This window comes from Gossypium hirsutum, chromosome D06, assembly GCF_007990345.1.
Source record: "Gossypium hirsutum isolate 1008001.06 chromosome D06, Gossypium_hirsutum_v2.1, whole genome shotgun sequence".
Taxonomy (NCBI): domain Eukaryota; kingdom Viridiplantae; phylum Streptophyta; class Magnoliopsida; order Malvales; family Malvaceae; genus Gossypium; species Gossypium hirsutum.
The window spans coordinates 65,861,640-65,993,701 of record NC_053442.1 but is presented as its reverse complement, the minus strand read 5'-3'; the positions used below and the strand labels follow the sequence as shown (position 1 = coordinate 65,993,701).

Genomic DNA, 132,062 nt, shown 5'->3' with positions numbered 1-132,062 from the left:
AAAGATTAGGAAGACAATAATAATTTCAAATATAAATTATATAAATAAAAAATTATTTATATATTACAGTTTTTTTTTCCTATATATGTAGAGGACAATGAAAATGGTCCAAGTCTTGTCCATCAATTCCTTTTACCATGAAAAATGGGAATCTTTGTTTTCACGTGAAACACGTAAAAGTTTGTGTTTGTTTTTTTCTAATAATGGAATTAATCTCTTCCTATCCACATTATAGCTCCTCATGGTACAGAAAACGAAGACATTGGGTAATATATGAACCGCGTTTTTTATTCAGCAATATTTTTTTGATTCGAATATATCTAGTTATAAAAAATATTTTATTAATTATACATGTTAAATAAAATTTATATATATTAATATTAATATTTATATTTATATTTATATTAAATTATTAGTGTAATAACAATTAAATGTATTATTCAAAACTTAAAAATATTACTCAACTTAAAATATAAAATTATAAAAATTATATTTAATACAACAAAATATTTATTATATTTATAGTAATATTTTTTATATAAATACTTTTTTAATGTATTAGAAAACTTAATAATTTTTAGTGCATTTAGTGTATTATATTTTTTAAAAATTTACTTTTAAATAAAAATTAATCTAAAAAAACTCAAATATGGGATGGGCTGGGCTGAGTCTAGTGGGGCTTGGGTTTACCTTTTTTAAATTGGGTTGGGCTTAGGCAACAAAATAAGCTCATTTTTAAGTCGGGCTCGGTTTTGAAAAATTGATCTAGATACCTTGCATGAGCTCGGCTCAAGCCCAACTCAACCCATGAGCACCTTACATGCAACGTGTAAACGTGAATGGTTTTTTTAATAATGCAATCAAGTTTTTCGAGATTCATATTTGACATTACCAACAACGTCATATTTAGATAGTGTTCTAATTGATTTTTATCAGTTGGGTTGAAAATCGATTCGCATATTGTTTCGGACACAGGGTTGAACTTGAACCAAAATTGAGCAAATTGTTCGAGTCGATAAAAAGCAGGAAAAAAATTGAAGATTGAACTAGTTTTATAATTTAAATATTTTTTTTATTATTTTTATGAAAATTTTAATTATTTAATTATTTTTATGGGCGGTCAAATTGGGAACTGATGGTTTGGCTAATTCAACCATTGGTCCAGTTATTAAAACATTGCCTCTAAAGTTTGAATTTGAATTTCAGTTTGTTTTTTTTCTTGAAAATGCAATTTATAATGATAAAAAAAGGGTTTCTTGCGAAAAGTGTTTGAAAAAGTGTTTTTAAAATTTTAATTGTTTAATATTGTTGTGAAAACAAAGTATGAGAAGATAAAATGTTCAATAAGAACATCGTCTTGGAAAGAATATAGGCATAATGACTTCTAATTTTATAAAAATATCATTTTAGTCTTCCATTTAATTTTTCGCTTCTTTAAACTCTTGAATTTATATTGTTTGTCAAATTAAATAGTTGAATGACCATTTTGTAACTTTTCATAGTTGGGTGACTAGGGGTGAAGCAGGAACAAACTTTTAGGGGGGTCGAATGAAATTTTAATTTTTTATAGTCTATATCTTTATAATTTTTAAAGGATTAAATCAAAATTTTATAATTTTAGGGGGGCCAAAGTGTAATTCTACCATTACTAATTTAACATTTTAAAATATTTTAAAATGCCTAAATAAAAATTTTCCATTTTAGGGGGGTTGGGGCCCCTGCCAGCCCCCCTAGATTCGCCTCTGTGGGTGACAAAAAAAACTCATAGTTAGGTTACCTCTACTAGAGTTTACACTAATAATTAAGTCTAGGATCATCTAGAAGCAATTAATCATTGTTATCCAAGGCCGTACACTAATAATTAAGTCTAGGATCATATGGAAACAATCAATCATTGTTATGCAAGGGCATAGTTAGAGTGCGCGAGCAATGACCTTAGCTCCCCTAAGTTAAGAGGTATAATATTCATTTTAGTCCCTTTTACTTATGAGATATTTAATTTAAACTTTTTTAAATAATTTTTTAACTTTATCCTCCAAATTTTTTTCAAAACATTTTGACCCCTAATGATAAATTTCTGGCTTTGCCACTGTTGTTATGATTATATATATAGATATATATGAGAAAAAAAAAGAGTAAAAGAGAGAGAGAAAACATGTGCTAGACAATACAAGTGATCTTTTGTTTGATTCGAGGGGCATTTCCAGTAATATTTTTTTATGGATAAAATTTATTTATTCAAAAAAAAGTATGAAAAATAATTTTAAAAATTATATATTTCTAATAATTTTTGAATTGATAGATATGTCTTAAGTAAATATCTTATATTTAAAATAAAATATAATATTTTAGAAGTAAAAACGAGTGTATCTTTTGAATCCTGACTTGTTTTCAAGATATATAATCCATCAATTTGAGAAAAAAACTTACCGTCGATCAAATTGATAAGCAAAAACGAGTGTATCTTTTAATTCACGTATAAGATATGCTATCAAGATATAATCCATTTATTTGAGGGGGAAAAACTTATCGTCAATTGATTTCAGAAGCAAAAACGAGTATTTTTTTTCCAAAACACGTAAAACTATGTGTTGTCGAAATATAATTCATCAATTTGAGAAGTAAAATGAGTGCATCATCATCTTAAAGATATGTTGTTAAGATATAATAGATCGATTTGAGAAAAAGAAATTTATAGTTGTTCAGTTTGAGAGGCAAAAACTAGTGTACTTTGGGTCCAACTATTTGGGAAGCAAAAAGTCAACATATCTAGATACCTTGCATGAGCTCGGCTCAGGCCCAAACTCAACCAATGAGCACCTTACATGCAACGTGTAAACGTGAATGTTTTTTTAATAATGCAATCAAGTTTTTCGAGATTCATATTTGACATTACCAACAATGTCATATTTAGATAGTGTTCTAATTTATTTTTATCAGTTGGGTTGAAAATTGATTCGAATATTGTTTCGAACACAGGGTTGAACTTGAACCAAAATTGAGCAAATTGTTCGAGTCGATAAAAAGCAGGAAAAAAAATTGAAGATTGAACTAGTTTTATAATTTAAATACTTTTTATTATTTTTATGAAAATTTTAATTATTTGATTATTTTTATGGGCGGTCAAATTGGGAACTGATGGTTTGGCTAATTCAACCATTGGTCCAGTTATTAAAACATTGCCTCTAGGGTTTGAACTTTGAATTTGAGTTTTTTTTTTCCTGAAATTGCAATTTATAATGATAAAAAAAGGGTAAGTATGAGAAGATAAAATGTTCAATAAGAACATCGTCTTGGAAAGAATATAGGCATAATTACTTCTAATTGTATAAAAATATCATTTTAGTCTTCCATTTAATTTTTTGTCTCTTTGAACTCTTGAATTTACATTGTTGATCAAATTATCCCAAAATGGATAGAAAAGTTAATGTTTGTTCACTTAACTAATGTAACATTCACGTAGCAGTCCACGTGTATGCCATGTTAGTAAATAATTAATTTTTAAAATTTAAAAAAATATAAAAATTATTTTTAAAAAATAAAACTTATTAAAATTATAAAAATATTTTTTTAATTTTTTAAAAAATAATTAATGACTAATGTGGCATACACATGGACTGCCATGTGGAAGCCATGTCAACAAAGTGAACAAGCATTGATTTTTCCATCTATTTTGAGGTGATTTGACAAACAATACAAGTTCAATGGTTCAAAGAGGCGAAAAATTAAATGGAGGGTTAGCTTCTTTTTTTTTTTATAAAGTTAGATGGCCAAATAAGTCATTATGCCAAATATATATTATTAGATTATAAGTTAATTGCAACAAGCATCCCAAATTATGACTTTCATTTTAAATTGGCCCCCAAACTTCAAAATGTTTCTAATTACATCTCCAAACTATCAATGTTATATCAATCAGGTCCTTCCATTATTGAAACATTAATTTAACCATTAAATGACACTAAAATCTTATATGACACAATTTAAAATGAAAATTTTAAAGAAAAGTAAAATGTTGCCCCGTAACTTTTAAAATAAAAACTAAAAACAAAGTAAATTAAAATAAAAAAAAAGAGGGAGAAAGAGTGAAAGATTATTTATGTAAAAGCTTCGATAACCTCAAAATCAAGATTTTTACATCCATTTTTACAATATTTATTTTTCTTTAAATTTTTCATTTTAAATTATGTCACATAGATCTGACGTCTCATTTAATGGTTAAATTAATGATTTTAGCAACAAAAATGACCTTATTAATATAACACCAATAGTTTGAAGATGTAATTAGAATATGTTTTAAAGTTTATGAACCAATTTAGAATGAGATTTATAGTTTAAGGATGTTTGGTGCAATTAACTCTTAGTTATTTGTAAAGACAATTAAATGAATGGCATAATGACAAAATAAAAGCTTTTAACATTTACACCTTTAAACATTTCAATCCTTATTCTATTTTTCAAGGGCATTTTTGGCCTTTTAACAAGTTTAATTTCGAGCCAAATTTCTTGTTTTTTAATAGAAAAGATAACGATGCTAATGTAGTATGACGGTGTAGAAATTTTGAATTGAAGTATATAGAACGAGGCTGTGTTGGAGATACAAAATTTTAAAGAATAATATTTGACATGAAATTAAAAAAAAGAGTCATAAAACCTTAAGCTCTGATAACAATTTCTCTCCACAAATATCATAACCTCATTGAATTAAGGAATTAGAAAGGGAAAATATAAGACTTTGAGAAGTAAAAAAGATATAATCAATCGATTTGAGAAAAAAAAACTTATTATCGATCAATTTTAGATGTAAAAATGAGTATATCTTTCAATTTCTGTTAAAGTTGTGCTGCAAAGATATAATCCAACAAATTGAGAAAAAAAAGTTATCACCGGTCAATTTGATAAACAAAAATGAGTGTATCTTTCAAAACATGTAAAAAAACGTGGCGTCGATATATAATCTATTGATTTGATAAGAAACAAATATTTCTCTCAAAACACGTAAAAAAAACATGTTGTCATATCCATTGATTTGTGAAGTAAAGACAAGTGTATCTTGAACCCCGTGTGTTGGCCTAATGACCAAGGTGTTCACTATCTGAGGTGTGACTTGAGTTCGAATCATGCTAGTGGCTTTGCTGTTAGGACTTTGCCCCCTTATTGTAATTCACCAAAAAAACAAAAAGAAAAAGAAAGAAATGTATCTTTGAAATCATGTTAAAGATATGTTGGCAACATATAATTGATGGATTTAATAAAAAAGGATAAACTATACTAATAATCACTCAATTATAGTTTTTTTCTTTTCTTTTTTGTCACCTAATTATGAAAAATTACAAAATGATCACTTAGCTATTCAATTGTCTTTTGGATCTCTGGATGTTTCCATTTTCCATGTTGGCTAACTGATAACCAAAGAAAGATAAAATTAAACAGTTGAATGACCATTTTGTAACTTTTCATAGTTGGGTGACTAGGGGTGAAGCAAGAACAAACTTTTAGGGAGGTCGAATGAAATTTTAATTTTTTATAGTCTATATCTTTATAATTTTTAAAAGATTAAATCAAAATTTTATAATTTTAGGGGGGCCAAAGTGTAATTTTACCTTTACTAATTTAAAATTTTAAAATAATTTAAAAGGCCTAAATAACAATTTTCTATTTTAGGGAGGGGTCAGGGCCCCCGCTAGCCCCCCCTAGATTCGCCTCTGTGGGTGACAAAAAAAACTCATAGCCGCTGTGGGTGACAAAAAAAACTCATAGTTAGGTTACCTCTATTAGAGTTTACACTAATAATTAAGTCTAGAATCATCTAGAAGCAATTAATCATTGTTATCCAAGGTCGTACGCTAATAATTAAGTCTAGGATCATATGGAAACAATCAATCATTGTTATGCAAGGGCATAGTTAGAGTGCGTGAGCAATGACCTTAGCTCCCTTTAGTTAAGAGGTATAATATTCATTTTAGTCCCTTTTACTTATGAGATATTTAATTTAAACTTTTTTAAATAATTTTTTAACTTTATCCTCCAAATTTTTTCAAAAATTTTTGACCCCTAATAATAAATTTCTGGCTTTGCCATTGTTGTTATGATTATATATATAGATATATATGAGAAAAAAAGAGTAAAAAAGAGAGAGAACATGTGCTAGACAATACAAGTGATCTTTTGTTTGATTCGAGGGGCATTTTCAGTAATATTTTTTTATGGATAAAATTTATTTATTCAAAAAAATAGTATGAAAAATAATTTTAAAAATTATATATTTCTAATAATTTTTGAATTGATAGATATGTCTTAAGTAAATATCTTATATTTAAAATAAAATAAAATAAAATATTTTAGAAGTAAAAACGAGTGTATCTTTTGAATCCTGATGTGTTGTCAAGATATATAATCCATCAATTTGAGAAAAAAACTTACCGTCGAACAAATTGATAAGCAAAAACGAGTGTATCTTTTAATTCACGTAGAAGATATGCTATCAAGATATAATCCATTTATTTGAGGGGGAAAAAACTTATCGTCAATTGATTTGAGAAGCAAAAACGAGTATTTTCTTTTCCAAAACACGTAAAACTATGTGTTGTCGAAATATAATTCATCAATTTGAGAAGTAAAAATGAGTGTATGATCATCTTAAAGATATGTTGTTAAGATATAATAGATGGATTTGAGAAAAAGAAATTTATAGTTGTTCAATTTGAGAGGTAAAAACTGGTGTACTTTGGGGGCTATTTGGGAAGCAAAAAAGTCAACACTGAGACAAAGAAGAGAAATTATTTTTAAATTTCCTGTTCACTTCAATAATTGAAACAATAATTACATACTTCAATTATTGAAATATTGCTGATAATGTCAAAAATATTTGCATAATGATAAATTTAACCATCAAAGTTTATATTTTTGTCCATTTGGCCCTTCAAGAAAAAAGTCAAATTTTACCGTTAATAGAAATGCTAACCGAAACATTAAATTTTTAGTGATGTTGGCGTGGTAACTTGTGTAATAGTCCACGTGCACTTCATACTAACATCAAGAGCGTAGCTAGGGGGCTGTCAGGACCTTAGCCTACTCAAAAATAGAAAATTTTCCATTTAGGTCCTTTAAAATTTTTAAAATTTTAAATTAGTAAAGATAAAATTATAATTTGACCCCCTAAAATGATAAAACTTTGATTTAATCCTTTAAAAATTATAAAGATATAGGCTATTCAAATGATAAAATTACATTTTTACTATCGTAAAAATTACAATTTAATTCCTGGCTTCGCTCCTGGCTAACATAGCACTATTTATCTTATATGTCACATCAATAAATAATTTGAAATTTATAAAAATAAAAATAAAAATAAAAATAAAATGTTTATAATTTTTTTAAAAAAAATTGCATGAAATGCATGAAATACTGAATTCTCTCGGAGGTCGTCTTTATGACCTCTACAGAAACATGACTACACCAAAGGAAATATGGATTGCACTTAAGCACTCTTACAAAAAATAAGAAGAAAGGCACATAAAAGTTCTTAGCATTAAAATATTTTGAATTTACCATCACTGGCGCTAAATCTATTGTGGATCGAGTGCATGAGTTACAAATTCTAGTTTCAATATGTGCAATTTTATCCACATTGACACACTCTCGATAATGGATATAAGAAGAAGATATTGCATTCTTCGATATCATATACTATACAAAATTTCCTGACTCATTTATAAATTGCTCGTGATGCTTTTATTCTTAGTTTAAATTTTTTTTTTGAGAAAAATCAATTTATTCAATTTTAAAATTACGAGAAACCGGAAAATCTTTTTCCCGTTATTTTTCACTGAACACAATCTCACCGGTTATCCAATATTTATAAAATATTTTTCTTTAAAAGGATATTTCTAAAAGCTTTGGCAGGGGTGGGAGGAAGAAGCCAGGCAGTCCATGTTCCATGTCTGTTTGTAAAAAAACGTTTTATTTGTGGTTTTTCTGACGTGGATAATTTAATGTCCCAAATGTGTCACTCAGATTTGATTGGTATGGTTGCTAGTTGGTAAGACAAAAAATTAATTCAATTGGACCGCGTCGGCTATGGCAATTATTTTAAGTTTTTTTTTTATAATTTATAAATTTTAAATTAGTAATGGTAAAATTGTACTTTTGTCTTTACTAAAAATATAAAAATTTGATTTAATCTTTTAAAAATTATAAAGATATAGGCTATTAAAATGATGAAATTACATTTTTACTAATTTCGTCCCCCAAAAAAGAATTTTATGGCTTCGTTACTGTGCGTGAGCCTATAAAACGTATGTTCTTTCTACTAAAAAATTGGATAAGTTAGTCTTTGTATATTAAATTAAAGAGTAAAATGATTCATTCTGTTAAAAATTTCATATATTTTTATTGTTAAAAACATGCGTGGCTGATAGAAAAATCAGATTGTGATGAACGGTGAGCCATGTATACCTTATTTTGATATGCAAGAAACAGTTTTTAATAGTAGAAATGGATTGAATTTTTTTTAAATGACTAATTTGTTCTTTAATCTAACGTACAAGGATTAATTTATCTATTTTTCAATAGAATGAACAAAATGCAATACAACCCCTAAAAAAAAAGGTAAACTACGAAAATAGTCATGTTTATTTGCTTCAGGTTACATATTTTAAACACTTATGTTTGAAATGTTACGTTTTAGTTACTTAAGCTGATGTGACATGTTAAATCATCATTTTAAACGAAAATTTTAGGTTAAATTATACAATTGGTCCCTATATTTTTTTTTCGTTTTGAGCAATTTAATTATTTTATTTATGTTTTTTAACTTCTTTTGTTTTTCTTTATTTTTCATTCTCTTTTGCTTCTCCCCCTATTTTCCTCCACTCTCCATTTCTTTTAACATAATTTTTCTATTTTTTCCTTTTCTTAAAACTAGTCCTTATACTTTTATTTTTTTGAATAATTTATTTTTTCCTTTTTATTTCTTTATTTGTTAAAGCCAAATATAAACTATTTTTAATAAATGGAAAACATAGAAAAACTACGTTAAAAGAAATGGAGAAGGGAGGAAAATAGAGAGAGAAGCATATGAGAATGGAAAAAAAAGAGTTAAAAGAACATAAAAGAAAAGAATTAAATTGCTCAAAACAAAAAAATATAGGGGCAATTGTATAATTTAACCTTAAATTTTAGTTTGAAATAATGATTTAACGTATCACATCATCTTAGCGTTACACTGTTAATGGCAACAACTTAGTGACTAAAATCTTACAACACGATAACGTAAGTGACTAAAACGTAACGTTTCAAACATAAGTAACTAAAATGTAACTCGAGGCAAATAAAAATGACTATTTTCGTAATTTACCAAAAAAAATTGTTCACATATACAAAAAAAAAAATAGTAAACCATAAATATCATTTCATCACATGGTTTAAAAAAATATATTACATCAATTTTTTTTAGAAAAATCAACGAAAAATTGGCCTTACACATGAAAATACACTAATTGCAAAAAATATTAAATTATAATAGAGGGACTAAACCCACAAAAAATGCATAGCCTGAGGACTTCATATAGAATTTTACCTTCAAAATTTCAGTTCCCTTCGACTATAAATAGGATTGAACATTTTAAGTTCCGTTCGAAGTCGCAGACAACGAGAAACCATTTCTTCTTAAACTGAAAATATTCTTTAGCTTTTGAACTTGAATTGCTTTATCATCAATGGCGGGAACTAAGATTGAAATTTCGGGTCCGAAATCTTTGTTTTCTAATGAATTTCTTTGCAATTCAACCTCGTTGTTGAATTCAAGGAAGACAAGAACAGTGGAAGTGAGGAAGCCGGTGGCCGCGACAGCGGCTTTAACGGCGGTTCAAATTGTGGCGAAGCTCATTGAGCTTGATTCCGTCAAGGTTATCCCCGAAACTCCGGTGCAATTCACTGTCTCCGGTCAGGTAACGGTGGAATACGATGCGATGGAACAAATGAAGGAGTTGATGTTTAATTGGTGGGATTCTTCTAAAACCACCATTGATGCTCAGAGAGGAGTGTTTCTACAGCTTGTTAGCTCTGATATTGACCCAAGTAAGCATTCTATTCATGAAATGCCATTGGTCATGGCGATTAATGATTGTGACTTTTTTGGTTACAACCTAAGTCCCAGTACGTTTCTAAAATTTAGAATTTAGTCCCTAAATTTTTATTTTTAAGAATTTAGTCCCTCTACCTATAGAATTGAATTTAACAAAAACAAATATAGGGACTAAATTACAAGTTTTTGAATATTACAATTTAACTTTTTCCATAATTTATAATATTTTGTACGTTAAAAGCAAAATTGCTAATATGTCTTGAAATAAATGAAGGGACGGGGAAGGCGAAGGTCAGCAAAGAAGCCATATTAGATTGGTCCAGAGATCTGCCCATAAACGCCGATAAATTCGTCACTCACGAGGTTCAGTTCCTCGTCGACGGGAGCTTTGGGGTCCCCGGAGCTATCCTCGTCACCAACAAGAACTCAAAGGAGTTGTATTTGAAAAGCATCACCCTCGAAGGCTTCCTTCATTTCGACTGCCAATCTTGGGTTCAACCGGAGAAGCTTCACCCGGAGAAAAGAATCTTCTTCACCAATAAAGCATATTTGCCAAATGAAACGCCAATGGGACTGAGAGAGTTGAGAGAGAAAGAACTAAGGGAATTGAGAGGGAATGGAGAGGGTGTTAGGGTTTTATCTGATAGAATCTATGATTATGATGTTTATAATGATTTGGGAAATCCAGATAAAGGACCTGAATTTGCAAGGCCGGTTTTGGGTGGTCAACGTCGACCTTATCCAAGACGATGCCGTACTGGTCGTCCTTCCACAAAATCAGGTAAAGCTATATTTAAAGATGCTCTTCATTATTGTACGAACGTTGGACGCTAATTAACTTTGATGGAAACGACGCAGATCCCAAGTCTGAGTCTCCGGTAAACGAAACGACACCGATGTACGTACCGAGAGACGAAGCATTCGGTGGAGAGAAAAAACGATCAGTGGATGCCGGAAGCTGGAAAGGGATGATGAATAATCTTTTCCCTTTCTTTAAACATTCAACTGATAGTGACTCAGTCAATTCCTTTGCCGATATCAATAATCTCTACAAAGAATCTCGAAACCATTCGAATTTCCCAGTTGAATCCACGGCCGATGCTTTCAAATTCGACCCTCCAAATATCGTCTCCAGTAAGTTCTTTTCCTTTAAATTCAGAAATATATAAATATATATTGAAATTAAAATTAATGTAATTTACGAGAAAAAACATTGCAGGGGATGCTTCGTGTTGTTTACGAGACGATGAATTTGGTCGATTCACACTCGCCGGCATGAATCCCATAAGCATTGAAAGGCTCAAGGTATTTACATATACATATATATATACACTGAAAACTTTGGGAAATTCAACTCAGTGAGTTAATTTGGGGTTGTTTTGGTGCATGTATATGATCAGGTATTTCCACCTGTAAGCAAATTGGATCCCTCCATTTATGGTCCAACTCAGTCAGCTTTGAGAGAAGAACATCTTATCTCTCATCTTGATGGCATGTCCGTACAAAAGGTAAGAGAAAAAGCAACGACATTGACAGTCTTGTTTGATTTTGCGAGTTGGCCTACGTTGATAGCAACTTTACTATCACTACGTACGAAATATCATATAGGTCATTGTAATAGTAGTTAATTTACATTTTATTTTTTTTCTCAAAAAACTAATAAATTAGTTTCTAGGCATTATATTAAAAGAGTAAATTTATATTTTCTATTAAAATTTTCATTTATTTCTATGATTAAAAATTAAACGTGACTGAAGAAAAACCAAATAAATACATTTGTTCTTTCATGTACATGAATCAATTTTTAACATGTATTTGTGACGAAACCAACATCACAACATTAACAGGTCCCTATCAATTCAACATCGTTGTACCTTGCTTGTTACGGCACTTGGATTTCAAATTTAAAAATAATTATAGCAGTTCCATATATAAAAATATGCTCTTACATTTTATTAATTGATGAGTATGTTTTTTTTTTCTTTTTTCAGGCAATTGAAAGGAAAAAGCTGTTTACATTGGATTATCATGATGCTTTCCTTCCATTTCTCAACAGTATAAATGCTCACCCCGATCGAAAAGCTTATGCAACTCGAACGATTTTCTTGTTGACTCAAATGGGAACTTTGAAGCCAATAGCGATTGAACTTAGCCTACCGTCTACCAACCCTTTTAAGCCTTCGAAACAAGTGATTACGCCTCCCGTTGATGCCACTACGTGCTGGCAATGGCAATTAGCTAAGGCCCATGTTTGCTCCAATGATTCTGGAGCTCATGAATTGATTCAACACTGGTTGCGAACTCATGCATGCATGGAACCATTTATCATAGCTGCACGCCGACATTTAAGTGCAATGCATCCGATTCTCAAGCTTCTTCATCCTCACATGCGATATACAATGGACATAAATGCTAGGGCTCGTGAGCTCCTCGTTAGCGCCGGTGGAATAATTGAGTCCCTCTTTTCAACTAAAGAGTGTTCCATGGAGATTACTTCTTTTGCTTACAAAAACTGGCGCTTCGACATGGAATCCCTTCCTGCAGATCTTATTCGAAGGTGCATACATATAGGGATTACTTTGCTATTATTATATATAAGATAAATATGAACGAGAGCTGAATTTTGCTTTTGTAATACAGAGGGGTTGCAGAACTGGACCCAACTGAGCCGCATGGCATAAAATTGCTTATAGAAGACTACCCATATGCCAACGATGGGTTACTTATATGGTCAGCCATTGAGAGACTGGTTAAGGACTACGTCAACTATTACTATCCTGATTCAAATAGTATCCAATCTGACCCGGAACTCAACACTTGGTATTATGAGTCCATTAACGTAGGCCACGCCGATCTCCGCCATGAAAGCTGGTGGCCCAACCTCTCAACACCGAAGGATCTCGTCTCGATTCTAACAACTCTCATCTGGATTTCATCGGCAAAACATGCCGCTCTAAACTTCGGACAGTACCATTATGGCGGATATGTCCCCGTACGCCCCTCATACATGCGGCGGCTGATCCCGAACGAGGATGACCCAGAGTACCAAAGTTTCATTTCTGATCCCGAAGGGTATTTCTTGTCATCGTTGCCGAGTTTACGAGAGATGGCATTCTTGATGTCAATACTCGAAATTTTATCCACACATTCAGAAGATGAAGAGTATTTAGGGGATCGGAAGGAGCTTTCAACGTGGAGAGGGTCCCCAGAGATCATTGAAGCATTTTACAGGTTTTCGATGGAGATGAAGGCTATTGAGAAGGAGATTGAGAAGAGAAATAGCGATACAAAGCTTAGAAATCGATGTGGGGCTGGGGTTTCACCTTATCAACTACTGGTGCCAGCTTCGGAACCTGGAGTTTCTTGCAGGGGAGTGCCTAACAGCATTTCCATTTGAAAATTGTGAAATTCTAAACCTTCAATTTTTTTTTGGAGCCAACCAATACAACAGCTAAGGTTGAAATATAGCTTAGTATTCCAGTTTTGTGCTTATCTATAAATGTAAAAAATGAAACTGTATATCATATAATTATTTAATAATGGTTTTTAAAAATTTATGCTAAGTGGGAATCCAATAAAATATATTCTACTAAAAAATAAATTTATACTTAGGGTGAGTTTGAATGGGCGGTGCGTTTACTTACGGTTAGTGTAAAAACAACGATGACAGTGAGATTAGATACTGTAGCGATACTGTAACGTGAGACAAAAAGTAAGCTAAACGCACCGCACCCAGTCGCCCATCCAAACCCACCATTAATTGCAAGTTGAGAGATTATTAGCCCCGTTGAGAAACACCGATGACCATTGTCAACCTGTGACACGCTGTTGATGAATACAAGAGAAACAAAGTAGAAGAGCAAATGTGACAGCTAGAGCATGAAAAAGAGAAAAGAATAATAACTTCCATTAAATGAAAAACAAGTATATTTTAAATTACATTCACGGTTTGACTAACCAATTAACAATTTTTAGTTAGATTACAAGCTAAATCACTAATTAACCAGTAATTATCAGCTAATCTTTTAACACTCCCTCTCAAGTTGGAGGGTGATAAAAATCCTTAACCCCCAACTTGGATATCAAATGCCCATGTTGTTGGACTCCAAGCGCTTTTGTCATCACATCTGCAAGTTACTCATTAGTACGCACATGTTGCATCTGAATCAATCTATCTCGTATTTTTTCTCTTACAAAATGGCAATCGATTTCAACATGTGTTTAGTCCGTTGATGGAACACAAGATTTGCTACAATCTAAAGTGCTTCTTGGCTGTCAAAAAATAACAAGGCTAAATCGAACTTAACAAAACATTTTTCTTTTAACAGGCCATTCAACCATACTATTTCAGCAACTGTCGACGCCATACTCCTATACTTAGCTTCAACTAACGAATGTGAGATTGTACTCTACTTTTTCTACTTCCAAGAAACAAGCAAATCCTCAAGTTTAACACAAAACCCAACGATTGTTCTTCTAGACATAGGACATGCAGCCCAATTAGAATCACAATAGGCAACAAGCCGCGTTTTATTTATCGCAGCCAACAAAATCCATTGCCTCGGATTCTTCTTTATGCACCGAACAACCCGAAGTGCTGCTTCAAAGTGGGATTTCTTGAGCTTTTGCATAAATTGACTCAAGTGTTGAACCGCATATGATAGATTTGACCGTGTATTTGTTAAGTTCAGCAATTGTTTACGCCATATGCCATACTCCTATACACCTAAAGATTTATATCTCTCTTCTCTAAGTTTTCTCCCTGAACACTTAGGTTATAAACTAAGCAATACACTTGTTTACAAGCTCAATGCACTCACAGTTACAAACTCTCAATACATAATGCCCTATAAAGCCCATGATAATATGAAGATATTAGAGATCAGTATTCTACTTAGTCTCAATTTAATTTTCAAGATATATTGTTTCAAATGGATTAATGTTGAAGATTAACTATCACACATCTAATATATCAACAAGAATTACAGTCCAATAATTGTGCTAAAATAGATTATATTATGTGGCATTGTGTAGTGCCAAGAATAGTGGGCACTGCTTAACTACAACAACAAAAACAAAACCCGAGGGATGAGAATAAAAATGAAGAAAAAGAAAAAGAAATTAAATTAAAATTTATTCTATGCACTACAAAATGTATGATTAAAGAATTTTTTTAAGGAGCAAATAGTTGAATAAAAACAGTAACAAAACCATAGTTTAAAAATCATTTTTGACCCTAAAATTATGTATAGGTACATAAGTGGGAAATACGATATAATTTTGAGACAGCTTTTTTCATTTAAGCCTTAAATATGATACAATTATAGTAAAGAAAATACTTTACGTTACATGTATTAACTCTTGTAAAATGGAATCATAAAAAATTCGATATCTTTTAAGTAAAGTCTCGAATTTGAATATCATAAATAAAGAAAATAACTCTAAAAAACTTTGCACCAACCCGACTTAACTCCAAATTTAATCAGAGTTATATTAAAGCTTCAGGCTTTGCTTTCGTATTGGTTGGCCCCTAGAAATTGCTAATTTGTATTTCTCTACAAAGAAGTCCCAAGATCCAGATCATATCGAAATGCTGTTAGGCACTCCTCTACAAGAAACTCCAGGTCCCGAAAATGGCACCAGTAGTTGATAAGGCGAAACCCCAGCCCCACATCTATTTCTAAGCTTTGGATCACTATTTCGCCTATCAATCTCCTTCTCAATAGCCTTCATCTCCATTGAGAACCTGTAAAAAGCTTCAATAATCTCTGGGTTCCCTCTCCATGTTGAAAGCTCTTTTCGATCACCTAAATACTCTTCGTCATCTGAATGTGTGGATAACATATCGAGCACTGACAATAAAGACGTCATCTCTTTTAAGCTCGGCAACGATGACAAGAAATACCCTTCTGGATCCGAAACAAAATTTGAATAATCCGGGTCGTCCTCGTTTGGGATCAGACGCCGCATGTAGGGTGGGCGTACGGGGACGTAGCCGCCGTAATGGTACTGTCCGAAGTTGAGAGCTGCGTGTTTTGCTGAAGAAATCCAAATGAGGGTGGCTAAGATCGAGACGAGATCGTCCGGTGTTGAGAGCTTTGGCCACCAGGTCTCATGGCGGAGATCAGCGTGGCCTACGTTGATGGACTCATAATACCAAGTGTTGAGTTCCGAGTCAGATCGGATACCATTCGAATCCGGGTAATAATGGTTCACGTAATCCTTAACCAGTCTCTCAATGGCTGACCATATAAGTAACCCATCGTTAGCATATGGGTAGTCTTCTATAAGTAATTTTATGCCATGCGGCTCAGTTGGGTCCTGTTCTGGAATCCCTCTGCATTACAAAAGTAAAATTCAGCTCTCATTCATATTTATCTTATATATAATAATTGCAAATTAATCCCTATATGTATATACCTTCGAATAAGATCTGCAGGAAGGGATTCCATATCGAAACGCCAGTTTTTATAAGCAAGAGAAGTAATCTCCATGGAACATTCTTTAGTGGAAAAGAAGGACTCGATTATTCCATCAGCATTAATGAGAAGTTCACGAGCTCTGGCATTTATGTCCATTGTGTATCGCATGTGAGGATGAAGAAGCTTGTGGATCGGATGCATTACACTTAAATGTCGTCGTGCTGCTATGATAAATGGTTCCATGCATGCATGAGTTCGCAACCAATGTTGAATCAATTCATGAGCTCCGGAATCATTGGAGCAAACATGGGCTTTAGCTAATTGCCATTGCCAGTTAGAAGTGGCATCCACCGGAGGTGTAATCACTTGTTTTGAAGGCTTAAAAGGGTTCATCGATGGTAAGCTGAGTTCAATAGCTATTGGCTTTAAAGTACCAAACTGAGTCAACAAGAAAATAGTCCGAGTTGCATAAGCTTTTCGATTGGGATGAGCATTTATACTGCTGAGAAACGGAAGGAACACATCGTGGTAATCCAATGTAAACAATTTTTTCTTTTCAATTGCCTGCAAAAAAACAAAAACAAAAAAACAAAAATCAAAACAAAATAAACATATAAAATCCATAATAATAGAATGTAAAATTGAAGTGTCTTCACAAACAAGGTAGAATAACGTTCGAATTGATAGGAATGTGAGAAGTGATTGTATGAAATTGTGATTCCAGGTCATTATTATCCATTTTCAATAGGAGAATGACAAATCAGATTTTTCTTTCTGATTTTTAGCATTGTTAGGAGGAAAAATCTGATTTGTCATTCTCTTATTAGAAAGAGATAAACATGATGTGGAATCACAGTTTCATACAATCCTTTCTCTGGTTCCATGAAAAATACACGAGAAAGCTAAATAAAAATATACATTAAGTCACTTCAATATATATATATACATTAAGTGGTTAAATATTGATAATTTAATTATAAAATCATTTAAATATTAATATATATTTTCAAATATGAATATAATAAATTGAAAATAAAAATAAATACATTTTTATTGTTTTAATTAACCAAAATTCATTTTAAGATAAATGATAAAATGTCAGGGAAAAGTATTATGGAGACTTTGTATTAAGAGTTAAATTGTATTTTGTCCTCTCTATTCAAAAAATAGCAAATTAGTCCTTGTAAGTTAGATTAAAGAATAAATTAATCCCTCTGTTATAAATTCTATCCATTTCTATTGTTAAAAGTCGGTTTATATGCGTCAGCATGAAATACACATGACACATCAAATGTAATGGACTGATTTTTCTGTCAACCACATTAATTTTTAAGTATAGAAATAAATAGAAAAGACTATTTATTTTTTTAATATATTGTATAGGGATTAATTTATTTTTTTTATAGGAAAAAAAAGTAAAATGCAATTTAACCAAACGTTACGTACGTAGTGATAGTAAAGTTGCTATCAACGTAGGCCAACTCGCAAAATCAAACAAGACAGTCAATGCCGTAGCTTTTTTTCTTACCTGTTGCACGGACATGCCATCAAGATGAGAGATAAGATGTTCTTCTCTCAAAGCTGACTGAGTTGGACCATAAATGGAGGGATCCAATTTGCTTACAGGTGGAAATACCTGATTATATATATATACACCAAAACAACCCCAAATTAACTCACTGAGTTGAATTTCCGAAAGTTTCCAGTGTATATATATCTATGTATGTATATGTAAGTGTCACGGGCCGCAGTTCAAAGCCCGTGACCATCGCACCAAATACATCCAATGGAGGTCTATTGCTCAGATGGGGATCATTTGGCCCATAAGAACTGGCCCGATTCAATGAGATATTGGAGAAGCCTGTCAGATTGAAGCCTGGTTGGCCCGATAGCGAAGAGATGGCAACTTAGGCCAATATGGTAACTAATCTTAGAAGATAGAAAGAATCATATCTTGTAAAGATTAGATTAGATTTGATATGGCATATCTTGTAAATCCCTAAAATAAAGGGATATGGTTAATCTCGTCCGTCGATGTATTTGTATCTTAACCGTCGGTTTTGGGGGAGCTCAACTATAAATAGAAAGCCTCCCCCTCATTTGTACTCACTCCTGAATTGTTTCAGCATCCATTGTAACTTGAATTCTTAAGAGTAATAGAATTCTTGAGCATTTACTCAAACACTTTGTGTGCTTTCTTTCTTTAGCTTTCTGTTGTTCTCTTGTGGCTTCTTTTGGCACAAACGCTTCCGCTATACAAATTGGTGCCTTGGAGGAGTTCTAAAAGAATCCTCTATTTTGGGAGTTAAGGCTGACTTGGGCGAGTTTGGACGAACGGATCACCTAAGGCCGCACGGATTGCGAGACGAAAGGTCTAGCCCCGTGACAAGTGGTATCCGAGCCAAGTTTTGAACCAAGTTATTCGAGTGGTTCGAAGGCACTGTTGGGATGTCAAGAGAAGAGTTTGAACAAAGATGGGCGAGGAAGTCTTTAAGGGAAATGTTGTCAGCTGTTGAAGAACGCATGGGTAAACTTGAGAAGTCCATGGAGGACGCCAAAGAGTCAGACAATGCGCTTGGGGAAAGCATTGATGACTTGAGGGAGCAGTCCAGGGACTGTTTGATCATGGGTCTTACTTCCCAAAGGGATAGCGTGCAAGAGTTGCTAGATTCCCAAAGGAAGAAGCTGACAGAGAGGAATGATGCTCTCGAGGCCATGATGATGGCTTTGAAGGAGGAAACAATTGCCACGACGAGGGCTTTGAGCACAAGAATAGAGGAGCTCGAGGGAGAGCTGGCCTTGTGTCAAGTAGCCGTGGGGAAAGGAGGGTCAAGTGCAGCACTCAGTAATGAGGATGTCCCAAAGCCGAAAGAGTTTGCGGGGACAAGGTCTGCATGCGATGTGGACAATTTCTTGTGGAGGATGGAGCACTACTTCCGTGCCAAAGGCATCATGGATGATGCGGTTAAGGTAAATACTGCTTCAATGTTTCTTACTAACATTGCGCTTTTATGGTGGCGACGTAGGACCACAGATAAAAGGCAAGGAGAGATTGGGACGTGGCAGGAGTTCCAATGCGAATTGAAGGGACAATTTTACCCAGAGTTTGCCGAGGAATAAGCTTCGGCAAAGTTGCAAGGGATAACGCAACAAGGCACAGTGGGGGAGTATGTTCGAGAGTTTAGGGAACTCATGCTCCAAGTTGCAAATATGACCGATAAAGAAGCATTGCTTGCTTTTCAAAAGGGATTGAAGCCGTGGGTCAGACAGGAGGTGGAACAAAGAGGTGTCCAAAAGCTGTCGGAAGCCATGATGGTAGTTGAATCCATGGTGAAGCTTGGTCGAGGGAAAGACAAGCTTGGGTCTTCCAAGTCCGAAGGAAAGGGCGTATGTGAAATGGATCACAAGGAAGATAGTATGGATGGCAATGGCAACGGCGACAATGGTGGTAATAGGAAACCACGAGTTGGGAAGAAGAAACCCAAGAGGAAAAGGGACAAGCTGAAATGCTTTCTTTGCTACGGTCCACATATGTTGAAGAAGTGTCCAAAGAAATTCGCGCTTAAAGAGAAGCCGGTAGGTAAGGCCTTGGTACTTGGTTCGAGTGCAAGGGGTGTCGAAGCCAAGGAGGCCAAAAGTGAGAAGAAGCCAGTTGAGTGCTTCTTGTGTCATGGTCCGCATAGGTTGCGGAAGTGTCCGAAGAAGTCTGTCACCGAGGAGAACGAGGGAGCAGACAAGGAGCCCAAGAAGCTTGGTTCGAGCAAGGGAAAAGCCGAAGCCAAGAAGGCAAAGAGGAGTAAAAAGAAGCGAGTGAAGTGCTTCTTGTGCCGTGGTCCGCATGAGTTGCGAAACTGTCCAAAACAAGCCGGAGTCAAAGGAAAGGCAACGTCTGAGCTTGGTGAGTCGTCGGAGGGGCTTCCACTCAAGGAAGATGTGAGTTTGTCATCGAAATTAGTAGAGAAAGTTGCGATAAAAATAGGGAAGCTGGGACCAATGAGGCTCAAGTTGAGTGAAGCGTCAGAGTTGGCCGAGTCATCGACAAGGCTTCCACCTATGGGAAAGGTGGGTGGTGCATCAGACTTCAATGAAAAGGAAGCGATGCATGTGGGACAGTTGACCAGAGTAAATGCAACAAGTAGGGCAGCTCGAGTTAAGAAGCGACGAAAGCCGAGGCAAAAGTCCCAAATAAAGGGAAAGGCTAAGGCGTCGAGACGAGATCGAGACGAATCAAGTTAGTGCCATTCAGAAGTCGCAACGAGGGCGTTGCGAGAATGGGTGGGGGAGAATGTCACGGGCCGCAGTTCAAAGCCCGTGACCATCGTACCAAATACATCCAATGGAGGTCTATTGCTCAGATGAGGATCATTTGGCCCACGAGAACTGGCCTGATTCAATGAGATATTGGAGAAGCCTGTCAGATTGAAGCCTGGTTGGCCCGATAGCGAAGAGATGACAACTTAGGCTAATATGGTAACTAATCTTAGAAGATAGAAAGAATCATATCTTGTAAAGATTAGATTAGATTTGATATGGCATATCTTGTAAATCCCTAAAATAAAGGGATATGGTTAATCTCGTCCGTCGATGTATTTGTATATTAACCGTCGGTTTTGGGGGAGCTCAACTATAAATAGAGAGCCTCCCCCTCATTTGTACTCACTCCTGAATTGTTTCAGCATCCATTGTAACTTGAATTCTTAAGAGTAATAGAATTCTTGAGCATTTACTTAAACACTTTGTGTGCTTTCTTTCTTTAGATTTCTGTTGTTCTCTTGTGGCTTCTTTTGGCACAAACGCTTCCGCTATACAAATTGGTGCCTTGGAGGAGTTCTACAAGAATCCTCTATTTTGGGAGTTAAGGCTGACTTGGGCGAGTTTGGACGAACGGATCGCCTAAGGCCGCACGGATTGCGAGACGAAAGGTCTAGCCCCGTGACATAAGTACCTTGAGCCTTTCAATGCTTATCGGATTCATGTCGGCGAGTGTGAATCGACCAAATTCATCGTCTCGTAAACAACATGAAGCCTCCCCTGCAATTTTTTTTCTCATAAATTACATTATTTTTCATTTCAATATATTTTTCTGAATTTAAAGGACAAGGAACTTACTGGAGACGATATTAGGAGGGTCGAATTTGAAAGCGTCGGCCGTGGATTCAACTGGAAATTTTGAACGGTTTCGAGATTCTTTGTAGAGATTATTGATATCGGCAAAGGAATTGATTGGGTCACCCTCAATTGAATGTTTAAAGAAAGGAAGAAGATTTTTCATCATCCCTTTCCGACTTTCGGCATCCACTGTTCGTCTTTTCCCGTCGCTGAATGCTTCGTCTCTCGGTACGTACATCGGCATCATTTCGTTCTCCGGAGACTCAGACTTGGGATCTGTGCCGTTTCCATCGATATATTAATTGCCTACGTTCACATAATATTCGTACATACAGTAATAACTAAACAAATTGAAGCTCACCTAAGTTAGTGGAAAAACGGCCAGTACGGCATCGTCTTGGATAAGGTCGACGTTGACCACCCAAATCCGGCCTTGCAAATTCAAGGCCTTTATCAGGGTTACCCAAATCATTATAAACATCGTAATCATAAATTCTATCAGATAAAACCCTAACACCCTCTCCATTCCCTCTCATTTCCCTTAATTCTTTCTCTCTCAACTCTCTCAGTCCCATTGGCGTTTCATTTGGCAAATATGCTTTATTGGTGAAGAAGATTCTTTTCTCTGGGTGAAGCTTCTCCGGTTGAACCCAAGATTGGCAGTCCAAAATGAAGGAAGCCTTCGAGGGTGATGCTTTTCAAATACAACTCCTTTGAGTTCTTGTTGGTGACGAGGATAGCTCCGGGGACCCCAAAGTTCCCGTCGACGAGGAACTGAACCTCGTGAGTGACGAATTTATCGACGTTTATGGGTAGATCTCTGGACCAATCTAATATGGCTTCTTTGCTTACCTTCGCCTTCCCCGTCCCTTCATTTATTTCAAAACATATTAGCAATTTTGCTTTCAACGTACAAAATATTATAAATTACGCAAAAAGTCCCTATTCTTTGATTTTCAGGCATTTAGTCCCTCTACTTGTGTTTGTTAAATTCAATTCCATAGGTAGAGGGACTAAATTCTTAAAAATAAAAATTTAAGGACTAAATTCTAAATTTTAAAAACGTACAGGGTCTTATGATAGGTTTTAACCAAAAAAGTCACAATCATTCATCGCCACGACCAATGGCATTCATGAATAGAATGCTTACTTGGGTCAATATCAGAGCTAACAAGCTGTAAAAACACTCCTCTCTGAGCATCGACGGCGGTTTTAGAAGAATCCCACCAATTAAACATCAACTCCTTCATTTGTTCCATCGCATCGTATTCCACCTTTACCTGACCCGACACCGCGAATTGCACTGGAGTTTCGGGGATAACCTTGATGGAATCAAGCTCGATGAGCTTCGCCTCCATTTGAATCGCCGTAAAAGCCGCTGTCGCTGCCACCGGCATCCTCACTTTCACTGTTCTTCTCTTCCTTGAAATCAACGAGGTTGAATTGCAAAGAAATTCATTAGAAAACAATGATTTGGGACCCGAAGTTTCGATCTTAGTTGCCGCCATTGATGATAAAAGCAAATCAAATTCAAAGCTTAAAAATGATAATTAATAGTTGCTTTGTGACTATGAATTGGAACTTCAAAAAAAATTATCCAATTTATAAGCAAACAGGAAACTGAAATACTTGAATGTGAATCACATGTTTTTGTTTAGGCGGTATTTATTATAGGGTAAATTACATTAGTAGTCATCCAACTATTAATAAATTATTTTTTAGTCATTTAATTATTTAACTTTGTCTTTTTTGTCATCAGTAGGCTAAGGAGCTTTTAAAATTGATATAATAGCAACTTTAACCCTCAATATTTATTCATTGTGTCAATTTAATATTGATTCTAAAAAAAATCTAACTTTCAACATTTACATTTTATGCAATTTGGTCTCTTTTTTTTTTTTGCAGGTTTGCTTCTTCTTTTTTTCACATAAAAAGCTGAAAAAATAAATTTGATTGAAAATATACAAAAAATGAAAACATCAAAAATTCAATATAATATTTTTTTATCTTTTTTCATTCTTTAAAAATTAATCCTTGATGTCACAATAAAATTGAATAATTAGGTGATCATTTTGTAACTTTTCATAGTTGAATGACAAAAAAATATTAATAATTAGATAACTACTAGTGTAATTTACCCTTTATTTTATATTAATATTTATATGTTTTTATGAATAATAAAGTTACAAAGAGATATGTTTTACCGTATAAAAAATATGTGTGAAATAGGTTATGTTTTTAGTTTGATACTTATGATGTAATAATTCTAGATTTAGTCTTTTAACGTTTATATTTTTATCAAATTAGTCCTTATTCCTTTTTAGCTAAATTTGACTATTAACCTTTTAAAAAAAATCAATCAAATCACTTTTATTTAACAAAATGCTGACTAAAAATATTAATTTTTTAACGATGTAAGTGTAGCAACCCGTATGATAGTCCACGTGTATTTTCATGTTGACATGACTCTATTTGTCTTATACGCCATGTCAATAAATAATTTAAAAAATTATAAAAAATTTAAAAATATAAAAAAGTTCATCAAAATTCAAAAAAAAAGAGTATGAAGCACATGTAGATTGACATACGAGCTACCATGTTTAAAAATTTAATATTTTAGTCGGTATTTTCATTCAAAAAACAATAATTCAACTCTTTTCAAAAGATTGAAAGTTCAATTCGTTCTTTATTTTAAAAGGTTGAGGGCAGAGGCGAATTCAGGGAGGCTGGCAGGGGCCCCGACCCCCCTAAAATGGAAATTTGTTGTTTTGGCCCTTTAGAAAATTTTAAAATTTTAAATTAGTAAAGGTAAAATTACACTTTGCCCCCCTAAAATTATGAAAATTTAATTTAATCCTTTAAAAATTATAAAGATATAGACTATTAGAAATTAAAATTTCATTTTGGCCCCTCCTAAAAAAATTTTCTGGCTTCACCCTTAATTGAGGGCCAAATTCAACTAAAAGAAACCAAATTGATAAAAAAATATAAACATTAGGGGTTGAATATGATATTATATCATTTATACATGTTATATTTGTTTAAATTCGATAAATAATTTTCAACCAATAAATCTATCGCCATAATTAACCATAATTAAAACGTTTTAAAGATGGAAAGGGAACCACATAACTTTTGAAGCAAAAAACTAGGAAATACTAGGAGTATAGATGCCTTGCCGTACAGCTAAGGTTGGGTGAATGTCCAGTAGTAGTTGCAAGGTATTTAAATTTGATTCAATAATTATCGAGATAAAATTCAAGTTATTGATGGAGTCGAATTCATGCATCGTAAGACTTAATTTCAACAGTTCATAAATCTAATCGAGCTTTTTTTGTTTTAATATATTTTATATTATGAAATTATTTTTTTACCCTTATTATATAGAAAGAACTTAAGTATGAACTGTTAAAACCATAAAAACTCTGATCTAATACTTAGAATATTAGCTTAGGATTTGTCATTTCAGATCATCAAGAACAAAAATTAGATGAGGAAGCATACCTGGATCCATCGGTATCTTGAGAACTTCAAGTTTTGTAATTTTGATCTTTCAAATTAACACACAAGCATTTTAGAGAATATAACTCTCTTTTTTAAAGATGAGATCATGTAGAAAAGTTATCTATGTGTAATTTGAGCATAACCTGCATTTCTAATCAATCCATCATTAATTACAAATTAAGTATCAGAGTACTTACACATATTTAACTCATATTTTATTTAATAATTGAAGCCCGGGCTAACATTTTATAATAGTAAATAATAGCATATAATTATTCTTATTATATGTATGACGTGTGTGTATGACATCCATATTATCCCACACAAATGAGCTTAATTGTGCTCGAGTTTGAGTTTGAAAATGGTTAAACGAGCTTAATTGAGCAAAAAAGATTAAATTACACAATGTGTAAATGCTGAGGATTAAATTTTTTTAGAATCAAGACTAAAGTGGCATAATGTATAAATATTTAGGGTTAAAGTTACTATTATGCCAATTTTAAAAGTTGCCACCGTTAGTCAGGCGATAATAAAAAAAAGAAGACAAAATTTACTAATAGTAAAATAACTATTTTGTAACTTTTCATAGTTCGGTGACAAAAAAAATTTACTAATAGTTGGGCGATCGTTTTGTGAATTTTCATAGTTAAATAAAAAATACTAATATTTGAATGACCACGAATATAAATTACCGAGTTCGATACTTATGATGTATTAATTTTATATGTTATATTTATTTAAATTCGATGAATAAATTTCAACCATTAGATATATGGTATAATTAACCATAATTAAATGGTTTTAAAAATGGAATGAAAACGACGCAACCTTAGAAACAAACTACTAGGAAGCACTAGGAGTATAGATGCCTCGCCCCACATCTAAGGTTAAGTGAATGCCCTAGTATTATAGCTATCCTTTTTTTTAGGTACCTTTTAACTACGTTTTACGGTTTATATTTGAAGTTCATGATTATCTGTTTTAATAATGTTATATTCAAAGTTATAGCTCTAGTATTATAGTAAGCTTGCAAGTTATTTGAGTTCTACTTGAAAAAAAAATTAAATTGTTTTAGTAGTTATCGAGTCAAGCTCGAGTTATTGGTCGAGCCGAATTTGAGCACTGTAATTAATGAGAGCATTCACTTTTTTATGTCAATTTGGTTGGTTAATTGACTTAGCTCAAGAACCTATAGAGTTGAACCGACTTTAGGTCGGTTGGTTAATTGACTTTATCAACTATAGTTATTGAGCTTGAATAATATATATTATAAAAATAATAAATAATAAATATATTTTAAATAATTAAACAATATTAAATTAAGTCGATTTTTCAGTCGGGTCGGTTTGAGAATTCAGAAATCAATAACTGACCGAAATAACCAACAAAACCGAACCCATAATTGAGAAAACTACTTAACTCGCCCAAACCGATATACCGATTGGGTTGGCTTTCTCGATTTTAACTGAAAATTGCTCTCCCCTAACCATAATATCTGATTCGGATGGCTCGCAAGTGTAATTGAGCTTTTCATTAGAATATATTTTTATATTATGAAATTACATTTTTACCTTTATTATATAGAAAGACTTTAATTAGTACAAAAAAGGTCAAACTTGAATATGAACTAGCTTAATCGAGCTTGAGTATGAATAATTGAGCTTGAGTTCAAGTAGCTCAACTATGTCTCATGTAACGACCAGATAGTCATAGGTGTCGGAAAATATATTTCTGAGACTCCGTTCCCGTAAATTGAATTTGTAAATATTTATTAAAAATATTTACAAAGCTAGTTGTGTGGGTAATTAGGTTTTGGATAGGTGAATTTGCATGAATTAAGAATAAATAGATATAATGACTAAATTGCATATAAGGTGAAAGTTGAATTATAGATTAAAGAAAAATTAAAGGGGTTAAATAAAAAATTATGCCAATGGCATTGAATAAGGTTGCATAAGATAAGATAGATATTTATAAGTTTATTATATATATTATAATATAAAAACCTTAATATTTAAGTATATATATTATATTATAATAATAATAATAAAAGAAAAAAAAAGAACAAACGAAACAGAAGGGAAAAAGAAAGAAAAGGAGAAAGACCAAGTATAGGGGTTTCAAAGTTTCAAGCTCAATTGGTTAGTTAATTTAGTCCATTTTTCTTATAATTTTTATGTTTTTAGAATTCCGGTGTTAAATACTACCCGACCCATGCCGAAATTTTAGAAATTATTGAGTTTTTAAGTGTTGTCTATGTTGAATAATTTTAGTATTAGGGACTAAATTGATAGATTTTTAAGTTAGAAATGAAAAAGGGTTAAATTGTAGAACAAATAGTAAATTTTGTGTAATAGGGACTAAATTGTGAAAAATTAAAAATTTAAGAATTTATGAGAAAATAGGGAGTTGAATTTAGTCTAAAGTGGAATTTGCATGAAAACAAAGAATTAAATGTGAAGAATAAAAGTTAGTCTCGGTTTAGGGACTAAATGGGAAACTAGGCAATATTTGAGTAAAAATTGAAATATTCAATATGAAATTGAATTGTGTTGTATTGATGATTTTTAATTGTTTTAATTCATTAGCTAATGTCGTACCATAGTACTCGACTAAAAAGGGAAAAGATAAAGTCGACGAGGAATAGCTCGGAATTTCTAGTTTGTATTTCTATAATCCGAAGTTAGTTATTAATTGTTGTAATTTTTATTTAATGTATATGGTAAGTGTTGAGGTAAGTAATTGATATTTTGATAATTGATTGAATGAATTGAATTAGTGGATATATATATTGAATAGATTGATTTTTTAATTGAAATGAATATATGTGTAATTATGTGATTATATGAAAAATCAGTATTGGATATTGATTATACCTGAAATGTGAAATTAAACCCTATTAATTGTATCGGGCTGAGTCGGCTATAGATGGCATGCCATAGGATTGGAAGAATTCAGGGATTTCTTCGACTTCGAGTCGATGAGACACTGGGTGTCAATCTATTACTTCAGATTAATTCAATGAGGCATTGTGTGTCAATTTACTTCAGTTTAGCCGATGAGATATTGGGTGTCAAATTATTACTTCGAATTATCCGATGAGGCACTGGGTGCCAAACTGGTGTGTTTGGTTGGATCCGTCCGAGATCGAGTAGTGTTAATAGGGTAAATGAATAGTAAAGTTTTATGATTGATATTGAAATGGCATGGTATGAGAAATGAAATGTGAAAAGCTATGTAAATAGCAAGTATGCGAATGAGATATATTTGTGAAACAAATAAAATATGATATGATTGTTGTAATAATTAAATATTATTATGAGTTTATATTTCAATTGTATATTTGTAATTTCTTATCTTTAAATATTCGGATTATAGAAATACGACTGAGTTTATACTCAGCGTACGGTTTTGTTTTCGGTGCGCAGGTTAGGTACTTAAGTTTGGTCGCTGATTCAACATCTAACAACGATCCCGATCTCAAACGTGGTGATGTTTATCCTTTTGTGTCGGCATGTACCTAGGGTGTCTAAATAAATCATTTTGTGGATTGATTGTAAATAAGATTATAAGTTAATATTGGTTGCTTATATACATATAAAATGTGTTTATGTTTGAGGTCATATTATGACATGTTTAAGTTAATGTTTAAATGAACATGAAATAGGCAAAATAGATTGAATTTGGCATGTTCATAAATTGGATTTGAATAATGTTTTATTGATATGTTTTGATGATATAATTGTGGTACCTATGAGGGTACATTGGTTAGACACCTAGGATAATTGTTTTGACATGTTTTGGATGTGATCGATTGTGTTTTAACTGGTTAAACGATTGGTTTTTGAGTTGCTTATTGTCCAAGCTTGCAGGGAATGGTAAACTTGTTGTTTAAGGTACATTTTGAGTCCACACGGCTAGACGCACAGACGTGTGATTGGACCGTATGAGGCACACGGCTAGCACACGGGCGTGCAAGACCATTTCAAAAGGGTACACGGTCTGGCACACGGGAGTGTGGCTCGGCCGTGTGACCAAGTCAGAGAATTACACGGGTATAGACACAGGTTGGGACACAACCGTGTGTCCCTATTTCAAATGCTCACACGACCGTGTGAACCTTGCAGCTTTAAAAATTTTAATATTTTTCGAAAAAAATTTAGAGTTTCTGAATTAGTCTCGAATTATTTCTAACACGTATTTTGGGCCTCGAGGGCTCGAATAAGGGACAATGTGTATGAGTTTAATTGGTTTTGACTTGAATATTATATAATATGAAATGTTTTGAAATTATTCTGTTTGATCGGTAATGCTTCGAAACCCTATTTCGACGACGGATGTGGGTTAGGGGTGTTACATCCTTAGCCTAACTCGAGCTTAAAAATTAATGTTCGATTGAGCTCGAATTTACTACTATTCAACTCAACTCTATTACACCCTACATTTAATTATTTTTATGTGATATTTAATACATATAAAACTTATATTAATGCCATAATTACATCTTCTATATACTAGTATTATATTCACATATTTTATTATTTAATTTTGAATCTCATTCTTCTACTTTATAAAAATTGACAACTTAATTGGAATTGGATTTTTACACTTTATGAAAATAGAGAAATTAGTTATACTTTTGTAAACATATGAACTTGAATTGCTGATTTTTGTTAATTTATTGCATTTAAATTATTGAACTACTTATTTTTGCAAATTTTTTATATACAAATTGTTGAATTGTTGATTTTCAAAAAAAAAATCAAATTCCAAAAAAAAAATAAAAAAATAAATAGAGGTGTTGATATATGGTATCAATGGAAGTGGAGAAAGAGGGGGAGGATGTTCTGGTGAAAAAGCAGATCAAATGTACTACCTAGGCAGTCGTCCCCCTCTAAAGAGGGTCTTTAGAAATTTATATAAGGAAGGGTTTTTCGAATCGAATTTCGGGTCACCGGAGCATATCAGACTTCAATTCAGATTATAATATATTTTATTATAATTCTATATCAAGAGGAGTAACTTTGTATAGCCTTTGAAAAAATAGAATGACCAAATTTAGATTTAGGTTGTTTTGGTTAATTAATAAAATTGAACACATTTTGTTTGAATTATTTTATAAGAGATAGAAGCTAGAAGTATGTTGTTAGCATATCAAACCTACCTTTGAACATGGATCTTTTACCAATTTACTTAGTTGGGTCTAGAGATGTTTATGAGTCGGGTCGGGCCTAAGTACGATATTAACATATTTTATGCTTGTCTAAATCTGACCCGGCCTAAAATATGGGCTTAAAATTTTGTCCAAATCTACCCATATTAGACTCGCCCATATTATTTTAATTATTTTTTTTAAAAATATTTATATTATATTATTTTGATATTTAATAATTTTATACATTTTTTATTTATTGAATTTTTTTATATAGTCATCTTAACATTATTTTAATGTTTATATTACAGTAATATTATATATTTAGTATAGATTTGTTTTTTTAATGTGTTCTAAATTACATAATATATAAAAATAACATAATATAAAATATTATAAACTTAAAAATGGGTCAGGCCGAGCTCAAGCCTTGAATGTTCAAGCTTGAGCCCAACCCATATTTTAAACGAGCCTAATTTTTTTGCCCAAACCCATTTTTCGGGCCTAATATTTTTACCCAAACTCTCCTAAATTTTGGGCAGGACTTCAGGCATGGGCGAGTAGCCCGACCTATGAGCAAGTCTAGTTGAGTCTAATTAATTTGTGTGAAAATCTAATAATTTATCATAATAGAATTTATTTTTAGGAATTTAGTCCTTTGTTTTTTAATTTTTAAAATTTAAGCTTAATTGTTAACATCGTTAGAATTTTTCTATTAAGATTAGGTTCATAACAATATCTTTTTATATGGCTACCAAGTGAGTACTTTGTTATTTCAAAATGTCACAACAGCGAATTTAACCGTAAAATTTTAATGGTGTTAGAAATTAGACATGAATTTTAAAATCTAAAAAGTAGAGAGATTAAATTTCTAAAAATAAAAGCATACAGACTAAATCATTTTTCTTTAACAGAAATGCTAACTAAAACATTAATTTTTTTAATGTTGTTAGCGTGGCAACCTGAATGGTAGTTTACATGCACTTTATGCTGACATGACACTATTTATTTTATATAACACGTCAATAAATAATTAAAATTTTAAAAAAATTAGAATGAAGTACACTGAATTGTCATGCAGGCCGCCACATTTAAAAATTGGGCTTATTACTAAAAAAAGCTCTCTTTTTTTTTAAATTTACCGAAATAGGCCACTTTTCTAATTATTTATCGGAATGGGCCATTTTTCGCGAAATCGCGTCCACGTCAGCCGATGTCAGGGTACGCGCAGGAAATCGTGTCCACGTCAGCGCGATTTGTTGACGTGGAAGGAAATCGCTCCCTCTAGGGAGCGATTTGCTGACGTGGCATGAACAGTGTGTTTTTAGCTTGGAAAACTTTGAAAGGCCATAACTTTTGGCTCGGTTGTCCGATTGGGACAAATTTTTTTTTATTTCGAATAAATTTTCGAGATATACGCTCTGGAAACCGAATTTTTCATCGAAAAAGATCCTTTTTTGCCCCTAAATTTTGATTTTTTCGGTTTAAAATTGAATTTTGAAACATTCAAATCGTTATTTTCCTCATTTATTTGAAGTAAACACCGGATATTTTTTTACAGAATTGTCTTATATCATCCTGTTATAGGTATAAGTCAGCTCATTCCACTTTTGAGAAGTTCCCTAAAATTTTCCATTTTATTCAATTTAGTCCCTAAAACCTAAATAGTCATATTTTCAAATCTAAGCTTCGTTTTTCAATTCAAATTCAAATTCATCCTTCCATAACATTCAAATATTCTTAAATAAAAAAATTTCGTGCTAATTTTGAAATAATTACACTTTAGTCCCTATACTCGTAACTAACAAATTATACTTTACAAATTAGTCCCTATTCATCTCTAAGAAGTTTTCCATCGCGTAGATCTCGAAAAGTTATTTTAAATAAAAAAAAATTTGTCTCAATCGGACAACCGAGCCAAAAGTTATGACCTTTCAAAGTTTTCCAAGCTAAAAACACACTGTTCATGCCACGTCAGCAAATCGCATCCTAGAGGGCGCGATTTCCTTCCACGTCAGCAAATCGCGCTGACGTGGACGCGATTTCCTGTGCGTACCCTGACATCGTGCTGACGTGGACACGATTTCGCGGAAAATGGCCCATTCCGGTAAATAATTAAAAAAGTGGCCTATTTCGGTAAATTTAAAAAAAAGGGCTTTTTTTAGTAATAAGCCCTTAAAATTTAGCATTTTAGTCAGTATTTTCATTAAAAACAAATCATTTCAACTCTTTTCAAAAGGTTAATGGTCAAATTTGACTTTATTTTTTTAAAAGATCAATGACCAAATTTAGCTAAAAATTTAAGGACTAAATTGTTAAAAGGTGAAATATTAAAGACTAAATTTAACATTATACCATTTATATATATGTATGTTGTATTTGTTTAAATTCGATGAATAATTTTCAACCACGAAGTACATCATGACTAAAACGTTCTAAAAAAGGGATGAAAACGACACAACTTTAGAGAAAAATAGAAGGTACTAGGAATACAGGTGGCTCGCCCCACAGCTAAGGTTAAGTGAATGCACTAGAATTATTAAAAAAAACTCGAATTTGATTGAATAATTATTGAGATAAAGCTCGAGTTATTGATTGAGTTAAATTCAAGCACCTTAATATTTGATTCAAATGGTTTATGAATTTAATAGAGCCTTTTATTTTAATATATTTTATATTATGAAATTATATTTTTATTCTTATTATATCAAAAGAACTTAAGTACAAGCTGCAGGCTTGATCGAGCTCGAGTATGAGTTTAAGTATGAAAAATGATAATTCAGATTAATTAAGCTCGAACTTGAGTTCGAGTAGTTCAATTATGCGTTGAACTGAGCTTGAGCTTAAAAATTTATATTCGATCAAGCTTGAGCAGAGTACCCTGAATTTCAAGTCGAGCTCAAGCCTACTACTATTTAACCTCGGCTCAGCTCAATTATGATCATTTTATGTGATGTTTAATACATATAAAACTTGAATTGATGTCATAGTTACATATTTTATATATCCGTATATTTTTAATTTAATTGTGAATTTCATCCTCCGCTTTAAAAAATTGACAACTTAATCAGAATTGGATTTTTACACTCTACGAAAACCGAAAAATTAATCAAATTGTTGATTAACACATGAACTTGAACTATGAATATATATATTTTAATTTGTTACATATAAATCGTTGAACTACTGATTTTTGCAACTTCTTTGTATATAAATTGCTCAATTATTGATTTTCAAGGTAGTGATTTAACAACAAGGTTTAATATTGTGCTCCAATTGTCTTCTTCTTCTTTTTTCAAAAAAGGACCAAATTTTGACAAAATAAAGTAGAAGGGGTTAATTTTTTAGTTTTTTGTAAAGAAATTGAAGGATAAAATTCAAAATTAAACTTTTTTGCTACATGTCAGAAAATAATTGACCAATGAAATTTTGTTTAACGAAGCAAACGGTTGAACCAAAAAGTGTAACGGAATCATAGTTTAGGTATTACTTTTAACAAAAAAAGTTTAGGTACCTAAGTGGGAAAAGTGTTATAGTTTAAGGACCAACTTTTCATTTAATCCTATTCTTAAATTGCAAGTGACTTACAATATTGGTTAAACTACGGACTAGAGGTGTCCATGGGCCAGGCGGCCCGGCCTGCCCAAAATATGGGAGGGTTCGGGTAAAAATATAGGCCCGAAATATGTGTTTGGGCAAAAAAACGAAGCCCGTTTAGAAAATGAGTCGGGCCTCGGGCACCACTTTTTTGGCCCGGGTCCGGCCCAGCCCCGCCCGAATATATAATAAATATATATTTTTTATTTTTTTATTTTAAAATATTTTTAAAATACTTTTTTAAATTTTTTTAAAATAATTTTTTGGTGTTTATTAAAAAATGGGTCGGGCCGGGCTTGGCTCGGGCTTAGAAATTTTTTCTCGGGCCAGGCCTGGACAAAATTTTAGTCCCATATTTTAGGCCGGGCCGGGCCCGGGCTGAAATTTTTTCTGGGCCCGGCCCGCCCATGGACACCTCTACTACGGACCCATAAGGGTAAATTAGTCCAAATTTAGTTCTCGTACATTTAATGGTTAAATATTAGTTTTGGTCCTTTTGCTATGTTCAAATTTGAGATTTAATCTTTATACTTTAATCTCATATAATTTGGTCCATTTTTTATAACTTAATTAATTAGTCCAAATAGCTAATCTCGTCTATTTCAGTTAAAATACTGATATAGTATAGAACTTTCTTTAAAAAATACACATTCTAACTTATCAAGCTTACGTTAATTGTTTTGTTTTAGAAATGGTGTCCGTAAGAAAAATCCACATTAGTATTTTTAACCGAAATAATTAATAGGGTTAACTGTCTCGATTAAGTAATGACATTATAAAAATATAGAAGTCAAAATATAGCAATTTAAAGTATAGAGACTAAATCCGAAATTTGAATGGGGAGCAAAATCATAAAATTTGACAAAAACAAGCAAATTAATCCTTGCAATATTTTAAAATTTGCTAATTTTTTTCACATGTTACTTTTTTTTTGTTTTAGGTCTACTAAAATTTTTAAAAAAATTTACAGTATTTACAAAAGAATTTAGAGGAGTCTAAATGAAATTTTCAAAAATTATGGAAAGGTCCATTAAAAATTCCAAAAATTTTAGAGAGAGCTAATTAAAATTTTCCAAAGGTTCTTAAAAGTATAATGAAAATTTTCAAAAAATTTAGGAGTCCCATACTTTATAGTAGTGACTAATTTACTTTTCAACCTATAATACAGGGACTTGACAGGGAATTTAACCGATTACATTTATAAGACAAAATGCAGCAAACTAGAAAATAATTAAAAAAAGATTAATGTAAAATTCATTGATTTTTATTATTATCTTCCAAAGAGGAGACATAAATATGGCTATTAAATTACAATAATTTTGGTGGTAATCATATATATATATAATATCATAATTATAATTATTCGGGGACTATATTTTACATTCAACAAAAAGAAGAATGGAAAATTGGGTGAAAAAAAATGGAAATTTGCCTGGAAAAGGACACTCTTTTTTATTTCTTTTAATTTAAACCCATATTCTTGCCAACTTTGCCATTTCTTGGTAAGAATTTCCTTTCATCCGAAGTTTTGAGTGCGAAAATCCTTGGTGGATCATCGGACGACAGATCATGACGATGTCGGCGGTGGCGGCGGATTAATAACCGGAGGAGCCATTTGAGCCAAAAGCGCTAAAACTTCCTTATGATATTGCTACAAGTAAAAGGAAAAAGAATCGGGTCACCGATACACATTAGTTGCATTGTTAAAACGAAAGCCGGAAAATAAATACCTGAACAACAAAGTTACGACGTTCACAATCCAAGAGCATGTTAACCATCCAACCTGTCTTCGCCGCGATCTTGTCTCTAACCGTTGAGAAACTAATTTGGTCTCGGGAAGTAAAACGATCGACTTCGTTGAACCAAAGACAAGAAAAGAGGTTGCTAATCGGAATATGTTCTCGTATTATCACACATCCTTCGGGAACATCTGCAAAACAGGTCAAGTTCATTAGTTGAAGCTGAAAGAGATACGGGTCGAAACGAAATAATCCGAGCAAAATGTCGTGTACTTTACCACTCGTGATGGGAAGTTTAGCCTCGGAATATGGGGTTAGACCCTCCTTTTTATAGAAATCGACTTGAAAGTCGATGGAGGCGTTATCGTATTTGCCAGCAGCTTTATTTGCCTCGGCTTCATCGAATACATCAAAGCGTTTATAATGCCTAGAAATTGCGAAAGTGGCATTCGTTCTCCATAGAAACCTGAAAAAGAAGACTCGGAGTAAACGAATGTTCGCCCAGAAATCAGGCTAACATACAGAAACTGGACGAAAATTCCGAGTACCTCTCAAGAATTTGATATGGATCAATAACAAGCTCAAGTTTCCCATCAATCCATAAAGAAAAACGAGCATTCGGAAATAGCCTATGCGTTAGAAGCTTCGGAATCTATGATAGCAAGACAGACCATATTCATCATCATCATATACTAAAATTCTATTAACTCCGATTTAAACTCGAAGCCATACCATATATGTTTTAAATGCTTACCTTTCCGTTGCGTCTTCCATCGGTGTAAGGAAGATTACGGACAACAACGATCCTCCACACTCCGATCTTCCTAGTCTCCTCTAGACCATCATTAGCTTTCAAATCGGCTTCGGTTTCTTCATCCACAAACATATAGAAGCATATGGTTCGTTTGGAATATTCGCTAATGTTCTTCGGCTGTTGTATGTCATCGAAAGCTCCTGAAAAGAAAAATCGGATTATTCGATAAAAAATCATCGGTTCCAACATAGTAATACGGTTTTGGTACCGAATATTGCCGATGCAACAACCACTCCACGACATTGTTCCATATCGACAAGATCGTTGTCATCGATATCAAACCCTGTTCCATGTCCGGGTTTGCTTCCTTTAACAAATCTGGCAAATGCACACGACACAAATTGATCGATCAAAAACTAAATTGAAAATATAATACCAAATCATGTTAGTGAACCATACCCGCAATGCAGATTCATCGACTCTCTTATATCGTATGAATCATCCCGTTGCTTCAAAGTCGGATACCCACCAAAGTCGGAACCTCCGAACTCCGTCTCTTTATTCAAGTTTTCCTCGTACACATATGTTAAATCCTTAACTACGGGCGAAAATGACGGAATTTTCGGCATCAAGGCGATAGCGTCCTTCATAGGAATGTAACATACAGGACAAGCTGTATGTAAACAATGTTTCAACAAGGGAAAACCCGAATTCGCAATGTCGAATAAAATCGAGAACAAAAAAAAGACTTACGACGTGGCCCACTCCGTTTTTTATCGGCCGGTGGAGGGGGTAAACTGAAACTGTTGCAAGGATGCCCTGGAGGAAGAGTGTAGCCTAAAAAATACGAAGGCGGCTGCGGAGGCATTACTCGAACTTCAGTTCTTTCCACATCGATCGGAAAAGACACCCGCTTTATGATTCCGACAGTTTGCACTTCGTTCATTGGAGGAGTTTCGGAATTGTTTAGAGGCAAACTATCATTTACCTTAAGCCCATTGTGAGTTTCTTGATCTTTATCTATAAACAAAGCAATGGAATACATTTAAATTCACAAATAAACAAGAAAATGGAATACATATATATAGCTAGAACTTTTCATTTTTCTTGAAATATTCGTGGCATATGTCATATATCCTCTAAAGATACTTTAAATACATTGAAAATTTGAAAAATCGAACCATATCCGTGTCAAACAATAACACCAGAGTCAAATACATTAACAAACAGTAAAAGTATCATGAAGACCCTTGTACTAGATATTAAATTGCATTTTGCTCTCTCTACTTAAAAATGGGCAAATTAATTCTTATACATTAAGTCAATGAACAAATTGATCATTTCTATTAAAAATGTAATCAATTTGTACTATTAAACTGACGTGATAAACAGAATATCCACACAATATTACATAACGCCCTATATGTGTCTCGCGCTAACATACATGGGTTGATTTTTAATAGTGAAAATGAATGAAATTTTTAATAGAATGACCAGATCGCTCTTTGATCTAACTTACAATGACTAAATTGCTCATTTTTTAGTAGAATGAGCAGAATGCAATCTGACTCTTAGTACGAGGGCCTCCATGGCATTTTTTACCATTAACAAATAGCAATTTCAATTGAGTTGAATCATCAAACATTAGGCACTAAATTGGTACAAGTAGTATGGAACATTGTACTAGAAGTCAGATTGCGTTTATCACTCTACTAAAAAAATAAACAAATTTATCCTTATACATTAGATCAAACATCAATTTATATTGTTAAAAACTAACATGGTTAACGAAATAATCAAGCAATGATATATGTCATGCCATGTGTCTCATGCTGACATACATACACAAATTTTTAATAGAAAAATCAGGTCGCCCTTTGGTCTAACATACAAGGGCTAAATTGCAAAAGGACAAGATATAATATGACTCCTAGTATAGAGGACTCCAGGGGAGAAACTAAGGGGTGGCGAAGGCCTCAGCCACCTAAAATAGAAAATTTTTTATTTAGGCTCTTTAAATTTTTAAATTAGTAAATATAAAATTACATTTTAGCCCCTCTAAAAATATAAAAATTTAATTTAATTCTTTAAAAATTATAAAGATATAGGGTATTAAAATGATGAAATTGTATTTTTACTATTGTAAAAATTATAATTTAATTTCGATCCCCTAAAAAGAATTTCTGATTTCACCCCTGGAGAACTCCATGATAATTTTACCAGCAATTTCACTTGAGCCGAATCATCAAACATTTACTAAGCACTAAATTCACAAATCAATACCAAACAATTACATAATTTTCAAGCACAAAGTAAACAAAAACCAGTCATAAAGAACCAACCTCTGCCGACATATAAAACCCAAACAAAAACAGCAGCTGAAATGGCAAAAAGGAGGGACATCCTAACTCTTTTCCGACCAGCAAATTTAGAGGCCCAACGAAACAATTTCTCCTTGTCTTTAAACATTTTCGAATAAGGTTTAGTTTTTGTCGTTGAAGGTGTTTGAATTGGTAACAAGACATCACTTTGTTGCTGTTTTTTATCTGAAGAACTATAACTCCCTGAACGAATCCCCAATGAAACCCCATTCATTGTCTAAAGGAAAAGTTCAAAAAACTGAGAACTTTGAAGAAAGAAAATCTGGGTTTTAACTGAAGAAAAGTGGGTGTCTTTCGAAAAAGAAAATGGAAAAAGTTTCTGTGGGAAAATGAGGGAAAATTCAAAGTGTTTATACATGAAATATTTATGACATGATTGTGATATGTAATAAATTTCTGATTGGTTCTATTTTATTTGGTTTTTAATTTTGTAATAAAAATAAACCGACAATATTTGTCAAAGAAATTGTTGATGAAAATGTATGAAAATTGCTGGTTTGGATATAAAAACATGAGAAAAATACAATGTGAATTGAAACTGAGAAGGGTTGCTGTCTTTTTCGGGTAAATTATACTCGAAGTCACTAAATTATTAGTAGGTTTACATTTTAGTCACTCAATTTCAAAAAGTTAAAAAAATAGTTACTAAACTATTCTAAAGTTTTCATTTAAGTTAATTAACTATTCAAAAGATTATATTCAAATAGTTAAAAAAATAGCAATTTAACTTCTTTCTTTTTTTAAAAAAGAAATTCGAAGCCAAATTTAGCTAAAAAATGAATAAACCAAATTGATAAAAGATTTAAAAATGCAGGACTGAATTTAACATTATGCCATAACATTTTTATTGGGCCTTGAAGCCCGAAACTTTAGCTTAAATGATTAATATGTTTGGGCTAAGTTGGAGCTCATTTTTTATTATATAAACGAATCAATTCGAGTGGGCTCCAATAGTTTGGGCTCCGTTAGAATTCTAAAAATAATTTATATTTCTATTTTTTCACCAAAGTTTAGGGGCTTATATACCGCTTTAACCTCGATGGAGCTTGAAATACGTAAAATTGCAGATTTTTTTATAAAAATAATATTAAAAAATTAATTAATTATAAAAATAGAGTGTTTGCTACTGTAATTTTGAGTGTCGCTTGGCACACTGGTGGCAGTGATGAACATTTTTAAAAAAGTAAAAAAAGTGAAAAAAGAAAGTTAGATTGTGATGCTGCTGGACATATTGGTGGCATCGGTGATTTTTCTTTTTAAATATGATAGAAAAAAAAAGCTGAAAAAGTGGGGAAAAAAAAGTTGGATTGTGATTCCAACACCGACAATAGTTTTTTTTTTCTTGCATTTAATGTCTTAATGCCTTTTTCCTGCATTTAATAGCAACGGCATCAATTAAATTATATTTTTTTCATTTTTTCAACTTTTTTTTTTCTATCAGACTTTTTTTAAAGTTTACCAATGCCGCCACTGTCAGGTGGCACCAAAAATTACTGTAACAAACACTATATTTTCATAATTAATTTTTTCTTTATCTTATTTTCGGTAACTAAACTATTAATAAGTTTACATTCTAGACACTCAATTTCAAAAAGTTACAAAATAATACTGAACTATTCAAAAGTTTTTTTAAGTCACTAAACTGTTCAGTTTTTTTTAAGCTCCAAGCGACGATTTGGCAATTGATACAATAGATCAGTACCCATCGACGAGTAGAAAAACATACATTGGATCCAAGTCGGTCTGACAGTCAGTGTCAAAGATCGAAGAAAAAAATTGTTTGAATTTTAATTCACAGATTCATGAAAAAAATTGAACTGTAGAAGAAAATAGAAAACAAAATTTTCGATTGGTATAAACAATACATACATAAAAAGTCATACAATAGTAATTTTAACTGTCTATAACTTAAATAAAACTTTTTAAATAATTCAAGAAAACATTATTAAAGCTATGCTATAAAGGCAACTAAGCTAATGACATGATGTGTAGTTGAAAATTGCAAATCCCATCCTATAAAAAGTAACAATGGCGAGTTTACATTTGTATTAGAAAAAACACCGAAGCTGTCATACATCGGCACATAGCTTGTCTGAAATTATTTTATATCACATCCTATGTAAATAAATTTATATTTAATTAACTCGTAAATATTTTTATATCGGGGTCTGAATTTTTTTTCAATTTAGGCCTTAAATTTAGTAATTATTTTCATATTGAGAGTCTGAACTTTTCTTTTGTCTAAATTAGATCTTGAACTTGACAATTGTTCCCATATTGATGCTTGAACGTTTTTTTTTTGTCTAAGTTGGTCCCTAGTATTTTCTTGAAAACCCTAACGTTCAAGCTTGAGTGTAGGAACAATTAACAAGTTCAGGTCCCAATATGGAAATGATTGCCAAGTTAAAGGATTAACTAGGAAAAAAATGTTCAAGCCCCATATGGGAACGATTGTCGAGTTCAAGTCTCAATATAAGAATAATTGTCAAGTTCATGGCGTAACTTTGACAACAAAAACAAGAACAAACTCCAATATGAGAATAGTTGCCAAGTTCAACCCCTAAAATAATGGTTTAACCCATATAATAAATATTCATATATGTATATGTTTTTAACAGTTATATAAGGGATAAAACAATATTAGGTCCTAAATTTAACAATTTTCTTAACTTGGTCCCTTAAATTTTGTTTGGTTCATTTTAGTTTTGGAATTCAAAAGTTTTTTTCAATTTAGTCCCTGAATTTAAATTCCATTAAAGTGTGATGATGTGATACTCTGAGATTTTGTCAAAAAAAAATTAGATTTTCCAAGTGATGACGTAATGCAATCTCAGAGTACCAGTACCACATCAACATATTTTAACAAAATCTAAATTCAGTGACCAATTTGAAAAAAAAAACTGCCAAATTCCAATATTAATATAGACAAAGAAAAAAAAGTAGAAACTAAGGTGAAAAATTTACCAATTTTAGAGATTAAAATGTTACTTTATATCTTTTCATATAAATACGAGGCAAAAGTGGATAAAGCAGTTTTCACCTCTATGATTCCATTGCATTCCTATTCCTTTTATATATATATATATACACATTAGCTCAGTTGATATATATGATGTTCAAAATTTTCATTTTTTAAAATGTTTTCGTATTAGATATTTATGTTCGGTATCACGAGGAGGCGAAAGAAGGGGTAGACAAGAGCCTTGCCCCTTTAAAATAGAAAATTATATTTTAAGCTTCTCAAAATTTATAAAATTTTAAGTTAATATGTAGTAAAAATTATAATAATTTAGTCCCAAAAGTGATAAAATTTTAATTTTAAAAACTATAAACATATATGTCAGTAAAATGGTGAAATTATATTTTAACTCTCACAAAAATATATAACTTAATTTTACATGTATAAAAAAATTTCTGATTTCTTATATACACATTCTATTATAAGTGTGAATATAACAAATTTCTAATTATATTATCATCTATGGATGTTGTTTTTATTATTAATTTTTCTTAAAAAAAAAGAAGAGAAAAATAAGATTAAAAATAATGCCAATAATGTCACTATCATCATGTTGAACAATAGATAAATTGGAAGACCTAACATTTATCTAGTAAGGAATAAAAAAAGTGCAAATGTCCCAACTTCAATTATTTCTAAGCAGCTGTTTCAACTTTTGTTTTTTGTTTTTAATCCTATTTTTGTCTTGACAACATTGTGGGGGAAAAAAAGGAATATATCCATTATTGGATTTTTTTAAAAAAAATAACTTCATTGAAACCTAGCTAGCTATAAATATGAAGAAGGTCTTGGCAGATATGATAAAAATGGGAAAAAAAATTTATTATGTTTTAATTTGATTGGTATAAGCGTTGTTGGTAATGTAGGAGGATGTGGGTTTGAGTGTACTAAAGCGCAGGTTGGGGAGAGACTATGGGTAATTCTAAGCACTGTGTAAAAAAAGACGGATATGATCAAACCTGTAATGAGATTATTAAAAAAAATAAACAAAAGAAAATTTAATAATATAAATATTGAACACATGGATTATATGATATGATTATGATATTCACTTGGCCAACATAAAATAACATTATAAGTCATGCAATTAATGTATTATATTATGATAACTAAAAATTGATATAAAATAATCACTCGACTATTTAATATTATATTTTTTTAATTGGGTAAAAGTACCATGGAGGCCCCTATACTAGGAGTCAGATTGCATTTTACCCATTCAACTAAAAAAATGGGCTAATTTGTCTTGTACATTAGATCAAAGAGAAAACTGGCAATTCTGTTAAAAATTTCATCCATTTCTGCTGTTATGAACTGATCATTGTACTTCAACATGAGGTACACGTGGCACGCCACATGTCACTATTTGGTTATTCTGATAACCATGTCATTTTTTAACAATATAAATAGATGAAATTTTTAACAGAAATGATCAATTTGCTCTTTAATCTAATGTATATGGGCTAATTTACCCATTTTTTGAATAAATGGAGTAAAATACAATCCGACTCCTAATACAGGGGTATCCATGATGCTTTTACCTTTTTAATTGATAAACAATAATTCAAGAAGAATTTTTTTTCAATGAATTTAGCTCTCTATTGAGTTAATAAATTCTTTAAGGCTTAATATATTATTTAGTCTCCAAATTTGATACTTTTTTTTAATGTGGTACTTGTGTTATTTTTTTTGTTTAATCTAGTACTTGTATTTGACAAAAGTTGTAGATTTTGGTACCCGAATATAACGGTGATAACTTTTTTGTACCTAATTCGGATTTTACGATTGATTATATGAAAGTCAATTGCTAATCTTATTAAATTTGGTTTTTTATGATTTTATTAATAAAATAAATTTAGTATTAATTGTGAATTTATTTAATTTTGACTTTAATTTGTCAAATACAGTCTAATAGAGGTGATCTAATTCGGATTGTAGGATTGATTTGATAAAAGTTAATCGCTAACATTATTATTTAATTAAATCAACTCTAAAATTCAAATTAAACACTAAAAAATTAAAATTACTACCTTTGGTACCAAAGTATATACCTTTTTTCAAACACATGTAGCAGATTGGACCAAAAAATAACACAAGTACCATATTAAAAAAAGTGTCAAACTCAAATACTAAATTATGTATTAAACCATTCTTTAATTATGTAAACCCACTACAATAAGAGGTACAAATTATAGGGATCAAATAATAATTAATAAGTTATTTAGAGATCAACAAGAATCTTCAACGAGCCCCGTGCAAGTCATATTAAATCTATTTTTAATACTTTTTTTTATTCTCATAGTAAAATATTTTCAATTTAGTCCTTTAAAATTTTTTATATTTATATTAATCTTGAAACTTGATACTTTAACATTTTTTTAACAAATTTCAACTTTTTTTTTCAATTTAAAATGATAATCGAGAGTGCTACGCCATCATACTTTAACGGAATCTAAGTTTATAGATTAAATCAAAATTCCAAGACTAATAAAGAAAAAAATTAAAATTAAATATAAGGGTAAATTGCATTATTAGTCACTTGATTATGTCTTTTTTTTTCTTTTTTGGTCACCTAATTATGAAAAGTTACTAAATAGTCACTCAACTATTTAATTTTATCTTTTTTTTAGTCACTTAACTATCTTGGATTTTTGGGTGTTTTCATTTTTACATTAGCCAACTGGTGACCAAAAAAATGAAAAAAACTGTATAGCTAAGTGATCATTTTATAACTTTTCATAGTAGAGTGACCAAAAACTAAAAAAAAATCATAATTGAGTAACTACCAATAAAATTTACCCTTTATATAATCATTATTAGCATTTACGTAAATATTTCACGTGAATAGAATATATTTTTTTATATATTATACTTTTTATATATAATAATTGATTCGACAAATTCTAAGTTGTCAATACAACGCAGCTTGATCAAATTATTATAATCATTGATTTAAAACTGATCATACGAGATCTTATTATAAAAATAATTATATATTATTTATCATACTTTTTTAAATATTTTCCTTTTTCCAACTTAAACTAAAGTTTCTTTTTCAAGTAATATTTAGCCATGACATTTTAGAACATTAAACGTGTCCTAATAAAACAACCCCTAATAAGTATAGCTGTATAGGTGGAATCTTGTATTGTCGGATTCTAAGAAGACAGCAAACCAGTGCCGAAAGGCCGCGTTTTATTCACGACATAACTTTTTTGAGTCTCCACAACCACAACTTTTACTTCATGAAATTATATACTATACAACGGTAACCGTCTTCTATTTTAGTGGTTGAGGGTTTAATTTTTATTTTGATTTTAGATATAAAATAATTTTAAAATTTATGATTAAAATTTATCTTTTAATAAACTTACAAAATATGGAGCATTTTGATGGACTCGTTCAGTAAATACATTGAGAAATAAATAAATAAAAATAAATATTCAAAATTAAGAAAATAAGTTAGGTAAGACATAAAAAATAAAAGGGTGGGCCATTTTTTTTAAAGAAAAATCAGACATTGAACGTCTAGGATTTTGCCACGTTAGACCTGAAATCATCTCACTTTTGTCTATTTCTAATTTAATCAGATCATGAATTATCAATCAATTCCGGTTGATTAATTGATAATTTTCCACGTTTCCAAAAAGCATAGATTTTTTGTTGACGGTTTTTTAATTTTACGTATTAACACATATTAACATGTTTTTTATTTTAGAGTCAACACGTGTCTTTTAAGTATAAATTTACATGTATGATGGTGCGAACTCATACAGACGAACTATATATTTACCGAAGTAATAAGGGTCGGGTCGGTCTTATTCGGATAGTGGACCAATTATGAAAAACACCATAACAAAAATAAAAGGAATTCAAAATTAAATATTTTCTCACAACTAAAAATAAAAAAGTTAAATCTTTAGTAATAAAGGAAGGTCTTGTACAATATTTTTTTCACAACTAAAAATCAGAGTTTAAGTCTTTAGTAATCGAAGATTTAAATATTTTTTCAGAATTAAAAATCAAAGATTTTATCTCCTCTACTCAAAAAATGGGTAAATTAATAATTGCATATTAGATCAAAGAGTAAACTAGTCGTTTTGTTAAAAATTCCTTTCATTTTTACTGTTAATACGAGTCTCTATATGTTAGCATGAGATATATTTATATAGCATACCACGTGTTACTATCTGGTTATTCTATCATCCACGCCTAATTTAAATAATTCAATTTTTATAATGAAAAAAGAAGGGTTAAATAACTATTTGGAGTCTGAACTTGACAACTTTTCTCACATTGAGGCTCAAACTTTTTTTAGTCCAAGTTAGGCCTAAACTTGGCAAATTTTCTCACATTGAGGCCTGGACTAAGCAACTATTCCCGCATTAGGGCTTAAACCTTTTTTGTCTAAGTTAAGCCCTGAACTTGACAATTATTTTTACATTGGGGTCGAAACTTGCTAATTGTTCCCAAATTGTACGATTTTTAAGAACTAACTTAAATAATAATAAAAATTCAAGTCCCAGTGCAGAAACACTTGCCAAGTTTAGGGCCCAACTTGGATAAAAAAAAGTTTAGGCCCCAATCTAGAAACAATTGTCAAGTTCAGGTCCCAATATAAAAAATTTGACAAGTTTAGGCCCCAAAAAATAATTTAACCCAAAAAAACTGTGATGTGAAGATTCGAGTATATCCATACGTGGGTCCTCGTTATCTGGTCCAAGAATAGTAGACTGGATCAGTCCTCGCCACGTTGGAAAATTCAATTTCTCGCTCATTTTAGCGGCGGCTCGTTCGACAATGGTAGTTGAATAAAAAATGAACCGGGTCCCGGTTTTTTCCCGAATCCTTGTAGTATAAAAACGGAACTCTCATAAGCCATAAACCAACTTTCTAAATTACCAAAAAATAAAAAATAAAACCCTAAAAATGGCCGGCGTAGGGACAAGAATCTTATGGGATCACCGGAATTTAATGAATCATCAAGTATTCAAGTTGCCGGAGAATCCGGATTCGGATTCGTCGGGTATGGAATTCAGTTTTCTCGAAGACGGTGACGATGGCGATCAAATCGTCGGAATCCACAACGATGGGGATGAGGACGGTGATGATGATGATGACGACGATGAGAGAAAAGAAAGTGATGGAAGCGGTGGTGAGAATAAAGAGGAATTTTGGGAGATTCAGCACCAGGTTTTGGAAGCTACGGTGTGTAGGATCAGTTCTTTAGAATCGAGGATTAGAATCGCCATTAAAGAAGCTTTGAGAGATATTAAGAGAGAAACGACGACCGTCGTTTGCGGTTGTGGTGGTAAATCAATGGCGGAGGGTTGTAGGGTTTGTATTATGAGAGAAGTGTTTCGCCGTCTCCAAACCGCCGGTTTCAACACCGCCATTTGCCGGTCTAAATGGAGAAGCACATCACATATCCCATCAGGTAGAAATAATAAAAAATAAAAAAGGTTTAGTTGCACAAATGGTCCCTGGTCCATACAATTTTAAAAGATTTGAACTTTTTTAAAATGCTGAGTTTTGGATTAGGTAAAAATAGTTGTCACTCAATTAGTAATTTTTTTCTGACAACTGAATGAAAAATTACAAAATGATCACTCAATTATTCAATTTATTTATTTTTCACCCAATTATCTTAAAGTTTTAAGTTTATTTTATCTTAGCCAGCTGATACCAAAGAAAGATAAAATTGAATAGTTTAGTGACTATTTTGTAATTTTTATAACAGTAATAAAAAAAAGATAATACTAATAAGAGAATTTAAAGGGGCAGGCAGGGCCTTGGCCCTTCAAAATTATTTTTTTTCAATTCAGTCCTCATATAAATAAATAGATTATATATTAATGTATAATGAAATTGTATTTTATCCCCTTAAAAATGAAATTTTTTTGTTTAGCCTCTTAAAAAATGATGAAATAATAAATTAATATATAATAAATTTATATTCTGATCTATGAAAAAATTATATTTAAATTCTGGCCCCTGCTAAAATAATTTTTTGATTTGCCTATGATATTACTAATAGTTGGGATATTTTTGTAACTTTACATAGTCTCATGAAAAAAACAAAATAATTGGATGACTATTATTTACCTAAAAAATAAAAATAAAAAGGTTTAATTGCACACATGGTCCCTGTACCATACAATTTTAACAGATCTGATTTTTTTTTTTGCAGGAGAGCATAGTTTTTTGGATGTAATTGAAAATTCAAGTAAAGGTGATGTAAGGGTAATCATAGAATTGAATTTCAGAGCGGAATTTGAGATGGCAAGAGCAAGTGAAGATTACAATCGTTTAGTTCGACGGTTGCCGGAAGTTTTCGTCGGAAAAGTAGAGAGGTTGAATGACGTTATAAAGATTTTGTGTTTGGCTGCCAAGAAATGTATGAAGGAAAAGAAAATGCATATGGGACCATGGAGGAAACAAAGTTATATGCAAGCTAAATGGTTAAACCCCTGTGAACGGAATACATCGACGAGATCATTGCCATTAGGAGATTCCGGTCGTTTGCCGAAACCGAGGGCTTCCATGTTAACTGTAGATTTGCTTGAAAACTTTTCCGATGTGTGTTGTACAGCGGTTGAGGTTGTATGAAGGTTGTTAAATAAAATAACCAAAAGTTTTTGTCCTTTTCTTTCTCTTCCAATTCAGTCTGATTTAATCATGAAATATTAAGAACTCAAACTTGTTTAAACCTAATCCGAATTTATTTAAATCCAAAACTAAATCGATACTTGAATGCGAAATGATCCGAACTTAAAACAGTTTGAACAAATAATCTAAAATTACCGAACCTTAAGTTATTAAAACTTGAAATAATGCAAATTTATAATGACTCGAGCCGCAAATTGTCTAACTCAGAAGGATATGAACTTGGTATGATCTAAATAGGAAATTGAGTAAAATTGAAATTACGTACATATTTTAAAACCCTAAAATGAACAAAATCAACTCAACTCGTCCAATTGACAAGTCTACCCGAGAGGTTTAAATGAGATATTTTTACTTGTAAATAATTCAAGTTTAATTCAAAAATAATTTGAACTTGTTTCAGTAATTAGACATAAGCTTAAGCATTTCAAGCTATCAAGTGCATCGAACTCGAGCATCTTAATACTCGATTCAAGCAAACCGTAAATCTAATTTAATTTTCTTTTATTGAGTATTATATTATTAGGTTACTTTTTACCCTTAATATTAAATAATTTTAGTATTTAAGATTTTTTTTTATTTTATTGTTGGGTAAGAGTTTTAAATTTTATTATTATATCATCTTAAAAAAATTAGTATTTATTTTAAAATATATATATCATTTTTTATTAAGTGTAATTACAATATATATACATAAGAAGATATATCCCGAAAATTTTGTTCCAATGTGCAATGCTATATAATAAACTTTAATTATATGCAATTTTATACACGAGATTATGTTTTGATTCAATTTTCATGAATCCCTAACGCCAATATACATAAATAACTATACTTATTTGAGATAAAAATAAATTGATATATCCATTTCTTTAAAAGTATATATTAATTGAATCAAAATCGACCCTCATTCTAATATGATTTTTAAACTTCAAAACGTTCTGATTATCCCCAAAACTATCGATTTTATATTAATCAGGTTATTTCGTTATCTAAAACTTTTAAATGACACGTCAAATCTTATGTAGCTGAATTTAAAATAAAAAATTTAAAGAAAAATAGAATGTTGTCCGGTAACTTTTTAAAGTAAAAACTAAAAATAAAGTAAAATTGAAAAAAAAAGAAGAAAAAAGAGTGAACAATAAAACTTCATAAAGGCTTCGAAAACCTCAAAACTAAGATTTTTGAAACATGTATTTTTCTTTAAATTTTCATTTTAAATTATCTCGCATAAGATTTGGTATGTCAATTAACAGTTAAATTAACAATTTTAGTAATAGAAGGACCTAATTGACATAATCTTAATAGTTTGGGGATGTAATTAGAATGATTTAAAATTATATCTTTTGTATAAAATTATATGAAATATAATTTTTTTAGAATTAAAAAGTAAAAATAGAAAAATCTTTATAAGAAAAATTGCAATAAGTAATTTTTTATAAGAGAAATAACAGATAGTTGCCTCTTAGAAAAGTTAAAATATGTAGTTAGTCCTTGTACATTGATAAAATTTGAGATTTAGTCCATGTTCTTTTTTTTATAAGAGGTTAAATGATAGAACGTTGTCATAATCATTAAAATCATAAATATTTTTCGTCAAAATTTATCAATGTGACGTGTTGATTAGATTATCCTCATATGATGTACACAAATAACATTGATAATGAGTAGAGTAGGATTTTTAACTTAGAAAAGTAGGAGGATTGAAATTTTAACTTTTAAAGTACATGGATTAAATCTCAAATTTTATAGAAGTACAGGGACTAATAACATATTTAACCCCTTATAAATTTTATAAAAGTACATTTCTAGCCTAGTTTTTCTTGTTCTTTATATATATATTTATTTCTTCCCTAAAATACAGACTAAAAAAATATAAGAGAAAGTGCAAAAAAACCTTAATAATCTTTTGAACCACTCCTTTTTAATGGTTAAAATGTGCCACTAGTCCCTGTACTATGTATAAGTTTCAAATTTAATCATTATACTTTAATTTAGTCATTTTAGTCCCTGTAGTTTTCAAATTTTCTAATTGCAGTCTTGATCTAATGGTAGCTATTAAATTCATTGAGTTAATTTTTTCTATTTCCATAATTTGACGCGGAAAACATATTATCACATGTACATTTTCATATATTACTCACAAAAAAGCTAATTAATGAATTTAACTGCTATTGTTTGCGTCAAAACCAAAATTTCCAAATTAAAAAAGATGGGACTAACGATGATTCGAGAACAAGGATTAAATCTACAATTTTACGCACAGTACAAAATAATAGTAGAATTTAATAACCAACCGGATTTAACTGCTACCGTTTAGGTTAGAATAAATTTTAAATTTTGCAAAGCACGTGAAATAAAATTGACTAACTCGAATAATACAAGGATTAAACCTCTTCAAATTAAACTATAGGTAAACTATACCAATTATTCCTTAACTTTGATTAAAATTATTAAAACTTTCACTAACACAATTACAAAACGTTGTTACTGGTGTAATGGTCAACTTTTCTTAGACATATATATATATATTAGGGTTTTGTAAAGACAAAGCAACAATATGGGTTTCATATCCTCAAGCTGTAAACCTTCTGCAACGCGTAGCGTAAGTACAACCACGTGTGTAAGGGTTAACCGGTTTCCCTGTACTGCAATCGTAGTAGGACCGACCCTGTTGGAAGCACGGGACATTATTTAATTTTAGTGCCGCATAGCTAATGTACCTTCTTTTCATACCGTTGAGCAACCGGCGGTTGGTCTCGGAATCCATCATCATCGTCGTCGTCGTCGTCTCAGTCTCGATATCTTCGATGTTGACGGTCCACAAGGCTCCGTCACCGGTTCCAAAATGGGCAAGGGTCTTGTTGAACGTGGTTGCGGTGGTGGAACAGTTAGCCACCATTGCTAAGGCCAAAGGCATGAACATGAGCAAGACCTTGGAAGCCATTAAAGAACAATGTTTAGAACTATGTGAAAGTGAAAATCAGATTAGAAGGTTGAAGCTATTTGAGAGAGAAAAGCTTAAGCTTTGTAGGGAAGATGGTTTATCCGTGGTTTAATATATAATTTGGTAGACACTTTTTTTTTTCTTTTTGGTACCAAAATTAAATTAAGTTATAAATTTTGATAAGGGTTAAAATGTAATTTCACCATTATAATAGTTAATATCTTTATAATTTTTTAAAGGAATAAATTAAAATCTTAACATTTTTGAGGTCAAAGTGTAATTTTATCATTACTAATTTATAATTTTATACATTTTAAAGGGTAAAAAAAAACAATTTTCCAATCTTTTTGGGGCCAATGCCCATGCCTACCCCAGGGGCAAAGCTAAATCAATTTTTTAGGGGCTGGATAAAATTTTAATTTTTTATAGTCTATATCTTTATAATTTTTAAATGATTAAATTGAATTTTTATAATTTTAGGGGGGATAAAGTGTAATTTTACCTTTACTAATTTAAAATTTTTAAAAAAATTTAAGTGCCTAATAGCAATTTTCCATTTTAAGGGGTCAAGGCCCCTGCTAGCCCCCTAGATTCTCCTTTGCCTACCCCTCCCGTCGCCCCTAACGTGATATTTATTTCTTCTGTCTAATTTGGTATTTGTAATTGTGTTAACTTTTTAGTGTTTAATTCGGGTTTTGGGTTGATCAATTATGAATTTTTAGTCAAATAAATTTTAAAACTCGAATTAAATTACATCCAACGGATTGTATATTTGACAAATTAAATGTAAAATTAAATAGATTCATAATTAAAACTAAATTTATTCTACTAACAAGATCATGGAAAATTCAAACTACGACACTCAAGGAGCCATGGCCCCCCTAAAATGGTAAATTTTCAATTTAAGCTCTTTATAATTTATAAAATTTTAAATTAGTAATGGTAAAATTACATTTTAACCTCAAAATGATAAAAAATTTGATTTAACCCTTCAAAATTATGAACAAAATATTAAAATGATAAAATTATATTTTTACTATCGTAAAAATATATAATTTAATTTTAATCTAATTTATTTTAACTTCACCCCGGTGATTTGGGGCATGACACATGCCCATTAAATAAATTTGGAGCATGGCACATGCCGATTTAACAAAGTATATGAATGCATATTTAATAAATTTGGAGCATGACACATGCCCATTCAACTTGTATACCTTTTGGGATATATGTCGATACAACAACAACTATCGTAAGAATTAACGATATGTAAATGTTGTGAGATAAAAAAATTTTAGAATTAAGATTAAATTGAATGATATAATATATAAATATTTGAAGGTTAAAGTTATTATTATACCAATTTTAAAAGCTGACACATCATCTTTTCGTTAGCTATTTGACGTAAATATTCGAGTAATTGAGAAACTATTTTGTAACTTTTCATAGTTAGTTAACAAAAAAAAAAAGAAACTTACTAATAGTTGTAGTTTATCGTATCATATTTTATGTTTTTTTCTTTGTTTCTTTTGAAAACAACAACAATATATACATATACACACACTATATATATGATGACTAATTGAGTTGGTGTCACGAGTCAACTCGACATCAATTCAGTTATAAAATTACTAAAATACCCTTAATTTAAAGGGTAATTAATATTATTATAATGATTTTTTTTGTTATTTCACAGTTTTATATAATATTTCAGATAAATTCTTGTATATTATTTATTTATATTAGCAGTGGCGTATCTAGGGGGCTGGCAGGGGCACCCGACTCTCGACTCCCCCTAAATTGGAAAATTGTCTATTTAGGTTCTTTAGAAATTTTAAAAATTTAAATTAATAAAGGTAAAATTACATATTAACCCCCTACAAATGTTAAAATGTTGATTTCGGCCCCCTAAAATAAATTTTTGACTTCGCCCATGTATATTAGGGTTTTTATAATGTCAAAAGCTATATCTTGAAATCAAACTTTATTATATATATATTTTAATTTCTCACTTGATCTCACGTGTTCAAGTAGTACTTCTCTTGGTTGATAAAAATTGTAAAAATTGAATTAGAAGGATAAATTTATATGCCTGGGAAATTTATCGAATCGAATTTCTAACATAACAAACTGTATATGCATCTGAATTATATATTAAGAGAAACATATTTTTAAGTTGTTGATCTTTTAGAACGTTTAAAATTAACACTAGCATTATCGAATCATTACAAAATGGTAACTCGACTGTTATGTGCCATTATTGTAGTAATGGCTGGGTTATCATTTATCATAATTCGAATAGTTGATGATCATTTGTAACTTTTCGTATTGAATAATGAAGTAGTGGTATCGTATTTATATTAGGGTTTTGTAAAGACAAAGCTACAAACATAGGTTTCATATCCTTAACTAAGTAAACCTTTTGTAACGTGTGATAGAACAACCAGGGTTGTAAGGGTTAGCCGGTTTCCCTCTTTGGCAAGCGTAGTAGGACTGACCCCGTTGGTCACATGGGATCGAAATCTCGTGAAGTGATGTACAGCTAATGTACCTTCTTTAAAATGTGGCTGTGGTGGTGGAAGAGTTAGCCACCCTTGCTAAGGCTAAAGGCGTGAACATAAGCAAGACCTTGGAACCCATTTTTAAAGAACAATGCTTAAAACTATGTGAAAATGAAAACGAAGTTAAAAAGAAAGAGAGAAAAAAGTTTCATTTGATAAACAACCCATTCCATTGCCATCAATACTTGTACTTTGCTCTTTTAGTTTTGGTCCTTTGCATTGCAGTCCCCCAATTTTATTAAATGGACTGTGCCATGCCCACCAATCACATCCTTTTCTCTCTTTGCTTTTTCATTTTTCATCTCTTTTTAACCCACATTTTCTTAATTAGTTAAAATATGTCATATGTCTGTATTCTTTCCCAATTGAAAATTTAGTCTCTGTACATTTCAAATTTCAATATTCAGATCTAATTGTACAAAGACTAGATTTTTAAAAATAAAAGTATAGGAGATAAATTTTAAATTTGAGATGAGTACACAGACATATGATATATTTTAATTGATTAAGAAAATGTGAGTTAAAAAGAGAGGAAAAAGAACCCCATGTGATGGCCTGGTGATCAAGGGTGTTCACCGCCCCAGATGTGACCTGAGTTCGAGTTGCGCTAGTCGTGTTTGTTGTTCGAGTTTTATCATGTTATTGTAATTCACCAAAAAAAAAAAGAAAAAAAGAGAGAAAAGGATGTGATTGCCTGATTGGTGGGGCATGGCACAGTCCATTTAATAAATTTGGGGGACTTTAATGCAAAGGACCAAAAGTAAAACAAGTATTAATGGCAATGGAATGGGTTGTTTATCTTGAAATGAAACTTTGTTATTTTATTTTAGTGTTTGTTTTCTTTAATTTCTCACTTGAGCTCATAGGTGTACAAGATCGAGTAGCCCTAGTATCGCGTTGGTCTTTAGTCATAATGTAATCGACATGCCAATAGGAATAGATGGCGCACTTAGTATGACATATGAGGATTTGTACGGGACATGATGTGCATGGGTTTATATTATGGCCCTACGGTGTATTACTATATTGGAGTGTAAGTTGGACCACTAACCTTGAAATTTATATTTGAGTATAGATTGGAGTAATGGATGGTTAAGTTCACGTTTTAAGTTTAAAGAGTTCCCTAAACTCGTTTTATATTTCGAACATTTCCACTCACATCTCTTATCCGTTCTGAATATTTCAGTTCGAAATTTCAGGTACATGACAACTAACAAGTACAATTATATTAATCATACAAAAAAACATGAAAATGTATAAAATTACTTTAGTTTTACACGGGTGTAAGTAGATACCTCCCTTATAGATGTAGATCATGCATGTCAAATTTAACGTAAATTAGAAAGAATCTTAACTACTTGTTTTATACAAAAAAAATTAACAGCTCAACAAATATTAATCTATACAGTATTTCAGTTCGATATGATAGATATATTAAATTAGTTTGAAATTTTAAGTACATGACAAATACGATTAAATCAATAAATTCAACAGTTTAGATCGTTAAAGTACTAATCACACAGAAAAAAAAAGGGTATAAAACTATTAATTTCGTACCTATATAAGTGAATACCTCTTCTTATAAATATAGATATTTCATATTAGGGTTTTGTTTCATCTCTTTCTGTACTTAACCCCTTGTGCACAATTGTAATAGGATATACCACGTTTATTGCATGGGACTGTAGTAGCTTGAAGTGATGCATAGCTAACGTATCTTCTCCCTAACCTAACCAACCCGTCGTCGGTCTCGGAATCCATCATCATCTCGGCTTCAATATCGTCGATTTTTTCGACCAACAAGCCTCTGTTACCAGTTCTGAAATAGCGATGACCCTTGTTGAATATGGCAGCGGTGGAGCAACCGGTCATCATTGCCAAGGCCAATGGCATGAACATAAGCCAAACCTTGGAGCCCATTTAGGGAAATTTAAAAAAAATAAAACAAAGTATTAAAAGAATGGGTTTTAAAAAACAATGCTAAAAAGTTAAAATATATATATATGTGTGTGAAGATGAAAATGAAATTGTAGAAAGAAGAAGAAAAGAAAGTTGAAGTTATGTGAGAGAGAAAAGCTTAAGCTTTGCCTTTCCTCATAAAAGGGAAAACTAAAGGCAAAGATGGTGAGAGATTTAGAGGGGTTGATTTGTGGTTTATAATTTTCTTTAGTTTGATTTTTCTTTTGGTTGCCCTTGTTTTTCTCTTTGTAATTTTCTCCCCTTTGTTTTAGTTTTATCATATAAATGTATATAATTTATAGGTTATAATACCTTTTTGAGTTGATTGAGTCTTAACTCGATTGGTATGAATATGGTAGCCAATGCAGTAAGATATGGGTTCGAGTGCGTTGAAGTGTATTATCATCTTATTTATGGGTTGGGGAGAGGCTATGGGTAGTTCTAGGCTATCAATTTTAAAAATGTGGTGTTTATCGAATGTCTTTGTTTTATGCTTGGCTTTAATGGGTCAGTTTTTTTAGTATATCTCTATATGCTTAGCATTCTTTCTTTTTAATAAAATTCATGTTTGTTGAGAAAAAAAATTACGATGCTAATATATTTCATTAATTTTACATAATTTTGATCGGTATGATAATAAATTTAACTCTCGATGTTTATATATTCTATGTAAATGTTACGGGATAAAATTATTAAATCAAGATTAGTTTGATAGAATGCGAGAATGTTGTGGGCTAAATTTGTTAAATCAAGACCAAATTGACAGAATGTATAAACTTTGAGGGTTAAATTTGTTATTATGCTAATAAAAACATATGTATAATTGACTAAAAGCATTAACTTGTGATTAATTATCTTTAGGTGCTCATTTTTGAAATCAACCGGGATTAAACTCGGCAAGGGTCAAATTAGACTCTTTTTAAAAGTTTGAGACACAAATTTAACTAAAAAAAGAATAAATGTCAGATTGACAAAAAAATTATTAATGTCAAATTTTCTTTATCTTTCAAATTAAACTCAACGAATATTCAGTGATATTTTTGTTTTTAAATAAAATGGGATTTACTCTAAAAATATATAAATACAAAAATTTTCATTTCATGGTATCACATTTAAATATCGAAATTGAATTCATACTTTTGAAAATTAAGACAGTGCGCATTTAATAAGGTATCATTTGGGCATTGCAAGGGTGCTAAAATTTTTCTCATGCATAACGACTCTCGAATCCACATATTTCTGGATTTTAACGCACCTAGCCAAAAAATATTAGTGGTGACTGTCCGTTCTTAATAAAGCTAAGTGTTTTTCAAAATAAAATAAAAATCCATATTTTCTAATTTTTTTCTTTTTTTAAATCAAAAATTGATCGCGACATTAGGGATGAGCCAAATTTGGATAAAATTGAGTTAATCGATATAATTAAATTTAAGCCTTGTTTAGCATTGCTTTTATAGATGGAAAAACACTATCTGAAGGCATAAGTAATGCTAAACAACCAGGTTTTACCTCCTTTGCTATGTTTTTAGTTTAGATTAGTAAAGACGAAAATACCATTATATTAATATTATATTCTTTATTAAAAGAATATTTTTAAGTAATTTCTTAATTGAGTTAGTATTCAAGCTTTGAGTTCATATAAAAATAATAAACGATGAAAATACCATTATATTAATATTAAATTATTATTAAAAGAATACTTTTAAGTAATTCCTTAACTAAGTTAATATTTAAGTTTTAGAACTGTAAATTTATCTTTCTATTTATATATTGTTATTAATAGGTTCGGTAAAAGTGTCATGGAAGCCTCTATACTAAAAGTTAGATTGCATTTTACTCCCTTTACTCAAAAAATTGACAAACTAGTCGTTCTACATTAGATTAAAGAGCAAACTCATCCTTTCTGTTAAAAATCTCATCCAATTTTACTATTAAGAAATGGTGTAGTTAATGGAATGACCAAAAAGTTATACGTGGGATGCCAAGTACAACTCATACTGACGTATAAGAACCCATTTTTATGTTTTAATAATAAAAATAGATGAAAGTTTTAACAGAATGTTCATTTTACTCTTTGATCTACCGTATATATACTAATTTAATCATTTTTTTTAGTAAGAAGGTAAAATGCAATCCAACTCTTATCACAATCAAAATCACACAATCACACAATCAAGATCACACGGAAATTCAATCAGCTATTTTCAACTATTATCTATCAGCTTTTCAGCTTTTCAGCATTTTTTTGTTTGTTTTATAGTTGTCAGTATACCAATTTACTTATTTACTGATTGACTCTATGTTTGTTTGATTGTGGGAAACTAAAGGCTCCACCTTACTTGCATGATTATTCATGAAGAATAATATGCATGAAATAACATTCAACAGGCAACAAATTCCAGTGTTGTACAGTCCATCCAGGGTACTGGCTATTCTGGTTCATCGGTGGCTACCAGGTAAAGTGTCTTACAATACTTATTATCAGATGCTGTTTTATTTCTTATTGTTTTGCAATCTCATCTGCAAGCCATTTTTGATGATACAGAAGAATGCAAGTGAGTAGTGGTGTGGTATTCCTTTCTATTGAGATCTAAATGTTCAAATTTTGTCAGTCACCTTGAACCATGGAATCCATTTGAGACCAATAAACATGGAAAAGTTGAAGCACACAAGGAATTAATTTCTTTAATGGCAGCTTGTTTAGAAACTGCAAATATATGAAAAGGTAAAGGAAAATTTCTAATAGAAGATCAAAGTAACATTAATGGGAAACAAACTTTTAAGAAGGCAAAGAGGTTGACTTACATTACAGAAGCCTCGTGCTGTCATGCGCTATATCTGCATTGCAAAGGAGAATGAGGGAAATGCTGGAGTTGCTTCCATGATCATCATTTCCACAGCTCTTCCATGGGAACCCTTCGTTCTCGAGCTACCTCTGGAAACTGCTTCATTTTCTGCACAACAACTGTTGCTCTGGCATTGTTGGCATTTCCGCAATGCGGTCTCAACTCCCATTATTGTCGCAGAGCTCCTCCTGCAATCACTCCAGTACCAGGTGCAGTAGGTCTAAGCATAATCTTTACTGCTCCATAATCACTCCTCGATCTTCCAAACATTTCCCAATGACACCAACAAAGAGCATATCGGCATGCCATCTTTCATCATGATATTAGGCTAAATTGAGATAGCTACTATGTCAATATATATATGATCCTAATGAGTGATCTGTAATTACAGTTAGTTGAGTTAGTTATTCTGTTTACTGCATGCTTAAATACTTGTAACAGTCATATAGATAATACGCGAGTATATATATGCATCCCCCCAAAACTTTTCTTTGTGCCTCTTGTTAGCTTTCAAGACCCAACCTCTCCTTTTCTCTGTTCCTCTTGTTAGCTTTCAAGACCCAACTTCCCCTTTTCTTTGTTCTTTCGTTTCGATTCAACTGCTCCTTTAGGCTTAATCTGCATGTGGGTACTCTTTTCTTTCTCCATAAGTCTATTACCAATGTAGTCCACTTGATGCTTTGATTTTCTTTTCTTTTTCTTGTTTTTACAGTGTAAGTGAAATCTTTTGTTCTCTTCTCTTTTACAAGGTAATCATGGCTTCGGAGGACGTTCAGGACAATGATGAAATACTGTTGAGTTTTCTGATTCTTTTTTTCGCCTATAGGGTGTTCTTGACATTGCCATAATCATTGGTTTTTAAAGCTTTTTAGTTTTATACTAATTTACTAATTGAATTTATGTTTGTTTGGTTGTTCTTACTAAAGACTCCACCTTTACATGCACGATTACTTCATTAAGAACAATATGCATGAAACTGCTGCATCTCTCAGACAAGAAGCCGGTGTTCCCAACAATTCAGTCCGTATGAACTCTTCACTTTTTCACCATATATTCATTTTTATTAAAGCCTGTTTCCTATTGAATTGATTGTTCACTTTCAACATAAAGTTTCTTGGTGTTGAAATCTCTGGCATGTACCTTTTTTCAACCATGTCTTCACTCTTCAATCTTTTGTTTCTTCTAACGCAAGAAAGCATTAGGAGTTCCAACTTTTTTTTCTTGAGATTATTTAAAATGTTCACATTTTCTATAAATCTTGTAATTTGTAGATTATAAAAGACATCAAATTTTTTTTTCCAGAGATTGACCATCCCCAAGGTATCTTAAAAGAATGGTGGTCATCATGTTCTGACATAATTCTTAAAGAGTTCTCTGAGGCAGAAACCTCTGCTCAGGTGATTGTTTGAGGAATTTAAGGTCATGTTGTGCTATATGCTTCTTAATTTGTGAAAACCATCATAGTCCTTTTCCTCATTAATGACTGATTTGCGATGAATCAGATGAGTAAACAAATGATGCAAACCGAAGAACATCAAAACACAGATGATATGCTACAGCAACAGCAGGTAATATGCGATCAGTCATGAGGTTTCTTTACCAAAGATGGCAAATTCCATGTCAGTGGAAAGTGTCATACAGATTTGCATCATAAACGTTGGCTACTTAATGAAAATTTCATCTGCAGGATTAATGATTGTTTGTGGAATTTAAGATCATGTACTGCTATATACTTATTAATTTGTGAAAACCATCATAGTTCTTTTCCCCATTAAAGACTGATTTGTTAAATCAGATGAGTAACCACATGATGCAAACCGAAGAACATCAAAACACAGATGATATGCTACAGCAACAGCAGGTAATATGTGACCAGTCATTAGGTTTCTTTACCAAAGATAGCAAATTCCATGTCAGTGGAAATTGTCATACAGATTTGCATCGTAAATGTTGGCTACTAAATGAAATGTTCATCTGCAGGATTCTGTTGGTAATACAAGCACCCCGGTCAGAAATTTATCTCCCGGCCATTCTGGTGAAAGTGACAATAAAGGTTATTCTGTCAAGACTAGCACAAAAAAGCTTTGCATCTATACTTTAATTTGTGTGTATGGTACATGGATAAGATCCTCTAAGGACCCTTTAATTCTTGGGGTTGTGTGTACATGTATCGTTATTTGACACTTACACTTTATTCCGTAATAATCATTTTGTCATTACTGGTGTAGCCGCCTTCTTTGGAGAGGGTAATTGCCTCAACTGTAGTACCGAAGAAGTCTTGTGCTGTGATTTCTCCTCAGATGGGAAGCTTCTAGCTATAGCAGGGCGTGAAGCGAAGGTGGTACTTTTTTCTTCACAAGATTTTAAATATTGTATAAGTTTAAAGCTAATTTCAGTTTTCTTCTTGCAGGTTATGTTTTGGAATACCGAAGATCATAATAAATTTGTAACTGATGAAAGCCATTCTCTGCCCATCAGCGATGTTCGATTTAAACCAAATTCAACCATAGTTGCAACGTCTTCCTATGACAAGACTGTCCAAATATGGGATTCTGCTGAAGTAACAATGTTCCTCTTGAACTTCACATATTTATTTAGTATTGTCAACACATATCATATCTGGCATTCAAATCATAGACCGAATGTACAACATTTGCTTCCCTTTTTGATGATATGTCTTCATTTCTTTGACATGGAAGGCTGGGAAATCTCCTTTAAAGCTTCAGGGTCATGGCGACCATGTCTTGTCATTAGATTTCCATCCTAGAAGGACGAATCTCCTTTGTTCCTCTGATAGAAATAATGAGATTAGATTCTGGGATATCAACCAAGGTTCTTGGACTCATATCTTTAAGGTCAGATGGCATCTATTAGAATATCTCAGAGATATTAAAGGACTTAACCCTGATTTTGCTTACCTATATTGCCTTGTGAGGTGATTGCAGGGAGCTACTAAACAAGTCAGATTCGAGCCTCGCAATGGAAAGTTGCTTGCAACGTCTTCAGGAAATGTTGTCAAAGTATTTGATGTTCAGACCTACAAGCTCTATGCCGTTTTCAAGGTCGAATATATTTGGATGCTATTATAGCTTTTTCATGCATCTAAGCCAGTATTTTGTGTTCAGATCTACAAGCTTTGCATCCATACCCTGAAGTAACCCGAAAGTTCCAAGTAACTTGATATATTTGCCTCCTAGAATGTATGAAGAAATGTTCTATTTTGTTTCAGGAACATGACAAAGAAGTTCAGTCAATTTGCTGGGATCCAGATGGCACGCGATTTATCTCCATCAGTGAAGACAGTGCACGATTATGGTCAGTGTCTGAACGGAAAAGCTTGCATGAATTGAGTTCAACAGGAAACAATTTCCAGTGTTGCACATTCCATCCATGGAACTGGAAAATCTGGATCATTGGTGGCTACCGGGTAATGTCTCTCAGAATATTTATTGTCAAATTCAGTTTTATTTCTTGTAATCTTGCAATCACATATGCAAGCCATTGTTGATGATGCACAAGAATGCAAGTGAGTAATGGTGTGATATTCCTTTCAGTCATTTGAAGTATGGAATCCATATGAGAGAAATAAAACATTGACAATTGATGCACACAAGGAACTCGTTTCTTCACTCGCAACTTCAATAGATCCTGAAATGGTTGCCTCTACAAGCTATGACAAGTCGGTTAAACTATGGGCCTCTCCATGAGAAATCATGCATTTGCTTGGCCCAGAGCCATGTTTACATATGGAGTATTTTTGGATGAAGTTAATGGCAACTGCAGACAAAAATAAACAGTCAAGACAAGTATATGCATAGACTAAACAACTTACAGACGGAAGTTTACATCCAGAAGAAGATTTTATACACACTGAAGCATAAAATGCTGCTTTCTGTTCTCTTTTCTTGTTGGCTAATCTTTTGGACTTGGATCCTTTTTCTTTTATATGGGAAATGAAAGATCATTACTGATTTCTATTGACAATAATGAAGCTTTTTGGAGGAAGGATTATGGCCGTTTTTTTATGGTTGGTTCGTGCAGTGTTGATGTTTGTATATCTTTATAATATCAAGTTTTACTGTCAACAACCAAGAGTCTATTGCCTGAAAAGGGAACTTGATTGTAAAGACTGTCAGCCAATATCAGGATAAATGGCAAGTCCTCAAGTTCTCAAGTACTTGACTGAAAAGACTGTCAGCCAATATATGAAAAGGAAAATTTCTAATAGAATCTCAAAGTAACATTAATGGGAAACAATCTTTTAAGAAGGCATAGAAGTTGACTTACATTATAAAAACCTTTTGTACTGTATAGATACATTGGAGAGGAGAATGAAGGTAATGGTGAAGTTGAATCCATGAACATCACTTTCACAGCTCTTCCATGGGAATCCCTCGTTCTTGAGCAACCTCTCAAAACTGCTTCATTTTCTGCACAACAACTGTAGCTCTGGCGTTGTTGGCAGTTTTACTTTAAAGTTGGTGCCACAAAGTGTTCCCAACACCTATCATTGTGTTATGCACAGGAAGATGTTTTGACCTATGGTTACTCAAGAGGCAGATTCGTCCTTGACTAAAACCCCTCCAAATAAAGTTATAAATTGCTTACCTCTTTATTTCATATTGGCAGCCGTCTCCCTTTCTATTCTTTCTCTGATATTGTTTTCCGATAAAAGCATCCACATCAAAATGTTGCACTGCTCCTCCTGCAATCACTTCAGTACCAGGTGCAGCAGGTTCTAAGCATAACCTTACTTCCCCATAATCACCCTCTGATCTGCCAACCATTTCAGCATAACTTGCTATTATATCTCATCTCATTAAATTTTGGTTAACTTTTGCATGGTACTGTCACTTGCTGCCTAACCACTTCTTGGTGTATATATATATATATGCATCCCCCCAGACTTTTCTTTATTCCTCTTGTTAACTTCCAATCCCAACTTCCCCTTATCTTTGCTGTTTCGTTTTGATTTCAACTGCTCCTTGAGGCTTAATCTGCATGTGGATACTCTCTTCTTTCTCCATAAGTCTATTACCAATGTATTCCACTTAATGCTTTGATCTTCTTTACTTTTTCTTGTTTTTATAGTGAAAGTAAAGACTTTTGCTTTCTCTTCTTTTTGAAGGCAATCATGGATTTGGGGGACAACCAGTAATATGAAAAACTGTGAGTTTTCAGATTCTTTTTTTCGCCCATAGGGTTTTCTTGGCATTGCCATAATCATTGGTTTTTAAAGCTTTTCAGTTTTATATTATTTACTGATTGAATCATATTTGTTTGATTATGGGGGACTAAAGGCTCAACCTTTATTTACATGATTACTTTATGAAGAATGGTATGTGTGAAACCGCGGCAATTTTCAGAGAAGAAGCTAGTCGTATGAACTCTTCACTTTTTAACATATATTCATTTTTATTAAAAGCCTGTTTCCTAATGAAATGGTTGTGCACTTTTCAACATATCGTTTCTTGATGTTGAAGGTTGTAAGTTGATTAAACTCTCTTTTGAACAACGATTTATAAACACAATTGGCTTATTCTTCTACATGAATCTTTTGTTTCTTCGTTTTGCAAGGCCTGTAATTTATTGATTGTAAAAGAGATCCATTTTTTTTCAGCATTTGACTATAACTCCCCCCAAACCCAAGGATTCTTACAACAATGGTGGACAGTATTTTATAACCAACTTACCTCTAGGCTACCAAATCTTCAAGAATTATCTGAGGTAGAAACCTCTGCTAAGGTTGTTTATGGAGCTTAAGATCATATTGTGCTATACATGTTCATTTTTATTGCAATCTTGTCTAGTGATGTGTTTTTTGTCAATATCACAGGCTGCATAAAATGCTGGTACTGGACATAGATATCTTCCTACTTCCGCAGATTTTCATTCCGATTCCGCTTTCAAATCACTTGCTGAAACTAATCAAGTGTGCCCCACATATTCTGCTGCATCTAGTTCAAGGTATACATATGTTTTTATTGAACTAATTACAAGGTTTGTATCATTCACAAATAATTTATAGTTTGTTACATATTACATGATTCACTGCCTAGTTTAGCATATTGGTGAAACGTATAATTTTAGATTAATAGTGAAGTGTATATGATTATCCATTCTGGTATCTAATTTGCTTTAACAATTTTTGGAGAGTTTTTCGATTTCTTGATTTTGTTTAACATTTTTTCATGTATCAATCAGCCTTCTGCAACCACAGACAAATCATGCTCAGCATCAAGAACTTGTTAGGATATGTTCTAAACTATCTATTCGTGTATGCAATAACACTGAATTGTTAATAAACTCAGAACCATTCCTACAAATCCATCCACCCTCCATGAGGCACATAACTGCGAACTTCTGATAACCGGACCTTCTGAAATGCAGAACAAAGTCGAGGCATGGGAGAACCATTCCTATAAATGAAACCACCCTCCATGGGGAACAAAACCTCAAACTTCCGATAACTGGACCTCATGCTGATGGTTAGCTTGGCCGTTTATCTGGTTTTAGTTCATTCAGTGTTCCAAAACAGGAGATGAATAATCTGTATCTGCTTTATTTGAGAAGATTTTATACACGCTGCAGTATAAAATGCTGGTTTTTGTTCTGTTTTCTTGTTGGCTAGTCTTTTGGACTTGTATCCTTTTTCTTTTACTTGGGAAATGAAAGATCATTGCTGATTTCTATTGGAAATAATGAAGCTTTTAGGGGGAAGAATTTGTTGGAACAGTTTCAAAACATATATAGTCTTTCAATCGTTGCAAATGAAAAGTTATATCACTTTATTATTAACCAAAAGTGATCAAATCTCATAATGATGAATTATGTCTTTTAAATTCAAAAATTATATCACTTTATTGTCAACAAAGAATCATGATTATTCAAGGATACTTCTATTGAATAATTTGTTAAAAGGTGTGACTATCCATTTAGATAGTCATGTTTCTATGAAGAGACATGAGAGCGGAGTGTTTAGTGGACTGTTTTCATTAGTGCAAAACGTAGACAGTCATTGGACTTCATTGTATCCTCGAGGTTCATTTGTAGTAACTCTTTTGCACACTAACAATTCTACTTTCTTTAAGTTAATTTTTATCCCCACACCAACAGGATTATGGCTGCTTTATTCATGGTCGGTTCATGCAGTGTTGATGCTTGTATATCTCTATAATATTTACTGTCAACAACCAAGAGTTTTGATGCCTGGAAAAGGGACTTGATTGTAAAGACTGTCAGCCAACATCAGAATATATGGCAAGTTTTCAAGTACTTGAGTTTGGACATGCACCTGTAAATATATGAAAAGGAAAAGGACAAATTCTAATAGAAGCTCAAAGTAACATTAATGGGAAACAAACTTTTAAGATGTCAAAGAGGTTGACTTACATTACAAAAGCCTCATGCACTGTATCTGCATTACAAAAGCTCTTCCATGGGAATCTCTCGTTCTTGGCATTTTCTGCGCTACAAGGCATTGTTGGCCTTTTAACTTAAAAGTTGGTTCCGCAATGCGTTCTCGACACCCGTCATGGTTGCACAGCTCCTCCTGGAATCACTCCAGTACCAGGTGCAGTAGATCAAAGCATCACCTTTACTGCCCCATAATCACCCTCTGATCTGCCAACCATTTCCCAAATGACATCAACAAGAAGCATATTGGCATGCCATCTTTCACCATTATATTAGGCTATGGATATATATATATGATCCTAATGAGAGATCTGTAATTTCAGTTAGTTGAGTCTGTTATTCTGTTTACTGCATGTTTAAATACTTGTAACAGTCAGATAGATAATCATTCTTGATTCTTGAATGTACAAACATAACTTGCTAAGTCATCTGGCTTGAAGCAAGATTTGCTTCACTTCATTTCATTATATTTTGGTTTTCTTATGCATGGTATTGTCACTTGCTCCCTAGCCACCTCTGGATATATATATGTATGCATCCCCCTGGACTCTTCTTTGTTCTTCTTGTTAGTTTTGAAGACCCAAATTCCCCTTTTCTTTGTTCGTTCATTTTGATTTCAACTGATCCTTAAGGCTTAATCTGCATGTGGGTACTCTCTTCTTTCTCCATAAGTCTTATTACCAACGTCGTCCGCTTAATGCTTTGATGTTCTTTTCTTTTTCTTGTTTTTACAGTGAAAGTGAAGAGTTTTGTTTTCTTTCCTTTTGAAGGCAATCATGGCTGGGGGGGACGATCCAAACCATGAAAAACTGTGAGTTTTCTGTTTCTTTTTTTCGCCCATAGGGTGTTCTTGACATCGCCATAACCATGGGATTTTAAAGCTTTTCAGTTTTATACTTGTTTAAAGGCTCGAGCTTTACTTGCACGATTTCTTCATGAAGAATGATATGCGTGAAACCGCTGAAATTTTCAGACAAGAAGGCAATGTTCCCAACAATCCAGTCCGTATGAACTCTTCACTTTTCCTAATAAAATGTTTCAACATATAGTTTCTTGATGTTGAAGGTTCTGGGATTTGTGATTTGTTGATTATAAAAGAGATCCATTTTCTTTTCAGCATTTGACTATAACTCCTCTCAAGGTCAAGGATTCTTAAAACAATGGTGTGAACCATTTTATAAGCTACTTACCCCTGGGCCGCCAATTCTTCAAGCAAACTCTGAGGCAGAAATCTCAGATCCGGTGATTGTTTATGGAACTTAAAGATCATATAGTGATTGTTTACGGTGATTTTTATTACAATCTTGTCTAGTTATGTGTTGTTTGTCAATATTACAGGCTGCACAAAATGTTCGAACAAAAAAAAAGAAGACATCCATGATGAATCAGCAATGGACTGGACAGACATATTTTCCTACTTTCACAGATTTCTGTTCCGGTTCCGCTTTCCAATCACATGCTGAAGATAATCAAATGAGGCCCCCATTTTCAAGGTTTACATATGTCCATGCTTCTCATTCTCATTTTCATGTTCATGTATCTCATTTTCTTGTTTTTGTTTTTTACATTCTTTTCTTGCATCAATCAGCTTTCTGCCACCACAGATAAATCTTGATCAGGACGTTGAAATGGTATGTTCTAAACTATCAGTTCACCTTTGCGTTAACACCGGGTTGTTATTAATTTCGCTAAACATTTTCAATATGCAGTCGGAAGGTCAAAGCACTAACTTTCCTATAAATCCAACCACCTTCCAATGGGAACAAAACCTCCAACTTCCGGTAACCGCCACTAGACATCATGGTGAAGGTTAGCTTGGCCTTTTATCTGGTTTTAGTTCATTCAGTGTTAAAAAAACAGGAGATGAATAATGTGTATCTGCTTTATTTGAGAAGATATGCATGAGATGCATGCAGTTTTGCCTTGGTTTACTTCATGTATATCATACATTCATGGAGCTTTTATTATCTTTTCAGGACCAAGGGAATCAATTGAGCCACCACCAGTCAACACCACTGGACATCATGGTGAAGGTTAGCTTGGCCTTTTATCTGGTTTTATTTCATTCAGTGTTAAAAAAAAAAAACAGGAGATGAAAACTGTGTATCTGCTTTATTTGAGAAGACATGCATGAGATGCATGCAATGTTTGCCTTGGTTTACTTCATGTATATGTATATGTATTTGTATATGTATATCATACATTCATGGATTTTTTATTATCTTTTCAGGACCAGGTGAATTAATTGAGCCACCACCAGTCAACATATTGCATATAATTGTAAGTGGAATGTTAATTATCTTTTTTGCTGGAGCACCTTACACTCACAGGCACTAGGTTTTCTTTGTTTTGATTTTATAGCTGTTTAAGCCCTTATTGTAGATACAAGTTTCGGATACATTTAGGTTTTTCCATGTATTCAAAAGGGTATTTGGAGGGTCATATCTGAATACTCATGTCCAAACATGAGTGCTTGAGGAAAATGAAAAGTTGAAGCAACATATTGCATGCTGCTGTTTATTAGCAGTTTTATTTGTTAGAATACCTTTCACTCTCATATGAAAACCATCAAAGTTGTATTCCTCATTTGTGACTGATTTGTGATGAACTGAACGATGCAAACCAAAGAGCATCATCGAAACTGAGATCAGTAATATGTGATCAGTCATAGAAGAAGAAGATAGCAAATTCAATGTCAGTGGAAAGTATCATAACTGTAATGATATGTTCATCTGCAGGGTAATAAACCAAGCACTTCCTATTTTTCCGGTGAACGAGAAAATAACGGTAATTCTGTCAAAAACTAACAGAAGAAACTAAACATAGTCATGTATCTTTATTTGATAATCACACTTGAGTCCCTAATAATAGATCGGTCATCTATGCTGCAGGCTTCTCCTTAGTAGGGGTTGGTTGCCTCCCCTTTAAAAGAAAGAAGGAAACGTTCTGCAGCCATTTCTCCTCAGATGGGAAGTTCCTAGCTACAGCAGGGCCTGAAAAGGTGGTATTAAGGTGTAATATTAGCTTTTTTTTTTCTTACACAACATCTAATTGTATAAGTTCAAAGCTAATTTCACTTTTTCTTCTGGTAGGTCGCCTTTTGGCACATGAAGCATCGTTCTAAAATTGGAAGTAAGACAGGCCATTCTCTTCCCATTACTGATGTTCGATTTGTACCAAATTCACACGTAGTTGCAACATCTTCCTATGACAAGACTGTCCTAATATGGGAAGATCCTAAAGTAACAATGTTCTTCTTGTAACTTCAGATATTTATTTAATATTTTTTCTAAAATATTCAAAAAGAACTAAACATACCTTGGCCCGACGCTTAGATCCTAGTCCGAGTAACATAATGAGTGTACTACAGCATTTACTTTCCTTTTGATGACATGTCTTCATATGGCAGACTGGGAGACCTCCTGTAAGGCTTGAGGAGCATATCAACCAGGTCTTGTCATTAGATTTCCATCCTAAAAGGGAGAATCTCCTTTGTTCCTCTGACGGGATTGATGAGATTAGGTTCTGGGATATCAACCGAGGCTCTTGTATTCATATCTTTCAGGTCAGATAGCGCATCTATTAGAATATGGTTAAAATGTGTCTATAGTCCCTGTACTTCTCGAAAATTAAGTATAGACAGGCATATTTTAACCTTAGAATATCTCATAGACGACAAAGGACCGATCCCTGATTTTGCTTACCTATATTTCCTTGTGTGAGGTGATTGCAGGGAGCTAGTAAACAAGTCAGATTCCAGCCTCTCTTTGGAAGGTTTCTTGCAACTTGTTCAGACAATGTTGTCAACCTAATTGATGTTGAGACCAGCAAGATCTGTGCCCGTTTCGAGGTTGAATTGATTTGGATGCTATTATAGCACTCATTTGCATCTAATAATATATCGTCTATTCATGTCAAACACATATCCATACCCGACAGTCACCCCAGAGTTCCAAGTAACATAGTCTATTTGTGTCATTGCATGTATGAACAAATGTTAATATTTTGTTTCAGGGACACGAAAATGAAGTTCAGTCAATTTGTTGGGATCCAAACGGCATATATATTGCCTCCATCAGTGAAGACAGTGCAAGATTGTGGTCAGTGTTTGAGCACAACTGCTTGCATGAATTGCATGCAACAGACAACAAATTCCAGTGTTGCACATTCCATCCAAAGTATTGGCTTCACTGGGTCATTGGTGCCGAGCAGGTAAAGTGTCTTAAGAATATTTATTATCAGATACTGTTTTATTTCTTCATTATTTTGCAATCAGATATGCAAGCCATTGTTGATATCTGAAATACACAAGAATGCAAGTCAGTCATGGTGTGATGATATTCCTTTCTATTGAGATCTAATTGTTCAAATTTTGTCAGTCACTTGAACTATGGAATCCATTAGACACCAATAAAACATGGAAATTTGAAGCACACATGGATGCAGTTTCTTCACTGGCATCTTCTTTAGACACTGAAATGATTGCCTCTACAAGCCATGATGAGTTGATTAAGCTATGGAAATAAAGAAGCCTCTCCATCAGAAATCATGCATTTGCTTGGATCAGAGCCATGTGTACATATGGAGCATTTTTGGATGAAGTTAATGACAACCGCAGCCAAAAATAAACAGTCAAGTGTATACATAGACTAAAATGCTGGTTTTTGTTTTCTGTTTTCTTGTTGGCTAGTCGTTTGGACTTGGATCCTTTTTCTTTTACATGAGAAATGAAAGATCATTGCTGATTTCTTTTGACAATAATGAAGCTTTTAGGGGGAATGACCATGGCTGCTCTATTTATGGTTGGGTTGGTTCATGCAGTGTTTATGCTTGTATGTCATTATAATGTCAAGTTCTATATTTCCTTAAACATAACGGTCAACAACTAAAGAGTCTATTGCCTACAAAAGGGACTTGATTTTTCAGTAATCGATGGCAAGTTCTCAAGAAATTCAGTTTTTACAAACATCAGAGACAAGAAATGAAAAGAAAATGGAAAATTTCTAATAGAAGCTCAGAGTAACATAACTTTTATAATCGAAAAGTTAAATAGATGCTCAAATCTTGTTGGTTGACTTACATTACCAAAGCCTCATGTACTGTATCTACATTTGCAGAGGAGAATTGAGGGTAATGGTGAAGTTGTTTCCACGACCATCACTTCCATAGCTCTTCCATGGGAATTCCTCGTTCTTGAGCAACTTCTCGGAACTGCTTCATTTTCTGCACAGCAACAACCGTAGCTCTAGCATTGTTAAGGGCGTTTTTACTTCCAAGTTGCTTGCCCAATGCGTTCTCAACACCTGCCATTTCAAGAACAATTCGCACAGCTCCTCCTGCAATAACTCCGGTACCAGGTGCTGCAGGTCTAAGCATCACCTTTGCTGCCCCATAATCACCCTCCGATCTGCCAGCCATTTCATGATGACATTAATAAAAAGCATTTTGGCATGCCATCTTTCACCATTATATTAGTCTAAATTGAGCAGGCTACCACGAAAATATAATTACATGATCCTAATGAGTGATCTGTAATAGGGATGACACAGTTTTCCGACATGAAATCCTATCTAAATTTCAAGATTATGAAGCCTCCCGAGATTTTACTTCTAGTGACTGCAAAGTATTGTAGGCTATAAATGCTTCAACAAATTTTTGGCCTTCATTAGCAGTCAATAATTACAGCACCATCATTCAGATATATTTGCTTCATTATGCGGTTAGGCCCTTCCAAGTTCAGCAGAGAACTTAAAGACTAAAATTGCATATAATCCACAGATCACAATCAGAAAACACCGTAGAGGAAAAGGTTAAGAGACCACTTTCAATGGGTTAAAATAAGAAACACTCCTTAAAACATTTTGAAAAGCCCAGATTCTTAAGTACAACAAACTAAGATCATCTCATCACCTTTCCAAAAATAGCTACACAATCCTCAACCAAAAACTGGGAATCACTGAGTAAAAACTTCTACATGTTAAAACTACATTAAATGAAAGTCACTACGTTACTCGGACACTAAGTCTTTCTCTATGTACCCTTGTCCAACACTCATGTGGGACATATGGACAAAGATATGATTTCCAAAGATCCTCCAACTACATAGAAAAATAGAAAAAAATCGGACCATACCCGTCTCATATACATACGCATATCTAACATTCACACTCCAATTCAATAATGTAGCTATTAACCTACCCCATTAATCAGGACCATATACAAGTAGTTCAACATTAGTACGAACATATCCATATCCAAATATGTACCGAACACAATTTTTAAAAAAATTTAAAAGTAAAAGAGACCCTCTACTAAACATGCAACAAGAATCATTCTTATACCCCCAAGAAAGGAAATTTAGTTGGACTCTTCATTTTTCTCGAAGTACCCTTGTCCAACACTCATGTCCGACACATGGATAAGGATTTAACCTCCAATGGGGAAAAATCGAACCATACCCGTATCTGACATTGACACCCCAATCCAAATAATATATCTATTAACCGACCCCCATTAATCAGGATCGTGTACAAGTAGTTCATCATTTGTATGAGCATCATATCCGGCCTCCATATCCAAATATGTATCCAACACAAATTTAAAAACTTTTAAAAAATAAAAGAGACCCTCTACTAAACATGCAACAAGAATCATTCTTATACCCCCAAGAAATGAAATTTACTCAATTACATCATCTAAACAGACTAAAAAAAACACTTCTTGTATGTAATAAACTCCTTACCGATGTGGGAAAGTCAAATACTTAGTCATAGGAATAGCAATAATATTTCTTCTAGCATTCACAGCTGATTTCTGAACAGCACCAATAACCTCCTTAGCTTTCCCAACCCCAACACCAACTTGACCTTGTTTATCACCCACAACAACAATAGCTCTAAAATGCAATTGTTTCCCACCTTTAACCACTTTAGTAACCCTCCTAACTTGAACCACTCTTTCTTCAAACCCATCCCTTACTTTCTCTTTCTTAACTTTCCCAAAAGCGCTAGATTTCTTCACTTTCGAATCCATTACGTACACATCGTTTCCCAAAACAGAGACTCCGCTGTAAGCCGGACCGTATAGTTCCTCGTAAGCTGCGGCGATTTCGTCTTCCGTTTCTTCTGGACCCTCGTCAAAAGACGGCGGTGGGGTGAATCCTTCTGGTGGTGTTGGTGGGTCGAAAACGATGTCTTCTTCGGGGTTGACGTCGTCGAAAAAGGAAGTGTCGATGTCGGAGGGTTTGGCTTGTGGTGTGAGGGAAAGAGGGCGGAATGTGCGGCGGAGAGAAATTGGTTTTGAGGGTTTGGAGAAGGAGAAGGTTTTGGAAGGACTGGTAGAACGAAGGGTAAAGGAAGAAAGGGTTAAGGCTATTGCTGTTGTTGTTGCCGCCATGGATAAGGCTCAAAGAGCAAAATGAAAAGCCAAAAAATATGCTTATCTTATGAAAAAGAAAAATAAGAAAACTGTGTATGTATGTTGGGGGAGACGATGTAAAGCGTAACCCGAACAATACGGATATGGACCGGATATTTTTTAAAGTATAAAATAACATTTAGTCCCTGAACTTTGTAATTTGTTCATCTTAGTCCTTGAATAGTTTCTTGGTTCACTTTCATCCAGAAACTTGGTAGGATTCAAGGAGTCATATTGCATTTTGCTCTCTCTATTCAAAAATAGATAAATTAGTCTTTGCACGTTAAATCAAAGAGTAAATCAACCCTTCTATTAAAAATTTCATCTATTTCTACTATTAAAAATTGGTTTATGTTCGTCAGCATAATGTACATGTGCAATTGTTTAGTTATTCCGTCAGTCAGGCTAGTTTTTAACAATAGGAAAGGATAACTTTTTTAACAGAAATGACTAATTTGCTCTTTGATTTAACGTATAGGAAATAATTTACCCATTTTTTAAGTAAAAGGAGCAAAATACAATCTGACTCTTAGTGCAAGGGTCTCCATGGTACTTTTACTAGAAAAATTATTTATGAAAATGGAAATTTCAAAAAAAAAATCAAAAAACCTACATTTGTTGTATTGTCTATAGCAATAAATTAGAACTTAGTATTCGTTGATTCCTTATTTTCTATTAAACGATATTTTCTGCCATTCTTGAATCTTCAGTTGCTACGAGAGTAAACTCTTATCTCAAATTGAACATTGAATGAAAACTAAACTTTCCAATGGGGAAAATTTATAGTAACCAAAACCGAAATAACTATCACAACTACTCACAAAAATATAATTTATTTGTAATTTGTTCATCTTGCTCCTTGAATATTTTATTGGTTCAAAGTATGATTATGTTGCACTACCTAAAATTTTAACTTTTTAATATAATTTTTAGATTTTATATAAAAAAAATAAAAAATTTTGAGTAATAATGTGACATAATATCATAGAATTATGTCAGCAGTACACCTTAACAGAATCTAAGTACAAGATCGAATTGGAAAAAGTCACCAAAATTTGAAACTAATATAAACAAAATAAAATTAGTAAGCAAATTGAAAAAAAAAGTTCAAGAACTAAATGTTTTTTTACCTTTTTAGGCTGCCTGGCCCGACCCATTTTGACTTCGATTTTTTAGCCTCAGGTCGGCCCAAATTGATTAGTTTTACTCTTTAAAAATAATAAAAAATATTATTTTAAAAAAATAGTAAAATGAGACATTTGGATCGGCCAAAATTCGATCCAAGCTTGGATTTTTTTTAGATCGGGTTTAGATCGAACCCATAAATATTAATTTTTTTAAAGGGTAAACTATATTCAATATTACTAAGCTATTAATAAGTTTACGTTTTAGTCATTCAACTTCAAAAAGTTATAAAATGGTTACTAAACTATTCGAAAGTTTTCATTTAAGTTATTGGGATGTTAAAATCACTGCTATATGACATTCTCTGCTCATACTACCTGCACCAATCAAAAGTTCTTATTCCCTTTCTTTTATACAGTTCAATTTTTTTCGTGAAATAATTTTGAACATCACTAATTTTTTTAACCAAAATTCAAATGATTTTTCTCTAATCTTTGACATTAACCGTCATGCCAAATTGGATCTAAGGCATGTTCGTTTACCTGTATTGATCCTTCGTACCTAGGGAGGCAATTTTCAATTTTAATAGAAAAAATTGATTCGGTTAATTTGGTTTCGATTTAGTCGGGTGGGGTGAGTTGTTTGTTTTTTTACCTCGATTTAATTGATAATTTTATCGGTTTTTTAATCTCGGAACCAAATTGACCAAAAAAATTGACTTATTTTATATTATTTATATTTTATAATATATAATAGATATATAACCATATAAACTCAATCCAATAACCCAAGATCGATTAATTGACAAAATTGACCGAATCAAAGTTGGTTCGGTTTAGTCAATTTTCTCAACTAAAGTTAATTTGATCGGTGTTCTCAACTAAAATTGGTCAAGTCAATTTTCTTATGTTAAAGTCGATTAGTTCGGTTCGAAAAAAAAATCCTACCAAACTAACTGATTAAATCGATTACTCTTCCCTAATCGTACCGATTGTCAAATTTCTGCTTTATGCTTGCTATCCAAACTTTAAAAAAAAACTTAAACAACCCAAAGACTTAAATAAAAAGTTCTGAATAGTTCAGTGACTTAAATGAAAACTATTGAATAGTTCAGTGATCATTTTGTAACTTTTTGAAGTTGAATGACCAAAATGTAAACTTACTAATAGTTTAATAACCTCATGTGTAATTTATCCAAAAACTAAGTAAGACCAATATGGCCTATTAAAAACACATTTAAAAATCATGGCCCAAAAGTAGTAATAGCTCAATCAATCATCGGTTTATCACCATCGAAGCAGGCGCGTGAGTAAGTAAGCGGGAAAGGTTCTCGTTCGGGTGAAATGATCGACGTCCAAATGGCAAACCACGAATAAAGCTCACGCGCAGCTCAGAATCACATCACGACTTTTTTTTTTCACCACTCGCTCTCTCTCCCGTTTTTTTTAAACACCGAGGAAGACCGGTAATGTCTTCGTCAACCTCTGCCGCCGTCCCACGCGCCGGTAACGACGACGAAATCCGCGCCGCCTCAATTATGGAACGAGAAATTAACAGTTCCGATATGGAAATCGATGATGATGATGAAAACGAAGAGGATTTGCAAAGCTCTTCGAATCGAAATGGTTAGTCAATTTTTATACCTTCGGTCAATCGATTAGGAGAGATTAAAATTTAAATATTGACATTTGTTATAAATTAAAATTGAATGGCTATTGAAGATGTGAGTGTTTTAGGAGCTAAGGAGATGAAAATAGAACACATTAATTTTTAAAGTAGGAACAAAGATATATATATTCTTTTGTGTACATTTATTCAACAATTGTTTGGCATTCCAGTTGAAACAAAGTATTCTAGTATTTGAGAAATTTTGTATCCATTTTTGTGATTTGCAGTTAGCTTTTAACACTGTTATAGTGTTGCTGACCTCTTAGCATCAGCTGAATTGGTCGTATATTTTACTTGTTGCTGCAGTACTGCCATGAAACAGCAGTGCAAGCACCTGAATTTGTTTACTCTTCGCTTTGGCTGGTGATTAAATATGCTAGAGTCTGGAGATTATAAGAAAACAAGATGTAAAGATTTCATTTGTCGTTAAGTATAATTTCATAGCGTGACTGGAAAATTTGGTTAATTTTTGTCATCTTGATTGAGTTTTTCTTTCATGTAGATGCTGGTAATGTTGTGGAGTCCAGGGGGCATGATGGACAACTCGGGTCAGATTTGTCAAGTACTCCTGGAAATTGCGAACCAAGAATACCGGCTAAAACCCTTAATGTAGGAGAGGGTAGTGCTAATTTTGAATTTTCCAGTCTTCCAAATGAGTCGTTAGCAACTCAAAAGGAGGGTCTATGCACAAACTATGTGGCTTCCAAGTATTCAGTATCTGGAAAAGAGCCTGCAAAGGAAAATGGAATTCAAGAATATATGGGCAATGGAAAAGATTCTCGTAACATGTTAGAAAGAAAAGCTTCTCAAGACTACCCTGACCAGCATACTAATGGCAAGGGCCATTTTGTTGTTGATGAGAGTAATTCACTCCCAGTTGGGTATCACTCGGGAGGAGTTAATAATGGTCTAGGTTTCGAGGAAAAAAATAAGCAAATGGATGTGCAAACAGATGATGATAAGAGGAAGATAAAATCAAGGTGTGGTGACCTATATGCCTTTTATAACATAGAATGAATTTAAGCTCTTTATTATGTACTTTTTGCCCGCAAGTTTCTGCCTTCCCATGATTATACATCCATTAATTTACTAATCAATAGGTTTCACAGATCTGCTGCTCCTCAGACTAGTGCCGGAAGTCTATCACCTAGCAGTAATAGTGAGAACAAACGCCCTGCACTTATATGTGACTTTTTTGCTAGAGGTTGGTGTATCAAAGGAAGTTCATGTAGATTTCTTCACATAAAAGATGGTGGGAAAAATCCTGGACAACTGCCTCAAGAAGATACAGCTGCAGCAGATGGGAAAAGAGCTGTTGAGCTTGATGAAGGTAAAAAATATTTTCTGTATTATGGATGATCCATAATCTTCTCTGAGTTGTATTTTGATAAGAACCTTTTGTATCAGGTTTTAGAAGTGCTGCTGAGAGATCAAGATCACCTGCTTCTGCTGATGCACTGCCTTCGTCTGTTGTAAATAAGACTGGATTGTCTTCTCATTTCTTTTCAGAAAGAATCCTGCCATTGGGGCATGATGAAAACCAAAGATTACACTTATTTCATGAAATGAATAAGTTCCCTCTACTCCAAAGTAAAGGTAAATCTTTGGGCACTGCCCCTGCCTCTCAGTGGTTTTCTGCATCTACAGATGATTTTGGACCATCTAAGGATGTAAGACAAAATGGTATAGGTCAGAACTTGCCTGTTTCACTGAGTGATAGATCTACCTTCGGGAATGGTTTTCTTCCTGAATATAAATCATCATTGAGTGGCTCGGTTATATCATTGGGCGATATATATAGTGAGAACCAATCTCATCATGTCTCAACACACCTAGTATCATTGCCTTTAAACTTTTCTTTGAGTGCATGCTCTCTTGGAGCTCAAAAGATGTTGGACAATGACCGCAGGTGTCATACTTCCAAGTTGTCTTCTTTGCTGCAAGGCCCTTTTCCCTTCTCTAGTTCTAAACCAGAAAAATTTCTTGTAAATGATGTTGCCAGTGATCCGTTGCACTTTTCAGAAAATAGAATAAAAATATCTTCAGATGATTGGGAGCCATCAGTACCCTTTCGGCCATCCTTTTTTGTCACCTCTGGTATATCATCCCCACGAGGCGAATATGATCCTCTTCGTGACAGCATTGATGTGTCCAGTGCGGTAGAGAGGCCACTTAAATTTTCTTTCTCTAATCAAGGTCCATCCCTCTTGAATGTAGCAGATCCACCAACATATGGCAATTTTGCATCAAGAAGGCCACTGCTCCCTGAACGTAATGATGATAAAAGAACTGCATCTTGTCATAATGGAGTCCATGAAAACTTGGTCAGCAGTAATTGCAACCCTTCTGGAAAAGATTCGCTAACAACTGATGCAAATGATGGAACTTCTGCTGTTGACATGCAAAACGGAACACTAGTGAAAGAAGAGATTTCCTCGGTTGCTTCTCATGTCAAAGACATTTCAAAGGCAAACAAAAATGATAGAGATCATGACGGCAGACATCGAAGAGGCGGGTCTAGATGCAAAAAGGACTTAGAAGTAGATAGGGTTAGAGAAAAGAATGAAATAGATGTTGAGGTTGAGCATAAGGCAGATGGGGATTATAAAGAATCAAAAGCAATGAGGCGTTTCCATGCTGCTCTTGTAGATTTAATTAAGCAACTGTTGAAACCAACTTGGCGTGAGGGTCATCTCAGTAAAGATGCTCATAATACAATAGTCAAAAAAGCAGTTGACAAAGTTTTTGGCAGCATACAACCTCATCAGCTTCCAGTTACCTTCGAGTCAGTTAAGCAATATCTTTCTTCATCCCAACCAAAAATAACAAGACTTGTTGAGGTGAGAATCTTTGCTTTGAGATGCATTGTATACTCTATGCAAGATCTAGATAATAAATGCTACCAACCCCCTTCTTCCAACCAAAGATATTTTCTTTTACCGGATGAATATTGCCTTTTTTGTCTATCAATTAAGTGGACAAATATTTACAGTTTGTATATTTTAAATGTAACTCATTAATAAAATTGACATTCTTATTTTCTGTTTTGCAGGGATATATCGAAAAATACAAAAAATCTTGAGATGCTAGGCGGGGGTGCTAATGTATTTATTGCACATTTTATTAACGGAAGTCTTAAACAATTTAAACTGAGTATCATGGAAGTGTATGGATATTTATCTTGAAATGCTTTCGTTCTTTTTTTCCCTTTATTATCTGTATGTAGAAAGAATTTCTACAATACATGTCTTACTAGTAGTTGCTAAGTCTAGGAGAGCATGTTATTCTTCTTAGCTTGCATGTTGGGAAGTCTCCAAAGGAGTTTCAGCTAAACTTTCTTTAGGACAATGGAATAGTTAGTTGCAAGATTACTTGTATGCTAGGTAACATTTTTTATGGATATAAGATATGAATTGTAAAAAGGTTCAAATTTATTTCATAACTCCTTGCAGTTTTTCGAGAAACTTTTCAGCGAGTTGCAATGTGAAACTTAAGCTTTGTGGTGATGGTGATATGAATATTGATATTTATAGTCTCTGTACCTCAAGATAATGGATCAGACTTGTATAAGAATTTTTGTGGAGGCTTACTCTGGTGTGATCATCTCCTTGGCTTGCCTTGCTTTTTTACTAATGAAATCTGCTCATCTCTTTTTGCTTAAAGCATTCTTTTTCTTTAGTGATTATATAGTAGAAGTCCTTAAGCAGTTTTCTTGTAGCTCCTCCCCCTAATGATTTTGCTATTGTATGTTTGTTTATAAGGTTTAGGAAAGAAGTAGATTTGGCTAATAGGCCATTTTACGAAGTAATGTCTCATAGTCTATTCCAAAGCTTCATGTACAACTTAAACCACAGTCAATAAACATGTCAGGTAGCTTCTCATAAGTCTATATGCTAAATTTATACAATCATGATCGTTAGCATCTGGCAACTCTTGGGAAATTTAGCTCCAAATCATTACATCACAGTCCCTCTGGTATATATTTGTATATTAATGGAGTTGTTAGGACTTTGAATGTGAGAGCTTGGCAACTATACTAGTGAAATTGTTACATTTGTAACTTTTTATTCAACTAACTCTAAAAATCCCTGTTGATTTGGACCAAATTCTTAAAACTCAGGTGCCTGATTTATTTCTGAAAAAAAAATTATTGGAATAATGTAACTTGATACTTCCTTGTTGGGCAAAATGTGCTTTCTTAGTTGTTCTGGCAGCCATGAGAGAGACAAAGGATTGAAATAATTTCTGGCCAAACCAAGATCATGAGGCAATCTGCTTCAGTATTGTCAAGGCGTGCGCCTAGGCGTGCCTTGTGCCTTAGCACTAGACAAAGTGCCCGAGACCTTTTCAGGCAAAGCCTATTCGATCAAGTACACGCCTGGTGCACTTAGGCACACTTTATTATAAGGCGATAGGCATAGAAAAAGTCTGTCTAATTAAAGTCCTCTTTATTTTTTGCATGTTTGAGTATTCAACAACAAATGCAGATCACAAGTAAATCGTGTATGTTCACCAATAAAAATTTTTGCATGTTTTGTAGATAAACTATATCGCACTTTAGAGTTTATTACATATCTTACTCGTACAAATACATATTGCGTTTTATTTCACACAGGTCACCTCTATTTGTGTGCCTTGCATCCAAGGCAAGACAAGGGTTCTAGCGCTTAGAGTATGCCTTACGCCCTTGACAACTCCGATTTGCTTCCTTTTAACTTGTTTTTTTGCATTTTGATTTGATTCATGAGAAACTTATTGTGTTATTATCATGATTAAGAATTGGAATCTTGTTACTACAGCGATATGGTGACCATTATACTCTTTGTACCCTGAAATTTGCCAGAGATTGTTCTGAATATTGGAGTTATCATATTGTGATTGCAATAAAGCTTTCTGATTTCTGTACCAGGTGTTCCCGATACAAACTCGAACCCTGGATTATCTATACTGTTTCGGTAAGTTCTCATGCTCGTAGACTTTTGTTTCTGGTCTTTGAATGCACATGATTATGTTGATTCAACTTTTCATTTCTTTTCGTAGTATTGATGTTTGACATTTATTAGAATATAGAAATACTTAGATAAAAAGGAACATACACATGCGGGACACATACTCATATTCTATAATCACACTTGAGTCGGAGTAATATAGATATAAATCTTGCGAAAGAGAGTCAAGTGAACTGCTGACTTGAAGGTCGGTGGATGTCCAAAAAGAACAATATCTTTAAAATAAGCACACGACGGGGCTATGAACCCGATTGCTACAGCAAACTTCATATGCACTGTTATACTATACGTCAATAATGGTAGTAGGAATGATCGCAAAGCAATAAGAAAGAAAAATAAGAACACATAGATTTTACGTGAAAAATTCTTATCGGGAAAAAAAAATGGGCAGAGGAGAATAAATTCACTAATGTTGAAAAACATCAATACAAGAGATTTTCGGTTATACGTAGTTTGAAAGGGTTAAACAACCCTTCTGATAGAAAAAGTACAGTCCTATACGGGTTTAACTTGTGCGGCAAAGTCCATATCGCAGGGCGGTCAAGATTAGTGGTTCTGTCCAAGGCCGTAGCCCACCATAGATTCTCAATTTTTTGCCTCTCTATTTTATTTCTTTAACAAGTGAGTTGTACTTCAAACTTTTCAAGCCCGATCAAATGAGATATACAACTCTAACATGCGTTTGGATCAACATTTTTGTTGCTGATTTGTTTGGTTGACCTTTATATTTTTAGATCCTAACAGAATATTTATAAATGAATTTGATTTCTGTCATTTGATTCAGAGAGATTCTTTCATTTCATTACCCGAATTGCAGACATCAATGATTCTAGATTGCTATTGTTTTTTTTTTAAGAAAAAAAAACTTTTATTAGTAGTTATACATGGATATGGCACATGGTATAGATGAATAAAACACTATATCATTGTCTACAATGAGAGTTTAATAGATGAAAAAATAAAACTGACAATAACCGTAACAATAGAAAGTTTAAAAATTAATTAGAGATGCATTACCTTGATTAATCATCAATAATTGTATTCTAATTAAAGTAGTCAATATTGTATAGGTAGGCGTATCGTTCTTGTTTTGATATTTGTATATATTGGTATTAGCATGTTTTGATGTATTGTTTTAGGTTTATCGATGTTTTTTAAATATTTTTTACACGTATATTTCTATAGTATAATTTTTAGTTTCTTAATAAATTATATATAGATTTAAATATTTTTCACATATTTATGATTAATTTTTAGTTTCTTAATAAATTATAGATTATTTGGTATTGTTTAAGACCAAAATAATACGTACTGGCTGATACGATTGGTACCGGTATGGTACCAACTGTCATGATCCTAACTTTGTCATCGTTAAACCATTCTGACTTTGAACCCCATTTAACCACCGTCAAAAACTCTTTAAAGATCTCACCACATTAATGATGCACGAAAAGTTAAGTCTTGACTTATTTCTATCGTCATCATCTCGAAGTCCAATCAAACAATTACGATTAAAATGCTCTATTGCGACAAAATCTTTCAATACCAATTCCTAATAGATCTAATGAGGCCTCTATCTTAACAAATATTATATATAGGCCAAAAGAAAACTAAAAATTAAAAGAGAGAAAATTAAGATCACCACAACTTTTACAGAAAACTGGACTGAAATGAAATCCTACTAAAAATTGAAAATTTATAGATAATAGTGAATGGGTTATCTTTTTAAATTGATAATAATTTTGTCTCTTCATTAAAATAAGTGAAACAATGTTTTAAAATAAATAAAAAAAATGGTCAAAAGAAAATTCACAAATAAATATTTGTAAATAAAAGGGAATATAAAAAGACACATCTCAAGTGTTAAATATAATGTGATCATAAAGCGTATATCTTAAGAACTATAGCGAAAGTAGCGTACTATTTTTAAATATAATTTAAAAGTGAAGGAGAAAATATAAAAATTTTATAAATTTTAAGGACAATATTTTAATTTTTAAATTTTTATTCTATTTTTCTAGATTTTAATTCTTTTTTCTCTTCTTCTCAATTATCAATTTTAGTTCAAGTTTGCCTGAATATAATTTTTCAATTAGCATAGATGAAGCAAATCAAAATATGTTGATACAAACTAAAAAAGTTAAAATTTGAGTCAAAATCATGATTGTTTGAATTGGATCGGATCAATAATTAGATAAAAAATTATTGATAATCTGAAAAATTTAATCACTGATTGGATTGTGAAAATTTTGACCAATAACAAAATCTATGTCACGTGGTTCCGGTTTATATCTATAACAACTGGTCATCCAATTTGTTGCAACAGTAGTAAGTAATTAATTATGGAAAGGAAAACGAAATCTCTGAGCATATCGACGGCTACATATCCACTGCCAATGACAATATCCACGTGGGAATCACATCTTCGAAGACATAAACAGAACACACGCGCAAAAATCGGGAAGTGTGTAACAAACACGTGCTGTTCAGACGTGAAAATATCCCGATAACTTCCAGTCAACTTGGGAGTTTGCCTTTTCCGTCTCCTTTATCCTCTCCTTCATGCGCAACTTGATTAACTCACCGTCACTCGCCTCTTTATCCACTTCGAAATATGAGTCTTTTTTAACAATAAATAAAATGATAAATATCAATTTTATATATGAATATTGGTCTAATGTGTAATTTGATACATGAATTTTGATTTGATACAATTATACACATGAAACTTAAATTGAGAATTATATGTATATATGAAACTTTGATTTTGATTCAATCGTACATATTTAAAAAAATAAATACATATATTTATTTTCGTATTAGATTAATATAATTGTTTGCGTATGCAACACATGAATGTAAAACGATACTAATTTGATAATAGTATTAGTGATTTGTGAAAATTGAATCAAATCAAAATTTTATTTATAAAATTACACAAAATTAAAATTTATGTATAATTTTAATATTTACCATATTTTATGCCATTACCAAAACCCCACTTTCAAATTTTAGTCCCTCAAAATTAAATTATTTTTTAGACTTCATGTAATAAAATTTAATTAAATTTAATAAAAGTAGGTGTTATTAAGATTTTTTGAAAATTTAATTAAAATTTTTTAAAATTTTGAAAGTTTATAAATTTTTCTAGAGACATTTGAGGGTTGAATTAAAATTTTTTTTAAATATTTAATAAAAAATTTTCAAATTTAAAACCTCTAGTCTCAATTATAGTTATTTAAAAACATTATATTGCATTAACAACAATACTCATACTCATCGAGTTAATACTCAATCGGCTAAACCAACAAAATCTTTAATATAAACTAATCACATTTAATTAGTATTATTGTTGTTATATCAATAAGAATATAAGATGAATTTAAGCTTAAATACGCTTAAATTAAATGCATATTATCTAAAACATCTCATGAAATAAATTTTCGGATTCCAGCACGATCGATATTATTCTATACTGTAAAATATTAATAATTAATACTAAAAAATTAGAAAAAAATAAATAAATGCTTGAAGGAATTTCTTTTTGTTGTTGTTGTTGTAAATTCATCGGAAAAAAAAAACAGCCGCTAGTTATAGAACAACAAAATAAACAGAAAGTGATGTCTCCGTCGGAAAAAAGAGAGAAGATTATCGGCCAAGTATTTCAGATCTAACGACCGCCGTTGATTTCATGATCGGACGATTATAAAAAAAAGTTTCTTTTTTTTTTCATTTGGTCTAGTTTAAAAAAAAATTGGACTAAATAAATTTAAAAAACGGAAGTTAAAAAAAGTTCTTTTCCGGCATTATGATCCACGGTGAGAAAAAAAATCAGGCAATTTCCGGAAGAGCAGGTTTATTGAGATCAATATTAAGAAGTGGACGTGGATTGACGTCGACGACGGATGATGAATCGGAGTCGCTTTGTACTCCGCCGTTGAACGACGCCGTATTAAAATCCTGATGATCGAATCTCATCCATTGATATTGTTGTCCTTTCACTAAACCAGGTCGAAAGAAAGCATCAAGGTAAAAAACCTGATTGCTTGCGACGACCGGTACGCCGCCACCGGCGGTAAAAATTCCGGACACCGGCGAAACTTTCTGGGAAGGAAACCTAAAGGCGGGAGATCCGAATCCGGTACTCGTCCCGCGTCCAAGATTGAGATCCAATGGTGAAGATTCGATCACGAGCGTCGGTTCACGGCTCGACGATTCCACGGTACTACCTTGGCTTGGACTCTTGCTATTTATTTTATTACCATTATTGAAGTTTTCAAATGGAAGAGGGAAATTAGTCTTAGCTTTAGCACCGCGAAACTCACGAGCGGCGGCGTCGTAAGCTCTCGCCGCTTCCTCCGCCGTATCGAAAGTTCCTAACCAAACACGACTCTTTTTCCCTGGATCTCGGATCTCCGCCGCATAACGGCCCCACGGACGCTTCCTTACACCTCTAAAATATACCTCCTTACAACTTCCGTTTCCGTTGACGGCCGCCGTTTTATCTCTCGGCGCCATTTGATAAAAGACCGTGGCGTTCTTTTATCCGATTGAGAGAAAAATGTCGCTGGAACTGGTGTGGGGTTAAAAGAGGAATTGGGGGGGGGGAGAGAAAGGACCTGAGAGCTGAGGTGCTTTATAGAGGGGAAGGAAGAATCGACGAGGAATTAAAGGGGTCATCGAGGGATTTGACTGAAGGGGGCGGCTGAGATGTTAAAGAGTGTGGTAGCGATTTTATAAATATGCCATAAGTACCTATACTCTTTATAATTTAAATTTTAATCCATATTTTTATTTCTAGGAATTTAGTGCCTTTATTTTTAAAATTTCAAGTCCAGTTGTTAATACTATTAAAATTTATTTTTTTAATTTATTAATGTGACATTTTAAAATTAAAAAATACTCACTTGATAGTCATGTAATTAAAAATTAAAAAATAATTTTAATAATGTCAACATTTTAACATGAATTTTGAAATCTGAAAAGTAAAATGACTAAATTTTTTTAGAAGTATAGGGACTAAATTTAAAATTTGCAAAGAGTGATTTACTCTTTTATTACTACTAATTTAGTTCTTCTACTTTTCATATTTCATTATTTAGATCCAATTGTTAACATTTTTAAAATTATTTTATTAAATTCAAGTTCATTGCAGCATTATTTTCTCGGTTACATTACTACCAACTCAATTTTTTTTATTTTGAAATGTCACACCAAATTAAACAAAAAAATTTAGCAGTGTTAACAATTAGACCTAAATTTTGAAATCTAAAAACATATAGGGACTAAATTTTAAATTTGTGAAGAGTAGAAGATCCTATTACGTATTTTAACCTTTTGTAAATTTAGAAAACCGGATTACGTGACATGTGGATGGTTGTCTTGAAGAAACCATATTATATTATTATCACGTTATCATTATCTAACGGCTGCTAATTCGTGCGGTGGTATGGGCTCAATCTCACTCTCTTTCCCCTCATGTCTATCACACGCCTCACTCAAAAGCGTAAGCACTTATTTTTCAAAAATAATAGATATAATGATATTTTTAATTTATTTTCATTAAAATTGTTTAAATTATTAGTTATTGCTATGTTATTATTTTATAAAATAATATATTTAACTTGCGATATAAAAAATAAAATAACAATTTTTTTACAATTTTCATGAAATAAAAAATTGGTAAACTGCACCCAAGGTTATTAAATTATTTGTAAGTTTATATTTTGGTCACTAAACTCTAAATTGCAAAATGGTCACTAAACTATTCAAAAATTTTTATTTAAGTTATTGAGTTGTTAAAATCGCTACTATATGGTCTTTTTTGTTTGCACCACTTGCACCACTCGAAAGCTTTCATTCTTCTTCTCTTCTACAATTCAATTTTTTTTCATGAAGTAACTTTTAACGTCATGAATCTACGAATCAAAGTCCAAACAACTTTCTCCTTTGATCTTCGACATTGACCATCAGATAGATTTGGATGTAATGTATGTTCTTCTACTCATTGATGGCTACTAATCCACTGTATCAATCATCGAATCGTCGCTTAAAGCCGCTAGCTGAACTTTTTCTAAAATAAAACTTAACAGCCCAATAACTTAAATAAAAACTTTTGAATAATTTAATAACTTAAATGCAAACTTCCGAATAGCTTGGTGACTATTTAATAACTTTTTTAAGTTAAATGACTAAAATAGAAAATTAGTAATAGTTTAGTGACTTGGGTGTAATTTACTCTAAAAAAATAAGTAAATGAAAATTAGAGCGCGTGAGGTCTTGAGAGTGGAATGAGAGTAGGAAGTTGAACAAATTGTCGGCATAAACTGCTATTTCGGCGCGTGACTTGGATCGATTAATTTGGTTTCTGATATTGAGGTACGAGGGAAAAGGGCTGCATAGGTTAAGCTTCTCTTAGCTTAAATTGCCTTTTGAATCGTTCGCTTCCATCCAACAATCTATCCGGCGATTGTTGCTCACGCGTGTTGATTGGCACTTAATCCTCATAAACCTAGTAAAATCAGGCTCCATTAAAAATTTTGATTAATTTTCTAAAATTTTAAATTAAATAATTCAAGTTTTGAGTGAATTGTTGAATTAGTTATAACTCGATTGATATGTGCTTTGTTGCTAATGCAGAATGACATGAGTTCAAGTGTGCTGAAGTGCATTATCCTTCTATTTATGGGTTGAGGAGGGACTATGGGTAGTTATATGCATTATGTCAGAAAATAGCAGATATGATCAGTTTTTATAATAAGATTGTTCAAAAAAAAGTTTTCAAGTGATTTTAAATAAATATTTGAGTTAAATAATTCAGTTCAAATTTAAAATATGCAACTCGAATTATGTAAATAACTTGAATAATTCAAATAAAAATAAATTTAACAAGGATTTTGTTTTTATTACCATAAAAATAAATTTAGCTCTCCAACGTTTAGATATTATATAAACTTAGATTGTAAATCTAAAAAAAATTTTGAAAGTTAACCTTCAATATTTACAAAATTTGTTACTTTAGTTGTAATTAAAATCTAAAAATGAATCTCAAAATTAACAAATTTGTAAACCTAGAAAATGGTTGGGTTTATAAATTTGTTAATTTTGAGCTTCTTGTTTGGGTTTTAATTAGGATTAAAATGACAAATCTTGTAAACATTGAGGTTAAATTTATTAAATTTTTAGATTTAGGATAAAATTAATATAATGTGAAAGCATTGGAGGGCTAAATTTATTATTAAGGCAATAAAAACAAAATCCATGTTAGACTTTCATAACAGAAGAATGACTAAAATATTTAATTTCGAAAAGTTGAGTGACTAAAACGAGAAAATTAATAGTTGGGTGACCAAAATAGAACGGAATGAATAGTTGGGTGACTATTCTTGTACTTTTCCCAAACTATTAATACATATATATATGTATATAACTATTTTTATATTATAGATTATAATAAAAGTTAGGCTTAATGGTATAAAAGACCCTCGAACTTTTTCAAAAAATCAATTAAGTCCCTCCAACTTTTCTGCACCCAATTGAGCCCTTCAACTGAGAAAAATAATCAAATAAACCCTTTGACCAACGTTGAATGTTAAAAACTAATGGAACTGATGATGTAGTAGTTATGATTAGTTTAAATTGCTTCTAAAGTTTATTTTTCATAGAATTCAGTTATTAAGATAATAAATTTATAAATAAAACAATTCTCTCATTTATTTTTAGCTTTCTTCTTCAATTTCAAACTTCTTTTCAAAATGAAGAACTTTTCTTTTGTAAACCTAACCGCCGCCGCTCCCCATCTTGTTGCTGGTGAAGCTCATTTTGGTTCTTATTTTAACATTGGAATAAAGCCCTTTCTCCCATTCTTTCTCTTTCCCAAATAATTTTCTTTGATGGTATTAGAAACTTTGTGAATCTAGACCTTGAGTTCAAAATTCAATACACCTTCGTCGTCATCATTGATATCTAATTTTTTTTCTTTGTAAGTTCAATGCCTCGGAAGAATCAGAGGAACTGAGTGGAAAATTTCAATTACCCAACATGGAACAAGTTTGCACTCCTTTACTCGATTAATGGGTGAATGTATCCACTATAGGATTTTCTAATCAAATATGAGTTACAAAGAATTTTGACAACTTTTCTTGATTAGTGTTATTGTAGTTTTTTTAGGAAAACGGTTAGATTTGTTTGTCTACTTTTGTTAACTAGTCACTTTCTTGTTGTTTTGGGTTTTATACATTTGAAACATTTGCCTTTGGCTTAATGATTTGAGTTTTGTCAAAGGTATGATTTATGGTTTGTTTTTTGCTAAAAAATGACCATGCTAGTTGTTAACTTTAGCGGTGAGGGTGGAAACAGGTTTAGCAATAGTGAAGGAGTTGTTTTGGATGACTTTATCTCAGTTTCAAAATATGCTTTTTATAAGACACGTCTAAATTGTGTTGTCATCGTATGAAAGTAAAATAAATAGTTACATTCGAAATTAAAATATATATAACTTAGAAAATTCAATTATATTTAAATTCGTTAGAGCCCGCTCGGCTCGATCTGAGCCTGAATCTGAAAAATTCAGACCCAAAGAAATCTAAGTTCGAAATGTAGTCAGTACTATATCGGAAAACACATTGTTTTTTTTATTAGAATTGGTGCGCATTGGTCTTATAAAAAGCTTTATTTCCTCCTCTTTTGCAATTCATTTTTTTTTCATAAAACATTTTTGGATGTCAAAAATCTACATAGCAAAACTCAAACAGCTTTTCTCTTTGATCTCCGACACTAACCGTCAGATCGACTTAAATTTAAGGTATGTTCTTCTACTCGTCGATTGGTACTGATTCACTATACTGATTATCAAATCGTCACTTGAAACTCGTTGGAGGAACTTAAAAAAAAAACCCTTAACAACCTTGCACACTCAAATTTTGAGTCCAAAATTGACTTGAAATTCAAAATCAAATTTATTGATAACTTTGAAAGAAAATAACAATCTTTGGGTATTTCTTAAATACAAAGAAAAATATTTTTTGATTGCTCTATTTGGTTTGAATTTGATCCAAGAGCCATTTGACTTGATTTTGGATGGATGTGGATTGCTTCAAGTGTCGTGACAACTTGCTCTTGAAACGGATTTGGACCTCCTTTCTTCAATTGAAACGAATTGAAAGGTAACTTTCTTCATAAATGACTTTTGACTTCTTCTCCATGGTTGAGTTGGATTGGAATACGACTTTTCTTCTGAACTAATGTGGCATTCTTCATAATTTCTTCAAGATATTCGGTTTCTTATGAGAATATAACTGCCCCATTTGATCCAATTATTACACATATATGATTTCATCATTTTTACCATGATAATTTTGGTTTTGACCAACTGTAATCTTAACTTGACATGTGGCGCTTTCTAATTGGTTCGAAAAATTCGTTGTTTACAAGCTTAATGACTCAAATAAAAACTTTTGAATAGTTCGGTTACTTAAATGAAAATTTTCGAATAGTTCAGTATTCAAATTATATATATTTTTAATTAAGTGGCCAAAGCGAAAGTTTACCTACAATTTAGTGGCTAATGATGTAATTTACCCTTTAATTAAATAAAAAGTTGATATTTAAAAATAAAGTTTTAACTAATTTATTGTTAATAAACAAATAATTTCATTCATTATAAGATGATCATTCAGTTATAAGTATTATAATTAAACATCAATTTTGATAATGATATTAATAAAAAAGTTGACCATTTTACCTATAATTCATCGAGCAATAATTCTCTCGTTATTTTTGTCATTGATTCATTAATCCGGTCAATTTAATTAAAAAATTATTAAAAATTCATAAAAAAAAATTATAAAAAATCGTTCAATTAATTTGTATCAATTCAAGAATTAATTGACTTAATTTCTTATTTCGAATTGATATTCCAATTAATTTATTATCCAACTGATTCAACAAATTTATCAACTGATTCAACTGACCCACCTGAATTCAAAATGGTATTGCTTCTATTTTAAAGCAACCTTTCATATATATATATATCTATATATATATATAATATCTTTTAAAATACTATTAATAAATAAATAAATAAAATGGGAAAAAACGTTACAAACGATTCTCTTGTTTTCTACTCGGACACGATTAATTGAAAACGCCATCGGAAGCATCATTGAGCCGAATGGAAAATACCCATTTTTTTTAATATATATACATATTTCGGGTATTATTATTTTTATATTTAAAATATTTTATAAAATTTAAAACATAAAACAATTATTTTATTTTATTTTATTTATTTGAAAAATAATATTTTAATTATAAAATTTTCTAAAATATTTTAAAATATTCTAAACTCTGAAAAAAAAAATTTATGTCCAGAAATTTGAAAACGTTTGCGTATATTCTTAAGCAAATAGAAATTAAAAAACCCGAAACTATTCAGTACGTCGCCACGTGTCGTAAAAGTAAGCATTTTTCAGAGAGTCGCCAGCCGCCTTTTGGTCCTTTCGTTTACATTAGCTTACGTCTGAAGTCAAACGTCAAGAGTTTACTTTTTGAGGTAAATATATTATTATTATTTTTTAATAAAAAATAATTAATCGACCCGAAGGCCACTTCAATGGGTAGTCGTCTCCTTCATCAGCTATGGACTAAAAAACCTCAAAATCCAAACTCAGTTTCATTAAACCTTTCAAGCAATTCTAGACATCGTCGATTCCGATATCCATGGCTGGAAACTTCCATCAAATGGATACTCAATCGGCGGCGGAAAAGGCCGTTTCGGTTATCGGGTATGGGTACGATTTATGTAATGATTTAAGGTTATCGGCTTGTAAACCTGGTCCTTCCGGGTCTAGATTGATTGAACTTGACTCAGTGGTGAGTCGGGAACTGGTTTTTCCGGGTGGGGTTGCTGTTAAAAACGTGCCCAATTCGATTAAATGCGATAAGGGCGAGCGTACTAGGTTTCGTTCCGATGTTCTTTCGTTCAATCAGGTAATTTTTTTTTTGTTCATTTTTTTTCAATTCTTTTATATATTTGAATTATATAGTTATGGGAATTTCTGCAAATTTAATAATGATTCAAATTTTTTAATGAAATTTATACAATTTGCTACTGCATATAATGTAGAGTGACAAAGAAAAGCTTCTTTTTTACTATTTTATAATGAATTTTAGAAAAAAATTGATTCGTTCTTGTGAAACAGCATTCAATTGAGCTGTTATGTATATGTATATGGATATGGATATGGATATGGATATACGTATACATATATGTATATATGCCTATGTGTCTATGTGTATGTGTATATGCATGTACATACATATACATATATGTATATGTATATGTATATTTTTCTCATTTCTACTTTTGCTGTTTATTATGCATCTTTGTTCTTTCGAAGTTGTTCTGGAAATAATTGAGGCCGGAGTTCGAGTGTTTTCTTTAGTCTTTGCTTGACGGAATTTTCCGTTTCTCCGAATTTAACTTCTTGTTGGTTTCATTACGTGCTTAGATGTCGGAAAAGTTCAACCAAGATCTCTCATTATCCGGCAAGATACCTTCGGGTTTATTCAATGCCATGTTTGAGTTCAAGGGTTGCTGGCAAAAGGATGCCAGTTCTACAAAATGTCTTGCTTTCGACGGTTGGTTCATAACGCTGTACAATGTCGAGCTCGACAGAGCTCACATAACTTTGTCTGAGCGTGTAAAACAAGATGTGCCCGAGACATGGGACCCTACTGCCATTGCCGAGTAAGTACTTTTTTTTTTACGGATGTTGGGATCGTTTTTGCGTAAAAGACTTGCTTGGACTCGAAGTTTCGTATTTTGTAATGAATTGCAGTCCTCTTTTTTCGGATTATAACACCTGCAAAACAATCCCTGTTTTGTTCGTTTTTTTTTCTCAGGTTCATTGAAAAACACGGTACTCACATTATCGTTGGGGTTAAAATGGGAGGTAAAGATGTTATACACATAAAGCAATCAAACAATTCGAATCTCCACCCGAATGAAGTACAGAAAACTTTAAAGCAATTAGCTGATGAGAGGTTCTCAGAAAATGAAGAAGCTCCCGTATTCTCGGAAAAACCAAAGGTATAAACGATGCATGCATATTATCTGTTCTATTTTCGCACTCTATGGTAGTTAGACGAATTTCTGGGGAATGTTCACTTTGCACCTAATATATATGGAGTTTATGAAAAACTGTCGCCCATGAGGCTCGGGGAATAATGACAGTCCAACTTTGTTTATTTATTGCTTCAGGAAGAACCTTATATGCCGTGGGACCTTCAAGGCATGCCTGCTGCATCGATTAGGCCTCCCGTCGTTACTCGATCAAAGAATAATGTAAGTTTCTCGGTTACATGTACCGATTAAGAAATTCGGTAATGGTGATGACTCTTACATTTAACTTTGTAGGCTGTTGTGAATGTTTATATTCGGAGGGGAGGTGTCGATTATGGTCAAAGTCATAGTCAATGGCTTTCAACTATATCGCAGTCGCCCAATGTCATATCGATGAAATTCGTGCCTATTACTTCCCTACTGGGTGGTTCTCGAGGCAACGGATTTTTAAGCCATGCGGTGAATTTATACCTAAGATGTGAGTTTGCATAAATTTTTATACTTTCCGTTTTAAATTTTCCGACTGATAAAGAAAGTCGAATCTTTGAATGACTTAGTTCTATAAACCGAAAAAATTTCCCCATTGCTTGGATCATAGTGAGCTCATTCACATGTTTATACTTGATAAAATGTCGATGTACTATTACCGTGCAGATAAACCACCGATAGAGGAACTTCGTGAATTTCTCGAGTTTCAAGTACCCCGACAATGGGCTCCCGTATATGGCGATCTGCCTCTCGGTCTCAAGCGAAGAAAACAAGCATTGCCGTCGCTTCAGTTCACTTTTATGGGGCCTAAGCTTTATGTTAATACCGTTCCGGTATCGTATTGCACCACGATTTAACATTTTAGTTCATTACGATTGCTTGCTGCTTAAGTCAAAGTTTTATATTCACGGTTCTATTAAAGTCCCACATTTCCGACTTGTTCTCGAATCTGTCATTTACAGGTTGATACCGGAAACCGACCTGTGACGGGGATACGTTTATACTTGGAAGGTAAGAAGAACGACCATCTAGCAATCCATCTTCAGCATCTTTCGACTCTTCCTACAATCCTTCAGCTCTCGGATGACCACAATTACGAGCCTAACGACGAGCCACTTGGACGCGGGTACTTCGAGCCAGTCAAGTGGAGCATATTCTCGCATGTATACACTGCACCTATACAATACAATGGAAGCCACTTTGATGATACCGCTGCCATCGTAACCAAGGCTTGGTTTGAGGTAAAGTCTGTTGGGATGAGGAAAGTTCTATTCCTGAGGCTCGGGTTCTCCATGGTCAGTTTCTCTAAGATACGTCGATCCGAATGGGACGGACCCTCGACATTGTCACGGAAATCAGGAGTTTTCTCGATGTTGATCAGCACTAGGTTTAGTTCCGGACTGACTCAACCGGAGAAACCAACCAAAGTGGATTTAAATTCGGCTGTTTTCCCTGGAGGTCCACCTTTACCTCCAAAAGAACCGAAATTGATCAGCTTCGTTGACACGAACGAGACGGTAAGGGGTCCAGAGGACTTACCAGGATATTGGGTGGTTACCGGAGCTAAACTTTGTGTAGAAGGTGGCAAAATCTCAATCAAAGCCAAGTATTCATTGTTAACAATATTGTCTGAAGATAGTATGATGTTAATGTGAGAGAAACCATAAAAGTACTACGGAAACACTTAGACTAAAAGTCAGATTGTATTTTGCTCCCTTTACTTAAAAAATGGGCAATTAGTCCTTGTACAATGATCAGTTTGCTCTTTAATTTAACGTGTAGAGATTAATTTACCTATTTTTTAAGTAGAGGGGGCAAAATGCAATCCGACTCTTATTACAAGGGCCTCCATGATACTTTTACCAAGAGAAACCATATAATTCATATGCATTATTTGTGCCATTGTAAAAATATTACCATTTGCTTCATTTATTCCAAATTATAAGGTCATTCTTGTCAATTGTGTTTTATACAGAGTTAGTGAATCGAAAAGGTTGGGTCGGGTTCGAGTTCAAGTCAGGTCTGGATTATTCGAGTTTTAAAGTTTTCAAGTAATTTTAATTCGTGTGAGATCCAGGTTTGAGTTGTTATGAGTTTGTTTCATTTGGGTTTTCATGTTTTGGTCACTATAGATTTAAGATGTTTCGGGTTCAAGTTATTGGGTATTGTTGATTTTTTTTTAATAAAATCGAATTGTATCAATTTTGAAGTTGCATTAATTTGATTGGATTCTTGGGTTTGAACCAGAATCGGCAAATTTATGGTGAGTTTGGATGTGCGGTGCATTTACTTGCAGTTAGTGTAAAAACAGCGGTGGCGGTGAAATTAGATACTGAAGGGATATTGTAGCGTGGGACAAAAAGTAAACTAAACGCACCGCACCGCATCGCACCCAATCGCCCATCCAAACCCACCCTTAGTTTTATTTAAACTTAAATATAAGGCGTCAATAAAAATTGGCCTTCTAATTTTATTATTTTTCTCATTTAGGCACTTACAAATTATTTTTTTGTCAAAAATGGTGTCTTAACTATCAATTTGTTTCATTTTACCCTAATTCACAATATCAACCAATAAGAACTTATCATTTGGCACATTATTATCAAATGTTGTTACTTTTTTGGTAAAATGAGGTGGAATTGATAGTTTTTGTACCGTTTTCTAAAAAACAAAACTTTTGATATCTAAGTGAGAAAAAAGTATAATTTGAGGGTCAGTTAAGTCATTTTGTCGATGCTATCTTAAATATGACATAAAATATATCTAAAACAGATAAATCAAATTGTAAAGACGTGTATGTTTGTTATGTGGACAACTTGAATCTGATCACCCAAGCTACTCATGTGATAAGTACACATGTATTTACAATTTAATCTACATATTTTAAATATACTTCATGTTAGATTTGAATTTATATTTATTGTATAAATATTCACGACTAGATCATAAGTATCTTATTGATGAGATACTATTGAAGATTAAATTAGAACTTTTTTTCAAAATTTAGGGACTATTTAATATAAAAAACGACACTGGTTTTCAAGGACACATTAGTCCTTGAACTTTTTTTTTGTCTACATTAACCTCGAAACTTGGAAGCTTTTCACGATTTGGTGTCTGAATTTAGATTTTGTTAACAAATGATAATATGGCAGATTCTTTGAGTGCTATGTCATTATATCTTAATGCAATATAACTTCATGATCAAATTGAAAAAAAAATTGTCAAATTATAGGATTAATGTGGACAAAAATATTCAAGGACCAAATTAAAAAAAATACAAGTGCAAGTGCAAGACTAAATGTTGCCTTTATACCTTTCATTTTTTTGAGAGAAAAATAATCCAAAGTTACTAAACTATTAGCAAATTTACGTTTTGGTCACTCAACTTCAAAAATTTACAAAATCATCATCTAACTATTCAAAAGTTTTCATTTAAATTATTGGGTTGTTAAAATTGCTATGGTATAGTGTTCTTTGTTTGCACCGCCTGTACCAATTGAAAGCTCTCAATCCCCTTCTCTTCTACAGTTCAAAAAATTTATATCATGAAATAACTTTGAACGTTACAAATACTTAAAAATGTGAATAACTTTCTTCTTCGATTTCTAACATTGACTGTTATCGAATTGAATCTAAGGTATATTTTTCTAATCATCAATGGATATTGATTGTCAAATCGTCTGTTTAAAGCTTACTAGTCAGAGCTTTTTAAAAAAAAAATCTAATAGCCTAGTGACTTTAAAAACTTCCGAATAGTCTAGTAACTATTTTGTAATATTTTTAAGTTAAGTGACCAAAAAGTAAACTATAATAAGTAAATTATTTTGTAATCTAATAGCTTGGTCTAATTTACGAAATAAGAAACGCTTCGATTGCTGTTCTAGGGCTTTCCCATTTCTCAATTCTCCCTCAAATCTCTATAATATATACACACACACGCATACATAGTGTTAAAAACTATAGAAAAGGAAGAGCTTTACACCATTGAAATCAATGGCGACAGTACAGCAGCAACAACAAGAACAAGAACAACAGATCAAATCAACGGAGAAGAGAAAACCAGTGTTTGTGAAAGTGGACCATTTAAAGCCAGGTACCAAAGGCCATACCTTAATCGCTAAGGTCTTATCTTCAAACATGGTCCTTCAAAAAGGTCGAGCCGCTTCTCAACATCTCCGTCAAACCCGAATTGCAGAATGCCTTATCGGTGATGAAACCGGCACTGTCCTCTTCACTGCTCGTAATGATCAAGGTCCATTTTTTTAAAACCCAATTTTATTTTTTTTGCTTTTTATCTTAAGAATTTTTACGATTTACCAAAATGGGCATGTAAAAATTTTGATATTTTCTTTGGGTTTTTTTAAAAAGTTTTGGGGATTGTTTTAAGGATGAAATTAAGTGCCATTTTTTATGATACTGTGGATTTGATATGATGAAGGATCTTAGGTTTTTTTAGCTGTGATTAAGGGTTATTTTTGTATTGTGATTACAACTTTATGATTTCACTTATCTGATCTTAATTCTTCTCAAAAAGGGTAAAGCTTGGATCTTTAATTTGGGTTTTCTTTTTTCATTTTTGGCTTGTTTTAAAGATGGAAATTCAGTGCAATTTTTGATGATTTTTTATAACATTTTTGTTTTTGTTACTTGTTAGTGCAAGTGTGAATTTGGGTGCGGTGGTAAGGCACATTGAGTTTCGAACATAGGTTCCATAATCTCCGAACATGAACCCTGAAACGGAAATGAACAGTACCAAATAAATCTTTGTTTCTTTGTTTTTGTTAGTGCAAGTGTGAAATTTGGTTTCAGTGTTAAGTCGCATTGTACTTAAAAAGAGTGATAGAGCATAGGTTCGACAAGGCCCGAATATGGACTGTAAAACTGATATTACGATACCAAAAAATTGACTTGTTATTGGATGATGCATTTTGTTTCATCCTTGACACTAAAAGCTGTGATCTTTCATTTTGGTTTTTTATTTTTGGCTTGTTTTAAAGATGAAATCTATTGCATTCTTTTATGATATTTTTGTTTTCGTTAGTGCAAGTATGAATTTGGGTGCAGTGGTAAAGCACATTGCATAAATTCAAACCTTGGAGACTGACATTATTTGGAGGGGCAGTCACGAGCCCCGAACATGAACCCTGCAACAAAAATGTATTTGTGATTGAATGATACATTTTATTGATGCTAAAAGCTTTGTTCTTTCAATTTTTGGCTTGTTTAAAAGGTGAAATCCATTGCCATTTTTGATGATTTTCATGTGATCTTTGTTTATTTTTTTTGTTGAATTTGATATAATCGAAGAAAGGATCTTACTTTTTATCTTGTCAATTAGGAGTTATTTAGTATTCTGATAGTTGTTTGATTACATGAATTGAGTTCCTTATTGTGATTAATGTATTGTGATTGAATTGATTTACCATTGTTTGAGTTTCTTTTCTTTTGTTTAAAACCTGTTTCGGGTTTTCAATTTTGTTTATTATCAAGAGAAAGGTGCTCGAATCTGATCATGTTTGAATTATTTTGCAGTTGAGTTGATGAAGCCAGGTAATACCGTAATTCTTCGTAATGCAAAGATAGATATGTTTAAAGGTTCAATGAGGCTAGCTGTCGACAAATGGGGTCGTATCGAGGTCACCGAACCTGCTAACTTCGTCGTTAAAGAAGACAACAATCTCTCCCTTGTCGAGTACGAGTTGGTTAACGTTGTTGACGAAGTAGAGGCTGGTATGAACACCAATGACTAGATCCCAAACGAGTTGTTACGAAGTTGGCCTAATGATTCTTTTTTCACATAATGTCGGTACGGAAAACAAGGTTTTCATTGCGAAAAAGTGTCGGGTTTCGGTATACAAATCTTGCTTTGATTTGCTAGTCTTTATGCCATTGTATGTATGAAGAATACTATTTCTCTTATCTTGTGGTTAAATTGCATAGTTTTCAATTCGTATATGTCCATACCTTAGTGTTTTATATCGGCGGCGAAACGGATTAGCGATTATGATCGGTACTCCCAAGATCATTGCTTTGGATACGTCGTATACATCGAGATGTTCTCGGTTTATGGTAATTATCCCGTGATGCGAAGTTCGGTTTAGTTTCGGGAATAGGTATTTATTTTACATATTTGTATTGGACATCCATGCAAAAGGCCATTCGTGTTGGATTGCCGAAGTGTTCATATTTGAATGATTGGGGCAACTCTCTCTAAGTGGTCATGTAGTGTTAACGTCAGTCAGAACCAGTATTTGCATGAACATTTTCCGAACGTACTTTGGCCCCCTTTGAGACACTAGTGGGGAAGGTTCCATTGCTCGAAAAAGGTGTCGGAGTTTTTTTTAGGCATAATTGATAAATTTAACTCTCAATGTTTAAATTTTTTTTCACTTTGGTAATTTCTTTTAGTTAAATTTGGTCCTTCTAACTTTTTTAAAAAAGAGTCAAATTGTATTTTTTTAATCGAAATAATGACTAAAACATTAATTTTTAACTTGCATAATATTCCATGTGCACATAACGTAACTTGCAATTTTGGCCCTTCCAAAGAGTTATTTATTCAATTTAGACCTTTTAACAATTATTTTTTTAAATCTTTTCAGCTATAATAGATTAATTTTTCGGATTTCTATATCATGATGCTAAGTTGGATCTTATATATATAATAAATATTAAGTTTCAAAAAGTACATATCAAATTGATAAATTAAACAATAGGGTTATACAAGATTATCATCTGTTACTATATACAGAAATAATTACACCAAAAATTTTATTATTCAGTTGTAGATACTTTGTTCGAAATCTGAAATCGAGAGGAGATATTTTTCCACTGATGAAGCTCATTCTTTTTTATCAAATCACTGGTTCTCGATATTTTCCTTGGCCGTTTCATCTTTAATATGTCTGTACTTATTTCAAATTGCACATAAATCATATTCACTCCACAATATTAAAAGCAGAAAAAAAAGAGTATAAGAAATAATTTAATGAACCCTACCAATCAAAATGCTGATTGAGTCTTAACTCGATTGTCATGAATTATGTCATCAATGTAAGAGAATGTGAGTTCGAATATGCTGAATATGGGTTGAAACTAAGACTAGGTGACTCCTAATATAATTTACCCTATTAAAAATAGAAAAATCGATAAAGTTCATGTACTGTTCAAGTCGAATATTACTAAGGTTGAATTCAATTCGAACTATCAATAGTGTCTAATTTACGTATTAGTGGAACAATCTAATTACAAACCCTAAAGTTCCATTTAATTGTTAAGTTTGATATCATTCAAGATGGAAAAATATGAATCACTAAAACTTTATTTAATAAAATTTCTGTTATACAAACAATTTTAAAAGGTTTCCCAAAAGGAATGCCCTTACATTAGCAACCCTTTAGTAACCAATTGCATTTAACATCTGCATTAGGGTTTAATCACTATAATCTTCGGAATCTGCCGAGTCTGAGCCATCATCATTTCTAGTTTCATTCGGGACATCATCTGATGCATCACTCATCTCCAAATCGCCTTCGGATTCTTCTTCTACCATCTGTTCAAAGCCATTATCATCTTCATAAGCATCGTCATCTTCATAACTAGCTTCGGTCGGTTCTCGATTCCACCCATTAGAGGCACCGTTAAGGTCTAGCTCCCAGTTTCCTTGTTCATATCCTTCGCCTTGCCCATTGTCATCTGATTCTTCTTCTGTACTGTTACTATCGGGGGGATTTACTGTTTCCACCATCCCAAATCTTTCAGTCCTCCATTCTTCATCCAAGTCTCGTAAGGATACTGTATTGGACTTAGGTTTAACCATATCACCCATCTGAGTTACAATTGTACTATTAGCAACTCTCCTTTCAGCTCTCTTTCTAACTGTTCGGCGGCCACGTCCAGAACTCTGACCGGTTCTTTGGCTCTGTTGTTTGAGGTGGAAACTTAAATTATTGTTTTCTCTAGCACTTTGCTTGCCAATATCAGATTTGGAACCAGATGCTTTCCTCTGCCACTTTCTACCAGATCCTTGTTCACGAGCGCCTCTTCCCCGTTTATAGCTGCTGCGTTTACTGTTACTGAGGTCAGCAAAGTTTTCTTCTTTCATAGGCTCATCTTGGTCTAGTTCTTTTAATTCAAGCTCTTTATTCTTGATGAAAAGAGTGGTTCTTGAAGGAAGCTTCTGCATATTTGACAAAAACGATTAGCTCACATTTGATAGACCACATTAAAATGTACCTACATATTACAGACTCGAAGAGTGGAGAAAGGAATCGAGAACCACTCACTATATATGATGCTCTAGCTTCCCTGTTCTCTGGAGGTTCAACTTTCTCCTGCTTTACATACATGATGGATGAATCAAGCTCCAAAAGCCTTAAAGCTACAGCTGGAGTGATTTGGGGTATCCATGGAAGCACTGAATCAGTAGAAGAATCATTCCCTGACTGAAAACTAGAACCAAATAACTCCCTCGTTGTCTCAAAGTTGGAAGATAAATAATCTCGCTTTATGGCACTCTCAAGCTGTGTCAACAGCTGCAACACCAACATGACATTCGAGTGAGACCAACATCAAAATTGTATAAAACAAGAGGAAGGAGCAAATGCTATTAATGTCTAAATGCTCGAATTAGGATCCAAAGTTCGCAAAATGTATCGTTTGAGAATGCAATCAAATGGCAGTCTTTAATCTATTAGCAATAACCACTAACTTCTTTATCAACTTCGTTTAATGGCTGAAGCAAAAAAATGTTAAGATTCCAATTTGATCACAGTAATAGGCTAAATCCTCAAATGAAAACCTTAATTAAATGAATCATTTTTGGGATTTGGGCCCTATTTCAAAGAAAACCTTTAGCAGTTCATTTGCAGAAGAAGAAGCATTAAGCTTCCTGCCCCACATCTTTCGTTGGCCCTCTGTCCACATTGAATCAAGGGCTTCTGGGGGAATAGATACCTGCAAAGGGAAAAGTTTGAGACAAAAACATAGAATTTGAATTCCATTTTATATAGGAAATTCGAAAGTGAGCTGTTGTTTTAACTCACCTCAACTAGAGCACAAAAGGACTTTAGTAAGTTGATTCCCATGGGGAGAGAAGAATCGAGAGTATGTTTGTCCTTGTTGTCTAGCTTCCTGTTTTCTTTGCACAGAATCTCATGTTCATAGAAACTAAAATTATTGTTAAAGGCTCGAAACGTCTGGTGGCAGTAACTACAATGCACATCCTCCGGCATATGAGAGCCAAGGCATGTATCACAAACAGCCAATAGCTGTGTACTTCTCTTCTTTTCATATTTCATGGCACATAAAGTCGAGGAATTGTAACATTCGTTCCACATCCACCTCTGGAAATCTTGATACCTTTTCATGGCTGACTTTCTCTCATTTTCGTTTCTCCCAAGCTGAATTTTGAAAGCAGGTAATGTCTCCAATGCATCAGAATTCAACCCACAGATCCCACTACGAGGACTGTCATAACTGCCAGTAAAATCAGGACTGGAATCTATTTCAGAAACTTCATTTTCAGAGGAGCTTCCACTTTGGCCCATAGCTCTGGCAGAGTGCAAGTTCCTACGCACGTTTTCTTTGAAGGACGATTCAATCTTTTGCAACATTATCCGTAAATGGGATTCCCTGATTCCTCGTACATCCAAAGATGCCAAGAGAGCATCAAAGGCCTACAAAGAAATTGATTAAATACATTATTAAAAATTACCAGATGTAAGATATAAAAGTTATATTCATTTGTTTGATTAGTATAGCAAATCATTCCCACATATATCAAAGAGTTTTTCTAACGAGTATAGCATACCTCTTCAGAATCAATCAGCCTCCAATTTCCGTCATGCAGTTCAACAAATATCCGGCCAGAACAAGGATCATTTTTAGAAGCAGAAGCAACAAACTGCCAGTATCTATTACGTCTACGATCTTGGCCAAGAGGTAAAGACCTGTATACATACATCTCTTCTGCTCTGTGGGCTATGTATGATTTCAACTGTGAGCGTGATCTTTTTGAAGCATATCCATGCTGCTGAGCAGAGAAGTTATCTGGACCCATGGAGGCATCTTGAAGTACCAATGCCCTTTCAGCAGGATAACTATTGAGGTCATTCTGAACATTTTGTGAACATAGCAAGGGTTTTTGGTCTTCTGGAATGCTTGGAGATGCCTCATCAATTTTATTATCAGCAACAGGAAATGGACTTCGGCTGCCTTCCACGGCAGAATTAGGCAGTTGAGCTTCAGTCTTGATTCCCATGACAGGTGGAAAATCCATTTTAATTATACACTCTTCCTTCAGACGACTTTTGTCCAGCTGAGCCTCAGCCCACATTTGCTTTTTAAGAGCATTTGCTGCTTCCAGACGATCCTGCAAATTCATAAATCGAAATTACAAAGAAGAAAATGATAAGGAACAGAACAATCAGACAAAACTGTAGCTAAAGATCTACCTCAAGCACAGCACGAATAGAGTTCCCTTCATTTGCAATACCAATTAAGGCAACAAGGGCATTAAGGCGCTCCTCAACACTAAGATGAGAATATTCGCCTTCTGAAAGACCCTGAATCCACGACTCACCAGATTTGCTTTCATCGATTTCAATATTCTGTTGATCAGGATTGCCTGTTCCATTTTCCTCACCGGCAACATATTGTCCTGTATTACTTGGATCATTGTCAACCTTCACAGTATTTGAAGGGAAAGATCGAAAATCCTTGTCAAATTCAGCTGGAACATCCAAGTCATCATCAGCTGAAGCAAGGACTTTTTTACTTCCTAAACAAGTATTTACTTCATCCTTAGGGTAGTCAGCATCTTTGTTTGCATTTGAAGGAGTAGCTATATCATCAACTTCGGGATCCTCATCAACATCACATTCAGAGTCTTCATCTCTTTCAACATCATCTCTTTCCACCTCATCTCTTTCAACTTCATCAGCATCTTCTGCACCTAAAAATCCATTCTCAAATTGCCGAATCTTTTTCCTTGCTGTTGCTAGTATGGCCTCCACATCAGCAGGATCTTTCCTATAGGCAGGTCGTACACAATAAGTTGAAGGAGCTATTCTTTCAAAAAGCTTTGCATCCCTTGTCAAAGCAACTGAAATAGAAGCCTCTGGCGTCTTGCTCGTTGTAAGGTCCCGAAGTCCAGATTTCTTATAGGAAACAGATAAATTAAGAAAAGGCATGAAAAACATACAAATTAATTTGACACCTAATAGGAACACAACCCAAACTCACCTGAATCTTATCTGCAAGTTCTAGAACTGTTAATCCTTTGCTTCCCTCCAGTGAAAGAACATGAAAAGCTGCAAATTTGACAGTACCAGGTGTCAAACGATGCCTCGATCTTCTAGGAAGTAACAGACCTTTCTCTCGCATCAATGCAAATGCATTCTCAGCTGCTGAACCATTGCGTAGAGTAGAAACAACATCTGTACAACCTTTACCCTGCAGATACAGATAAAATAAATAAACATACATGCACACGCGCGCGCACACACACACTCTAAATAACTGTTATAGGAGAAGGAAGATGGTCATCATTATGCAGAAAGAGAGGACTGCAATAAAGTTACAACAACCTCATCATTATCACCAGTATAGGTCCACGTTGCATTTTGCTTCTTCAACTGAGGTCCAAAACCAGCAGAGATTGCTAATTGCCGGAAAATTTCAGGCCATGTCAGTGGATTCAAGTGATGCAGCCAATTCCGGATGTCAAAACCCCAGGAATATGCCTGGCAAACACCAAATGAAAAATGGTTTAGCAGCAATGAAAATAAGTAACATGAAAAACCTATAATACCACTTACCCCTTCAACAATCTGAAGGTGTCCACCTTCAGGGTTGGCAGCACAGTACTGATTCATTCCCAATCCAGTTGCTGGTGTTCTTGCAACATCTTCAATATCTTTTATTATTGATCTCAAAAGAGCAACATGAATCTCACCCAACAACCTTGAATCCTGATGTCAAATTTGTAAGAATATCACATATAGGAAGCTGAACAAAAATGAAAATTAGAAAACAAGGCATTCCAATAGATACTCACATAGTCATGAAAAGCTTGGACAAACTCGTCAAGAGTAAAAGGCCATAGTTTGAGAATATCAGCAAAAGTAATCAAAAATCTCCATGCCTGATAAAGGATACCGTGTTATTAGTCCTTTTACCTTTAGAAATAAAAGTGGCTATATTTATAATTTTACCTTAAATCATTTAGGAAACAAACTCAAAGATATAAAGATCACTAGATGTGTAACTTATAGCAGAAGAAAAACCGGCAAGTATGTTATACCATGAGAAGATTCCCAACATTCTCCTCTGAATCAATCCATGGTTGAATGTCAAATGGTCTTTTCAATTGCACCGACTTGGGGGGGAACACGCTTAAAGAATCTAAAATGGAAATATTCGGGTTATTATCAGCTAAAAGGTCCTAAGGATCAAAATATACAGCGAAAGAACACAACCCATCAAGAAATGGAAAATCAAAGAATTATTTTTTTTTAAAAAGAAGAAAAAACAGTAAGAGAAACCTATCACAATCTTTCTGCAAATCCAAGTGATTGAAATAAGATTAGTACACCTAGGGTGAGCAAAATCCAACTTGATTTGAAAAATCAATTAAAATTTCAAATTTCAATTGAAATAGTTCAAGTTGTTCGAGACAACTCAAATAAATAGTTAGAGTTAAAAAGTTTAGCTCGGATTTGAAACGTACAATCAAGTTATTCAAATTACTTGAGTAATTCAAGTAAATTAACTATAATTCTACCCTACCTCTTGTGCACAATTTTGATCGAGTCAACAATTGAAAGGTGGTCCGATCAAGCACATTTTTTCCAATAGCTAGAAGACTCGTAAATGTTCATTTTGAATGGTCAGATTAGTCATCTATCTCGTAAAACTTTTTTTATCTATAGTCTAAATAGATGTTCTATATTTTTTGTGAAATTTCTGCAACTTTCTCAAGTCTCATGGTTTAAACCTTTTTATTAAAGGATTTTCCACTTAAAATTGTGTCTCTCCTGTTATTGATGATTTCTGATTCTTAAGTGGACTTCAATTGTGTAAAATTTTATAGGACTTCCTATATCATGTTAAATATAATTGAATATTTATTTTAACTCGAATGATTTGTTCAACTTGACTTGAATTTCATTTCGTTCGACTTGATTCAATAAAATTTCAATTCAAGTTCGGTTGACAAAATAAAACTCATCAACTCGACTAACTCGAAACTTTTTCACTTGATTTGACTCAACTCAATCAAATACTCAACCCTATGTACACCTAGCATCATATCCCTCCTAAATGAGAAATTATTCTAATTGTTCTTTACAGGGAACATAGAATTGCTCCAACCAACCACATTGCGACATTCATTTTCATTCAATCGGTGCTGTTGAGGGCTAAAAAGAAAAAAAAAAAAAGCTTAATAAAATCTGACAACATATTAATTTCTATTGAGAAGTAACATCAGAATTTAAGGGATTTTTCTGCTATCCAAAAATGCTTACCAATCAAAGTACAAATACGCAAATGCAATTCAAGTGAGATTTACCATAGAATGGGCAAAAATAAATCTCACAACAAACTGAAAATATATTATTTTCAACTGTGGAGCAAGTAACATCAGAATTTACTGAGTTTTTATCTCTAATCCAAAAAGCTCACCAAGCAAAGTCAAATTAAATAAATACAAGAAAAATGCAATTCAAGACTTCAAGTGATATTTACCTCTAAATGACTCAAGATTTTGCAAGGTATCGTGATCAAGATGGATAATTGAGTGCATTCCCTTCCTAGCAGCAGCCAACTCCATGAGTTCTAATTGTTCATCTTCAAGAAGATCCATGGACTCTTTAGCAATTTTCCGTGCAGTTGCCTTTTCCCTGGCAACTCTACGTCTCTCCTCCTCTCTCTCTCTGCGAAGCTCCTCCTTTTGTCTTTTTTTCTCAGCCTATAAGGTAAACCCAAAAATAAAAGAAATGACTAGAAGGGAGAGAAAGAAAATATTCATCACTTATGATTTAGGTCAAGACATCATTTGAAAAATATTATTACTCTTAAGTATTCTTTCTGCAAAAACTTTTGTCTTCTTTCCATTTCACGTTTCTGCTCTCGTTGTGTTCTCTCTTCTTCCCGCTGCTTCTCACGCATCAACCTCTCTTCTTCCTTCCTTCTTTCACGTTCATGCCTTTCCATTTCTTTCCTCATCCTCTCTTCACTCTGAGAAAAACAATTATATAATAAGAGTGAATATAGAGGATTCCCTTGGAAGCAAAATTCATGGTCAATAAAAAATTATAAATCAGAAAACCTTTCGCCTTTTATGCTCTAATTTCTCAAGCTCTTTACGAATCCTGTTCTCATGTGCCTCAACTTCCCTTGCAATTCTATTTTCATCACTCTACAAGGAAAAAACAATGATAAAAGAAACAGATGATATACAGAATTACAATCAAGGAGGAAAATAGATAATGTATATAACAGATTTTACCAAGCTAGACACCTTGCGTTTCCTATCGATCCGTGGTTCAGCATCATTATTCAAGGTTTGCTCAGCAGACAGCATATATGAATCTTCAGATCCCAACACTGGATTGCAAATAGTCGGAGCATTTCTCCCGTTTGTAAATGATTCCCTTTCTGCAAAAGAATCATCAGCCACATGAGATGATGAAGGAATTATTCCTTGCTGAGGTAACACAAGAGCTCGAGATCCTTGACCTTGAATGCCATGAATCCTGGACAATGGTTCCTCTCCATGCACAAATGATGTAGCTCTACCCCTTGAACCACTGACCGGGGATTCATGAAAATGAGACTGAGTAACAAGTCCATATGCATCAGATCTAATACTTGAATGCTCTGGAAGAAACTGATACTCATGAAAAGCCCTTGCAGCAGCCTGAGATTATTAGTTTATACGATATCAATAAGTTAACCCATCTAACTTGGTAAAATAATTTACAGAACAAGAACAAATAAGCATTTTACATATTAAACAAACATAACTTCAAGCTGAAAAAAATATCAAAGATAAAACAGCATATCAATCCAAACAACCTAGACCGCAAAAACAACAACAAAGAGCCAACACAAGAGAGAAGCTACATTATGGAACCGGTTAACCTGTCCAAAAGAAACATGGGTGATGAAGAGAAAACTAGCTTTCCGAAAACAAAAAGTTCCGCCATATATATTGGTGCCAAATTAGAATTTGAACCATTTGGAAAACGTATGGAAAATTCACCCTACCACGGACAAATCGTCACAACTACATTACAGTATAAAGTATTCTACTTTCTACATATACTGGCAGTTAAAAGTAAATAGCGTTTGAGAAACCCACTTTGCTTGACCGGCCATCATGTCGCTCATATACTTTGCTCTCGTAAGGATGTCCAGTCCTATTATGTGGTTCAGGAATTGCTGTTTACAAAAGGGGGAAAAAACACAAATTAAACTAAAATTCATGCATTTCCACTTACAAAGCCTACTACATAAACTACACTGAACAAACTATCAAGAAATAACACACTGAGACTTGCAATATAAATGTAGTCAAAATTCAACAAAAATAAATATTATAGAGCTTAGGTATACCTCCGAAAGCATCGGGAGGCAATGGATCGAACTCAATGCCGAGCATAGGTCCATCATCTCGCAATGGCTCCCCCAACTGTGCCTCCACACAAGCAATTGCTCGGAGCTCCATTATTGACTGCTGTGACTCATAATACCTCCTAACTGTCGGCGCATCCTCCATCATTCCCCGAGAAGAGCTTCCCCCCAACTTCCTTGTGTCCATATACGGACTGGACCCCGAACCTGACCCCGATCCATAATCCGGACCTGGCACGGCCCGCAACTCATCGACCGGAGATTCCGGTGGTAAAGCAGCACCTTTTCGCTGTTTTTTCGTAGGATTATCCTTCTTTTCTTTCAATCTCCGGTGACAAAACCACATCTGTAACTGCCGATCCGATAATCCCAATTTCTCCGATAATTCCGCTCGCGTCGCTTCCGATGGATAAGTCTCCACTAACAAAAAGTAACACAAAACAAAAATCACCATAAATTAAAAAAAAGTTAAAATTTAAAAAGATAGAGAGATTGAACACAACATACGAGCATAAGCTTTCTCCAGAGCTTCGAGTTGAAACGGAGTCTTCATCTGTCGTTTAGGCTTAGCGTTACCTTCATTGGAACTACTAATGTTCTTATTCGGATTGCTGATCCGATTATTCTCACCTTCTGAACCAGCCTCCATTGAAGCAGATCCAAAAAAAAAAATTCAAAGGAGCATAAAATTTTAGGGTTTCAACAAAATAAGCTTTTCTTTATCCCTTTTTTTTCTCTCCTTTATTCCTTTTCTCTCTCAAAAAAAACACACCACGAAATATAATAAAAAGTGAAATTATGAACAATACAATTACAACAACAGCAGTGTTTCTCGAGGCCAATTACAATTTCAAATTCCATAATAAAATTTCCTTTTTTTTTCCTTTTTTCGGTACGAATAATTAATCTTTATTTTTTCTTTTTCTTTTTTGTTTCTTTATTGAATTTGATTTTTTTTAGTGCCTCAAATGTCCAAACAATGTGTTCAAAGAGAACAATTTTTTTTTTTTTTACGATTTTGAAATAAAAATGTATTTTTTTTATTTTTTACTTTTTTAATGTTTAATGTATAATTTATGGTGTACTATATACATATCTAACATTGAATATATAAATAAATGAACTTCAACTTATTTTATTATGCTTTGAATAAACACAGTAACCAAACTAGTGCTGCTATCTTGAATGTGATTTAAAAGCACTCTGCAATAGGAACTATGGATCCCATCTGTTCTTCATTTGATGCTTAATCGTGGGTGTTCTTCAGATTCTTGTGTTTATGGGATTTTTTTCTGGGTTTTGGAGAGTTCGAAAGATTACTGATCGCACACGAGTTGTTCGAAGAAATGACAACGAGAGACTGTTCTTCTTCCGTTGTTTACAGATTCATCCCTTAATACAAATATAAATGAGGCTATGGATTTGCTTGATGAGATTGTTCTTCTTCAGAAGCCATGGGATTGTTTTGGTTAAGGGGTTGTATCACTGATTGCACGTGAATTGTTCGAAGAAACGACGATAAGAGATTGTTCTTCTTCTAATGTTTACATATTCATACTTTGATGCATGGCTTATGCCAGTCAAGAAAAAATGAAGCTATGGGATTGTTTGATGAGATGAAAAAAGCACTGGTGTTGAGCCAAAAGATGGGCGTTCTTCAGAAGCCATGGAATTGCTTTGGTTGATGGGTTGTCGTACTGATCGCAGGGCCGAAACTAAGGGGTGGCTATGCCCTGCCCCTTAAAATGAAATTTTTTCTATTTAAGTCCATTAAAATTTTTAAAATTTGAATTTAGTAAATGTAAAATTATATTTTTAGCCTCCTAAAAACATAAAAATTTGATTTAATTCTTTAAAAATTATAAAGATATAAGCTATTAAAATAATGAAATTGTATTTTTATTATTATAAAAATTACAATTTAATTTCGATCTCCTAATGATATTTTCTGATTTCGCCCCTAATTGATCGCATTGAGTGCAGGGACGAATCTAGGGGGGCTGGCAGAGGCCTCGGTCCCCCTAAAATAGAAAATTTTTCATTTTAGTCTTTTAAAATTTTAAATTAGTAAAGATAAAATTACACTTTGGCCCTTAAAAATGATACAAAAATTTTATTTAATCCTTTAAAAATTACATTTTTACTATCATAAAGATTACAATTTAATTTAGGCCCCCAAAAAAGTTTTCTAACTTCACCTCTGCATGAGCATTCGAAGAAATGACAGTATGAGATGTACTTATTCTTCATGTGTTCTTTAAATGTTCATCCTTTATACATTGGTTTGTTCGTTATATCAGTAATGAAGTTATGGGATTACTTGATGAGATGAAAAAAAAAGTAAACTACACTAGTAGTCACTTAACTATTAGTTTATTTCTTTTTTGACCACTCGACTATGAAAAGTTAGAAAATAGCACCCAACTATTGTAATTTTTTTGTCACTCAACTACGAAAATTTACAAAACGAACATTTAACTATTCAATTTTATCTTTTTCTGATGTGAGCACATTTACGCCAACAAAGCAAACCGATCCGGATGTCTTACCATTAGGACCTATACCCGTTCTAAGGCAAAGAAATTCAGGGAAGTCTTGTTCCTTACTTGTGCAACGATTACAGATTCATTCGATCATGTTCATGCCTTTGAACATAGGCTTTATAACATGTTGCATGCTGATATGTGACATATCTCTGTTATATTACTAGTTCATGCGTTTAAGTATGTATATGTTATGCTAAGTACGTTTCTGCAATTGGGTTGATAGTATTTGTATTGTTTCTAAGTTGTTTCTAAATTGTAAGTGTGTTAAAGAATAAGAATTGCAAGTGTTCCAGCTTGTAATTGTGATTTCCATTAAATTTACAAGACTTTGATAGAAGTTTGATATGTTTTGATATAGGTACAATAATGGACAGCAGCTTAAGGCCTCATTTCTAGCTCGGTTGAAGCTCAAATATGTGCGTGCAGCTCCTCTCAGCTCGAAATAGTTCTGAAAGTTCGTTTCCAGCTCATTTCAACTCAGTACATTTCCAGCTAGCTCAATTTCAGCTCCACCAGCTCAACTCTAGCTAACAAGTCCAGATGTAGCTGGAAGGTGTCCTACGTGTCGGGGAGTGTCCCATACACATGTGGCAGCCTAGGTGGCATCCCAGTATGTACAGCACACACGTAACAACCTTGACACATGTGTGTGCATGTGTGGCCAAAATCAGCCCTCTTCTCTACATATGACGCCAAATTCAAAGGGATAAGAACAAGAGTTCAAATGTTTGAATTTCAAACGTTTCACACATATTCAATGTGTGGCTGGTATTTGATGGCGCCAAGAGAGGATATAACTCCTTCATATTCAAATTTGAATTCTTTATTTACAGCCACTAATTCAAATTCGACAACCCCTTCCTTGTACTTATAAATAGATGTTCAAACAATGTAATCTGGTTAGATGATTTTTATTAAACAAATACTTGTGAGAATTGTCTCTCAATTTCGGTTCTTCATTGAACTTTCTTTTGACATTTCAGACTTAGTTTGTCGTGTCAAAACTTCCTTGATACTTAGGGTTCCTAGATTGCTATCTAGAGGGTCCAAGTCCTTCGACGTGAAACATATTCGATTCGGGTTTGCATAGTCTATTGTGCAGGTTCTTTCGAGTTTTTCGTCTTCAATTTTATTTTATTTTTATATGTTGAATTTTGTTCCCTTTCTTTTGTTTTGTTTGTGTGTTGTTTATGCTGCAGAAAGGATGTTGCTATAATCCTTCAAGGTTCGGAGGACCATGATACTATTAGAGAGTGGCGAGATTGAGTCCGAGATAGAAGAAGAAGAGCTAGAACTCTATACAGTAGATGTTGATGAAGATGATGACAATGTGCAGACATTTGCAACTGGTGAAGCACTTGTTATCAAGAGAAGTTTGAACACTCAACCAACTCAAGAAGAACAGCAGCAAGAGAACATCTTTCATACAAGATGTCTCGTCAATGACAAGGTATGTGTTGTAATTATCGATGGTGGTAGTTGCACTAATGTTGCTAGTTCCGTGATGGTTGAAAAGTTAGGACTGAAGACGACAAAGCATCCCAATCCCTATAAATTGCAGTGGCTGAATAATGGAGGAGAGATTAAAGTAAACAAGCAGGTGTTAGTTCCGTTTGCCATTGGAAAGTACAAGGATGAAGTACTTTGCGATGCCGTTTCAATGGATGCGAGCCATTTGCTATTAAGTCGTCCGTGGCAGTTTGATAAGAGGACAACGCATGATGGTTTTACAAACAGATATTCTTTTATGCACAAAGGAAAGAAGTTCATCTTAGCACCTTTGACACCGAGTCAAGTGCAAGAAGATCAGGAGAGATTACGAAAGAATACTGAAGAAGTTCGTGGGAAAAACAAGATGAATGTGTATGCAAGTAGCAAAGAAATCAGGAAATGTCTTTCCTCTCAACAATCTTTGCTCATTTTGTTGTTTAAATATTCTTGTTTATTGTCTGAAACTTCTAATGTTTTGCCTACTTCCATTTCATCTCTTTTGCAGGAATTTCAAGATGTGTTTCCGGATGAAACACCCAAGGGTTTACCCCCTCTTCGTGGCATTGAGCACCAGATTGATTTCATTCCTGGAGCCACAATTCCAAATAGACCAGCCTATCGAAGTAACCCCGAAGAGACAAAGGAACTTCAAAGACATATTTTAGAGCTGTTGGATAAAGGTTACATTCGAGAGAGTTTAAGCTCGAGCGCCGTACCAGTGCTATTGGTACCTAAGAAAGATGGGACTTGGAGGATGTGTGTTGATTGTCGAGCAATAAATCAAATCACAATCAAGTATCGACACCCCATTCCTCGACTCGATGACATGCTGGATGAATTATGCGGAGCGACTATCTTCTCCAAAATTGATTTGAAGAGTGGATATCACCAGATTCGCATGAAAGAATGCGACGAGTGGAAGACAGCTTTCAAAACAAAGCTAGGTTTGTACGAATGGTTAGTGATACCATTTGGATTAACGAATGCACCTAGTACTTTTATGAGATTGATGAATCATGTTCTGCGATCTTTTATAGGCAAATTTTGTGTTGTATACTTTGATGACATACTAATTTATAGCAAGACTTTGCAGGATCATATAGAACATTTACGAGCTATTTTGCAGACTTTGCAAGAAGAGAAATTACTCGGTAACATGGAGAAATGTGTGTTTTGTACTAACAAACTTACATTTCTTGGTTATATTGTTAGTTCTCAGGGAGTTGAGGTTGATCCTGAGAAGATAAAGGCGATTCAAGATTGGCCACGACCGACATCCATTAGTCAGGTTAGATCGTTTCATGGTTTAGCCAATTTTTACCGTCAGTTTGTTCCCCAATTCAGTTCTATTACCGCTCCCTTAACCAGGATTATAAAGAAGAATTCCGTCTTCTCTTGGGGTAAAGAACAAGAAGATGCCTTTTTAAAAATAAAAGATTATTTGACAAAAGTCTCTGTTTTAGCATTACCTGATTTTGATAAAATGTTTAAAATTGAATGTGATGCTTCTGGAGTTGGAATAAGTGCTGTTTTGTCACAGAAAAAGAGGCCCGTTGCATATTTCAGTGAGAAACTTAGCTAAGCAACGTTGAATTATCCTATTTATGACAAGGAAATGTACGCACTGATCCGGGCTTTGGAGACGTGGCAACATTATTTGTTGCCTAAAGAGTTTGTCATCCACACTGACTATGAGGCTTTGCGGTATATTACAGGTCAGCATAAATTGAATAAACGGCATGCTAAATAGGTTGAATTTTTGGAATATTTTCCTTATGTCATTCGTTACAAAAAGAGAAAAGACAATGTCGTTGCTGATGCATTATCACGTAGATATACCCTTTTGAGTTACCTTGATTCACAGTTGATGAATTTGCATATATTAAAGAATTATATTCTGAAGATCTTGATTTTAGAGATAAGTATAATGCTTGTGATGAAAAATTCTACAGGCATGATGGATATCTTTTCAAAGAAAATAAGATATGCATTCCACAGGGTTCAATGCGTGATATACTGATCTGTGAAGCACATGAAGGTGGATTGATGGGTCATTTTGGGGTCACTAAAACGTTACACACCTTAAAAGAGCATCTTTTTTGGCCTAAGATGCGCAGGGACGTTGAAAGGTATTGTGAACGTTGTGTGACTTGTCGGAAAGCAAAATCGAATGTTTCACCACATGGTATGTACTTACCTTTACCTATTCCTGAATCCCCTTAGACGGATATTTCAATAGACTTTATTTTGGGATTGCCTCGAACTAGAACAGGTAGGGATAGCATATTTGTTGTGGTTGATAGGTTCTCGAAGATGGCACATTTCATTTCATGCCATAAGACTGATGATGCTGTTAATGTGGCTAACTTGTTCTTTAGAGATGTTGTATGATTACATGGTATCCCTAGGTCGATTGTTTCTGTCAGGGATGTGAAGTTTTTGAGTCATTTCTGGAGGACTCTTTGGAGTAAATTAGGTACCAAACTTATGTTTTCTACTACTTGTCATCCCCAGACTGATAGACAAACTGAGGTTGTTAATAGAGTTTTATCTACTTTACTTCGTTCCATCATTAAAAAGAACGTCAAAACTTGGGAAGATTGTTTGCCACATGTTGAATTCACTTATAACCATGCTGTACATTCTGCTACTAAGATGTCACCTTTTGAGGTTGTTTATGGCTTTAATCCTATTACGCCTCTAGATATGTTGCCTTTGCCACAAGAACAGGTGATGAACATGGATGGTAAAGCAAAAGCGGAATACGTGAAGAAATTGCATCAACAGGTTAAGGAGAACCTCGAACGAAAGACTCAGCAGTACGAAAAGCATGCAAATAAGGGTAGAAAGCGAGTCACCTTCGATGTTGGTGATTGGGTATGGGTTCATTTTCGAAAGGAACATTTTCCAGCCCAAATGCGGTTCAAGCTGTTACTGCACGGAGATGGTCCTTTTTAGGTGTTGGAGAAAGTGAATGACAATGCCTACAAGTTAGACTTGCCGGGAGAATACAATGTGAGTGCCACATTTAATGTTTCTAATTTAACCCCTTATGATGATTCTACAGATTTGAGGACAAATCCTTTTCAAAAATGAGGGAATGATGTGAGCACATTTACGCCAACAAAGCAAACCAATCCGGAGGTCTTACCATTAGGACCTATTACCCGTTCTAAGGCAAAGAAATTCAGGGAAGTCTTGTTTCTTACTTGTGCAACGATTCCAGATTCATTCGATCATGTTCATGCCTTCGAACATAGGCTTTATAACATGTTGCATGCTGATATGTGACATATCTCTGTTATATTACTAGTTCATGCGTTTAAGTATGTATATGTTATGCTAAGTACGTTTCTGCAATTGGGTTGATAGTATTTGTATTGTTTCTAAGTTGTTTCTAAATTGTAAGTGTGTTAAAGAATAAGAATTGCAAGTGTTCCAGCTTGTAATTGTGATTTCCATTAAATTTACAAGACTTTGATGGAAGTTTGATATGTTTTGATATAGGTACAATAATGGACAGCAGCTTAAGGCCTCATTTCTAGCTCGATTGAAGCTCAAATATGTGCGTGCAGCTCCTCTCAGCTCTAAATAGTTCTGAAAGTTCATTTCCAGCTCATTTCAGCTCAGTACATTTCCAGCTAGCTCAATTTCAGCTCCACCAGCTCAACTCTAGCTAACAAGTCCAGATATAGCTGGAAGGTGTCCTACGTGTCGGGGAGTGTCCCATACACATGTGGCAGCCTAAGTGGCATCCCAATATGTACAGCACACACGTAACAGCCTTGACACATGTGTGTGCATGTGTGGCTGAAATCAGCCCTCTTCTCTACATATGACGCCAAATTCAAGGGGATAAGAACAAGAGTTCAAATGTTTGAATTTCAAACGTTTTGGATAAGAACAATAGTTCAAATGTTTGAATTTCAAACGTTTCACACATATTCAATGTGTGGCTGGTATTTGATGGCGCTAAGAGAGGATATAACTCATTCATATTCAAATTTGAATTCTTTATTTACATCCACTAATTCAAATTCGACAACCCCTTTCTTGTACTTATAAATAGACGTTTAAACAATGTAATCTGGTTAGATGATTTTTATTAAACAAATACTTGTGAGAGTTTTCTCTCAATTTCGGTTCTTCATTGAACTTTCTTTTGACATTTTAGACTTAGTTTGTCGTGTCAAAACTTCCTTGATACTTAGGGTTCCTAGATTGCTATCTAGAGGGTCCAAGTCCTTCGACGTGAAACATATTCGATTCGGGTTTGCATAGTCTATTGTGCAGGTTCTTTCGAGTTTTTCGTCTCCAATTTTATTTTATTTTTATATGTTGAATTTTGTTCCCTTTCTTTTGTTTTTTTTTGTGTGTTGTTTATGCTGCAGAAAGGATGTTGTTATAATCCTAGATCCGTAATCCTTCAAGGTTCGTTGTTTCGATAAGCAACGCCTTATCATTTTCTGTCACCAGTTGGCCATTGGTTGCAACTTTTAAAATTAGCATAATAGCAATTTTAACCTTTATTGTTTATAAATTATGTCAATTTAGTCTTGATTCTAAGAAAAATTAATCATTAACATTTACATATTGTGTAATTTGGTCTCTCTTTTTTGCAATTTTGTTTTTCTTTGTGACATTAAGGATTAATTTAAAAAGGAAAAATGAAAATTATTATATTGTACTTTTTGGTTTTTTTGTATATTTTCAATTAAATTTAATCAATAAAATTATTTTTTTTAACTTTTTAGGTGAAAGGGTCACAAAGAAAGTCAAAGCTACAAAAAAAAACCAAAATATATCATGTGTAAAAGTTAGCTTTTTTAGAATCAATACTAAATTAACACAATGTCTAAATGTTGAGCGTTAAAGTTGCAATTATGTCAATTTTAAAAGTTGCCACTATTAGCCAAATAGTGATAAAAAAGACAAAATTGAATAGTTTGGTAACTATTTTGTAACTTTTCATAGTTGAATGACCAAAAAAGAAACATACTAATAGTTGAATGGTCATTTCATAACTTTTCATTGTTGAAGGATCAAAAAATATATTAATAAATAGGGGACTACTAAAGTAGTTTACTCGATGAAAAAAGCGATGGTATTGAGCCAAAGGATGGGCGTTCTTCAGAAGCCATGGAGTTTGCTTTGGTTGATGGGTTGTATTAGTGATCGCACACGAGTTGTTCGATGAATTGCCAATAAGAAATTGTTCTTTCTTGTAGTAAAAGAAAAGAAAAAATGAAGTTTTAGTTTCACCATGAATTTTTAGAAGAAAATAATTAAGAAGCATTGATACTACATTCATTTATTAAATTGATTCACAAATCAAAGTCATAAAGCCCCGACATATTTCAAAATAGGCACCAATTCACCTGAAATATGAGTTGATATTACTTTCTCCAACCCCCAAATAATTTTCATCCGACAAAAACAACCAGCAACCGATCAATCCTTTTATCCCTCGAATCCCCATTGATTCTTGACATTTCATTCATCACACCCAATTCATTTTCTTCCTCGACCTCGCAAACCGCCAAATTCACCCCGAGCCCTAATAATAATCTCTTCATAACATGGCACATACAAAAACCACGTCTAGTGAAAACTAGCACCGAATTCTCTATTGCTAATTTTTTTACGCTCTTTTCGGTATCACTAATCACGAGTATCCCATCACTGTTGCTACCATCAAAGAAGTTGCGAAACGACAATCGGCTATTGGCCGTGGTGGCCGTGTATGATTTATAAGAGATTGCTTCTTGCATGGTATACGAGGGTTTTAAAAATAGAATATCGGTAATGACAATATATCGCAAAAAAAAAGAGAAATAAAAATAAAAAACACACAGATTTTTACATGAAAACCCTGTCGAAAAAAACCACGGACAGAGGAGAAGAAAATTCACTATGTCGAATTCGAATAATTACAAGAGGAGTAGATTATGTCTATTTATAGGCTTGTAAAACCATATTCTAATAGGAGTGTAGTAAGATCGAAACACCTTATTCTAATCAATATCAAATAGATGGAGTTTAATAAGGTTTAAAAAACCTTATTCTAAAATAAAATAAAAAAAGTGTAGTTCTATAGGGATTTTACTTTTATTTTATTTTACCATTGTATTTTATTTAAATAAGGATTCGAGTCACTTAATTCTAACAATCTCCACCTTGACACGATTTCTCAATGAACAAGTTTTTCATCGTGAACTCTCAACGAACAAGTTCTCCACCTCTTCCATAAAACCCCTTAAGGGTTTAACTTCAACAATGAACACTAATCAAGTCTAAGCAATGCTCAAACTTGGTTATAGGAAGCGACTTAGTCATCATATCTGCAGGATTTTCATGAGTACTAATTTTGCTTACAACAATATCACCACAAGCAATAATATCACGAACAAAATGACACCGAACATCAATGTGTATTGTTCTCTCATGAAACATTTGATCTTTTGTAAGGAAGATGGGACTCTGATTGTTACAAAATACTATATTGATTTGAAGGTCTTCATTGAGTTCACTAAAGAGTTCCTTCAACCAAATAGCTATTTACAAGCCTCAGTAATCGCCATGTACTCAGCTTCAGTGGTAGACAAAGAAACTGTAGTTTGCAAAGTGGATTTCCAACTGATTGCACAACCTCTGATTGTAATGACATAACCTGTAAGAGATCTTATTCTATCAAGGTTTCCAGCAAAATCAGCATCAACATACCCAATGACTCTATCTTTAGTTCTTCTAAACAGTAAGCAAACATCAGTAGTACCTCATAAGTATCTTAAAATCTATTGAACTGCTTTCTAATGTTCTTTACCGGGATTCGCCATGTATCTGCTAATTGCACTGACTGCATATGATAAATTTGGACGTGAATAAACCATAGTATACATGAGATATCCCACTGCACTAGAGTATGGAACATGTGACATGTACTCAATCTCATCATCTGATTGTAGAGACAAAGCCGATGAAAGTTTGAAATGGGCTGCTAAAGGAGTACTAACAAGCTTAGCACTCTGCATATTGAACCTGCAAAGAACTTTCTCAATGTACCCCTTCTGACTTAGGTACAATTTTCTTGATTTTCTATCTCTAGGAATCTCCATACCAAGTATCTTCTTTGCTGGTCCCAAATCTTTCATCTCAAATTCTTCACTTAATTGGGTTTTGACCTTTTTTATCTCTCATTTATCTTTCGCTGCTATCAACATGTCATCAACATAAGGGAGTACATATACAAAAAAACCATCACTGTTTTTCTTAAAGTAAACACAACTGTCAAAGCTATTTCTTTTGAAATCATGAGAAATCATAAATGAATCAAACCTCTTGTACCACTGTCTTGGTGACTGTTTCAAACCGTAAAGGGACTTTTTCAGCAAGCAAACATAGTCCTCTTTTTCGAAGACTGTAAAACCCTGTGGTTGTTGCATGTAAATATCCTCCTCAAGTTCTCCATGCAAAAATGCAGTTTTTACATCTAATTGCTCAAGCTCCAAATCATGCATGACCACAATACCAAGCAAAGCTTGAATTGAACTATGCTTTACAACTGGGAAGAACACATCTATGAAGCACACTATTGGAATTTGACTGTAACCCTTTGCAACAAGCCTTGCTTTATATCTGGGTTCTTCAACTCCTGGAGTCTCCTCTTTCTTTTTAAACACCCATTTACAATGAACAGCCTTTTTACCTTTAGGAAGTTTCACAAGATATCATGTTTTGTTTTTGTGGAGTGATTCCATCTCCTCTTGCGTAGCAAACATCCACTTTTTTTAGTCTTCACAGCTAACCACCTCAGAATAATTAGATGGCTATTAGTTTGCATCTATATCTTCAGTCACATTTAAAGTATAAGCAACTAGATCAGCCTCAGCATACTTTTTCGGAGGTTTAATTTCTCTTCTAGTTATATTTTTGGCGATAGAGTATTGTGGTGAAGAAGCAACTCTATTCTGAATTTTTGTATTGGCTTGAGGAGTCGACTTTGTTGTAGATTCTGGATTAATCTGATGTTCTACCTGCTTTTAATTTTCTTTATTGGAAGAACCTTTAAGAGATAAGTTAGGTAGCATAGTAATTTCATCAAAAACAACATATCTGCTAATCACAACTTTTCTATTTTTAGGACACCATAATTTATACCCTTTTACACCAGCTTTATAACCAAGAAAAATACATTTAATGGATCTCGGTTCTAATTTTCCATTATCAACATGAGTATACGCAGGACACCCAAAGATATTTAAATCAGAATAATTAGCTGGATTACCAGATCATACCTCTTGTGGAGTCATTTTCTCAATGGCAACAGATGGAGATCAGTTAATAAAAGAATATACAGTAGAGGCTGCTTCAACCTAAAATGACTTTGGTAAGTTGACATTTGACAACATACATCGAACCTTTTCTATGATATTTCTGTTCATTTGTTCTGCAACGCTGTTTTGCTGTGGAGTATGACGAAATTTTCAAGTGTGTCACGATCCCTTCTGACTTGCACAATTTATTAAACTCATTAGAATATAACTCTAAGTCATTGTCTGTGCAGAGGTACTTTATTTATTTTTCCATCTGTTTTTAATCATAGTTTTTCAAGACTTAAATTCGGAAAACACATCATTTTTCTGGAAAAATCATCAATAAAAGTTAGCATGTAATTAGCTCAACCTCTCGAAGGCACTCTGGATGGCCCCCACAGATTAGAATGAATATACTCGAATGTTTCCTTCGTATTATGGATTCCTCTGGTGAATCGAACTCTCTTTTACTTCCAAAAAATGCAGTGCTCACAGAACTTAAGTTTGTAAATTCCTTACCCATCAAGAAGTCTGTTTTTGCTCAATTCTGCCATGCCATTCTCACTCATATACCCTAGGCGCATATGCCAAAGTTTAATAATATCATCATCTAACAAGGAAAAGAAAGGGACAACTGCATCACCAGTAACAGTAGAACCCTGCAGAACATATAACTTGGCGGTCTTTCTCTGCCCTTTCATCGCAACGAGGGAACTTCTGAAAATTTTCAAAACCCCACTTTTAACTGTGTATTTGTACCCTTTTGAATCAAGAGTACTCAACGAAATTAAATTTATCTTCAATTATGGAACATGCCGTACGTTACTAAGTGTTCTGACAACTCCACCAAACATCTTAACTTTAATTGTTCCAACACCTGCAATTTTACACGAAGCATTATTTCCCATCAAAACAACACCTTCAGACACTGTTTCGTAAGTTGTAAACCAATCCTGATTGGTACTCATATGAAAGGTGCAGCCCGAATCAATGATTCATTCCTCGCTCACTTTAAAATTGTTGACAGAAGCGACTAGAAGTTCATCATTGCTGTAGTCTTCTACAACATCAACTTTACCAGAATTTTTTGGTTATTTTTTCTTTTGATTCGCAGCCTCCCTTTTGATCATATTCTGTAGCTTATAACACTCAGATTTAATATGTCATTTCTTCTTGCAGAAGTTACAAGTTTTACCTCTGTTTGAAGACTTTGATCTACCCTTAGATTTACCGCGAGGATTCCGTTCCTCTGTCCTTCCACAATCATCATCAGCATTCCGATCTTGTCTCCCGCGAACAATTAGACCCTCTCCTTGAGAGTCAGTTTTAACCACAAGATGCTTCATCTTATCATACGAGGTCAAAGAATCATAAACCTCATCAACTTTGAGAGGCTCGCGGCTATATAAAATTGTGTCTCTAAAGGTTGAATAAGACGGGGGCAACGAACAAAGTAGAATAATCCCTAGATCTTCCTTATCGTACTGAACCTCCACGGCCTTCAAGTTTGAGAGAATTTCTTTAAACATTGTTAAGTGTTCGTGCACCGACGCACTTTCCTCCGAATGATGAGCATAAAGATGCTGCTTCATATGTAACTTGCTGGTTAGAGTTTTCGACATATATATTTGTTCCAGCCTCTTCCATACTCCAGCGACGGTCTTCTCCTTCATCACATCCTGCAAAATTTCGTTAGACATATGCAGATGTAACTGTGTTAATGCCATTCGATGTTTGCGCTTCTTCTCTTCCTCCGTCAATGGTGAAGACATCTTATCTACCTCTAGCAGGGCTTCCTCTAAGTCTATCTGTGCAAGAACTGCCTACATCTTTATCTGCCACAACGCAAGTCTGGTGTTGCGGTCCAATAGTGAAATTTCATACTTCAAAGACGCCATTACTGTTATTAAGATGAACAACCTGAAAGTTCTGATACCAATTTTTAAAAATAGAATATCGGTAATGACAATATATCGCAACAAAAAAAGAGAAATAAAAATAAAAAGCACACAGATTTTTACGTGGAAACCCTTTCGGGAAAAAACCACGGGAAGAGGAGAAGAAAATTAACTATGTTGAATTCAAATAATTACAAGATGAGTAGATTATGTCTATTTACAGGCTTGTAAAACCATATTCTAATAGGAGTGTAGTAAGATTGAAACACCTTATTCTAATCAATATCAAATAGATGGAGTTTAATAAGGTTTAAAAAACCTTATTCTAAAATAAAATAAAAGAAGTGTAGTTTTATAGGGATTTTACTTTATTTTATTTTACCACTGTATTATATTTAAATAGTGATTCGGGTCACTTAATTCTAACAGTGGGTCCTAGTAAAAATAAATGGGAAATGTTAATATTTGTATTAGACAATTTGGGTGTAAGCAAAAACCAAATGGAAGGCTTCTTCTAGTGGCTTGAGAATTTCTTAAATTGGCTTAAGTTTCATGTGGAAAAAAAGGTAGACCTAATCTGTTATTATGAAAATGATGTGTTATATAAATTTTGATATTTTATTAATTATGTTGTAAATTTTATTATATTTTATTATTTATAAGTGTTCATGAGTTGGGTAGAGTCAAACAAAGTTGTTAAAAGCATATTAGACTAGTTGCTCAGAACTGATGGATTGAGAATTGGCTGATACACCAGTCATGAGCAAAACAAAGAACCAGCTTTACACTTTTTTATTTATTTTTTATTTTTTATGAATGTTTTGATAATTTATTTGATTGAAATCGATTGGACCAAGAATCGGTAGTCTAACTAATTCGACCACTGATCTAATTCCAAAAATGTCGGAGTCAAGTACAAGTCAAACTTGTAATATACTAGCAACACTATACATAATTGCTCGAGCTTTGATCCCTTAGAATTTTGTCAAATTTTGTTCGTATTTATTAATGGTTAACCTAAATCTGTTAAAGTCCGCACATAATATTTATTTTAAAAAATATTTTTTATTTAATGTTTACTACCTTTATATACTTTTTATTAAATTTTTAACATAAATCACTTATATATATTTAAAATATCTACATAGTATTATATATTTAATTTTCATTAATATAAATTATATAATATACATCATATTATAAAATTGGAAAAACCTAAGATAATAACATATTTTTTAATGAAAAACCTACCACTAGATATATTATTTTGTAAGATAAAATCTTTCTGACGTGGACATTTATTAATTTCCGAGTTTTTTAAAGTAAAAAATAAAATAAAATTTTAAGTAGAGAAATAAAAATGAATTTTCCATTTTGGCATGGTAAAGTACAATAAATTTAATTAGAAAATACGAATTTTTAAAGAAAATTATTTTAGTGTTTATAATGTTAATCACGTGCCTAGACACATGATTCATTACTTGCATCATTGATAATTCTTTATAACTTTTTTTTTAAATACCAATTTGTGGATTCAGTCTTAACTCAATTGGTATCGTTATTGTTGCCGGTATAGGAGGACGTGGGCCCGAGTGTGCTGAAGCGTATTGTCCTCCTATTTAAGGGTTGGGGAGAAGTTACGCATAGTTTTAGGCATTGTATAAAAAAAATACAAATATAGTAAGAACTTATAATGAGATTAATGTTAAAAAAAACTTTTTAAGACGAAATTTTTAAAAGGTTTGATACTTTAATTCGTTAAATTTTGATCTTCCTAATTTATGAAAATTGAGAAATTAGCTCAATTGTTGGTCAACACATGAATTAGAATCGTTTTTTTTTGTAAAAACACTTCATTGGTCCCTCCCAATTTCAATATTAAGCAAATTGGTTCATCTGAAAAAAATGGAGCAATTAATCACTGCTAGTTTTAAAAGTAAACAACTAATGACAATTATTTACTATGTTGATATTTTTCGTTAAATCTACATAATTTTGACTGATATAATAATAAATTTAGCTCTTGATGTTTATATATTCTATGTAAATGTTGATAAAATATATAAATGTTGCTGGCTGAATTTCTCAAATCAAGACCAATTTGACAAATTGTGTAAAATTTGAGAGCTAAATTTGTTATTATACTAATAAAAATATGTACAATTGACAAAAAATATTAACATTGTGATTAATTGTCTTCAGTTATTCACTTTCGAAATTGATATGAATTATCAACTTCTCAAATTTAGTAAAATAGATTAATGAAATTCCTAGTTAAATTTTTTAAATAATTCATATACTAAAAGTACCATGGAGGCCCCTATACTAAGAGTCTGATTGCATTTTGCCTATTTTATTGAAAAACAGGTGAATTAGTCCCTGTACATTACATCAAAGAGCAAATTGGTCATTTCTGTTAAAAATTTCATCCATTTTTACTGTTAAAAACTAAAATGGCTAACAGAATAACCAAACAGTTACACAATACATGCCACATGTACCTCATGCTGACATTCACAGACCAATTTTTAACAGTAAAAATAGATTAAATTTGTAACTAAAAGACCATTTTGCTCTTTGATCTAATGTGTAGGGACTAATTTGCTCACTTTTTAGCAGAGAGGACAAAATGTAATCTGATTCCTAGTACAAAAACCCCTATAGTACTTTTACCTAATTCATACAGTTTGATAATATTTCTTTTGGTTGGCAATTTGGAAAGATTTTATTTCCCTTGTAACTTTAATTGAGCATAAACAATAATAAATAATAAGTCTGATTTATTGGCTTTCATAAATTAAAAAAATTAAGTATTAAAAAATTAAGAACTGAATTTAAATTATAAAATTTATTTGGTATATTACTTTTTTGTCTATTTATTATTTTCTGTACTTTTTTGTAGGGAAATTTTTATCTAATAATTTTTATTCTGCGTTATCAAACAAGTTTAAAAAATTAAGTTAGTTATGATATTAATTTTCAATTGATTTATTTTTTCACCACTTTATCTAGTGGAAACACAGCCTTAATAAAAAGGTTTTGAAAACTTTGAAAATATAGGTTGGAGTCTCACTCTATGTAAATCATATGTTGGTAAAAGTATCATGGAAACCCCTATATTAGGAGTTTTATTGCATTTTGCTCTCTCAACTTAAAAAAAAAACAAGCAAATTACTCATTGTACATTAGATCAAAAAACAAATTGGTCATTTCCTTTAAACATTTCCTTAAAAACTAGTGTGACTAACAAAATAACCAAACAGTGATGTGTACCACATGCTGGTGTTCAAGGACCCATTGTTAACAATAAAAATGGATGAAATTTTTAATAGAATAACCAATTTATTATTTGATCTAACGTATAAAGACTAATTTGACCATTTTTTTAGTTTAGGGGCCAAAATGCAATATGACTTTTAGTACATGAGCCTACATGATACCTTTACATCATATGTGAATTCTCTCTTAATTCTTTTTATAATTTAAGACCCACCATGTGTGTAGCTTCTGTCCATATTTATTTTGATTTAGGTCAAGTCTAAATATATGGACCAAAAAGCAATTTGACTATTTTTTGAAAGGTTAAGGATTAAATTTTGCTAAAAAAAAAAGAATAAGAAGAAAGGTCAAACTAACATAGTGTAAATATAGAGTATTAAATATATCATTATGCCAAAAAACAATAATATATCATATAAATAAGTGAATATCTCAATGTCTATCATTAAAATGAATCATTGACAAACATGATATAAAATTGGAGAAAATATTTGGTACATTGTGAGTAGAGTTTTTAAACACTATAACCAGTGTCAAGGGGTTGACAAGTATCTTACAGGGGTATAATATAATATTAAAAAAAAGACATGACAAATTTTTAGGACTCCTTGTAGAATAAAAAATTACACACTGCCAATATACTAAATACTCACCTATAAAATTATTTTAAATATAATTATAACACAATACCTTATATCGCTGAATCTAAATTCAACGTTCTTCAAATAGCTAGACTTATGAGTAAAACTCAAATTTAACTTGAATGTCGAAGTTCAAGTTTCATGGTGTGTAAATGCTATACGTGGGTTCTATTTAAAATTATTCTAGATTTAAGTCCCATCATGTGTGGGCCTTATCTATATTTATTCTAATATAAGTATGTTATATTTTGATTTTCAATCTATTGAGCTTCATATTAAATTGATTCTAATTCTAGTTGATCAAATATGTACTGTTTGTTTTTTATATTGTGCCTACAATTGCATATGAAATTTCTTAAAAAACATATATTAATAAAAAATCAATTAAAATTTCACATTGTTTGCTTTCAAAGTTTTTTTCCTTGTTGTACTTGGGACATGCTCTTCCAATACGTTCAACTCTCATCGTAACACCCCTAACCCGTATCCATCATCAGAATAGGGTTACGAAGCATTACCAGAGTTTACATTTTAGAACTAACAAAAATTTTAGTACATTTAATTCATGTCTTAGGCCGTGTAGGCATTCAAAATAGGGACACACAACTGTGTCCTAGCCTGTGTCCATGCCTGTGTAACTCACTGACTTGGGTCACACGGCCAAACCACATGCCTGTGTGCCAAGCCGTGCACCCTTCGAAATAACCTCACATGCCCGTGTGTCAGGTCGTGTGAAACTGAAGGGCATACTAACTTGTGTCACATGGCCAATTCACACGCCTGTGTGCTAGGCCATGTAAGGCTACTGACCTGTTTTCTTTAGAAGTTACAGGGGACACACGACCGTGTTACCTGGCCTTGTGGACAAAAATAGGTCATTTTCCAAGCCATATTTCTCACCTAAATTGGTAGCAACCTACACACAACAATTTGCATATGACCATGACATAAATAGGCATTCAAAACCAACCAACATAAAGCTTATAACATGTTATAACATCACATACAACCATGATACTCATAAGCACCTCAATTTTCCATTTGTAACATGCCAATTATGTCTTCAAAATCTACCTAAATGGTTAAACACACATATGCATCATTGTGCCTAAAACTTAACATGTATGTCACTTATCAAACTCAACTATTTGGTACCCAAAATACCAATTCACAAACAAGACATCCGCATGGCAACCATACACCGCATATAATAAATCCATTTACATATTTACAAAACAAAATATGTATCCACAATACAAGCCAATTCAAATGGCTAAAACACAACAAAACATATAGGCTACCATTAGCCAAAATAACCTATACATGCCATTAAACCCAAATATTTAACCAAAAGTACCAAAATAGCCGATAGATAGTGTAATGAGATCTCCGACAACTTCCAATCCGAACGAGCTTCTGAAACACTATAAAACACGGAAAATAACACAAAGTAAGCAATTAAACTTAATAAGTTTGTATAACTAAAAACATAACTTACCATTCAACCGCAATTTAGGCAAGTAAATTAAGGCATAACACAATTCAATTTGGCCCCAAAAGCCTAACACATTTCCACCAACCAAGTTAGCCATGAATGCATTTGTCATATAACTATCAAGTATTTCACATCAATACCTGTACAAGTTCATATCGAACTCATACAACCTCGTAACAACATTGTACCCGTTGAACCACTTAGAATAATATCGGATATGGGGGAATCTCGCACACTATGTGCCAACACGTGGTCAAAACCACTACAATCTCATATTAATGCTCTCTCTTGAGCCATAACTGGGTTTGCTCACACAAGCTGTCAGTCAAGACGTAGCTACATGGTGCTGCTCACAAAAGCTGTAAAGTATCCGCAGCACATGCCAGAAACTCAGCCATTGGTAGGACGTACAAGACCAGCACCCAAAACACGGTAACCCCCAATGACATGTTATTTGTATCCTATTTATTCCTAAGCTTCAACTGGGATCTGTAAGTCGCCGAAACTTCGTCAGAGATTTCCGTAGATCCATAATACAAATATTATAACACACAAGCATTTAAATCACATATAATTTAATGCTAGTTAAATAAACGAACTTACCTCAAACTCGTAAGGGGAAAAACGATCGTTTATTCCAATACTTTGTCATTTCCCTATACTAAATCTGTACGTTGCTTTCCTTGATCTATATAATCAAATTTAACTAATTCAAACTCCATCCTAATCAATTTAGTCCAAAAATCATGTTTCGACAAAATTACCATTTTGCTCAATATACGTTTGACTTCTTTACAATTTAGTCCCTATGCTCGTAAAATGAAATCCATTCAATTTTATCCCTACCCAAGCCTATCCGAAAATTAAACATGCTTATAGCAGCCCATATATTTCACATATTCACACTTTTACCACACAATTTATCACATTTCTCATTTTAATTCCTATTTGACAAATTTATCAAAAATTCCTTTACAATAGTTGTTTATTTAACAACAACCATTATTTTTCTACCATTAAACTTCAAAACCATAACATGCACATCAATGGAAAATCTCAAACACTTTAATAGTTTCACAAATTAGTCCCTGGGCTAGCTAGATTAAGCTACAACGATCCCAGAAACATATAAATTTTCAAAAATGGGACAAAAATCATACCTAATTGAAGGCTTAAAGATGGTCGAATAACCTAGCTTCTATGGCTTTCTCTTCTTCCATTTTCGGTTGAAGAACATAAGAAATATCAAAGCCTTTTTAATTGCTTTTTAACTTATTATATCATTACTAACTAAATTACAAAACTAACCTTTATAAACATTATTTATTACACAAAATGCCAAGCCATCACAATCCACTATCTCTTAAACGGGCTATTTACCAAATAAGGACTTTCAGATTAAAATTCTATAGTTATTTAATACCTTTAGCTATTAGAACTCAACTTTTGTATTTTATGTGATTTAGTCATTTTCATCAAATTGAACATGTAAACGTTAAAATTTCTTAATGAAATTTTTATACAGTAACACTATCATGCTGTAGATCATGAAATAATATTAAAATAAATTTTTTAACCTCAGATTTGTATTGTCAAAACCACTGTTCTAATTTTACTGAAAACGGGTTGTTACATATCCTAATCATCATACCATTTTTTCCATTGCATTCTATTTTGTGACCATGCTTTATAGTAGGACATGGTGAATTGATATTGTACTCATATATCATTGATCATTGTGATGGATATCTTCATATTTGCTTTCAGCAAAGGCATTTTAATGTCACAAATGATGTTGAATTCAATTTTCGATGATCTTGCAACACCTTCAACAATACAAGTACGTGGATCATTATATTTCTTTATCTCACATACCTGCTTCTTTTCCTAAATGATGTCATAATACGTGCAACATATTTGGTCATAATAGATCTTCCAATTTTGTAATCTGTTGAATGCTTGATATTGCAGTGTTTTTTTTGTTGAGAGAACAACCTATTTCAAAAAGAACTTTATACCAAAACACAATTTGTTAGAATTTGAAGAATAATTCACATGCTTTGATCTTAGATAAGGAAATTTAAGAAATCCTAACACATGCATTGTGCCAATGTCATTGTTGTGTATGTGGGATGGAGGTTTATACGATGATAGATTTTTTATTATTCTTTTAGAATTATTGGGTACTTCGTCGTCAGAATCAATAATATTCGTGACATTTGGAACATCCTCAAGCTCAATAAATAATCTTGTTTCAACATTTTCAACGTTGATATATTTGGTTGGTTCTTCATTGGTTTCATTGTATTCTACTTTATTCTCAAGTGGATGTCCCTTGGTGATGTACCAGCTTGGATCAACATCATTCAACATCAACAATGTTATGTTAAAATCTGATGTTCTTACAAAATATCTTCCTATAGAACTTTATGGGATTTCGCATAAAGATTTGAAGCACATGACTTTGGCTTACCAAAGTTGAAATCGACTACGCTCATGAAATGTTTCCTCATATGACTTGATGGGATCTCCGTGCATGAGTTACTATCAATCCCAGCTATTAAGTTAAAGTTGCAATCTAGGCCACTTATAGAAAAATTATTCCTCGTTGATGATCGCGATATCTCTGAATACGACCTTTCCAACAACGATGTAGAACTATTACCAATGTTGTTGAAACTGAATTGGCCTACCAGATTGGTTGGATTGAGAATTGACTAGTATATCGGTTTGAAGTAGTGAGAAATGGTTGAGTTGCAAATCGCAAACTATGAACCAATTTTTCTATTTTAGGCATAAATTTCTTGGGCTAAACAATCTCAAACGCTTAAAAAGTTAATAAACCAAATCCAAACACCCAACTCCAAGAAATTAAATAAATAATAAAGTTAAAAGAAAAACAACCTAAATTCCCCAATTTGTTGATATGTTGTAATTGGATACGTCAAACTAAGCTCTCTAGAACACTTGAAGAGTTTGTTCACAAACAATATATGAGTCTTTTCCATGTTTTTCATTAATTTTTAGTCTTTAGTACTAATGATCGTTTTTATTTGATTTTTATCCTTTTTGAGACCCAATTTGGCAAAATGGTGCCATCAAGAGCCTAATGGTGTACTTCATTTGTATAGGGGGATAACGACAACCAAACATTGAGGAAAAATGCACCTGACGTGGGTGACGCAACACTAATGCCAGGGTGCCGCAACACTGAGCCTTCATCACCTCAAGGGAGTAAGACTTTAATGGGAAACCAACCCAAAACAATT

At 33.0% G+C, this 132,062-nt stretch overlaps 13 protein-coding genes and 1 pseudogene across 25 annotated transcripts; 8 read left to right on the top strand and 6 right to left on the bottom strand.

Moving 5' to 3' along the window:
* The first annotated feature begins 9,628 nt into the window (after positions 1–9,628).
* Positions 9,629–13,650, top strand: LOC107960209 (lipoxygenase 3, chloroplastic). Its single transcript, XM_016896504.2, has 7 exons — positions 9,629–10,080; positions 10,362–10,868; positions 10,946–11,221; positions 11,307–11,392; positions 11,488–11,595; positions 12,079–12,644; positions 12,728–13,650. Exons 1-7 carry the CDS (start codon positions 9,720–9,722, stop codon positions 13,482–13,484), a joined length of 2,661 nt encoding a protein of 886 aa, XP_016751993.2. The 5' UTR covers positions 9,629–9,719; the 3' UTR covers positions 13,485–13,650.
* A 1,807-nt stretch (positions 13,651–15,457) lies between these two features.
* On the bottom strand, positions 15,458–23,126 carry LOC121218457 (linoleate 13S-lipoxygenase 3-1, chloroplastic-like; annotated as a pseudogene).
* Positions 23,127–35,113: 11,987 nt separating this feature from the next.
* LOC107960210 (probable hexosyltransferase MUCI70) lies at positions 35,114–39,123 on the bottom strand. Its single transcript, XM_016896505.2, has 9 exons — positions 38,707–39,123; positions 37,118–37,384; positions 36,824–37,037; positions 36,633–36,742; positions 36,365–36,564; positions 36,159–36,262; positions 35,889–36,076; positions 35,602–35,801; positions 35,114–35,522 (listed from the first exon to the last, which is right to left on the bottom strand). Exons 1-9 carry the CDS (start codon positions 38,957–38,959, stop codon positions 35,439–35,441), a joined length of 1,620 nt encoding a protein of 539 aa, XP_016751994.1. The 5' UTR covers positions 38,960–39,123; the 3' UTR covers positions 35,114–35,438.
* A 7,542-nt stretch (positions 39,124–46,665) lies between these two features.
* Positions 46,666–48,424, top strand: LOC121218694 (uncharacterized). Its single transcript, XM_041096321.1, has 2 exons — positions 46,666–47,201; positions 47,955–48,424. The coding sequence occupies exons 1-2, from the start codon at positions 46,694–46,696 to the stop codon at positions 48,371–48,373; spliced, it is 927 nt and encodes a 308-aa protein (XP_040952255.1). The 5' UTR covers positions 46,666–46,693; the 3' UTR covers positions 48,374–48,424.
* Positions 48,425–55,552: 7,128 nt separating this feature from the next.
* Positions 55,553–55,858, bottom strand: LOC107961069 (protein RALF-like 4). Its single transcript, XM_016897310.1, has one exon. The coding sequence runs from the start codon at positions 55,856–55,858 to the stop codon at positions 55,553–55,555; it is 306 nt and encodes a 101-aa protein (XP_016752799.1).
* A 3,351-nt stretch (positions 55,859–59,209) lies between these two features.
* Positions 59,210–62,748, top strand: LOC107961526 (transcriptional corepressor LEUNIG_HOMOLOG). 2 transcript variants are annotated; one of them, XM_016897637.2, is made up of 13 exons: positions 59,210–59,367; positions 59,493–59,536; positions 59,670–59,767; positions 60,046–60,140; positions 60,246–60,311; positions 60,539–60,604; positions 60,724–60,796; positions 60,972–61,081; positions 61,154–61,303; positions 61,443–61,598; positions 61,689–61,805; positions 61,973–62,170; positions 62,298–62,748. In XM_016897637.2, exons 2-13 carry the CDS (start codon positions 59,499–59,501, stop codon positions 62,448–62,450), a joined length of 1,320 nt encoding a protein of 439 aa, XP_016753126.2. In that variant the 5' UTR covers positions 59,210–59,367; positions 59,493–59,498; the 3' UTR covers positions 62,451–62,748. The 2 variants fall into 2 exon arrangements, with proteins under 2 accessions (XP_016753126.2, XP_040952253.1); XM_041096319.1 differs by lacking the exon at positions 60,539–60,604.
* A 983-nt stretch (positions 62,749–63,731) lies between these two features.
* Positions 63,732–70,917, top strand: LOC107961527 (transcriptional corepressor LEUNIG). Of its 6 annotated transcripts, none has more exons than XM_041096313.1 (16): positions 63,732–63,746; positions 66,894–66,970; positions 67,067–67,164; positions 67,277–67,401; positions 67,498–67,652; positions 67,748–67,790; positions 67,869–67,968; positions 68,136–68,192; positions 68,390–68,439; positions 68,898–68,946; positions 69,051–69,160; positions 69,252–69,401; positions 69,569–69,724; positions 69,893–70,009; positions 70,174–70,371; positions 70,539–70,917. In XM_041096313.1, exons 2-16 carry the CDS (start codon positions 66,936–66,938, stop codon positions 70,683–70,685), a joined length of 1,590 nt encoding a protein of 529 aa, XP_040952247.1. In that variant the 5' UTR covers positions 63,732–63,746; positions 66,894–66,935; the 3' UTR covers positions 70,686–70,917. The 6 variants fall into 6 exon arrangements, with proteins under 6 accessions (XP_040952247.1, XP_040952250.1, XP_040952249.1 ...); XM_041096316.1 differs by lacking the exon at positions 63,732–63,746 and adding an exon at positions 66,565–66,804 and having other exon boundaries at positions 67,049–67,164; XM_041096315.1 differs by lacking the exon at positions 63,732–63,746 and adding an exon at positions 66,571–66,804 and having other exon boundaries at positions 66,930–66,970.
* Positions 63,790–66,029, top strand: LOC121218693 (uncharacterized). The gene is made up of 5 exons (XM_041096320.1): positions 63,790–63,912; positions 64,044–64,123; positions 64,364–64,470; positions 64,580–64,710; positions 64,948–66,029. The coding sequence occupies exons 2-5, from the start codon at positions 64,079–64,081 to the stop codon at positions 65,043–65,045; spliced, it is 381 nt and encodes a 126-aa protein (XP_040952254.1). The 5' UTR covers positions 63,790–63,912; positions 64,044–64,078; the 3' UTR covers positions 65,046–66,029.
* Positions 70,918–71,056: 139 nt separating the features above from the next.
* LOC107960211 (30S ribosomal protein S5, chloroplastic) lies at positions 71,057–73,675 on the bottom strand. Its single transcript, XM_016896506.2, has 2 exons — positions 72,902–73,675; positions 71,057–71,566 (listed from the first exon to the last, which is right to left on the bottom strand). The coding sequence occupies exons 1-2, from the start codon at positions 73,552–73,554 to the stop codon at positions 71,317–71,319; spliced, it is 903 nt and encodes a 300-aa protein (XP_016751995.2). The 5' UTR covers positions 73,555–73,675; the 3' UTR covers positions 71,057–71,316.
* A 2,286-nt stretch (positions 73,676–75,961) lies between these two features.
* Positions 75,962–79,832, top strand: LOC107960214 (protein FRIGIDA-ESSENTIAL 1). Of its 5 annotated transcripts, none has more exons than XM_041096311.1 (6): positions 75,962–76,325; positions 76,871–77,348; positions 77,469–77,698; positions 77,776–77,964; positions 78,589–79,208; positions 79,421–79,832. In XM_041096311.1, the coding sequence occupies exons 1-6, from the start codon at positions 76,169–76,171 to the stop codon at positions 79,448–79,450; spliced, it is 1,704 nt and encodes a 567-aa protein (XP_040952245.1). In that variant the 5' UTR covers positions 75,962–76,168; the 3' UTR covers positions 79,451–79,832. The 5 variants fall into 5 exon arrangements, with proteins under 5 accessions (XP_040952245.1, XP_016751998.2, XP_016751997.2 ...); XM_041096310.1 differs by adding an exon at positions 76,675–76,775 and having other exon boundaries at positions 76,190–76,325; positions 77,478–77,698; positions 77,776–79,208; XM_016896510.2 differs by adding an exon at positions 76,675–76,775 and having other exon boundaries at positions 76,190–76,325; positions 77,776–79,208.
* Positions 79,833–84,810: 4,978 nt separating this feature from the next.
* On the bottom strand, positions 84,811–86,071 carry LOC107961070 (ethylene-responsive transcription factor 4). The gene has a single exon (XM_016897311.2). It carries the CDS (start codon positions 85,893–85,895, stop codon positions 85,209–85,211), a length of 687 nt encoding a protein of 228 aa, XP_016752800.2. The 5' UTR covers positions 85,896–86,071; the 3' UTR covers positions 84,811–85,208.
* A 5,844-nt stretch (positions 86,072–91,915) lies between these two features.
* LOC121218692 (MACPF domain-containing protein NSL1) lies at positions 91,916–95,449 on the top strand. Its single transcript, XM_041096307.1, has 7 exons — positions 91,916–92,366; positions 92,888–93,126; positions 93,282–93,468; positions 93,640–93,723; positions 93,796–93,979; positions 94,156–94,322; positions 94,452–95,449. Exons 1-7 carry the CDS (start codon positions 92,097–92,099, stop codon positions 95,142–95,144), a joined length of 1,824 nt encoding a protein of 607 aa, XP_040952241.1. The 5' UTR covers positions 91,916–92,096; the 3' UTR covers positions 95,145–95,449.
* A 1,814-nt stretch (positions 95,450–97,263) lies between these two features.
* LOC121203588 (uncharacterized protein At4g28440) lies at positions 97,264–99,439 on the top strand. Its single transcript, XM_041096308.1, has 2 exons — positions 97,264–97,744; positions 99,025–99,439. Exons 1-2 carry the CDS (start codon positions 97,486–97,488, stop codon positions 99,240–99,242), a joined length of 477 nt encoding a protein of 158 aa, XP_040952242.1. The 5' UTR covers positions 97,264–97,485; the 3' UTR covers positions 99,243–99,439.
* A 1,356-nt stretch (positions 99,440–100,795) lies between these two features.
* Positions 100,796–112,604, bottom strand: LOC107960218 (homeobox-DDT domain protein RLT1). 3 transcript variants are annotated; one of them, XM_041096303.1, is made up of 19 exons: positions 109,639–112,604; positions 109,114–109,551; positions 108,860–108,939; positions 108,235–108,415; positions 108,005–108,153; positions 107,825–107,914; positions 107,569–107,733; positions 107,242–107,464; positions 105,797–105,897; positions 105,551–105,637; positions 105,312–105,464; positions 105,081–105,236; positions 104,737–104,946; positions 103,947–104,651; positions 103,304–103,864; positions 102,537–103,169; positions 102,343–102,447; positions 101,778–102,026; positions 100,796–101,671 (listed from the first exon to the last, which is right to left on the bottom strand). In XM_041096303.1, exons 1-19 carry the CDS (start codon positions 109,778–109,780, stop codon positions 100,925–100,927), a joined length of 5,175 nt encoding a protein of 1,724 aa, XP_040952237.1. In that variant the 5' UTR covers positions 109,781–112,604; the 3' UTR covers positions 100,796–100,924. The 3 variants fall into 3 exon arrangements, with proteins under 3 accessions (XP_040952237.1, XP_040952239.1, XP_040952240.1); XM_041096305.1 differs by having other exon boundaries at positions 100,796–101,668; XM_041096306.1 differs by having other exon boundaries at positions 108,017–108,153.
* Between the last annotated feature and the right edge of the window lie 19,458 nt (positions 112,605–132,062).

Bases quoted from the DNA above. Each gene is read 5' to 3' on its own strand.
- LOC107960209 (XM_016896504.2), top strand. From the start codon at position 9,720: ATGGCGGGAACTAAGATTGAAATTTCGGGTCCGAAATCTTTGTTTTCT. The intron at 10,081-10,361 runs GTAAGCATTCTA...AAATAAATGAAG, and splicing joins TAGCTCTGATATTGACCCAA to GGACGGGGAAGGCGAAGGTC. The intron at 11,596-12,078 runs GTAAGAGAAAAA...TTCTTTTTTCAG, and splicing joins ATGGCATGTCCGTACAAAAG to GCAATTGAAAGGAAAAAGCT.
- LOC107960210 (XM_016896505.2), bottom strand. From the start codon at position 38,959: ATGAATGGGGTTTCATTGGGGATTCGTTCAGGGAGTTATAGTTCTTCA. The intron at 37,038-37,117 runs GTAAGTCTTTTT...GTTTACATACAG, and splicing joins AAAACGGAGTGGGCCACGTC to CTTGTCCTGTATGTTACATT. The intron at 36,743-36,823 runs GTATGGTTCACT...TGCATTTGCCAG, and splicing joins TCGATGAATCTGCATTGCGG to ATTTGTTAAAGGAAGCAAAC.
- LOC121218694 (XM_041096321.1), top strand. From the start codon at position 46,694: ATGGCCGGCGTAGGGACAAGAATCTTATGGGATCACCGGAATTTAATG. The intron at 47,202-47,954 runs GTAGAAATAATA...TTTTTTTTGCAG, and splicing joins CACATCACATATCCCATCAG to GAGAGCATAGTTTTTTGGAT.
- LOC107961069 (XM_016897310.1), bottom strand. From the start codon at position 55,858: ATGGGCTCCAAGGTTTGGCTTATGTTCATGCCATTGGCCTTGGCAATG.
- LOC107961526 (XM_016897637.2), top strand. From the start codon at position 59,499: ATGGCTTCGGAGGACGTTCAGGACAATGATGAAATACT. The intron at 59,537-59,669 runs GTTGAGTTTTCT...TTCTTACTAAAG, and splicing joins CAGGACAATGATGAAATACT to ACTCCACCTTTACATGCACG. The intron at 62,171-62,297 runs GTAATGTCTCTC...TATTCCTTTCAG, and splicing joins GGATCATTGGTGGCTACCGG to TCATTTGAAGTATGGAATCC.
- LOC121218693 (XM_041096320.1), top strand. From the start codon at position 64,079: ATGGTATGTGTGAAACCGCGGCAATTTTCAGAGAAGAAGCTAGTC. The intron at 64,124-64,363 runs GTATGAACTCTT...ATTTTTTTTCAG, and splicing joins TTTCAGAGAAGAAGCTAGTC to CATTTGACTATAACTCCCCC. The intron at 64,471-64,579 runs GTAGAAACCTCT...TCAATATCACAG, and splicing joins ATCTTCAAGAATTATCTGAG to GCTGCATAAAATGCTGGTAC.
- LOC107961527 (XM_041096313.1), top strand. From the start codon at position 66,936: ATGGCTGGGGGGGACGATCCAAACCATGAAAAACT. The intron at 66,971-67,066 runs GTGAGTTTTCTG...ACTTGTTTAAAG, and splicing joins GATCCAAACCATGAAAAACT to GCTCGAGCTTTACTTGCACG. The intron at 69,402-69,568 runs GTAACAATGTTC...TTCATATGGCAG, and splicing joins TAATATGGGAAGATCCTAAA to ACTGGGAGACCTCCTGTAAG.
- LOC107960211 (XM_016896506.2), bottom strand. From the start codon at position 73,554: ATGGCGGCAACAACAACAGCAATAGCCTTAACCCTTTCTTCCTTTACC. The intron at 71,567-72,901 runs GTAAGGAGTTTA...AATGGCTGGCAG, and splicing joins TATTTGACTTTCCCACATCG to ATCGGAGGGTGATTATGGGG.
- LOC107960214 (XM_016896508.2), top strand. From the start codon at position 76,169: ATGTCTTCGTCAACCTCTGCCGCCGTCCCACGCGCCGGTAACGACGAC. The intron at 76,326-76,870 runs GTTAGTCAATTT...TCTTTCATGTAG, and splicing joins AAGCTCTTCGAATCGAAATG to ATGCTGGTAATGTTGTGGAG. The intron at 79,209-79,420 runs GTGAGAATCTTT...TCTGTTTTGCAG, and splicing joins AAATAACAAGACTTGTTGAG to GGATATATCGAAAAATACAA.
- LOC107961070 (XM_016897311.2), bottom strand. From the start codon at position 85,895: ATGGCGCCGAGAGATAAAACGGCGGCCGTCAACGGAAACGGAAGTTGT.
- LOC121218692 (XM_041096307.1), top strand. From the start codon at position 92,097: ATGGCTGGAAACTTCCATCAAATGGATACTCAATCGGCGGCGGAAAAG. The intron at 93,469-93,639 runs GTATAAACGATG...TTATTGCTTCAG, and splicing joins TATTCTCGGAAAAACCAAAG to GAAGAACCTTATATGCCGTG. The intron at 93,980-94,155 runs GTGAGTTTGCAT...ATTACCGTGCAG, and splicing joins GGTGAATTTATACCTAAGAT to ATAAACCACCGATAGAGGAA.
- LOC121203588 (XM_041096308.1), top strand. From the start codon at position 97,486: ATGGCGACAGTACAGCAGCAACAACAAGAACAAGAACAACAGATCAAA. The intron at 97,745-99,024 runs GTCCATTTTTTT...ATTATTTTGCAG, and splicing joins CACTGCTCGTAATGATCAAG to TTGAGTTGATGAAGCCAGGT.
- LOC107960218 (XM_041096303.1), bottom strand. From the start codon at position 109,780: ATGGAGGCTGGTTCAGAAGGTGAGAATAATCGGATCAGCAATCCGAAT. The intron at 108,416-108,859 runs GTGGGTTTCTCA...TAATAATCTCAG, and splicing joins ATGATGGCCGGTCAAGCAAA to GCTGCTGCAAGGGCTTTTCA. The intron at 107,915-108,004 runs GTAAAATCTGTT...TTTTCCTTGTAG, and splicing joins AACGCAAGGTGTCTAGCTTG to AGTGATGAAAATAGAATTGC.